This window comes from Notolepis coatsorum (genome assembly GCF_963971535.1).
Source record: "Notolepis coatsorum genome assembly, chromosome: 4".
NCBI classification, from domain to species: Eukaryota; Metazoa; Chordata; class Actinopteri; order Aulopiformes; family Paralepididae; genus Notolepis; species Notolepis coatsorum.
Window position 1 is genome coordinate 23,590,092 of NC_140168.1, and position 144,179 is coordinate 23,734,270.

General features: G+C 44.4%; 4 protein-coding genes across 4 annotated transcripts in view; 2 read left to right on the forward strand and 2 right to left on the reverse strand.

The window, feature by feature from the left end:
- Window positions 1–11,172: 11,172 nt before the first annotated feature.
- LOC311226972 (uncharacterized protein) lies at window positions 11,173–101,125 on the forward strand. Its single transcript, XM_084312445.1, has 4 exons — window positions 11,173–11,250; window positions 56,475–56,577; window positions 92,991–93,106; window positions 100,246–101,125. The coding sequence occupies exons 2-4, from the start codon at window positions 56,556–56,558 to the stop codon at window positions 100,876–100,878; spliced, it is 771 nt and encodes a 256-aa protein (XP_084168571.1). The 5' UTR covers window positions 11,173–11,250; window positions 56,475–56,555; the 3' UTR covers window positions 100,879–101,125.
- A 4,880-nt stretch (window positions 101,126–106,005) lies between these two features.
- LOC311226455 (uncharacterized protein) lies at window positions 106,006–122,983 on the reverse strand (the record flags this gene model as incomplete). Its single annotated transcript, XM_084311881.1, has 9 exons — window positions 106,006–106,571; window positions 107,433–107,738; window positions 114,649–114,719; window positions 117,652–117,737; window positions 118,601–118,712; window positions 119,494–119,668; window positions 120,222–120,325; window positions 120,854–120,966; window positions 122,408–122,983. The coding sequence occupies 9 exons, from the start codon at window positions 122,981–122,983 to the stop codon at window positions 106,006–106,008; spliced, it is 2,109 nt and encodes a 702-aa protein (XP_084168007.1).
- A 2,586-nt stretch (window positions 122,984–125,569) lies between these two features.
- Window positions 125,570–132,568, reverse strand: cfap206 (cilia and flagella associated protein 206; the record flags this gene model as incomplete). Its single annotated transcript, XM_084311882.1, has 12 exons — window positions 132,442–132,568; window positions 132,240–132,323; window positions 131,416–131,506; window positions 131,071–131,259; window positions 129,335–129,493; window positions 128,275–128,489; window positions 128,058–128,183; window positions 127,764–127,965; window positions 127,026–127,166; window positions 126,694–126,887; window positions 125,931–126,074; window positions 125,570–125,794 (listed from the first exon to the last, which is right to left on the reverse strand). The coding sequence occupies exons 1-12, from the start codon at window positions 132,547–132,549 to the stop codon at window positions 125,570–125,572; spliced, it is 1,878 nt and encodes a 625-aa protein (XP_084168008.1). The 5' UTR covers window positions 132,550–132,568.
- A 6,937-nt stretch (window positions 132,569–139,505) lies between these two features.
- The window catches only part of LOC311227472 (casein kinase II subunit beta), a 13,188-nt gene continuing 8,514 nt past the window's right edge, over window positions 139,506–144,179 (forward strand). The window contains exons 1-3 of the mRNA XM_084313146.1: window positions 139,506–139,639; window positions 140,508–140,588; window positions 141,467–141,569. Coding sequence (XP_084169272.1) covers window positions 140,517–140,588; window positions 141,467–141,569 — 175 coding nt within the window. The 5' untranslated portion in view covers window positions 139,506–139,639; window positions 140,508–140,516. The remainder of the gene's footprint in view (window positions 139,640–140,507; window positions 140,589–141,466; window positions 141,570–144,179) is intronic.

Sequence of the window (144,179 nt, forward strand, 5' to 3'; positions counted from 1 at the left end):
ACAAAACCACTCTAAAATCAACACTTGCTGATTGGCGTCGGTAGACTGGTCGATGTAGATGTAGCAGTACTGTCTATCTGTATGTCATATTATGTTATGATGAATTGAAAATGGGGAACCCTGATGTAAACAAGATGAAAGTCTTTCTCTGGTCTGCAATGCATCCCCTTAAAGAGTCGGTAACACTTCTGAAAGGATATAATATAATATATATAATATTATAATATAATATTATATATAATATTATATATTATATAATATTATATTATATATAATATATAATATAATATCCTTGCCAGATGTCTTACCTACCAGCCTTGATGGATTTGCTGGACGCAGTGGAAACGTCAGGAAACGTATCAGGAGGAGCATCGTACGTAACCTACGTAGCCTTTCAGCCGGGTGAACTGGGATGTGGTGTCCATCTTATTTACACGGTGGTTGCAAGGGGGTAATTACTGGAATTCCAATCAAGGTTAGTATAGAGCAGCTGGTAGGAGATTTGAAGAGTGATAGACGTAATGGGAAAATTAAGAGTGCAGAAAGGATGAAGAGAGGGGCAGATAAGATAGAGACGGAGACAGTAGTTATTCAGTTTGAGGGTGAGGTTAGTCCGAAAGAGGTATTTTTAGTGTATATGGCATATAGGGTTAGGGAGTTTGTGCCGAAACCGTTGAGGTGTTACAGGTGCCAGGGGTTTGGACATATAGCCAAGACATGCAGGAAGGAGCAGAGATGTGGTAGATGTGGTGGGGGGCATGACTATGGGAAATGTGAAGAGGGAGTGGAGCCGAGGTGTTGTAGTTGTGGTGGGAAGCATAGTGTAGCGTATTGGGGTTGTGAGGCGATGAAACGAGAGGTAGTGGTCCAGCAGGTGAGAAGGGAAGATAGGATAACATATGCAGAGGCAGCTAGGAAGGTAAGACAGGGAAAGCAAGATAAGGGACAGGGGTTTAGAGAAGGGCATTTGGCCGTAAGGGTAGTGCAGGAGGATCAGGGAAAGCAAGATAGGGAACAGGGTTTTAGAAAAGGGCATTTGTCAGTAGAGGAAGTACAGGAGTAGAAAGAGAGGGTGTGGGGGGAGAAGTTGAATATAGTGGCCTTTGTGGCGGGGGTAGTAAATGCAACAATGATGGTTAGCAGTAAAACAGATAGGATAAAGTTAATAGTTAAAGTAGCAGTACAACACATGCGTATGAAGGGGTTGACATCGGGGGAAGTAGTAAAAGAGTTAACAAATCATGTTAAACCCAGATTCGGCTCAAACAAGGGACTAAACACGTTTCGCAATTATGCCACATCAATGTGGAATGCCCTACCCAAAGCTGTAAAGGAATGTGAATCCCTACCCACATTCAAACCGCTCTTAAAGAGCACCTACGGGAGGCTGCAATTCGAAACTGGCCACCGTAAATGCCCAAACCCTGCACCACCTCCTAATAGACAGTCTCCTCCCCACCGCATGTATATATTCTCTCCCCGCCGTATGTATATTTCTCTCCCACCCACCCACCCCCTCCAAATGTAGTCTCCACCCCACTGTATGTATGTTTCTCTCCCACCCACCCACCCCCTCCTAATGTACAGTCCCCTCCCCATCATAGTATAGTATAGTGGGATGTATAAAGGACGGTGACGAGAGGGAATACCGGGAACTGGTAGTGGACTTCGTCACATGGTGCGATAAAAACCACCTGCAGCTAAATGTGGCGAAGACCAAGGAACTGGTTGTGGAGCTGGGGAGGAGGAGGAGTGCACCTGTGACCCCCGTTTCCATCAGGGGAGTTGATGTGGACATGGTTGAGGTGTACAAATACCTCGGTGTGCACATCGACAACAAACTGAACGGGTCAAAACATGCAGAGGCACTGTACAAGAAGGGCCAGAGCCGACTCTACTTCCTCAGAAGGCTGAGATCCTTCAATGTCTGTACAAGGATGTTGAGGATGTTCTATGAGTCGATGGTGGCGGGCGCCTTCTTGTACGCTGTGACCTGCTGGGGCAGCGGACTGAGAGCAGGGGACACAACCAGGCTGGATAAGCTGGTCAGGAAGGCCAGCAGCGTGGTTGGGGTGAAGCTGGACTCTCTAGCGAGGGTGGCGGAGAGGAGGAGCCTTGCTAAGCTCCAGGCCATCAGGGAAAACCCCACCCACCCACTATACACAGACTTGGCTGACAGGAGGAGCATGTTCAGTGCTAGGCTCACTCTACCCAAATGCAGCACTGAACGGCACAGGAAGTCCTTCATTCCAACAGCCATCAGACTATACAATGCATCACTGTGCCTCACTGCATCACTGAGCACAGAGCGGCAGCTCAATAGTGGCAGGAGGCCGCGACTAGCGGCCTCCAGGCTCCACAACAGGGGGCAGCGACGGCTGCCAGACATTGACCTAGGACTAATAGGAACCCAAGGAGGACAATAACACTACCTGATGCATACTGCACCTTATGTGACACTGTGAATACTGTGAATATATATATATATATATATATATATATATATATATATTTCAGTTAGTTAGATAGTTAATTATATTGACCAATTTGATTACACTGCTGTGTTGTTTTTTACTACCTGTACCCCCCCATTCCCCCATGCTCAGTATATTTTTACTGTATTTATTTACTGTATATTTTATTTCATTTTTATTCTATTTTACTCTACTCTTATCCTAGGCAACTTGATTTGATTTGTGTTATTATTCTAATTCGTGACCTGTCCTGTCTAAATGTTTAAATGTTTAAATGTTGAGCGATTTGCAGTGTCAAATTTCCCACGGGATAATAAAAAAATTCTATTCTATTCTATTCTATTCTATTCTATTCTATCATATGTATATACTCTCTCAGGATGGGTAACAGTACTGTATATTTGAATACCGTTTATGTCACAAATGTATCAGTACTAAATACCTGTATGTCCCTATGCCATAAATGTCATGTATGTTGTGAATGTCATAAATGTCGATATGAATTGAAAATGGGGGACCCTGATGTAAACAAGACAAACGTCTTTCTCTGGTCTGCATCCCCTTAACAATTGTGTGTATTGAGCCATACTGTATTGTACCCATTCTGCAATCTGTTAAATAAAGTTTTCATTCATTCATTCATTAATTAATTCATTCATTAGAGAAGGGGGTTGTTGTGAGTGATCATTCAAGGGTACTACGACTATGCTTGCACCTCATGGTACCAAAGCACCTCAAAGGCGCTAAAAACAAAATTACAAACATCTCAAAACAAACTGGTCAGACTACTGCTTGACCTGACTCCTAGAACCCACCTCACCCCTGCCCACTTTGACAAACTAGGATGGCTTAGAGTAGACGACAGAGTACAGCAACTTGCAATGGGCCTGGTCTACAAGATACACTACACGACCAAGGTACCCATGTACATGTCAAAATACTTCCCAAAGGTCAGTGAATACCACAATCACAACACCAGAGGGAGCTCCACAAATCATGTTAAACCCAGATTCAGCTCAAACAAGGGACTAAACGCGTTTCGCAATTATGCCACATCAATGTGGAACGCCCTACCCAAAGCTGTAAAGGAATGTGAATCACTACCCACTTTCAAAAACACTCTCAAAGAACACCTACGGGAGACTGCAATTCGAAACTGGCCCCTGTAAATGTCCTAACCCAACCCAATGTACAGTAAATGACCAAGTATGGTTTTGTCAATATTCCAATGTACAGTTTTGCTTGTACAGTTGTACAGTGTCCCACCCCACCCACCCAACCACCTCCAATGTACAGTCCCCCCCCCCCCTCCTACCCTCCAATGTACAGTTTCTACGTCAAATGTATATACTCTCTTTTCTGGACTCTTTTGGTATCACAAACAGTACTGTATTTGCAAATCTGATATGTCATAAATGTATAGATGTAGCAGTACTGTCTATCTGTATGTCGTGTATGTCATGTTATGATGAATTGAAAATGGGGGACCCTGATGTAAAAAGGACAAAAGTCTTTCTCTGGTCTGCATCCCCTTAACAATTGTATGTATTGAGCTTTACTGTACTGTACCTGTAAACTGTGTTAATATGTACCTCAGTTGCGTGTGAGTCAATGAACACACTTGGGTATAACAAACCGTAGGTTTATTTAACATCTAGTTCTGACGTGACGGTGAGAGCAGGTTCATAATAGCAGGCAGTTTGTACGCAGTCGCACTAGCGGTACGGTGGCCCGTAGTAGCCAATAGTCAAACTGGATAATCATTCAGTCAATGATCTACATCCTTTCCCTTTAGCTCAAATCTCGTATAACAAAATACTGTATCACTAGGTGAATGTTAACATCACAGAACTTTTCTTTTACTTTGAATTCTACAATTTCCAGTAAACAATTAAATGAAGATACTCTTAGACAAACTTAAAACTATCCATCTGTAGACAAAGGTGGACGAGTATATATCACTTTGAGAAGTAGTGCATTCATAAAACTTGGAATCACCATAAGTGCATAAGTGGAACAACTTAGTGCAAATAATATTGACACATTGGCATAGCATTCTACATTAACCACACATCAGTTTATTTTTTTTTTTTTTTATTATTGCAAAACAAAATTATTAAAAGTCAGTACTCAACACACAATGCATAATGAAACTAACAATTAAGATGGCTAAAATGACATGCAAGCACAGAAACAGAAAGCAAAAAAAATATATAATAATATTTTACCGTATACAGTGTATATCCAACGAAATTACCAATTATACCAATGTCTTATACAGGATATACCCCTAATACCTGTTATCTAAAACCCTACACACATATGCTCCAGCTCGAACCCCCCCCTCCCGGACCCCTCCTTGGATAGTACCTCCATTATCCCTCGCTCCTAACCAGACACTACCATTATAAGCTAGCTTTTATTCTCTCCACCACTTCTAACCACATTGACATTTTGGATTCATTGAGACCCAGAATTCTTGCTGTAGATATTTCTTGATAAATCACATCGAGATATGTAAGAAACCAAACTTTCCGGCAAATTTTTTCCGGTTGAAACCAGCGTGATGCGATCAGCTTTTTAGCTACTGTGATACCCGATAAAACCAATCTCTTTAGCTGTGGATTTACTGCAAACTCAAAAACATCATTCAATAGTAATACAGAGGGGTGTACTGGTATATTCCAAGATACGAGTTTTGATAATTGTTGGGTCACATCTTTCCAGAATGCCTTAACTGGTGGGCAGTCCCAATACATGTGCATAAATGTCCCTTCGTCTCCATTTGTACATTGGGAGCATTTGGAGTCTTGTTTAAGACCCATTCTGTTCAGTCTTATAGGAGTCAAGTATGTCCTGTGAATATAGTTAAGATTGATTTGTTGATGGTCCGGGTTCCTTGATGTAAGTCGGACATTTGCCCATGCTCCTTGCCAATCAAAGTCACTTTCCAGGTCTGGTATATCCCTCCTCCAGACAGAGTCTAGTTGGAGGGTTTCATACGAGGACGTTAGTAATTGATAATAAAAACCTGAAACAAAACCTCTCGATGTCTCTCTTTCATAGAAGAATTCGTGGTATCTGTGGTGTTCAACTGGTATGTCTAATGGAACACCGTGAGACTTCAAACATAGCCGTAACTGTATGTAAAAAAGCCATGTGGACTCGGTGATATTACATTTTGTGCATATTTCTCCATAACTACAAAAACCCTGGTTGTTAAAAACATCCCCTAATGAGTGTATGCCTTGCTCTTCCCATATAGGGAATATTATAGGACGTTTTTCAATTAAGAGTGCATTGTTATTGAATAAGGGAGTGTGATTGTGCCATTTTTGTGGGTTAGGATATTTTTTTTGTGTTTCACGCCATATCCGGATCGCATGGGTAATTATAGGGCCAAATTTCCGCTCACAGTGCTTGATTGGTAGTTTAGTGTATGCTATGTCCTTCAGTCTATGTGGGGCTACTATGTTTTCTTCCAATTTTCTCCAGGATACTAATGCTTGGGGATCAAACCATGTTGTCAATGGTCTTAATGTGTACGCCTTAAAATATTGGAAAAAATCTGGAACTGCCATGCCACCGTCTGGTTTATTTCTCTGTGCGGTGGATCTTTTTATACGTGGTGGTTTGTTATTCCAAATAAATTTGTATGTGGAGGAGTGTAATCTTTTCCAGTAACCCTCTGGAGGGGGTAACGGTAGCATTGAACTGAATAAGTTGATTCTAGGTAGTACATCCATCTTAACTATTGATACCCTTGCCTGTACTGAGTTTTTAAGTTTTGCCCACCTGTCAAGGTCGTCTTTGATTTTGTTTTGTATTTTTGTGTAATTGTGCTTCACCGTTTGTCTTATGGTACATCAGTTTTCTTTACTCCTTTTTTTTCAATACAATCTCTACTGCATATACTTGGGGTTTGGCTTGCAGATGCGGCCTGCACGCGTTGTATATTGTGCGTTACTGTTCTCAGCTGGGAAGCGTGCTGGGTGTGTCGGCCGGGGAGAGTGTGTGTGTTGCATGTTGTTTGGCCCTGGCGATCGTCGCGTGTAGGGTGCATTGTTCACTGTAGAGGAGCCGGTGTTCTGGGAGTCTGGGTCCTCTGCGTGGAACTGTGGTGGTGGTGGTTCTGTGACAGGAAGGATGTGACGGCGATTCCTCCTGTATGTCTTCCCGTTGGACTGGATGACGTAGGAGCGCGGCTCTTTGCTCTTCTCCTTCACAGTGCCAAGTCGGTCGTATCCTTTCGGGGTCTGCATACGGACCACCTGTCCCTCTGTTAAAGGCGGTAGTGGGCGACTTGACTTGTCGAAGTGGTGCTTCAGAGTGAGCCTTCTGTTGAGGAGCTGGGCGCTGACTCGCCGGGCGTCCTTGGGGGCTGGTTCCAGTAGTTTGCTACACACTGGAATGGCTGCGCGTGTCTGCCGTGACATCAGACGTTCAGCAGGGGAGCCTAGTGTTGAGTCACAGGGGACGTTCCTGAGGTTTAGGAGATTGAAAAAAACATCGGTTCCATCTCTATGAGATTTCTCCATCAGTTGCTTGGCACTTCTGACTGCCCTCTCTGCGAGCCCATTAGACTGTGGGAACTCTGGGCTGCTGGTGGTATGTACAAAATCCCATTGTTTGGCAAAGTCCTTGAAACTCTGACTGGTGTATTGTCTAGCATTGTCAGAGAAGAGGGTGTGCGGTGAGCCGTGGACTGAAAAATGTCTTTTCAACTTAGATATCACAGCCGATGATGTCAGGCTGTGGAGAAGGTCAATTTCGTACCAGCCAGAATACAAATCTACTAGCACTTGGTAGTGTTTACCATGCCATTCAAACATGTCCGTGGCAACTGTAGACCATGGGAGGTCTGGAATGGTTTGAAGTTTCAGAGGTTCCTTTTGCTGGTGGGACTTGGTGCTGTTGCACGTTGCACATGAGAGCAGCTCTTCAGCGATATCAGTTGACATTGCCGGCCAGAATATGATGCCTCTGGCTCTGCGCTTTGTGGCTTCAACACCTGGGTGTCCTTTGTGCACGATGTTGATGTACTCTCTGTGCAGAGACTGGGGGATGACCGTCTTGTGGCCTTTCATGATGATTCCATCCTCCACTGCGAGTTCGTCTCTGTAAGGGAAGAAGGGAACGACAGCAGGCTGGAGCTGGCTTTCTCTGTTGGGCCATCCTTTCTGAATGACCGCGCTGAGGGTCTGTAACATCTCATCCTCCGCTGTGTGCTTTCTGAGTTCTTCTAGGCGAGCGGTGGAGATGCAACTCACCGACATGACCTCATAAGCACCGTTTTCAGCAGGGCTCTGGGTGACATGTTTGTTTGGAGCTCTGGAGAGAGTGTCAGCCAGGTACATGTACTTGCCCTTTTTGTACACTAGGCTGATGTCGTAGCTCTGTAGACGGAGTAGCATTCTCTGGAGACGGGCTGGGGCTGTGTGTATGGGCTTTTTTATGATCGTCACCAGAGGTTGGTGGTCTGTTTCCACTATTGTGGGCTTTCCATACACATAGTCCTTGAATTTTGTGCAGGCAAACACGACAGCTAGAAGCTCTCTTTCTATTTGGGCGTACCTTGTCTCAGTGTCTGTGAGGGTACGCGACGCAAATGCTACTGGCCTGCCACTTTGCATGCATGCTGCTCCGAGTCCATAGCATGACGCGTCACATGTGAGTGTGACTGGCTCCTTGACGTTGTAGTATATCAACACTGGTGGGCTGCATAGGCACGACTTGAGGCGCTCAAATGCCTCCTGGTGCTGCTGGTACCAGCACCACGCCGTGTCCTTGTGGGTCAGCTTCCTCAGTGGCACCGCTATGTCACTGAAACTGGGGATGTACTTTGCCAGGTAATTTACCATCCCTAGGAAACGCTGTAGTGAAGTGAGTGGGGACTGGCATCTCAGTTATAGCTGCTGTTTTAGAGGGGTCTGCTTTCAGGCCTTCGCTCGTGAAGATGTGGCCTACATAACCTACTTGGTCTAGGCGAAACTTACACTTTGTTGAGTTTAGCCTGAGGTTGACCTCTCTCACCCGATCAAGCACTTTTCTCAGGTTGGCATCGTGTTCAGCCACTCCGCGGCCTCCGATGATGATGTCATCTACTATCACGGAGCATGGTAAGCCTGTGAACAGCTGTTCCATGGAGCGCTGAAACACCTCGCTTGCGGAGTTGATGCCGAAAGGCATTCTTTGAAATTTGTAGCGCCCGAACGGTGTGCTGAATGTGGTCAGCAGTGAGGATTTCTCGTCCAGACGTATCTGCCAGAATGAGTTCTTGGCGTCCAGGACGGAAAACACTGTTGCTCCCGACATCTGTGCTGCTACCTCTTCAACACTACGCATGGGGTGATGGGGCCTCTTCAACGCTGTGTTGAGGTCCTTTGGATTGATGCACAGTCTGATTTCTTGTTTGTCTTTCTTGTGTGCTGCCACCATAGATGAAACCCAGTCTGTGGGCTCAGAGACAGGTGTTATGACACCTATGCTTTGCATGCGGTCCAATTCCGCTTTAACCCTCTCTTGCATCGCTGCGGGGATGCAGTGGGCTGGTCGGACCACAGGCTGTATGCTGCGATCCAGCGTCATGGAATATATGACTGGAAGTTCTCCAAGCTCATCACTGAACACATCTTTATAATGTGTTAGAATCTGTGTTTTGAAATCTGTGTTATTCTCCATGGTGACTTGGTGGACGTCTAGGCTCATTTGAACAATTCCCATGTCCATACATGCACGAAAACCTAGTAGTGGTTGCACATCTCTGTCCACTATGAAGAAAGGCAGTGTGTGTTGCTGCTCCTTTAAACAGCACGACAGCGTGACCAGACCTTTGGTCTCAATTTTAGTGCCTCCGTAAGCAACAAGGTTTGCAGTTTTCTTTTGCTGCCCAAATTGCTCTCCATTAGTCACTCTTTTGAAAGTCTCTATTGACATAACATTACATTTAGCTCCTGTGTCAACTTTAAACTCTGTAGATTTGCCGTTTATGTGCATTGTGACAAATCCTTCATCTTTCTCATTTACTTGAGAATTGACACTGTCAATATTAACACCATCCACATAGAACGTGTCGTCTTCATGTGTAGACTGGTCCACTGACATTTCATGCACAGATGGTCTGTAAGATTTCTTCTGTGGATATCTTTGACTCTGTGGCTTAGATTTGCAACAACTTTTGTAGTGGTTTTCCTTCTTGCAGTTATGGCACTGCTGTCCGAAGGCTGGGCATTTTTCTCTTTTAGCCTCATGACTACCACCACAATTGTTGCACTTTGTTATGGCATTGTTTGAAAATACCTTGGGTTTAGACTGGTACTTTCTGTTGTAAACAGGCCTCACTGCATCAACACTGGTAGCCTGTGTGGCTAGTGTTTTGCTGTTTTCCTCTGTCATCTCGTGAATACGACAGATTGTGATAGCTTTGGCAAGTGTTAACTCACTATCCCTCAACAGAGATTTTCTCAAAGGGTCCCGTGTGATGCCACACACGATTCGATCACAGATAAGCTCTTCAGTCAGAGTTCCAAACTGGCAAGTTTTAGCTTTGATCTTCAAGTCACTGATGAAGGATTCAATACTCTCACCTTGCTTCTGGTTTCTTGAATGAAATTTGTGTCTTTCCATCGTCCTGTTGCTTTGGGGATTGCATATTTCCCTGAATTTTCTTTTCAGGCAGTTCGGGTCCTCTCTGGACTCCGCCGGTGTAATTACTGCTCCGTTGTCACCGGGCGCGCGCACCTCAGCTGCATACACAAACGAACGCTCCCGTTCTATGGCTTCAGGTCCAGCAATGTTGAGGAGAATGTAAGCCTTTGTCCTTGCAGGTTTCTCTGAGTGGGCTGTGGCAATAAAAATGTCATATTCCCCTTCAAAAATGCGCCAATTCTCGGCAACATGTTCATCAAATACAACAGGGTCGGATCTGCGAAATCCATCCGCCATAGTGTCTCTCTACTAGCGCGGCCGCGGCTAGGTTAGCTAGGCTATCAAAAGGCTAGTAAAAAAAAAAACGGCGAAAAACACGTTACTCACGGGCGAAAAGTCCGTACTGTCTTCTGACACCATGTAAACTGTGTTAATATGTACCTCAGTTGCGTGTGAGTCAATGAACACACTTGGGTATAACAAACCGTAGGTTTATTTAACATCTAGTTCTGACGTGACGGTGAGAGCAGGTTCATAATAGCAGGCAGTTTGTACGCCGTCGCACTAGCGGTACGGTGGCCCGTAGTAGCCAATAGTCAAACTGGATAATCATTCAGTCAATGATCTACAGTACCCATTCTGCAATCTGTTAATAAAGTTTTCAATCAATCAATCAATCAATCAATCAATCAATCAAGTAAGAGAGTTAGAGAAGGGGGTGGTCGGTGAGTGATCAAGAAGGCCAGAGTCAGCCCACAGGAGGCAATGAGTGACTCATAGATTAGGTTTGGATAGGGTGGCGATGTTAGGGATGGGTTTTTTGTTTTGTGTGTTATGGGGTTTATTGGTTTTCTTTATTGTTTTCTTTTATTTGCCGGGTCTTGTTTATCCGGCCAGTTGCTGGGATGTACAGTAGGTGGCGGTATGCGCCTTTTTTGTGATTGCGACCCGACATTAATTCCAAAGAAGAAGACATTGTAAAATGGATTGTACAGTAGGTGGCGGTATGCGCCTTTTGTGGTCGCGATCTGCCATTAAACCCATTGAAGAAGAAGATCTTATTTACACCGCAAGATAGCCCATTTTTAGGTGTTTAATATTTTACAGGAGTCAAAAAGTTGGAAGAGGGGTAAGTTGAACAAATTATTCGTAGAAATATATACTCGCTAGTATTACTGGAGTGTATTTAGGGGCCAGAAAACGTTGCTATTCTTCATGCGGCATTATGATGAATTGAAAACGGGGGACCCTTATGTAAACAAGACGAAAGTCTTTCTCTGGTCTGCATCCCCTTAACAATTTTATGTATTGAGCTGTACTGTACCCATTCTGCAATCTGTTAATAAAGTTTTCAATCAATCAATAGCCTAGCGATGCGCCATGTTGAATTTCATTTGAGCTTTTTAGCTTAGCGAGCTAACGCTGCTAACCGGTAACGTCCGAGTCTCGATGCATTGCCTGCCTTCTTGCCACTTCTGTTTTTAACAAACTACTTTTTATAATGACTCCATTATAAATGTTGTGCACTTGAATCAGTGTACTGTAACTACAGTCGAAGATTTCATGCCGGTTAGCAAGGTAACCTTAACGTTATCGTTAGTTAGCTGTTTGGCTGAGCCCCTTTCGTGACTGATTGATTGAAAACTTTATTAACAGATTGCAGAATGGGTACTGTTATATTGACGAGGCTTAACCCGAGGTTCAATAAGATTCCTTTATTGACTCGTTCGTATCTGCATCCATTCATGTCGCTCACGTCTGTCACGTTCAACTTGTGTGTGTCGCCTTCCTGGTGACGTCACAATAACAACGGCAATCACAGAGGTTCAAACCCGAACCTAATACATCACATCCTTCTCTTTAACATATTTTTTTTTTCCAAACAGAACTTAGTATCCTACATTTGTTTAGCTTGAACTCTTGCTAACACGTCCTATTTCCCAAAAACAAACATTTCCCAACTTAAATGTTTACTCAGAGCATCCACCTGCTGTAAATGAAATAACAATGTTAGTCACAGACAACTTTAACTTTAAAGGATCCTGTAACTTAAACCCACTTGAACCATGACATAATGCAAAGCACTTAATGCGAAAACTTGAATATGAAAATACTCCAACAACATGCATATGAAAACACTCCAGTTACTCTCTGTATCTAGAAGGTAGTTTAACTGGTCTACCAGACCTAGTCTGATACGGCTGTGTTTCAGATTGTCCATCATGTGTCTCTGTTTGGTCTGCAACACCTGTGTTCTCTGCTGAACGTGTACATGTTGCCAGATTTTCTCTCGTGTCACAGTCCACGTTCTGGTAAGCATCCTGTTCATTTGTAGATGGAAAAGTTCTCTCCTCCGTTTGTCTCAGGTATTTTCTGTTTCTCCTGTACCGTCTCCCCTCCGGTGTGCGAACCACATATGAACGAGGTTGGTCATGTTTGTGCAGGACCACGGCCGGCTGCCATGTTTCACCTCTTTGAACCCTGACGTTTTCTCCTGCTTGTAGGTCAGGCAGTCTTTTTGTTTGCCTGTCGAAGTAGAGTTTTTGTTTCTCCTGTTTGTCACTCAACTGCCTACGCACGTATGTAGTTCCTTCTGGAGTGAGCAGTGATGTCGAGGCAGGCAGTTTTCCTTTCAGCCGCCGTCCCATGAGCAACTGTGCCGGTGATTACCCCTTCCAGCGGTGTGTTGCGATACTCCAATAGCGATATGTAGGGGTCGCCATTACTTCCTTCTGATTTCTTCAGCATATTTTTGATAGTCTGTACTGTTCTTTCTGCTTGCCCATTTGACTGGGCGTGACCGGGACTCGACGTGGTGTTGATGAATTCCCAGCTTTCTGCAAAGTCCTTGAACTCAGCACTGGAATACTGAGGACCATTATCCGTGAAGACAACATCAGGAATGCCATGTCTGGCAAATATTGATTTCAGTCCGACAATGACACTGCCACTGGTAGTGTCTCTCAGTTTTGTGATTTCCGGGAACTTTGAGAAATAGTCCACACACAACAGGAACTCAGATCCCTTATAATGAAAGAGATCACTCCCTACTTTTGACCACGGTCTGTCTGGTACTGGGTGTGGGAGCAACGGTTCTCTCTGATTGTTGTTCCTGTTCTCATTACATATGGCACACTGAGATACCATCTCCTCAATTTGTGAAGACATGCATGGCCAATATAAAATGTCTCTGGCTCTTTCCTTGCACTTAACAATTCCTAAGTGTGACTCATGGATTTTGTTAATCATTTCTTGTCTCAACTGCTGCGGAACAATGAGCTTCGCTCCCTTGAACATCAGACCATCTGCGTGTGAGATTTCTTCTTTAAATGTCCAATAGGGTTGAATTTCCTTTTGTACAGCACTTCTGTCTTTCGGCCATCCCTTGAGTGTGGTTTCTTTTAGTAGCTGCATTTCGGGGTCTTCTGCCGCTGCTGTTCTGAATGTGTGCAGTTTCTCCTCTGATATCGGCAGCTGCAGAGTGATCATATTCACTTCCAAGTCTTTCTCCAATAGATCTTCTTTCTGCTCTTTCAGGAACGCTCGACTTAGAGCATCTGCAATATGAAGTTCCTTGCCTGGCCTGTAGGTGACTTTTAGGCTGTACCTTTGCAACCTAAGCAGCATTGACTGTAGCCTCATAGGAGCTTGGTGTAAAGCAGGGGTCTCAAACTCAATTTACCTGGGGGCCGCTGGAGGTAGAGTCTGGGTGAGGCTGGGCCGCATCAAATATTCAAAAAAAAAGTACAACTGATCCAATCTTCTCAATCTTTAGCAATAACATTTCAGAACATGAACAGTTCTTCAGAACATGAACGGTTCTTCAGGCTTCTCAGTGGTGTCAGTGGACTCATCCACAGCTATGGAAATGCACTGTGCATTTTTCTTATTCTATCACAAAGCTGTGAGAATACTATTATTATCTTTTTATTAATATGGTTTTATTATTATCCTAAAGTAAGTTAATGTAGATGACTCAAAAGTATAATTGCCTGTATTATAAAAAAAAAGGTAAAAACCATATTATGCGTTTATCAATAAATAAATGCCCAACATTTTTTTATAGATTGGGGGCCCCACATTTTTTTTATAGATTGGGGGCCCACAAATTGATTCTTTCATGGGGCCCAGAATCTCCAGCTACGTCCCTGGCTGGGACTCAGGCTGAACGCATATTTTCCCGTCCATTCACCTTTGAATTGCAGTCGACTTTTCTTTTACTGACCATCTTTGAAAATGCCATATTTTTCTGCTGGCTGCCTGCTGGCGAAAATAGGCTAATAGCTACATTTATCTCTCAGAGATAAAACTGGGAGCGAGTTTACTGTAGATGCGCTTTCAACTCTGCTCCGACTTGAACTGAAATAGAGAGAGACGACATGCAGTCCGTGAAGACCCGCCCTACTCCCCTACTCTGCCTCTGATTCGCAGACTGTGGGTGAGGGGGAAAAACGCTGACGGGACGCGTATGTGATTGGACCAGACCCGTACACACAGAGACAGTGGCAGTGCTGCCGGACATGCAGAGCATGAGAGCACTGCTCGCAGAGGAGAGAGATAGCGAGGATGCATTTGCTTCCACTTTACTTGATATCACTCCGGAATCACGTTTCAACCAAGTCACTAACATAACGTTGCTGACATGAGCCTGCGCTATGGTAGCCTACAAGTGATCAAATAAATAAAACTTCCAACTCTTGCGCAACGACTCGGCAAACAGTTGCGCGCGGGCCGCACTAACACTAAACTTTGATGTCCAGTAGGGGGCCGCAAAATATCATCCCGCGGGCCGCAATTGGCCCGCGGGCCGCGAGTTTGAGACCCCTGGTGTAAAGGCTTTTTAAAGATGCTCTCCAAAGGCTTGTGGTCGCTCTCAACGTGTATGCTTTTTCCATAAACATACTGATGGAATTTTTCACATCCATAGACTATAGCAAGTAGCTCTTTTTCTATCTGGGCATACCTGCGCTGACAGTCAGTGAGAGACCTAGACCCAAAAGCTACAGGTTGCTCATCTTGTAGTAGGACCGCTCCGAGGCCTTCTGAGCTGGCATCTACTGACATAGTCACTGGTTTGTTGATGTCATAAAACTTCAGGGTTGGAGCACTAGTGACCAGCTGTTTGATTTGTTCAAAACTCCTCTTTTGTGGTTCCTCCCAGTGCCACTCTATGTCATTTTCAAGCAGCTTCCTTAACGGTGCACTGACATCTGACAGATTTGGTATGAACTTGGCGAGATATTGAACCATACCATTGAACCTGAGCAGGTCCTGTTTGTTCTGTGGTGGGGGTATTTGTGTCACTGCTCTCACCTTCTCCCCATCTGGTTTCAGCCCACTGGCGCTGAGTATGTGTCCTATGTATCTTATTTCACTTGTCCTGACAGCGCACTTGTTCCTGTTCAGTTTCAAGTTGTATTCCCTTGCTCTGTCTAACAGTTTAAGCACCCTGTGGTCGTGCTCTTCCTTGGTGTCTCTCCATACAAGCATGTCATCTATGATGTTTACGACACCTTCTAGACCTTCAATCATCTGTGCTATTGCCCTTTGAAACACCTCTGGCGCAGATGAAATACCAAACGGTAGACGTAAGAATCTGTACCTACCTATGGGAGTGTTAAAGGTGCATAGCTTTGAACTTTCTTCGTCAAGCTTTATTTGCCAAAAACCCTGATTAGCGTCTAACACTGAGAAGAACTTGGCGTTTGGCATACGGGAAACTACTTCCTCCACAGTGAGCAATGGGTAATGCTCCCGTTTAATAGCTTCATTTAAGTCCTTAGGATCCATGCAGATTCTGAGTTTATTTGGTTTGACCAGTCACCATACTGTTAACCCACTCAGTTGGCTCAATCTGCCTTGTTATTACCCCCAATTTCTCCATGCGCTGTAGTTCCTCAACTACCCTGTCTCTGAGCGCGACTGGGACCCTCCTGGGAGCATGCACTACAGGTGTAACAGTGGGATCAACTTGAATATGATGCTGACCGGGTAAGCAACCCAGTCCACTGAACAGATCATCATAATCCTTAAGAATGTCACTTTCCTTGGAAATGTCATGCATTCTCTTTACTAAACCTAGTTTCTCACAAGTGGCTCCGCCTAGTGTAGCTGGTACATCCTGCTGTGTAATTTCAAACTCTATATTATGCTTTTGGCCTTTGTACTCACATGTCAGTGCTCTCTTGCCCAGTGGTGAAATCTTTTGCCCAAAGAAAGCAACTAGTTTGCATTTGCTCACCCTGAGTCTGCCTCTAACGTCCAGTTCATTCAGCGTTCACATGGCGTTGCAGTCAGCGCCTGTATCCAGTTTGAAAGTCACTGCTTTTCTGTTTATCCTCACTGTTTCATTCCACGGATTTTCCTTGAATTTTGTCTCCATCAGTCTGATGTGTTTTTCCTGCTCCACTTCGACTGTGCCGATGAACATTTCCTCCTCATCACTCTCACTCTGCTCAATTGCATGCAGCTTTTTTTTATATTGGTGCTGTGGTGGGCCCTGCGCTCTACACACCTTGGCAAAGTGATTTCTCTTGTGGCATGATTTACATGTTTGTCCAATTGCCGGACATGTCCTTGTTCCATGTCTGTAACCACATCTGTAGCAACTTGACTCATCTGGTTCAGTATGACCTGTGCTATCTGCAACTTTACTGTCTTTTGGCCTGACTGTTCTCAGTCTGTTCACATCCACCTCTTCTGTCAGTGCTTTCACTTGACTGGTTGTGATCTCACTTGCACGGCAAATATCCAAGGCTTTTGCTAGTGTCAGATCTGCTTCTCTTAACAGTCTGCCTCTTACTTGGTCATTAGTTATGCCACACACTATCCTGTCTCTTATCAGGGATTCGTTCAACTGACCAAATTCACAATCATTGGCTTTATACTTTAAATCCGTGACATAGGCATCTATTGTTTCTGACTGTTTCTGTGCATGTGTGAAGAATATGTGCCTTATATATGGCAAGTTTTTCCGGGGCTCACAATAGTCCTGAAATTTCTTCTTCAGTATGTCTATTTTGTCTTTTTCTTCTTCAGTAAAGACAAAAGTATTACATACTTTAATCGCCTCCTCTCCGGCGACATGAAGAAACGTCGCACACTGCACTTTTTGAGACTTTTCTGAGATGCCGCTGGCGATGCTAAATAGTTCGAAGCGCTGTGTCCAATTCCTCCAATTTTCAGCAAGATTGCCTTGCAGACTCAATGGCATCGGAGGTTGAAACTGCGCCATCCTCTTATTCCAATTTTACTTCTGACACCATGTTATATTGACGAGGCTTAACCCGAGGTTCAATAAGATTCCTTTATTGACTCGTTCGTATCTGCATCCATTCATGTCGTTCACGTCTGTCACGTTCAACTTGTGTGTGTCGCCTTCCTGGTGACGTCACAATAACAACGGCAATCACAGAGGTTCAAACCCGAACCTAATACATCACAGGTACAGTACAGCTCAATACAATACAATTGTTAAGGGGGTGCAGACCAGAGAGACTTTTGTCTTGTTTACATCAGGGTCCCCCATTTTCAATTCATCGTAGTGATGTGATGCACGCCAACAAGGTTTGGCCGAGTGAATACACACGAGGGTTTCGAACAGAGCAACGCTAGGGTTTGAAAGCTCGGCGTTGCTAATAAACATTTAAAATAATTTTTATAAACTGGTCAACACAGCTCAAAACGGCGTTATTTCCGAGTAGGGTATATCTGCAGAGCAGCAGAGCCCAACGTCTGTGTGGGGCTTCGTGGCGTGGACGGGCTTGAGGCGGGGCTTCGTGGCGTGGACAAGTCTTGTGGCATGGACAGGTCTTTGTTGGAGTGCGCATGTGTGATACTGCTCCTGGCTGCCCTTGGGGGGAGGGTGAATGAATGAATGAAAACTTTATTTAACAGATTGCAGAATGGGTACAATACAGTACGGCTCAATACACACAATTGTTAAGGGGATGCAGACCTGAGAAAGACGTTTGTCTTGTTTCCATCAGGGTCCCCCATTTTCAATTCATATAGACATTTATGACATACACATAGGCCTGCCACGATAACACATTTTGCTGGGCGATTAATTGCCCCCGAAAATATCGCGATAAGCGATATTATTGCGACCGGTTAGAGAATTTTTTTGAGAAATTTATTTCCCAAAACTTTTATTTTGAAGCCCACCGCTCCATCTTTTCCGGTTTAAGACTTTTATTTTGAAGCCCACCGACCGGACCGGAAGTATTGTTGTGATTATCCTAGCCGACAACTTGTCTCGTCTGGTTGTGTTTTTTAGTTTTAACGTTAGCTACTAACGTTAGATGCAGCTACTACAGGCAATCAACGATGAGGAGGACGCGTCAAAGCAGTATATAATAGAATAGCTGTGGTGCGTAGGCACTGCAGCACGACTCGAAAACGACCCGTTATAATAAATTAATTCATGTTTAACTTGTCCCCGTCTCCAGTGCTTTGACTAGCCCCACCCGTTCATTGTAAACAATGATGCATGTAATTGTATTAACGTTATTCTGTGTTATTCTAACGTTACACTACAAATAACGCTACTTGGTTAAAAGGAGCAACACTATTGAGAAATGTAGTTAAGTAGTTGCTACTGCCCCACGGAGCTCCCGTGCTGTGCTCTGTAGTAACGCCAGCGGCCAACCCACACGGAGAGAGACTGCAAGGGGCACTGGTTCCGCCTCATTAAAACAAACGCGCAAATAGCAATTAATCGCGCCCGTCAAAATCATTGCATTCATTTTAATTATCGCGGCAATTAATCGATTTATTGCTTATCGCGGCAGGCCTACATACACAACATACATGACATTTATGGCATAGGGACATATAGGTATTTAGTACTGATACATTTGTGACATAAACGGTATTCAAATATACAGTACTGTTACCCCTAGATCCTGACAGAGTATATACATATGATGGGGAGGGGACTGTACATTAGGAGGGGGTGGGTGGGATAGTCAAGTCAAGAGTTTTATTTGTCACGGCATACAAGTATACAATGAAATGCGGGTGGTCTTGCCCGCAACGATGTGCAATACAGTGGTACAACATATAATAGAATCCAATAAAAACAACATTGTGCAATAACAGGTAACAGGTAACATGGTGTGACATCTCGGTATCTGTACATAGTTATTTACAGAGCATATAGGACATGCTAGGTAGCTTTGGTAGTGCAATACACTGTTACTGTTGCTATACTAATTTAAAGTGGCCTTTCCTTTTGGAAATAAGTGTGTGTGAATGCGGCATGAGTGTGTGCCCGCTCATGTTAAAGTGGCTGCTAGTGCACAGCGTGCGTGTCGTGTGTGTGCTCATGTGTGCTTGTGTGTGGATAGTTCAGTGTTCTGTGGCACTCAATGTTCATTGTTCAAGGCTCTGATGGCCTGGGGGAAGAAGCTGAGCCTAAGCCTCTCTGTCCTAGTAGCTGGGGTTCGCAGGCGTCTGCCTGACCTCAGCAGCTGGAACAGGCTGTTATTGGGGTGGTGGGGGTCTTTCATTATTCTGCAGGCTCTGGATTTGCACCTCTTGTATAGAACCTGCAGGGGAGGTAGTGCAATACCCGTGGTACGCTCGGCTGAGCGCACCACTCTCTGTAGGGCCTTCTTGTCCTGTGCCGTGCTGTTTCCATACCAGGCAGTGATGTTTCCGGTCAAGATGCTCTCTACAGCTCCTGAGTAGAAGGACTGGAGTATCTTCCCCGATACTCTGAACTTCCTTAACTGTCTCAGGTGGTAGAGGCGCTGCTTTGCCTTCTTTACTACTGTGTCTATGTGTGTTGACCATGTCAGATCCTCTGAGATGTGGATCCCCAGGTACTTAAAGCTGCTCACCCTGTCCACGGTAGCCCCGTTAATCCTCAGTGGTGTGTGTGTCTCCTGCTGTCCTCTCCTATAATCCACGATCAGCTCCTTGGTTTTACCAATGTTCAGGAGCAGGCTGTTGTCCTGGCACCAGCGTTCCAGTACCTCAACCTCCTCCCGGTAGGCCTTCTCGTCGTTGTCCGAGATCAGCCCCACCACCACCGTGTCGTCTGCAAACTTCACTATGGAGTTGGAGCTGAACTTGGCCACACAATCGTGTGTGTAGAGTGAGTACAGCAGGGGGCTCAGAACACAGCCCTGGGGGGACCCGATGCTCAGGGTGATGGTGTTGGAGGTCTGACCCCCCACCCTGACCGCCTGGGGTCTTTCGCTCAGAAAGTCCAGTACCCAGGCGCTCAGGGCGGAGCTCAGACCCAGCTCGATCAGCTTGTCCACCAGTCTGGTGGGGACTATGGTGTTGAACGCTGAGCTGTAGTCAATGAACAACAGTCTCACATAGCCCCCCTTCTGACGGTCAAGGTGAGAGAGGGTGCTGTGCAGTACCTGGGAGACCGCGTCGTCAGTGGACCTGTTTGTCCTGTATGCAAATTGCATAGGGTCCATATCACTGGGGAGGGAGGCACAAATGTGGTCCTTGACCAGCCTCTCGAAACATTTCATGACCACAGAGGTGAGTGCCACCGGTCTGTAGTCATTTGGACATGTTGGGGAGGGTTTCTTCGGTACAGGGATGATGGTAGACATCTTGAAGCAGGCAGGGACCACTGACTCCGCCAGGGATTGATTAAATATGGCGGTGAACACCGGGGCTAGCTGGTTGGCACAGGACTTAAGTATGCGTCCTGTTATACCATCTGGGCCAGCAGCCTTCCTGGGCCCTCATTCATCAACGTGACGTAGAAAATGTTCTATTTCCATACTTAAGCACAGAATTTAGAATGTGTGCATGCACAAAAAAAAACGGGATTCATCACACGTGCATACACAGGTCCTACGCACACCTGTCATGATAAATATCACCTTGGTCCTACGCCGAGGCTCGTGCACACTTAACCGCCCCGATTAACCATATACGGTAATGGACACCCCCATGAAATGTGGAAAAGTGGACTAAGCGAGGGTGTTGTACACTGTCGGATATTATATCTATTAACTTCCTAAAAGACCATTGCTGCCTGGACACCGCAAACACTAATAAAGACCATTAACCACTGTTTTGCCGTTGCCCGTTAGTGTCATTAATGCATGCTGGAATAAGAATGCCTTTCTTAATTTATTTTTAATATTAATAATTATTATAATACAATAAAAGACAGCTCCGTCTTTTAATACACATATTGTACAGTAACGTCAAATAAATACTACAGTCCCCGCTGAAATAAAGGTTCTGCACGCACATACCAGCAGTGATCTACAGCATAAAAGATAGCCACTTTATAATACTATTCTGAGTAGATAATTCATCTGTATCGCAACAGAGTCACGGATCTGGTCGGGGCAGGTAGCATTATGTCGGGAAAATCTTTATGAAATAAACAAACGTGAATTAAAGAATTTAAAAACAAAGTTTAGCATATTAAATCGTTTTATAAGCTTATAGCTTTTTTCGTGCTGATTTGAGAAGGGTCCAGCTGCAGAGCCGGAGAGCAACTCTCAGGGCCAAGATAGCACTTATACTATTTTGAGAGAGACAGCAGAGAGACAGACAGACAGACAGACACTGTTCCACAGTGTGTGTGTGTTGTGTGTGTGTGTGTGTGTGTGTGTGTGTGTGTGTGTGTGTGTGTGTGTGTGTGTGTGTGTGTGTGTGTGTGTGTGTGACTACTAGTCAAATAGTAGAGACTCAGCCCCCCCCCCCCCCTCTGGACCACCTCCTAGTAGAGACTTCTCTAGGAAGAAGATGAGGATTAAGGCGAGACACTGCAGGTGAATAGGCAAATATACTTTTTTTGTTGATTTTGAGATTTTGTTATATTTTGCTTCCTAAACACGAGACAAGTTGTCTTCTATGAAACTAGTGACAATAAAACGTCAATAACACACATTTAGTTGTTTATTTTACTTCATTTTGCCTTATTGCATCCATAAATGTCCACATATTTAATGGGGAAGTGCCTCATTTGCATATATAAACATACATTTCAGAAAACTTGTCTCTACTAGGAGGTGGTCCAGAGGGGCGGGGGTCTCTACTGGGAGGTGGTCCAGAGGGGGAGGGTCTCTACTAGGAGACTAGTGGTCACACACACACACTGTGGAACAGTGTCTATCTGTCTGTCTGTCTGTCTCTCTGCTGTCTGTCTCTCCGGCTCTGCAGCTGGACCTTCTCAAATAAGCACGGAAAAGCTTTTAAGCTTATAGCTCCAATTTGGGTCCCAAATTGCGGTACAAATGAAGGAGGTGTCTCGGGTAGTGGACTCTAGTTAATATTATGTTCTCTGCAATTAGACTGCCCCTCATTCATTCATTCATCCCTATCTGATGCTATCTCTGAAAACAGTTCCTGCGAGCGCAGTCAGTGCACCCGATAACGCTATATATATAAACCTGCATTCATTCGGAGAGAAAGACCTATTCCACATGCTATTTAGGGTTTGACAATAATTACACTAATATCGCTATTTCACAATGAACTATAATGAATTACGGGGGTCATACAGAACACGTCAGTCAAGCTTATTTCCGCGTTGAAACTAATGCATGCAACTGATCTATGCCGTCCGTCTGCAGTCCCCATATTCTACCACAGGGCGTCAGCTAAGCATGGTCCGACCTGTGCTTAAATATACGCACAAAGTCAAGCACAAGTTCAAATAGATAAATCCCACACTTTGCTTAGGAATGGTCGTACGCACGGCTTAAGCACATATCTGTGCGTAAGTCAAGTTGATACATGAGGGCCCTGGTGTTCACCTGCATAAATGCTCTTCTCACACTGTGTTCCGACAACGAGAGAGCGTCCCCGCCCCCCCGCGGTTGCCCCCCCCCCTCCACAACAGCCGGCGCGCCAGTGACGTCACTAGCCGGAGAGCTAGCAGCGCCACTGTCTACACCAAACCGAGCGTAGAAAGAGTTGAGCTTGTCCGCGAGGGAGGCGTCGTCGCTCCCCATTGAGGGGGCGCTGACTTTGTAGTCAGTTATTGTCTTCAGTCCCCGCCATAAGCCTCTTGTGTCGTTTTGTGCCATTTGTGTCTCCAGTTTTTCAGCATATGTCCTCTTAGCAAGTTTAACAGCCTTGCATAGACTGAAGCCTTATACTCCTCCATGTTTCCTGACTCTCTGCCCAGGTTGTAAGCGGTGGTGCGAGAGTTCAGAGCTGCTCTAATAGTACTGTCCTGTTACGACCCTGGCTCATGGGTACGCAACCTATGTGTAATCAACACCAAAACCCTGTGCTCTAACTCAAAAAATGCTACGAAACCAAGGAACTACTAATATAACTATAAGCTAATGTACTGGTAACCCAACGGACAAGGACTGTAAGAACCTGACGGCTCTTTCACTAGGCACAGACAGTGCATGTGTGTTACTGGGTCTGCCTTTGAAGCTCCCCAGCAGGTAACCAATCAGCACTAATTGGCTAATTGGCAGCCCTCACCTGTATGCCCTGGTGACACAGGAGTGACTAGGCCTCTAGTACATAACACCTCCCCCACCAAACTGGTTGCCCAAGAGGCAACCACTACACAACAACCCATAAACAAAACAAAAACCAACTGTGACCCCTTAGTTGTCAGGGCCACTACCACAACAGCGATAACGGGTACCACAAACACCGGCACTATGATCGTGAGAGGGCGTCTGCTAGCACGTTGTCCCTCCGACGAATGTGGCGAATATCCAAGTTATACGCCTGGAGGAACAAACTCCATCGCATCAAACGATGGTTCGAATTCACCATGCTGCGAAGAAAAACCAAAGGGTTATGGTCTGTATACACAACAAGGGGCAAACTGGAGGATCCAACGTAAACATAAAAATGGTTCAAGGCAAGAACCGGGTCGGCCCCTGTCGAACACGACCACCGATACCGATCTGTCAAAATTATACTGCAAACCAAAATCAACCTGAGAACTGCGCTTAACAGAACAGACCACAGCACAACAAAACCATAAATCACTGATACCACCACCGCACCCATATCCATCCCACCTGGCACTGGCAGTTCAGGATACTGCACACCGTGAACATCCAGAGTAGGCTGTACCGCCTCAGGTACAGCCCCAGTGTACCGGGAACCTGGCAGTACGACAGCCAGCATAACGTCTGGAACACCATCTAAAATGGCGTCACCCAAAATAACTTTGTCCTGATCAAAATCAAAATGGCTGCCACTCAACAGACCAGGTCGCGAAGGCGGCTCCTGCTCCACAGGACACAGGTAACTAGGTTGACCATCACACCTAGTGCATGGCAGAGAATCAGTGTGGACATGTGGATCAATGTCAGAATCATCAACTGACATACTGGGACCATCCCTGCCCACAAGTGAAACATTAGGGACAATAGAGCTATTGTGGGAAGGCTGGCAGCCTAAATCAAGCTTAGTAGCCCCTCCAACTAGAACGGTGTCACATGAAAAAACAGCACCTCTCATAGCATCCTTCCCACACTCCTCCTCCAATTTGTTCGTGGCCTCGGCCACCGTACAGGCTGGGAAGACCTTGAGACATTGCGCTGCCATATCACCTCCTGTCACATGCTTCTCCGGCACGCCTGTCAACTCTGGTTTCACCACCGGGCCTAACACAAAACCACAATCAAGAGAATAATTATGCAGAGGTACATCCACAGTGTGCTTTCCAAAATTCTCAACAGGTGCACCTTTTAATTCAACAAAGAATGTGTCACTAAGTGTAATGTCCCAAGTCGAAGTATCAACAACATCACTTTTGTCCTTTGACATTTCTCGTGCCACAGCACACACCGGAAACACTCCTGGATGTTTCTGTGCCAGCTCATTAGAGACCTCAGAAACCACAGGAATGGGAGTTACAACCGGAGTAGCCAACACTTTGTCACCAGCCAAATCATTCCCTAGAATGAAGGACACCCCCTTTATGGGAATGTGAGAACATACCCCCACAACAACATTGCCTGATACTAAGGGAGAATTGAGCGTGACCTCATGCAAAGGTGCATCCACAAATCCACCCCCAAAGCCCTGAACAACGACATCGGAATGCAAAGAAGAGTTTGATGAAAATGGCAAAACCCCCTCCAGAATGAGGGACTGAAAAGCACCGGTATCTCTCCAAATTGTTATAGCCTGTTTGGACTCTAGTGCATTAGTCAGGGAAACAAATCCATTCATCCTAAACCTTGAGGAACCCTCGAGCTCTTTGTCCACACGTTTGATACCTTCCCCATCCCCATCTAACGTTGGCATAGGCGTCCTGCATATGGTTTCTACCAGAGCCACGGTTCTGAAATTTTTCTGCTCAAGCACCGGGCATCCAGCAACGATATGACCAGGTTCCTTACAGTAAAAACAGATAATCCCTTCTGGGAATGCACCAGCAGAACCACCCCGCCTAGGAGGTGAAGTTAATTGACCAGCAGACACAGGTTTTGGGAAACGGCCCCCCTGAACAGGACGCCTATCCCCGGACTCAACACGGTAGTCCTCCAAAAACACGGACTTGTGTGTCAACACAAACTCATCGGTGAAGACAGCGGCGTCGCCTATCTTCGATACCCCACGCTCATTTAGATGTGTGGAAACGGTATCAGGAACACATCTTTTAAATTCCTCTAGGAGAATCAACTGCCTAAGCTGCTCTCTTGACTCTGCCTTCTGAGAAGTGCACCACCTGTCAAACAGGTTCTCCTTCTCCCTTCCAAACTCAACATAAGACTGCCCCTCGGACCTACGATAACCTCTAAAACGCTGACGATAGGCCTCAGGGACCAACTCATAAGCCCTCAATATGGAAGCTTTAACAAGTTCATAATCAGCGCTTTGTTCAAGGGACAGAGCAGTGTAGGCTTCTTGTGCCCTACCAACCAAAACACATTCTAGCAGCAGTGTCCAGGCGGTATCAGGCCACTTCAATGTGGTTGCCACCCGTTCAAAAAGGGGAAAATATCTTTCCACGTCTTTCTCAAAAAATGGTGGCACCATCCTAATATTCCTGCCTACATCAAACCCGGAACGTGACTCTGGCTGCAGAGCACCCGCCTGTAAGGCAGCATGCTTAAGCTCAAGCTCCTTCTGCGCACGCTCGTGCACCAGCAACATTTGTCTCTCCTCCAGCAACATTTGTCTCTCTTTAAGCTCCCTCTCCTCTTTCCTCTCTTTAAGCTCACGCTCCTCTCTCCTCTCTCTCTCCTTAAGCTCACGCTCCTCTCTCCTCTCCTCATGCTCTCGCTCTAGCTGCCTTTCCTTAAACTCCAACTCCCTAATCCTCCACTCACCCTCTACACCAGGTAATAGCGGAGACGCGCCAGACGATGGAGGCTCCTCCACCCTCTCCTCAAGCACCTGTTCCCTAATGAGCAAAACCCGCAAAGCACCCAAGGCAGATGGTTTCAAACGTTTCTCACTGGGAGTAAGCTCGACCTTGTAGTGCACAGCAAGCTCGAGCAGTTGTTCTTTGGAAAATGTGTCTAATAAGTCATGAGACGGGCGATCAACAAAGTCCCTGATGGAAGCCATTGTCACTGAACTAGACACCCCAAGCTACACACCCAACCTCACAGACACGAAGAACCACTAACGAACCACGAAGACCCCCCCAACGAACCACTGAAGAACAACGAAGAACCACTGAAGAACCATGAATAATGCTAATTGCCAACAATACCAACCAAAAGGGAACGCGGTGGAAATGTGAGCTCTACGGAGCGCACCTTTCCAGGTTGCACAAACAAAAAAAACAAAAAAAAAACACACCCACCCTAAATAGACGTGTCATACACGCAGGGTGTTAGGTGCTACCAGGTATGCTCACTTAAACAAACAAAATAAATCCAACAAAATATTCCAAACAGGTGCGCCTTCTAACCTGATGTGACCACATATGCTTCTACGTCTAAACTGCAGAAAACCCCGGCCTACCACATGTCTACCCTAAGAAACACTAAATCAAGCCCTACCACACTACCTGTGTTTCCTGGCCGCCCTAACCTACCTACCCTTAAACTAATGCCCTGTAGACCTAACTTTCTTCAACCACACCTGCTACCAGTCAAAGATCATATACAATCATTTCATTGACCGCCCCAGGAGTACGCGGTGCACCGGACGCTAACCAACAACCAGAAAATAATATCCCTATCTACATGTGGTGCCTACTAAACTATATATTTTAACAGCATAAGTAGTCACATCAAATTACAAACAAATACGGCATACTCACCTGTTTGATGAAAATGGCTCAGCCCCCACGTTACACCATGTGTAACGAACACCACCCAAACCATAATATGATGACACCCCGTGCAACACAAAAAAAAATCACCAAACAAAGTGCTAGGGGTAAAAGATCCCGGACGAGCGCCCAATTGTTACGACCCTGGCTCATGGGTACGCAACCTATGTGTAATCAACACCAAAACCCTGTGCTCTAACTCAAAAAATGCTACGAAACCAAGGAACTACTAATATAACTATAAGCTAATGTACTGGTAACCCAACGGACAAGGACTGTAAGAACCTGACAGCTCTTTCACTCGGCACAGACAGTGCATGTGTGTTACTGGGTCTGCCTTTGAAGCTCCCCAGCAGGTAACCAATCAGCACTAATTGGCTAATTGGCAGCCCTCACCTGTATGCCCTGGTGACACAGGAGTGACTAGGCCTCTAGTACATAACATGTCCACCCACGGTTTCTGGTTTGGGAAAACCCGCACCTTTTTCGTGGGGACAATACCATCAGCTATTGTTGTTATATAGCTCACCACTGTGTCTGCGAGCTCGCTGACGTCACTGGCGCTGCCTTGGAACATATCCCAATCCGTGTCTGCTAACACGTCCTGGAGCGTGGCCTCTGATTCGTCAGTCCACTTCTTTGTCTCACGTGACACGACGGCGTCACGTGATCTTTGTTTGTAGGCGGGGAATAGCAAGATGGAGTCGTGATCGCTCGAGCTTGAAGACCCCGTTAATGGCGGAGCTGCCACCGCCTTGTAGCCGGCTCTGAACGGGGAATAACAGTGGTCGAGTGTGTTCCTTCCTCTGGTGGAGCAGGCGATGTGCTGAAAAAAGGACGGCATCACTTTCTTCAGGTTCGCCTGGTTGAAATCGCCAGCCACTATCATCGCCGCGTCCGGGTATTTTATCTGGTGCCTGTTGAGGTGGTCATGTAGTTCCCCCAGCGCTTTGCCAGTATTCGCCTGTGGGGGTATGTATACGGCGGTCATGATGACCGCGGTAAACTCCCGGGGGAGGTGGAACGGGCGGCACAGGATTGACAGATGTTCCATGTCTGGGGAGCATGAGCTCGAGAGAACATGCACTTCTTTGGGGTTAACCCAGACATTGTTCGTGAAGAGGCAGACCCCACCTCCGACGCTCTTTCCAGAGGCTGCCGTTCGGTCCGCACGCAATACGGTAAAGGATAGAAATATACATACGGCGGGGAGGGAATATATGTGCGGTGGGGAGGAGACTGTCTATTAGGAGGTGGTGGGGGTTTTGGGCATTTACGGTGGCCAGTTTCGAATTGCAGCCTCCCGTAGGTGCTCTTTAAGAGCGGTTTTGAATGTGGGTAGGGATTCACATTCCTTTACAGCTTTGGGTAGGGCGTTCCACATTGATGTGGCATAATTGCGAAACGTGTTTAGTCCCTTGTTTGAGCCGAATCTGGGTTTAACATGATTTGTTGAGCTTCCTCTGGTGTAGTGGTTGTGGTATTCACTGACCTTTGGGAAGTATTTTGACATGTACATGGGTACCTTAGTCGTATAGTGTATCTTGTAGACCAGGCCCATTGCAAGTTGCTGTACTCTGTCGTCTACTCTAAGCCATCCTAGTGTGCAGAGACTCAAACGCATCAGCGACCCAACTAACTGCGTGTCTTGTTTACATCAGGGTCCCCCATTTTCAATTCACCATAACATGACATACAGATAGACAGTAATGTTACATCTAGACATTTATGACATACCAGATCTACAAATATACTAGACATTTATGACATACTTGATTGATTGATTGATTGAAAACTTTATTAACAGATTGCAGAATGGGTACAGTACAGTACAGCTCAATACATACAATTGTTAAGGGGATGCAGACCAGAGAAGGACTTTCGTCTTGTTTACATCAGGGTCCCCCATTTTCAATTCATCGTAACATATATGACATACATGACATACAGATAGACAGTACTGCTACATCTATACATTTATGACAACCAGATTTGCAAATACAGTACTGTTTGTGATACGAAAAGAGTCCAGAAAAAAGAGTTATACATTTGACGTAGAAACTGTACATTGGAGGAGGTTGGGGGGGTGGGGGGTACTGTACATTGGAGGTGGTTGGGTGGGGGGGGGGAGGTTGGGTAGGAGTGGGGGGGGGGGGGGGGGTTGGGTGGGTGGGGGACACTGTACAACTGTACAAGCAAAACTGTACATTGGAATATTGACAAGACCATGCTTGGTAATTTTTACTGTACATTGGAGGGGGTTGTGTTAGGACATTTACAGTTTGTCACAGGAAAGATTTGCCTCTAGGATGGAACCCAGGTAGGTAATATCTTCTTTCTTTGTGACAATATTGTCACCCACTGTAACTGAGAAGCCGTCGGTCTTGCTGAGTTTGTTATTTGAACCGAAGAGAATGGACTCTGTTTTGCCCATGTGTAATGATAGTTTGTTATCAGCGAGCCATATGCAGATTTTGCCTAGTTCTGAGCTGAGGGTTTTTTCAACCTGTAACTTGTTCTTGTCAGAGACCAGCAGGGCTGAGTCGTCCGCAAACAGGAACAAGTTGCAGTCACAAGCTGACGACATGTAATTTGCATAAATTAGGAACAGTAGCGGACCTAGTATGCTTCCTTGTGGAACACCACAGCTTACTGTGAGGGGGGGGGGGGGGGGGGGATAGGGTACCGTTTACCTCCACCATCTGCTCTCTCCCCTCCAGGTAGGATTGCATCCAGCTCACTGATAGACTATCAAAATTAGAGTTGTTCCGATACCGATACCAGTATCGGAAATGCCGCCGATACTGCCTAAAATGCTGGTATCGGTATCGGCGAGTACCCTCTAATGTTGCGCTCCGATACCATATGACGTAATTTATCAACAACACTGCGGACGTTGGGCTCTGTAGATACTTTATATACTCATACTTCGCTGGGTGAGCATTATAAAACAAACGTGTGCTTAATCGACCGTGAATTAAAGTGTCAATTGCCATTAACAGCAGAGCAGATACTTTCTTAAAATGCCATTGTCCCGACAGCGCTGTTGACGGGGAGCTCTGATGAGTTCGCTTGGTGGCTGGTGTTATTAGCATTGAACAGCTAACCGAAAGCTAGCTTTGACGTTACCTTGGCTAAAGTTGGGGCTATTCATAAACCAGCAATAATGACTGCAGATCTGCAAGCAAAGTACAGCAAGTTGGCAAAGGAGTATTCCAAGTTAAATCATAATGTCACCGGCAGTAACGTTACAGTCTTTCCATATAGCGGTAGCTCATGCTAGCTAACCTAGCTCACGGTAACGTTGTCATTGCACAATTGCACGTCGCGTACACAATTAATGACATGTTGCGGACAGCCATATCGGCGACAATGTTTAGCTTTTAGTGCCAAATGATAAGAGTCTGAGGCGGAGTCTCAAAAGAGAATGTTGAATATTTATTGTGCAAAAATCACAACAACAGAGCCTCTGGTACTAAACGGAGCCTTCTTGTGGAAGCAAGTGCAGCAACGAATAATGTCCGTGTGGAACTAATGTGCCAACAACCTTTCCGTGGGTGAACTCATTGAGATAGTTTTCAATTACTGATACTAATACTAATCTATACAATCACCTGTTGTTGAATAAATACCATTACTTTATAGTTATTACTAAAAAAACAGTATATATAAAACAGTAGCTGTATTAAAAAAAAAAAACGTTTTATAATTTATATAATATTTTTTTAATGTATGCACTGGTATCGGATAAGTATCGGTATCGGCCGATACCCAAAGCTTAGGTATCGGAATCGGATCGGAAAGGAAAAAATGGTATCGGAACATCTCTAATCAAAACCAATTGCGTTTAGCTTGTCAATCAGAATGGTGTGATTGACAGTGTCGAAGGCCTTTTGTAGGTCCAGCATGACCATGCCGCAGTATTTGCCCGCGTCCACCTCTTGTTTGATGTGGTCGTTTAAATAGAGAAGGCATGTGTCAGTGGAGTGGGATGTTCTGAAGCCAGATTGGAATTCGTAGATTAGATTCTTTTCCGCAAGGTATTTTTCGACCTGTTCGTATACAATTTTTTCCATGACTTTCGAGATGGAGGTAAGGATAGAAACAGGGCGGTAGTTGCCTGGGTCTAATTTACTGCCTTTTTTGTGCAGGGGTGTTACTCTCGCAATTTTGAAGTCCTTGGGGACGTGTCCCTGTTTTATGGAGAGGTTTATTATGTGTGTGATGACTGGGGTGATGGCGGCTGCTGAGTCTCTTGAGGAATTTGGAGGGGATTTTGTCATGGCCAGTGGCCTTGTTAGGTTGGAGGGCACTCAGTTTTTTGAGTACCTCATCTGTTACCATTTCCAGTTTGAAGTCGTCTTTGTGGACCCCTAGGTTCTTGTAGTATGCTACTATGTGTTCTACCCCATAATGCCCTGAGTGGGAGGGTAGTTTGTTTACCAGTGTTGTGGCTATGTTTGTGAAGAAAGTGTTTAAGTAATTGGCTACATCCAACTTGTCTGTGATGAGCGTGTTGTCCGTCTTTATGTTTATGTTTGAGAATCTGGTTTTAAGTTTTTTACTGCAGCCTAGTTGGTTATTGAGTAATTTCCAAAGTTCACATACCAGATCTACAAATATACTAGACATTTATGACATACCAGATCTACAAATATACTAGACATTTATGACATACCAGATCTACAAATATACAGCACTGTTTGTGATACAAAAATAGTAGAGTATATATAGTAATAATAGAGTATATACATTTGAGGGGGCATAAACTGTACAATATATATACATTTGAGGGGGCATAAACTGTACATTGGAAGAGGTTGGGTAGGTGGGGAAAACTGTACATTGGAGGGGGTTGGGTGGGGGGAACTGTGCACATTAACCTGGCACACAACATACTTGTTCACATGTCATTTTTTTTTCACTCTAAAGGAAATATGTCTCACATACAGTAGACCCCCCAGTACTTTGTGGAGACGAAGATGATGAGTACCAGTCTTCTCCTCAGACATATAAAATCAGTTTTTCAATACAAGTACGACTCAAGACACAGAACATTAGTATGCAAAATAAAAAATGAACACAGATTTGAGTGTGAATGAAAACTTTATTTTAACAGATTGCAGAATGGGTACAATACATACAGTACGGCTCAATACACACAATTGTTAAGGGGATGCAGACCAGAGAAAGAATAGAAGACTTAATATATATATTCAAGGGTAAAACCAAAGTATACCAATATGAAACAATCTTACCATAAGCATAAAAATCCCACAGTCAATTCCATTTGTTTGTCGTGGAATGAACATGTGCTAGAAATGAAATAAAAGTTATTAATGCCCAATGCCCATGAAGAAAAGAAAATGGGGGCTTTATACATCCCCAAGGGGATCAATAAAGGAATATCTTATCTTATCTTATCTTTTTTTTTTTTGATCAAATTTTTTTATTGACATTCTCACGAAACAAGACAACACATTAACCACAATCACAATACATAGAACTTCACAAGAAAATAACAAAAACAATAATAATAATGACTAACAATTATACAGACAAGAGAAAAGAAACCAGAGTTCAACCTACTAAATTAATTCCAAGGGGTACTATCTAATAAATGGTCTTTCCCAGTGTTCAGTCCCGATTCCCGGCCGTGTGACCCCATATTAATAAAACGTACATCTCCAACCCACCACAAGGACCATTTTTTGGGGGAACACGACCTGAAAACAGAGCAATGAACCTTCATGAAAAAACAAAAACCTGTAGAGGTGTTCCATAGACTCACAGAGACCGTGTAAAAGTGGCCAAACAGTGAAGAACTAGTTAAATAGCTGCCCCCCCATAATATCCCCAGCTAAACTCAAGATGACAAGACAAGGGACAAGACAGACAAAAACATTTCCTCCTCCCCCTCCCAAGAGACCGCCGGACTCACCCGAACACGCACCCCAACCCCGCTCAGCCGCACACTGCGGTCTTTACCTTCTCAGCTGCTGCGAACCACAGGTCAATTCCAGCCTGCCCCACCCCAATCACCCGGGCTGTGGATATCTCAAGATAAATCACATCCAATAGAGTTAGGGACCAGTTAATCATTGTAAGCTTCTCAGGCTCCTTCCATCTCATTGCTATTAGCTTCTTCGCTGCTGTGACGCCCGCTAGGACAACCCTTTTCAGTTGTACGGACGCGGGTAGTGTCGTTATATCGTTCAGGAGTAGCGTAACAGCTGTGAATGGGATAGTTAAGCCACACAGATCTGAAAGTTTGTCCGTTATTGACCTCCAGAAGCGGGCCACTGGTGGGCAATCCCAATACATATGCATATAAGTGCCAGTGGCCTTTTGAGAGCACAAAGTGCACCGAGAGTCGGTTATCAGTCCCATAGCTTCCTAGGTGTAAGATAGGTCCTATGAATATAATTAAAATTAATTTGCTGGTGATTGGGGTTGTGGGAAGATAATGCCACATTTGCCCAAACATCATCCCAGTCAAACTCGGGGTCCAACTCCGGGATATCCACACGCCAGATTGTATCCAATGATACATTTTTATACGTGGATTGAATTAAGAGCGTATAAAAGTCGGAGACAAACCCTCTGGATGTCGTCCTGTCCACTATGAGCCTGAGGAAGGGGTGTGGGTGCAAGGCTTGAGCCCACGGTACGCCATGCGCCCTCAGTGCTGACCTTAGTTGAAGGTAAAGAAAGAAGGACTCGCCGGGAAGATCATAAAATTCTCTTAAGTCCTGAAACGCACGGAGGCCGTTCTTATCATAAATATCCTCCAGAGTATGCACTCCCCTCCTTTGCCATTGAGGAATATTAACCGGCTTGTGTCCAACAAGTAATTGCTGGTTATTAAAAATTGGAGAGTCCAGGTGCCAAGGGCATTTAACCCCACACGACCTCTGTACATTACGCCACGTTTGGATCACGTGAGTTATGATCGGTCCATACCTCAGCCGGCATTTCGCAATAGAGACAGTGGAGTACACTACATCCTGCAATCTTAGCGGAGACACCGCCGCCGCTTCTAAGGAGCGCCACGATACAGCCTCTACAGGGTCTAGCCAGCACATCAGAGGTCTCAGTGAAAAGGACCAGAAATAAAGTTTAAAATCAGGGATTGCGAGGCCCCCATCTTGTTTCCTACGTTGAGTAGTAGCCCTTTTGATTCTCGGGCGTTTGTTATTCCAGACAAACTTAGATACCATCGATTGTACCTTGCGCCAGTGGTCTATTGGAGGGGGCAGGGGGAGCATTGAGCTAATAAAATTTATCCTAGGCAGGATGTTCATTTTGATTATGGAAGCCCGGGCTTGTAAGGAGTTAGGAAGGGACGACCACCTGTCTAGATCCTGGCGTATTTTATCATAAGTACCCGTGAAGTTGTACTTAGTAGTTTGGTTCAGCGTGGGGAATATCTCTATGCCCAGGTATTTAAAATGTTCTACTATGGGGATATCAGCTGGTAGTCGTACCGCCTTGGCCAGTTCATTAAGAGGTAGGCAGGCTGATTTGTTCCAGTTAATCTTAAAACCTGACAATTTACCAAAGTCGTCGATTATCCTCAATAATTTTGTGGCCGACCGGGAGGGGTCGTCCATGAAAATCAGCAGGTCATCCGCATAGAGAGCAATTTTGTGTGGAGTATTGTTGACCATTATGGGGACGATGTCCTCCGATTGCCTAATAAATTGGGCCAAAGGTTCGAGGGAAAGCGCGAACAGTCCCGGGCTCAGAGGGCAACCCTGTCTAGAAGATCTGGAGACTGGAAAGAGTGTGGAACAGTTTTTGCCTGTCAGTATCATCGCAGACGGCGAGGCATACAGGACTTTAATCATATGAATAAAACTCTTTCCAAGACCCATGACCTCAAGTACCTTCCACAGGTATGACCACTCAAGTCTGTCAAACGCCTTCATGGCATCCAAAGACAGAACTGTGGATGGAGTTGTATTGTCTTTACTGTTATCGATTACATGCAACAGCCTCCTAAGATTATCTGCAGCCAGACGCCCCGGGATAAAACCAGTTTGATCGCAGTGTACCAATACAGACATAAATCTCTGCAGGCGACGGGCCAGCACCTTGGCAAACACCTTTAAATCGGCCCGAGAAGACTCAAGGGTCTATAGCTACCACAATCATTGGGATCTTTGTCCTTTTTGAGAAGTAAAGAAATCAACGCCATATTGACATCTCTTGAGAACTCCCCTTGTTCGATAGCGTAATTGATCATATCGAGCATCAATGGACCCAGTTGGTCCCAGAAAGCTAAATACACTTCGGGTGGAATACCATCCCAGCCTGGCGCCTTACCCCTCTGCATTTCAACAATAGTCTCCCTCAATTCTACGAGAATAATCGGTCTCCCCAGTTCCTTGGCCTCTTCCTCAGAAATGTGGGGTATCTCAAGCCCGCCAATGAACGATTCAAATCTAGAGTCATCCAGATTACCCTCTGAGCTATATAACTGTGAGTAAAACTCTTTAAAAGTGTCATTGATCTTTTTCGAATCAGTAGTGACTGCACCCTGGCTCGTCCTAATCGAGGGGATATCTGAGAAATGATCATTTGAGCGTATTTTCATTGCCAATAGATGGCTAGGTCTGGAGCCGTGAAAATAGTAATTTTGTCTTGTCCTATGTATCAAGAACTCAGACTGTTGTTTAAGTATGGAGTTTATTTCTTTTTTGACTATCTTACGTTGTGTGTTTAGTCGTTCATTATAGTCAGTTTGCAAGGATGCGTATAGGTCCGCATATAATGATTCCAGTCCTTCTAGCTTTTTTGACCGGGATTTTCGCAAATTGGAGGCAAATAGTGTGACATGACCCCTGATGAATCCTTTCAATGCGTTCCACAGGACCCTAGGGTCTTCTACTGTGCCAACGTTGATCTGCAAAAATTCAGCTAGTTTACTCCTGAACTCAGAACAGAAGTCATCGTTCTTTAGCAAGGTCGAATTAAAACGCCATCTGGGAGCTCTTGCGGAGAGCCTGCCAAAGGTTGCCGTAAGGAAAATCCCCTTGTGGTCTGAGAGAGCCAAGGGAACCAATGAGACATCGAAACTATCAAACATATTAGGGGACGCGAATGCATAGTCAATTCGAGAGAAGCTTTTGTGTCTGGCTGACAGGTGAGAGTAATCTCTGAGGGTGGGGTTGCATAAGCGCCAGAGGTCTGTGAGCCCCGTGTCTTTGGCCCACATCCTGAGGGCCTTAGAGGCCCGTTTCTGGTCGCTCGTTTCAGAGGGCCCGGACCTATCCATCTCCGCATCCCAGCACGCATTAAAATCGCCACCCACAATGAGAGCGTATCCATTAAGTTCCAACATATTCTTCGTGATTGTATTATAGAACGCTGAATCAAATGTGTTAGGAGCATACAATGCTATTATAGCCATCTTCCTATGCAAGAATTCAACTTTTGCTATAGTAATCCTTCCCTCCGTGTCCGACCATACATCCAAGATTTTGATATCAAGGTTACGTCTTGTAACTATGACTACTCCTTTCGTCTTATCATCGGCTGAGGATGAGGAGATAACGTGATATTGCCGATTTGCCAGTCTTGACACGTCACCTACCATTAAATGCGTCTCACTAAGGAGAGCAAGGTCAATATTTCTCCTCTTCAATAGCCAAAGGACACTGGCACGCTTGTGTGGGGCGTTAAGCCCTCCTGCGTTCCAAATTAAAATATTCAATTTAGCCATGGTCGAGCTTGTATAAGTGCGTAGAGAACATACCCGTGCAGCCAGGCTGAGTACAGAGGTGCCGATCCCGGCGGGCCCGGACGGTCAATCCCAGGAGTTCAGAGGAGGAACACTTACACATATATAAGACAACAGTACATAGAACACATAAAAATACCACCCCAGCTACAACCCCCCCTCCTTCTACTCTAAACCCTAACCCACCCGTCCTACTATAAGTTCCCCTATACCCACTCTCCAATCCCCACCCTATGCCCCATCCACTGAGGATGGTCATCTTCCTATCACTTCCCACTAGAGACATGGATCAATAAGACGCTTCCCACTCCCACCCCCCTCTAGATAAACCCCTGAGTAAACCCCCACTAGTCCAATAAACACAAATAATAATAAAATAAAATTCAATAAAGATATCGGTCGAAACCCACCTGAGCCCTGGCCCCAACATGAGACAACCATAATGGTAAAAATAGCCATTATTAAATAATAACTCCGCATCAACCTGCAGCCCTCTATTTCCGAATCTGCGCTTCAACATCACATTTTTATAGCCCAAAAGGGTATAGGAAAATTCAAAACAAAATTAAATTAAAGCATCCCAGCCGATAGTCTAAGGCAGGTTCGGGTCACAGGTTAATTGTGCAAAATTGTGTGAACAGTGTCAATTAAACAATGACAAAAAAAAGGAGGAAGGGAAAAAAAAAGGTTATGGTCAAAGTGCACCCCTTTAGCCGTCCCTCTGATCAGGCACAACGGCTGAAATGACCTAACCTATGTAAGAATAGAATTAAACACAATCATTCATTAATCAATCCGGGGATGGTAATAGGCAACACCTGACACCACCTGTCATCATACATTGTTTCAATAAAGATATCGGTCGGGGCAGTTAGTCCAAGGTAGGATCGAATCACAGTTAAATTGCTCATTCAAATGCCCTTAAAACAGCGACACTAATTATTATATAATTACTCAGCATCAACCCTGTAACCAACTACCTTGGAGTCTGCATATTAATGTCGCAACGTTATAGCATAAGTGGATCACGGAAAATTCAAAACACATTTAAGGCAGATTAGCAGTTAGTCCAAGGTAGGATCGGATCACAGTTAAATTGCTCATTCAAATGCCATTAAAACAGCGACAATAATTATTATATAATTACTCAGCATCAACCTGTAACCATCTACCTTGGAGTCTGCATATTAATGTATCAACGTTATAGCATAAGTGCCTCACGGAAAATTCAAAACAAAATTAAGGCGAGTCAGCAGTTAGTCCAAGGTAGAACCGGATCACATTTAAATCGCGCATATAGATGACATAAAAACAGCGACAATAGGAAAGAAAAAAGAAAGGAAAAGAGGGTAATGGCTAGAGTGCAAGCCATATAACCATATAGCCATGAAGTGCAAGCCATACCCGACCCAACCTGTTATCAAATATTGTATATGCATATTCAACCGACCTTGGCATCTACTTTGGATCACCAAAGCTCAAAACAACCTGGATATAAAAATAAAAAGCATACCAGAAGTTAGTTAGGGACTCGGTCACTCTTGAACTGTGCAAACCAATGTCCCTTTGAACAGCAACAGCAACCAAAATACGTAACCATTAACGGGTCTCGAATGTCTCATCGCAGACCATAGTCGAAGCCCGCTGGCTAGCCCGAGGCTAGCGCGTAAGCTAGTGACGAATCCGGATAGCACGTTAGCCTACTATGTACATTGTTCAGCTAGCTCGTTAGCTTCCAAAGAGGCGATACACAAGTACGACCATGAGGTCAGCTTTAGCAAGTAACAGAAGTCATTGGGAAGCCCCGCTAGTTGGATGGGCAGAGGACAGTTAGCATGTCTGGGCATGACAGCAAGTGTTTGTGAATAGTCGACCTAATCAATGTATATAGGCCCAAACCGCCAAGTCACTCACCCTCCATAGATATCAAGCAACAGACTCGGGTGTCTCCGCGAGATATTCCTTCGCTTTAGCCAACGACCAAAACAAACGCTGACCACCGACCTTCTCCAACACAGATAGTTTCGCGGGAGCGAATAACGTGGGCCTCAGGCCTAGTTTCCATAGCTTAGTCAGGACCACCTTGTACTCGGCTCTCTGAGCTTGAACCTCCGGTGTAAAGTCCTCGAAAATGGCCACTTTGTGATCGCCAAGCCTCAGAGTACCCCTTCTGGTACGAGCCGACCGCATGATGATTTCTCTCTGTTGGAGTCTGTTCAGCTTGACTATGATGGGCCTCGGTTCTTTGTTCACGCCGGGAGAAAACCTGCCCGCTCTGTAGGCCGACTCACAGATAGGAGGCATAGGGAGGACGTCCGTCCCTAGTATCTTCTGCAGCAGTTCGGGCATGGTCTCAGAGAGACGGCCTTCACCGCTGGTCTCCGGTACTCCAACAATCCTGACGTTGTGGCGTCTATCCCGGGACTGCATCTCCTCCATCGCCGACTGTAGTTTGTTGACTTCAGCCTGCCTAGCCAGCAGGGCGGATTCAAGACCCGCCATCTTCTCACACTGTGATGATACCTCCGTCGTTAGCATGGCTAGTTCGTTAGCATTAGCCGATGAGGCAGCGTGAATCGTCTCCATCTTGTCTGTCAGCGGGACTACCGCCAGCCGTATTTCTTCTGATATCTCACGACGGAGGCTGATACAGAAATCCGCCAACACTTTCTTCTGTGCTTCAGCGATGCGTGCCTCAGAGTCTGCGTGTACTTTCTTCTGTGCTTCAGCGATGCGTGTCTCAGAGTCTGCGTGTAGCTTGGTCATGACCAAGAGCACAGCTTCGCTTAACTCCCCGACAGCGGGAGACGGTGCGGCCATGCTCGGCGGTGTCGGTGTCGTGCCTAATTCTTTCATGGCTCTGGTTTCCACCCCCGCCATCGTAGAAAGTCGAAAAAAGTTGATGAATGTATACTAAACACGACGACCTAGCAAACAGATAAAAAACAAATAAAAATAAAATAAAGACTAATGGGGAGAAACGTATATTCAGCACGGTAGAAGGGAGCTCATGTGAAACACGTCTACTCCATGATCGCTCAGCTCCGCCCCCCCTTATCTTATCTTATCTTATCTTACAACATAACAATGATGGCAGAAATCATGGGGGATAATAGTAATGACTGTATTAGCTTTTCACCTGCAAATCATAGGCCGTCGTCTCAGTCCAGGGTCTAGGATCTATGCCCTGTGCAACATGCCTGAGGGAGGGAGGGGGCAGAATTAATGATTCGATATCAGTATAATAACTGGACTTGGAGAAGTCTTTATTGGGCATGCAGACAGACACGCAGTTAGTTGGGTCGCTGATGCGGTTGAGTCTCTGCACTCCCTCCCCCCAAGGGCAGCCAGGAGCAGTATCACACATGCGCACTCCAACAAAGACTTGTCCATGCCACAAGACTTGTCCACGCCACGAAGCCCCGCCTCAAGCCCGTCCACGCCACGAAGCCCCGCCCAGACGTTGGGCTCTGTGGCTCTGCAGATATATGCTATTGTTATTTACGGCATTGGGTGCCTGATGCGCATGGGCGCAGGCGCACCAGGCAGCCAAATACGGAAATAACGCCGTTTTGAGCTGTGTTGACCAGTTATAAAAAATATTTAAAATGTTATTAGCAACGCTGAGTGTAACTGAGGGGTACAATTCCCTGACTGTATTGATAAGTATGGTATCATTAAACCACTACCGCTTTATGTACTTTAACTACTGGCCATACAGTACACAATATCTAAATATGATGAACACTTTCCCACCATGAAACCAGGTCCACACAAAGGTAATAATCAAATATTTAATATATAGCAAAAGGTACATATTATATTCACCATTACATTTATGATTTGAATGCTCTTGTAAGGCAAATGAGTACTCGTAGGCAAATCAACACTGAATGTCCAATCTCTGGTTACGCAGGAAGCAAGTATACAACCTGGCTCTTAGGGAATTATAACTATGGCACTTAATGATTATAGCTGGATATACTGTAGGGGTCCTCCCGGTTGTAGGCCGGTAGGGGGGGTAGGGGAGCCGTCGGCTGTATCCCGTCTGGTCAACGATCTCTAGGGAGACTTCACGTACAGAAGACAGTGCAGTAGAATCTTGATCCACAGATGAATACACCTTGGCTCTCTCGTAGGCTGTAGCTGTAGCTGTAGCTGTAGCTCCACAGTGAAGAAGAAGCGAGGCGACCTCAGTCTGGTCTGAGCGCCGTCTCACCTTGACTCCTTTCGGGGTAGATCCAACACTCACCGGTGTTGGCGATTATCCGCTCCACAAATCAAAGTACCAAAGCAAATATATATTCCATGCCGCATAGGGCTCAGCAGTCGTCGGGTAGGTAATCCAATGTACAGGTCCACTCGGTCCTCGCCTAGAACTCCTCGGATGAAAGCACCACGTGTGGTCTGCCCAACCTGGTTAAGACTCTAGATAACACGAGGAAGCGCTGGGGGTGCTGCTCACTTTAGAACTCTAACCGCACGATGCACCATACATAATAGACTATTATTACTTAATAGAAATACGGTGCCAAACTCTGGCAATTCAGCTATTAATTCGCACGAGGTCTCACTGCTATCCTAAGGCCAAACAGGCCATACTACACCGCACGCGGTATCGTGGGGTGAGGCTTCACGTTCTGTTACTTAGTTGGGTAGAAGGGTAAAGGACTAAGAGGAATTCTACATTTCTTGCGCCATATTTATATGCACGGTGGACAAATAGTGCCACTCTGCTTTCGGTAGCCGTATTCCTGCGCGGAGCCGGGGCTAGTAAGGGCATGTCTCGTCGGTACCTTTGAACTTGAACGCCAGGGGGTGGTCCCTGGCGCCTGGTCCTTTTGTCCAATAAGAGAATGTACTATTATGGGCTGTAGTAGAATAAAGGGATATTCCGTGTATATGTACAAGGAATATACAAGGGATATCAAACGATATACAAATACTATTCAATATATATCCATAAATAAATATATATATTCGGTTTAATCTGATCCTTCACAACAGCGGCCCCCTAATTAGTCCCACCTAATTAGCTAAGCAGAGACAGATTAACCGCACTGTCCACTACTCAATGTCCGCTGTAAAGGTCAGTCAACTCACAAAGTCATGGGGTCATGGTCGTCATCGATAGTATCGGGGAGCCTTGGCAGTTCTATTAGCCTCGCCACGGGTCGGGTGTAAGTCCGTCCTTGGACGAGCACTTCAGCTGCTCGGACCTTTCCATCGGCACCGGTGATCACTTTGCTTACGCGGCCAGCCGGCCACATAGCTCGGGGTAGTGACTGGTCGATAATCATGACGACTGTTCCTTCTGTCAAATTGTCTCTCTCTTTTACCCACTTCTGGCGGGTCTGTAGAGACGGTAGGTAGTGGAGTAGGAAGCTGTTCCAAAACTTGTCAGCCAGTACTTGACTGTACCTCCACATTCTTCGGCCGTTCGCTTCTTCAGGCCTGTACATTGTCTGGGGTAGCGCGGGGTCCAGCCGCCCCATCAAGAGTGTGTTGGGGGTGACTGGGTCGACATCTGCTACATCACTTGAGACGTAACCGAGGGGCTTTGAGTTCAATACTCCCTCGATCTCCGTGAGGACTGTCATTAGGACTTCTTCCGCCACGGTCTGGGCCCCAAGCACGGCGTACAGGGCTGTCTTTATGGAACGTACTTCTCGTTCCCAGGTTCCACCGAAGTGAGGTGCGTTCGGGGGATTAAACTGGAAGTCAATCTGGGATGGAGCGAGGTGGGTCTTAAGTTCTGGGCCCATAGCTTGGAAGCTCTCTCTCCGCTCTCTTTCTCCGCCTTTGAAGTTTGTCCCGTGATCAGACAACAATGTAGACGGTTTTCCTTTCCGTGATGTGAATCTTCGGAAGGCCATAAGGAATGAGTCTGTGCTCATGGTTGGGAGGAGTTCGATATGTATCGCTCTGGTGGTCATGCATTTGAATACAATACCCCACCGCTTCTCGGTTCCTCTTCCTTTCTTTATATACAGCGGGCCAAAACAGTCCATACCGGTGGAGTGAAAGGGCTTGTCGCCGAGTCGGAGGCGACAGGGAGGTAGGTCAGCCATCCGGGGTATACTGGGCTGCGCGCGCCACTTACGGCAGTCTAGACAGGTTCGCTGGAAGCGCCGCACTGCTTCTCTCCCTTGCAGTATCCAATAACGACGTCTGATCTCCGCGAAGACTCTCTCTGCCCCTGCGTGGTGCACATCCTCGTCGTATTTCTTTATGATCAGCTCCGTGACCTTGTGTCGGCTGTTCAAGACTATCGGGTACTTGACGTCATCCGGTAAGTCTGGGGCTCTCCGCAGACGACCACCCACTCTGATGAGACTATGGGCGTCACTCTCGGGTGCCAGGTGGAGCAGTCTGCTGTCTGATGGGACGGGCTTTCCTCCCCGTAGACAGTCTAGCTCGTCGGGGAACGAGTCTCTCTGGGCTCGTTGTAGTAGAAGAAGTTCTGCTTCTTCGTAGTCAGCTGCTGAAATGTCAGTTGTGGGCTGAACCTCTGGGTGGTGCCACAGAAATGTCTTTAGCTGCGCACTCTCTAGGGTGAGGCAATCGTCTAGAACCGGGTCTGTGGGGACGAGTGTTTGTGTCAACCCACAGAACATAGGTTTCTTGTTCTCTGCCTCCTCTTTACTCGCCTCCCGTGGGGTGGGTGTAGGCCACTCTTCTTCCGGGAGCTTGAGGAACTCTGGCCCGTCACTGTAGAGGTTGTGACGGGTGAGGTCATCCAGGGACATTCCCCGGGTGATGACGTCAGCTGGGTTGTGTTTGGTGTCCACATACCTCCAGCTCGCTACTTCTGTTAACTCTTGAATCTCGGTGACTCTGACTCCCACGAAGACCTTGTATCTGCACGAATCAGACCGGATCCATGTGAGTACGGTCGTGGAGTCTGACCACAAGATTGTTCTTTGCACTGGGATGGTGAGTTCACGTTGGATTAACGTGGCGAGCTGCGCTCCTGCTAGGGCTGCGCAGAGCTCTAGACGCGGGATAGATTGTTGCTTGCGTGGGGCTATTCTTGAGCGAGCCAGGATGAAAGCAGTGTGTACTTCTCCTCCCTCCTCTCGGGCACGCAGGTAAGCCACCGAACCGTAGGCTACTTCGGAGGCGTCGCTGAATACGTGCAGGTCGATCTTGCATGTCTCTGGCCTCACCGTGGGTGGGAAGTAGCTGCGGCGTATATTAACACCTGGGAGTGAGCGGAGTTCCGTCTCCCACTCTCTCCATGTGGATGCAAGGTGTTCGGGTATGGGATCGTCCCAGCCCTGGTCTTTGTCCCATAGCGCTCTTACAATCATCTTTGCCCTGGTGGTGTAAGGTAGAATACATCCCAACGGGTCATATTGTCTGGCGAGTGTTCTGTATACACTCCGTCTGGTGGTCGGTATTGCCGTCGACCTTCCCTGCTCCTTGATCAGGGGTTTGTGTCTATAATGGAGCGAGTCTGTTTTGAAGCGCCAGACTAGTCCTAGTGTCATTTCTTGGGCTTCTCCTGGGATGGTCGCCATCCAGGTGTCGCTGCTCGCGGCCTTGTCCTCGGGGGAGAGGCTGCGCAGTACTTGCGGGTCGCTGCTGGCCCACTGCCTGAGATCAAAGCCGCCTTTGATCAGGGAGGCGCGGAGCTTGAGTAGGAGAGCCTCGGCTTCTTCTGGCGTCGAGACGCTTTGTAAACAGTTGTCCACGTAGAAACTATTTGTCACACTTTGTTGGACCTCTTCATCTGCTGCTGGGTCCTCTGCGACGTGTTTTTGTAGTGCAAACGTAGCACAGCATGGGCTGCATGTGGTTCCGAAAGGGAGGACTTCCCATTGATAGATGGCTGGGTGCTCATCTCCGATCCTCTCTCTCCATAGGAACCGCAGCAGGGGCTTGTCCTCCTCCACTAGTCTCACCTGCAGGAACATCCCTTTGATGTCGCCGCTGATAGCCACCTTGTCCTGGCGGAAGCGTAGTAGCACGCCTAGTAGGGAGGGGCCGAGAGTTGGGCCGGCCAAGAGTTCTTTATTCAGATTTTGTGATCCGATCTGGTAGCTGCAGTTAAACACAATGCGATCCTTGCCGTTGTGGTGGACCTTGTGGTGCGGCACGTACCATGATTCGGTCGTCTGATCAGCCTCTTTAATGTCAATTTTCTTTATGTGTCCCTCTGTGATTAGTTTGTTAATCTCAGCGCGGTACACAGCTTCTTGAGCGGGGTCTTTGGCTAGGCGCCGCTCTGTGTTCAATAGATACCGCTCCGTCGCTTCTTTTGTGGCGTGAAAGGTGGGCATTCCCTCTCACCTCAGGAGTGGAGTTGCGTATCTCATCACTCCGTTGACGTTGACTCTCTTTGTCCCGTGCTCGAGGAGGGCTATAGCGTAGATATCTTCCTTAGAACGAATGTCTTTCTTTTCGTTCTTAAAGGGCATTGTCTCTAGTGTCCATAGCCTCTCGACATGCTGCAGGAGTGTGGTGTCTCCTTCTGTCGCTCTGGAGTGGAGGCAGCTAGTGGCTGCTGTTCGGTTAAGAGACTTGGCGAGGGGGCCTTGTAATGTCCATCCTAGGCGGGTCTCGACTGCTGCAGGACAACCTCTGGGTCCTGTATGGACCCGGTCTATCGGGACTATGAGGTCTGCATGGTCGGAGCCTATCAGCAGGGTCGGGGTGGCACCGTCTATGAGCGGGATAGGGAGTTGACGCAGGTGCACATATTTATCCATCAGCTTGGCGATGGGGTAGGTGTACTGCGATAGTCCTATTTCTTGGCTGGTGAAAGCATTAGTAATCCTATACCGTCTCTCGGGCTGCCCGCTTGCTGCGATAGTGAAGGATACATTCTCGCCCTTTATCGTCTTTAGATCTCTTCTTATTGTCCGAATAGTCATCTGGTTCTCGCTCCCCCGTAGCCCCAGCTGGGCCGCAGCGGACGCGAGGAGAAGGGTCTTCTCTGACCCGTCATCAAGGACGGCGTAAGTGTCAATGATTTTATCTTGGTAACTCAGTGTTACACGGACCACCTTTAAGAGCACCTGGGCGCCGCTGCTGCTGGCGGGGTCAATGTACATAACACTTGCCTTTGTGCTGCTGGATGGTGCAGGCTTTCCTTTGTTACTGTCGTGTAGGACATCTAGATGGGCTCCGTCACACCGACTACACCTCTTCTTTAGGCGGCACTCGGCTGCCATGTGACTGCGCGCACATCGGTAACAGCGCCTGTTGGACTTTATCCAGTGACTCACTTCTTCAGCGGTCATCTTCTTGAACTGGTCACATTGTGACAACCAGTGTTCCTTCTCGCAGTACGGGCACACCATCTTCCACTTCTCTTTCATCGAGGGGGTACTGTGGTTCTTGCTGCTCGGTACTGATTCTGATTGGTGCATGACAGTCACCGATCTTCGGCCATCGTTTACTCTCCTAGGTCCCTCTCTGGAGCTTGGTGTGCTCCGCACGAACGTATCCAGCCGTAGGCTGCTGACTTCTCTCGCCAGGAAGTCGGCTAGGTCTAGGAGGGATGGCTCGGGACCGTTAGGATCACGGTGGTCTCTTTGCCGCCTGAAGTGCTCCTGTCGGGCGGGCGGCAGCTTCTCTAAAATCCTCTCGACGTTCGAGTTTGCGTATAGTTCGTGCATACCCTTTTCTCGTTGCGCCCCCAGCATCCCTACCAGGGATTGTACTTTGATAGACAGGTCGTCTAGTGAGCGATTGTCTGTTGCTGGGGGTAGGCGGTCAATATGCCTTATCTCTTGTATTACGTAATCCCATATACGTCCATATCTTTGGTCTAGTGCTGCTAGAGCCGCGGTGTATGGGGTAGTAGAGGTGGCATAGGCCAGCGCTATGTTGTGCGCTCTGGGCACTTTCAGGTGCTTCAATAGGATCGCATACTTGTGGCGTTCATCAGCTACATCCACCATCATTGTCTCTAAGCACATCCGTAGCTCCGTGTACTGTGCTCGGTTCTCATGGGTGAAGTCTGGAAACGTCGGTGTGCCAATGTATGACGCCGTGGATGGCTGGCACATCGGTGAGCGTTGGAAGAGAGGCCTCCTGGGCGAGTCTCCTCTTACGCCTCTCGGTGGGCTGGTACTGGCAGGGTACCATGGCCCGCTGGTCCAGGTGCTATTCCTCGGGACTGGTCGTGCGTCATGCTCACCCGCGAATCGAGTCAGGGGTCTGTAGCGCAGAGCCGCGGGGGTATAGCCTGGGCTGTACTGGACCTCCTGGTCCTGTGGAGTAATGTGCTGCTGTCGGGCTTGACTCTCCTCTTCTCCCTCTTCTTCCTCTGCCAGGTCTTCTAGATCCTGTAGTCGTCTATTTAGCCTCTCCGCGGTGTCCGCCGTTCCTTCCTTGTAGCTGGGTCTCACTTGGACCGGTCGGGGAAGGAGTTCGGAGGGGGGTGTGGGCTCTCTCTGGCGGTCGGGTTCAAGGTCGCCTGATCGGTCAGGGGAGGGTGCCCTTGACACGTGTCTTGACGAGGCCCTGGAACCCCTTGTGGAGGGAGGGGGTGTTGCCCTGGTGATCAGCTGCTCCATTAGCTGCGCTTGTAGTCTGTCGCGCTCGGCTTGTAGTCTGTCGCGCTCGGCTTCGCGCTGGATGAGAGCGATGTCGCGCTCTGCTTCTCTTTGGGCACCGTCAGCGGCGCGCTGGGTGTCGGACCGGTCTCTTGCCATATTCTCTTCCGTCTGAAGGCGTCTCAGCTCCAGACGTATGTGCTCTTCTTCGCTCCGTTGCTGTGTTTGGAGTCGATCGCGTTCACCCTGAAGTCGATCGCGTTCACCCTGGAGTCGATCGCGTTCGGTAGAGGCTGTCAGGGTGGCGAGGAACGCCTGTGACAGCATCCTCTCCGCCTCGCTGGGGGAAGACGCTTGTTGAGGTGAGCCGCTCCTGGCAGTACCGGTCGGGGATGCGTTCCCCTGCGGGGAGTCCTGGAGTTCTATCTCCTCGGCGCTCTCCTCATCTTGTTCCGTGCAGAGTTCCATCTCTGAAGGGTTGTCTTCCTCCCGGAGCTCTTGGGGGACTACTTCTTCGGTCTTGGCGGGGGGTAAAGTCGTGTCAGTTCCCTCCTGGTCCCCACCGTGAGCTTGGTCAGTTACATTAGAACCCACTAGGGCCTCTGTGGTCGGGGTATCCTGGTTGATAGGGTCGGACATAATTTTACTTTCTACTTTTACCGCGTTTACCGTTTGTAGAAGGCTAGGTAGTATACTGGCAGCGTAATCCTCTAAGTACTGAGGTGGCTGTCGTCTACGCTGCGGGCGTTCTACTTTAGGAGGACTGTTTCGTGGAGTGTTCATCATAGGCCATTTCAATATTAATACCACTATATTAATATTACACTGATTACCATCCGGCTCGAAGGACCAATTGTAACTGAGGGGTACAATTCCCTGACTGTATTGATAAGTATGGTATCATTAAACCACTACCGCTTTATGTACTTTAACTACTGGCCATACAGTACACAATATCTAAATATGATGAACACTTTCCCACCATGAAACCAGGTCCACACAAAGGTAATAATCAAATATTTAATATATAGCAAAAGGTACATATTATATTCACCATTACATTTATGATTTGAATGCTCTTGTAAGGCAAATGAGTACTCGTAGGCAAATCAACACTGAATGTCCAATCTCTGGTTACGCAGGAAGCAAGTATACAACCTGGCTCTTAGGGAATTATAACTATGGCACTTAATGATTATAGCTGGATATACTGTAGGGGTCCTCCCGGTTGTAGGCCGGTAGGGGGGGTAGGGGAGCCGTCGGCTGTATCCCGTCTGGTCAACGATCTCTAGGGAGACTTCACGTACAGAAGACAGTGCAGTAGAATCTTGATCCACAGATGAATACACCTTGGCTCTCTCGTAGGCTGTAGCTGTAGCTGTAGCTCCACAGTGAAGAAGAAGCGAGGCGACCTCAGTCTGGTCTGAGCGCCGTCTCACCTTGACTCCTTTCGGGGTAGATCCAACACTCACCGGTGTTGGCGATTATCCGCTCCACAAATCAAAGTACCAAAGCAAATATATATTCCATGCCGCATAGGGCTCAGCAGTCGTCGGGTAGGTAATCCAATGTACAGGTCCACTCGGTCCTCGCCTAGAACTCCTCGGATGAAAGCACCACGTGTGGTCTGCCCAACCTGGTTAAGACTCTAGATAACACGAGGAAGCGCTGGGGGTGCTGCTCACTTTAGAACTCTAACCGCACGATGCACCATACATAATAGACTATTATTACTTAATAGAAATACGGTGCCAAACTCTGGCAATTCAGCTATTAATTCGCACGAGGTCTCACTGCTATCCTAAGGCCAAACAGGCCATACTACACCGCACGCGGTATCGTGGGGTGAGGCTTCACGTTCTGTTACTTAGTTGGGTAGAAGGATAAAGGACTAAGAGGAATTCTACATTTCTTGCGCCATATTTATATGCACGGTGGACAAATAGTGCCACTCTGCTTTCGGTAGCCGTATTCCTGCGCGGAGCCGGGGCTAGTAAGGGCATGTCTCGTCGGTACCTTTGAACTTGAACGCCAGGGGGTGGTCCCTGGCGCCTGGTCCCTTTGTCCAATAAGAGAATGAACTATTATGGGCTGTAGTAGAATAAAGGGATATTCCGTGTATATGTACAAGGAATATACAAGGGATATCAAACGATATACAAATACTATTCAATATATATCCATAAATAAATATATATATTCGGTTTAATCTGATCCTTCACAACACTGAGCTTTCAAACCATAGCGTTGCTCTGTTCGAAACCCTCGTGCAACTGTGAGTACTGTTGACATGTATCTGTGATACTTGTATAACGAACGGTTCGGTTAGAACCAGTTCTTCAGGGTAAATCTAGGTTGGTTTCCCATTGAGGAGCAAGGGACTGTGGATTCACTCGGCCAAACCTTGTTGCCGTGCATCACAGTCACGAAAGGGGCTACTGTTTGGCTATGTGCTCTCAGGGCCCTATTCCCCGTACCTGGTTCAACTAAGTCGATCAAAAGTCCCATTATCCAGATTCAATTAACCCGATGTTTGAATCCGCGCTTTCCCTGCTGTTCCTCGAACGCTGATTCAGGGGGCGTTCACACTAGCCATTCTGGGTAGAATCAGAGCACGATCGCACCAAAATAGGGTGTGATCGTCCCTGATGAGAACGCCCCCCGTCCCCGGGGACGCTGATTCGCTCCAAACCTGGACCCTGGAATAGGTGGTTTCTGGTGCGCGCCAGTGTTCCCGACAAGGGAGCGGGGGCGTGGTGTGCAAGCTTACTGTAATGCTTTCATACTTGCTTGAATTTTGGGCAGATAAAAACATACAGCAACTACTGGACAATACCCACAAAAACGATATTTATGGGCAATTTGGCGAGTTCAGACCTCAACCAAACAAGCATGTTGAGCCTCACGGCTCAGTGGATGAAAACTTCGAGATGAAGCCACGTTACAAGCACAAGACTTCCCTGGCTCGCATTAGGCCTGGCAATTTTTTTGCTATGCCATTGCTATGTCTATACATTGGTTTCTTGTTCGAATGCATTTATTTCTATAGACCAGTGACATGCAATATAATTGACGCAAGCAATGGGCTAACGTTAGCTGCTAAATTATCCCATATAAATAGGCTAAGCTAACTAGCATTAGCCGCTAACCCAGGAAACGCTCAAAGCGGACTCCACGACACCAGTTCCATTCGTGAAGAAAGGGGGTGGGTTATATTGACAAGGCTTGACAACAGAGGTTCAAATATAACTTCATATTTATTGGTTATTCGTTTCTTTATATCAGCATCCAGTTTCCATCACCGCGTGTTAAACTCTTCCTGTTTACATTCGAGTGTGACATCATCGCCTACGGCAGTTTACATGCTCAAAACGCAAACCGTAAACAAAACCCGGAGCGCACCAAGACTGCAGTGTGTGTACACAAACTAGAGGGGGGAGAGGCAGGGGGGAAGTTCGCACCCAAGGACGGAGCGAGGATGGAGCGGAGCTGATTCGACCCCGAATCTGGCTAGTGAGAAAGCCCCCTCACTCGTTAATTCAAACCAGACTTGATACTCAGGATAATTGCGCGCGGCCGCCTCACCTGAAAAGACAGCCGGTGTCGATCGCAGAAATCCTGATTTTCTAATGGCATTGATTGATTGAAAACTTTATTAACAGATTGCAGAATGGGTACAATACAGTACGGCTCAATAGCCTCGCAGACCAGTTAAATGCATAATCTATAGGCTAATTTTAAGTCTTTAACCCCAATCAATCAGATTATATTTCTTTAAATGTGCCTGCTGGCAGTAGGCTTAATGGAATGTGTAACTGAGGGGTACAATTCCCTGACTGTATTGATAAGTATGGTATCATTAAACCACTACCGCTTTATGTACTTTAATTACTGGCCATACAGTACATGATATATAAATATGATGAACACTTCCCACATTGAATTGGTTCCACACAAAGGTATAATCAAGTATTTATTGCAGCAAAAGGTACATAATATACTTCTATTATACTTTGGATGCGCTTATAAGGCAAAGGAATATGCGTAGGCAAATCAATAATGAATGTCCATTCTCTGGTTACGCAGGAGGTAATTATACAACCTGAATCTTAGGGAATTATATCTATGGTACACTAGTAATATATAGCGGGAGATACTGGAAGGGTCCCCCCGGTTGTAAGCCAGCAGGGGTAGAGGATCTGTCGGTAGTAGAGAGTCTGGTCAACGATGACTAAGGAGACTCCAAGTACAGGAGACGGTGCAATAGTCTCTTGATCCACAGACGAATACAGCTGTTCTCCGTAGACTGTAGCTCCACAGTGAAGAAAGCTAGCCGGCCTCAGGCTCTCTGAGGCGCCGACTCGGCCTGGCTCCTCACAGGGTAAATCCCACACGTGTTTATGGGCGATTCTCCGCTCCATAAATCACAGGACCAAAGCAAATATAATCCAGCCGCAAAGGGCTATGTAGTCGTCGGGTAGATTAATCCAGTGTACATGTCCACACGGTTCTTGTCTAGGTCTCCTCGGGTGAAAGCGCCATGAAAGCAGCCCAGCCTGGATAAGCACTCTAACTGATACGAGGAAGCGTTGGTGATGCTGGTCACTGTAGAACTTTAGCCGCACGATACACTATACACAAATAGACTATTACTGACTTAATAGAAATATGTCGCACTCGACGGTATAGCGCCAAACTCTGACAATTCAGTTATTAATTCGCACGCGGTCTCAATGCTCTATTTGGGGCCAAAACAGGCCATACTTCACCGCACGTTGTATCGTGGGTGAGGCTTCAACTTATTGGGTAACTCTGGACTTCTGACTAAGTGCTTCTGTATTCACCTGCGCCATATTTATATGCACGGCAAACAATCTAGTGCCAGCCTCATTTCTGTCTCGTAGCCCTGGGCAAGGCCGGGCATGCACAGACATGTCTTGACGGTGACTTTGAACCTGACTCCGGAGGCATGGCTCTGGCGCCTGTGGACCGCTGTCCAATAGGAGAATGAAATATTATGGTCTGGGCTAAAGGGATATTCCGTGTATATGTACAAGGAATATACAAGGGATATCAAACGATATACAAATACTATGCAATATATATCAATCAATAAATATATATATTCGGTTTAATCTGATCCTTTGTAACAGAATGAATAATCGAATGAGATCTTGTTAGCAAAAATAATTAGTTCAACTCTTTCAGAATAAGTAGATACAAACAAGCCCAAAGAGTATCTAATTGATACGAATTAATAGATACTTATGAGGATATCTGTACTGTATGCGCTTGGCTTAGGTATCATTAGGGATCGGTACCGTTCACATTTGAACCGATACGGTACCGATACCGGTACCTGTGAATCGATACCGGTATCCAACGGTACCCTTTTTCGGTACTTTAGTCTCTAAAAATGTAATCTACCTACTTCAGTCAAAAAAAAAATCCAAACTGCAAATAACTACACTTTGGACCGGTTTCGGCTTGCCATTGCCCCGACTGCTTTGTTGTTCAAGTCAAATCCTAGGTAAGCGTATTGTAGAGGAGCCAAAGCTATATATTTAGGTTATTGTATTATATGAATGTTTATATGTTTATTTTTATAACCTTACATTGAAACGGCATTAGGAATATTGATTGGATTTAGATAAAGTCATTGAACCGTATTATTTGTCATGATAGAACATTCTAGAACATTCGTGATGTCACAGTATGATGTCATAGTCAAACATTCTAGAACATTTGTGATGTCACAGTATGATGTCATAATCAAACATTCTAGAACATTTGTGTATCTATATTCAACAATTCTCTCTGAAGAGCTCATTGTGCATCTTGAAACAGTGCTGAGCAGTACTGAACAGACTAAACAACATAGATTGAAGCCTGCATTTCTAGACCAGGGTGCCTTGCCTACCGGCAAGTTGATTTACGGCTTTCAGGTGAGGAGGAATTTTCATGTGTCGAGTCGGCTGTGATTTTGGAGACTGGGAAAATACAGTTTTCTTACCTTGTAGTAGTGACGTGAATATTTAGGAAAATAGCTTTAGGATCACTTCTGTAAAGAAAGACTTCGCTGTGGAAGGGAAATAAACCATTTGGATATCTTTGTTTTACACCGGAGCGGCTGTGGACCTTATTTTTCTTTATCAACGAACGTACTACTCACGAGTAAGCAATTTTAACCAGTAGAGTGGAACGTCGGCCCTGATATGTATATATTGTGCGTGTGAACGTTGACATGAAAAGAAAAGGTATTTTTTTTTTTTTTTTTTTTTACTGTATCTCACGTGAATCGATACTCTGTAGTACCGACATGTTTCGGTAAGTACCTTTTAAAAGTACCGAATTCGGTACCCATCCCTAGGTATCATGTACTTTATACATGGTTCCCAAAGTTTTCAAGGCGCGACCCCCGAAATAACGTGTCAGAAAGGCTTGGAGGGAGGCTATACAGTTTCACTATTAATCAGGTTTGAATCTGTTTCGGACATCATCCATACATGCATTGAATTGATTAACCTTTGGTTTATACCAGTGACACCTCATGTTCATCAGATAACAGTGCTTGAACAGATAAATGCATTTTCTCAAATTCATTCATCAAAACGCCAAAGGCTCATTCAATTTCTCAAATCCATCAAACAGCGCATCTCATCAGACATTTTAATCCCAGTTACAATATCACAATAACGTGTGAGTGACAGTGATACAATTCAACAATCCACAGATTCAGATTCGTCGTAATTCATATCCACAGTCCACGCATAAAGACGCTTCAATTTATGCTTGAATTAAACACAATCCGGGCGCTCCGTTAAGCAAATACATCAACAGCGAAGAATATGAAATGAATCAGAGCCAAACGCCCGATAGGTTTCATTCATAAAAAAGATTCCAGCGGGATTCACATTTGCAAAGCTCCGCGTTATTAAAATAACCACATAGTGTGTGTGTCGTATCCGTATCCGTATATGACATGCATTATTTAGGACAAAGTAAATCTATAGGCTGAATATGATTTATTATCAGCATTTTAGGAATATTATTTTACATTTCAAAAGCCTTCTTTAGAAAAACGAAGCACAAAAACATAACTCAGTCAGAATGGCATAATGGGATTTAGACTGAGGATTATTTCAGGAAGCGAGCTGGCATTACTTTGCGAGGGCGTGGCCATGCAGGTTATCCAGCTAACTGAACTTAACCCTGCGCTGGAGCAGGTTCAAACGTTCTGATCTGTTGCCAATAGTGATTTAGACAATCCGACGTCGGGGAACGGAAAGGTCTGGCTTAAGTCAAGCTATCCTGAAAATTATCCGGCTAACTCAGTTAGCCAGGTACGAGGAACAGGGCCCAGGTTTTGCCAATCATCAACGGCTAATGTTGCGTTACTCCCATGTACTTGGGTTTTGATTTCAGTGTCTTGTACCGTACACACAAACCATAAATACATACACATATAAACAAAATTCTTAAATTAATTTATTGTGTTATATAGCTAACGTTAAGGTTGTAAGTCCGAGTTATAGATATTCTTAGAGCTTGTGATTAGATTAACAGGATCTGTAGTTCAACAGCATCAGAAACCGGCAATCAGGTGTATGTGTGTGTTATCCTCAGAGATGAGCAGTTCAGAAGTGTCATGGATCTCCTGGTTCTGTGGAATGAGGGGCAATGAATTTATCTGTGAGGTGAGTAATAAGCTCCATGTCCCTCATCTCGAATACTCACTTACTCAGCAAATGTAAGTCATACTGTTAGATTTGGATCAATCAGCCACTTGTCACCTCTTCATCGTTGGCTCATGTAGTTTCTGCGTTGTGTTTATTTCTTTTCCGTCTTCTCATACTGGCTGTACAATCTTTGTCATTCCCCTTTAATGCAATCTGTAAACATAAGAATTCGACACTGGACGGCATAGTACCTTTCTTGGAATCGTTGTTTATTACATAAACAAAAGCCTCAGATGTTACCCATCTCGTATTGTCCTTGAAATGTCTTTGATGGAACACTAAATTCATTATTTTATCGTCGCTTCTGCTGTTAGTCCAATGGTGGTTGAGGCCTCGTCGTTAGCCAAAACCCTTCTTTGTTAGCCGAAGCTAGCCTCCTCGAGGCATAGGAGGGGGGGGATGGGAGGCACCTCCCACCACCCTCTAGTCTCTCTCCACATCTGCTCGTATCACGCTGTGTCCTGTTCTAACTCGCACCCGGAAGGTTTCACATTATAATAATCATCATCATCATTATTATCATCTCGGCATAGCAAATGACAGGACCGCCCCTCTTCTTGTTGCCATGTGACACGCTGTCATGGCAACTGCTGTTCACCATTCACACACATTAAACGTCTGTTTCTAGTGGTGTCTCTCTCTCTGACCATTCTGCTAATGCAATCCTTATCAAGATGAAGGTATGACCTTCAAGCCACTCACACCCTGCTCGCCGTGGAGACACACTGCCTGCTGACGTCTCTCTCTTCTCGTCTGTGTTGCTCTCAGATGGCTATAAGCAGTGCTGTCATACACCAATACATATACCTTTTGTTTACATTATATACACTGAAAAACCTCCATATCCTTCAATACAAACAGGCCCTGTGTTCACTCTCAGTTGGCAGCCTCATTTATTCATTTAATTATTATAATTTAGAACATAATAATCCCACATTATGAAGTGTGATTAGTATTCCCCACTGGTTCTTGGCTATTTGTAGTGGTGGTAAGCTTGGACAGGCAATAACACAGTTGGCGCAGTGTAACACACTGCATACATACAAAACGAGATAGTATTGTTCATTATAACAGTTTAGGAAATGTATTTGTGGTGGGCCTGTTTGATATATTGTGGTGGACTGCCACAAATGATCTCTTCTGCAACAACAGGTGGATGAGGACTACATCCAGGACAAGTTCAACCTGACGGGGCTGAATGAACAGGTTCCCCACTACCGCCAGGCCCTAGACATGATCCTGGACCTGGAGCCAGGTCAGAACCACCACATGTTGGACAGAACACATACTGCCACACCGAATGAGAAAGAAAATCATTCTTTGAAGAGACAGATTTTTAACCCCATAAACCCGATCGGGCCGAGATTTATTTCACATTATAAATAGATCAATACAGTCCATATTAATTAATGTTGCGAATGTAGCCAAGAGTAAAGATCCTAACGCTATCAAAACAGCAGTCAAATTGTATATTTTCAGCACTACGTTTGTTTATCAATGATTTTAAGTGTTATTAGCGAAATATGAGTATAAAAATCTCAGCGCATTGCATCGGAAACCGGATGATTTAGACGTGAGGAAATTATGGCGTCATGAAATCGTTGTAGTCCTAAGAAACAGGCTTTCGTTGGAAGTTGAAATTTCATAAAACTACACTACCCAGCTCACACCAGCCGCTATCAAAGCTGGAGCCTGGCTGGCGTGAAAAAAAAAATATTGCCATGATTTTTGTGATTTATATCTCACGGGTCGAACAAACCTGAACGTTATTGCCATAAAATACATATATTGTTTCTTTACCTTTCTATGAACGTCTACAAAAACGCTTTGCAATCTGGTGAAAAATGGCAGAGATATGGACATTATACAAAAGTAACCGTACTTACAGTATATTTCATTCAGTCTTTGCTGCCCTGTAACGTAGGGCTGAGCCCAAACGTTCGAAGGTTTTAATATTGCATATAAGTTGCGATTTTTGTGTCAAACGTTTTCAAGTATTAACATCACTAACATGTCACAAAAGCATGTAGAATGTATATTTTCATCAATACGTTAGTTTAGCAATAGGTTAAAAGTGCCATTAGATAGTTTTAAGTTTTCGATTTTCTGAAGTCTATACCAAGACGGCAACCATTTTGGAAAATTTTAACCATGGGAATTGTAGTCTTTTTGCGGCCATTTTGTGGAGGGCATCAATAGACCACCGCAACACTTCCGGGATTCTGAAATCGGGGAGGAGATAGCGGGCGGAGCATATGAATGAATGTGGATGAGAACCGTGATGTAAGTGGTTGCAGATACGGCTGTGGGGGTGCTAGAGACATGATCGAATAGACTTTTATGCGCCTCAATCTCCTGAACACGGCGTGACCCATTCCTAATCGATCAGAACTAAATCGGCAGAGCTTTTTGCCCATTTTAAAGCACCTATTCCGCATGCACATGCGCAGAGTGCCCATGGAGTCTGGACGACGCGAGATGACGCACGAATGAATGTGGACTGTTCCATCAGAGGGCGGAGCTTCGGTGGTAATGTGAGTGGCTACAGACCGCTGCACTTAAATATAAACATTAGTCTACCTGGAGACTCAATGAGGTAATTGTAGATGTCGCCATAAGACGCGTCTGGCCATTTAGTGGGATCATTTTTTCATTATCCTGTTCGGCTGAAAGGACACTGGCCACCGAAGCTCCCCCCTCTGATGGAACAGTCCACATTCATTCGTGCGTCATCATGCATGCGGAATAGGTGCTTTAAAATGGGCTTTTCTCTGCCGATTTAGTTCTGATCGATTAGGAATGGGTCGCGCCGTGTTCAGGAGATTGAGGCGCATAAACGTCTATTCGATCATGTCTCTAGCACCCCCACAGCCGTATCTGCAACCACTTACATCACGGCTCTCATCCACATTCATTAATTTGCTCCCCCCGCAATCTCCTCCCCGATTTCAATGTAACGCGGGGAAGTGTAGTGGTCTTATAGCTCAGGGCTCCAGACTAACTTTTTTCACCACCATCCCAGAACCGTCCCGAAATACAGTTTTAACCGTCCCAAAGTGAATGTAAACCGTCCCAATTTTTTTTAAATATATATAATCTATCAACGTCGATTTGATCATATGGGGACATATTTTGTGCTGATAATGGCACACAGTGAGACCAACTGTGTACCGTACCTTTTTATTATTGTAAGCACAAAGATAATAAGCAGCTATAACTAGAACGTGTCGATAACATACAGTTCCAATAGACTAACATTACACTTCTGTGATTTAAATGTGTCCTTACCTTAGACTCAGGGGTTGTATTGTTAGATGCAGTTCCCTGTTGGTCATTTTTTTTAATAAATATAATGTAGTTGTATTATCTGCGAGACATCGCCACCACACAACAAGTCAAAATGCTCGCTATCTGCAAACAGCTCCACTGTCTGTGTACTCTGCTTTGGTCAAATCACATTCAGCATGCCATCTTCGCAGTGTTGTTCTGAAGCATGATAGCTAATTAGCCAATGTTCAGCTGCAAAAACGAATAATGTAAATTATGTTATAAGACATTGATATCAGGAGCTATCTGTAGCTATTGCTAGCCGGCTAGATGACGTTAGACAATGCATCATATTTAGTTTACTGGGTCATTTCGTTAAACCAGTGAGCTAATGTTAGCTACCTAGCTAACGGAGGTCTCATGCTGGCGCATCACTATCATTCTTAAACTGAAATGCGCATTTGTTGATATCAGGAGGAGCTATCAGTAGCTAGCCAGTTAGACAACGCCTCATGTATTAAACAAAAAATTGTTGACTGTGTAGTTTTGTTTAAACAGTAACGTTAGCTCGGTAGCCCCACTCGGTAGAACCCACCTCACCCCTGCACACTTTGCCAACCTAGGATGGCTTAGAGTAGACAACAGAGTACAGCAACTTGCAATGGGCCTGGTCTACAAGATACATTACACGACCAAGGTACCCATGTACATGTCAAAATACTTCCCAAAGGTCAGTGAATACCACGATCACAACACCAGAGGGAGCTCCACAAATCATGTAAAACCCAGATTCGGCTCAAACAAGGGACTAAACACGTTTCGCAATTATGCCACAACAATGTGGAACGCCCTACCCAAAGCTGTAAAGGAATGTAAATCACTACCCACCTTCAAAAACACTCTCAAAGAACACCTACGGGAGACTGCAATTCAAAACTGGCCCCTACAAATGTCCTAACCCAGTTGTACAATAAAGACCAAGCATGGCTTTGTCAGTATTCCAATGTACAGCCCCACCCAACCCCACCCCACCTACCCAACCTCCTCCAATGTACAGTTTCCATGTCAAATGTATGTCAGTATTCCAATGTACAGTGTGTGTCCCCCCCCACCCAACCCCCCCCCCCCCCCCCCCCCCCCCCCCCCACCTCCAATGTACAGCCCCACCAGGGGCGGATTTAGGATTGTAGGAGATCCGGGGCTTAGCCCAGATGCCCCCCCCCCCCTTTTTTTTTTTTCCTTTTTTTTTCCTTTTTTTTTTAATTTCTTTTTCATTTTTTTTTTAGTTTTTGGGCAGGCAAGGGGTGGTTTGGAGGGGGTCCGGCACAACCCCCTCCACAACAGATTTTTTTTGAATTTAATGAACCTGTACGTGCAATTTCCTGCAATATAGAGCCTTCAATCTTGACCAATAAAGCTGCTCTTTTCACTGTAAAACTCAGTTAACCGGTTAGATTTATATATTGGGGGGGGATATATCATATTTTTCATATAATCAAAAAGTGGTGGAGCAAGATCATACCTTTGCTCCCCCAAGTTCAATAGTGGGAGAGCAGAGATGCTCCGAATGCTCTTATGGCCAGGCGTCTATGATTCACTGATACAAAGTAAAATAGTGCAGTGCAATAAAATAGTTAGTCAAATAGAATAAAATAATGCAATAGTGCATTGCAATAAAATAGTTATCATCGTATTTTTTCGGGAGGCCGGTAAGGAGTGCATTACAGTAGTCGAGTTGGCTTGAGACAAAGGCATGGATCTGGTTTTCAGCATCCTTTTGATTTATAAATGGCCGTACTTTAGCTATGTTTCTAAGGTGGAAGAATTAAGTTTTTGTCAACTTGTTGATTGTGATTTAAAGCTTAGGTCTGAGTCTACCATAACACCAAGACTTAACTCACTCAAATACAGTTAGCAGCTGGATAGACCACAGATGGAAATTAGCTTCTGCTAAATCTGGTGCAAACATATTTTCATGTAACAATGATGAATTAAAAACCTTCTGGCAAGATGTTATTGATCTGATCGATCAAATCTTATCAAAGAAGTTGCCATTGAGTCCCAAGCTTTTTATTCTTGGTTTATATCCTACCACCCCACATCTACAACGCAAAGAGTTTAGATTTATAGATATGTGCATATTACAAGCAAAACGTGTAATAGCTCTTAATTGGAAAAATGTTGATGGACCAAGAATTGGTATGTGGATTAAAGAAATGGCTTCAAATATGTCAATGGAAAAGATGGTGTATATTGTTAGACGTAAACAAAACATTTTTGATAATGCCTGGGGACCATTTGCGTACTTCTTAAAGCATAATACGAATGTTGGGAACTTGCTTCAACAAGAACGGGATTAGGGGGAGTACTGTGGGACAACTCTTATTATTGTATAAAAACGACAAGAAACACCCTTTACTTAATGTGTAAAACATTTTGGTTGTATTATTATTTATTTATGTTTATTTTTTATTTAAATCTGTATCCTTATGTGAACCTGTTTTTGAAGTTAATTATTATTTTGTGTGGGGTGGGGTTAGGGGAGGGAGAACGGGGTGAAAATGTTTGCTGAATACTGCTCTGCTGATATACATGTTGTAATTTGCAAACTAAAACCCAATAAATATATTGTTTAAAAAAAAAACAATGATGAATTGTAAAAAAAAAAAAAAAAAAAAAAAAAAAATTTATTTTTTTTAAATAGATTCGGGGCTTTTCAGAATACATCCGGGGCTTGAGCCAGGTAGCCACCCCCTAGCTCCGCCCCTGAGCCCCACCCCACCTACCCAACCTCCCCCAATGCACAGTTTCTATGTCAAATGTATATACTCTTCTTCTGGATTTTTTTAGTATCACAAACAGTACTGTATTTGAAAATCTGGTATGTCATAAATGTATAGATGTAGCAGTACTGTCTATCTGTATGTCATGTGTGTCATATGATGAATTGAAAATGGGGGACCCTGATGGAAACATGATGAAAGTCTTTCTCAGGTCTGCATCCTCTTAACAATTGTATGTATTGAGCTGTACTGTACTGTACCCATTCTGCAATCTGTTAATAAACTTTTCAATCAATCAATCAATAGCTAACGTTAGCTCACGAGCGATAGCTAGTTAGCCAACGCTAGCCAGCACTTGTGAAAACGAATGCCAAACTGATGATATCAGACGTTGATATCAGGAGCTATCAGTAGCTAGATAACATTAGACAACGCCTCATGTATTAAACAAAAGTGAATAGATGACTGGGCCATTTTGTTTAATGCTTGTTATGTTGAAAGAGGAGCTCTGAGGTGCTCATCCACTCGACTCTTGCCAAGGGTTTGTTGACATGCCACGGGTCTGGGAGGCCTGTTGCTTAATAACAGCGGAACAGTGCAAAAATGCTTCCGCATTCGTCACCGCACGCCACTACGGTAATGCGCCTTTCATTTTCCTTCGCCCAGGTGCGTGCACCGGCGGCGTGCTCGCTCAGGTGCGTGCGCCGGCGTGCTCGCGAGGTGCCCGCGCATGCGCATGAGATCCCGCCTTGGTTCGATACATATAACACATTATTGGTTCAATTTGGTTACATATTAACACGCTTTGGCGCTTTGGTTCAATTTGGTTAATCACCATACACGTGATGGACGCAGCAGGCGATCACTCCTATTGTTATTCAGCTGCGCCGAGGTACATGATTGATTGATTGATTGATTGATTGAGCAACATGAGCTAACTGCTGAGCTAACATGGAGCTAACACGCAGCTAACTACTGAGCTAACATGAGCTAACTGCTGAGCTAACATGAGCTAACTGCTGAGCTAACATGGAGCTAACATGCAGCTAACTGTACATGATTGATTGATTGATTGATTGATTGATTGATTGAACATGGAGCTAACATGAAGCTAACTACTGAGCTAACATGAAGCTCATAGTCTCCCAGTCCCTCCACTCTGCAGTAAACAGACATCACTGATATAGAGTGTCTGGTCAGTAACATGGGTCTAGAACCCACCTCACCCCTGCCCACTTTGACAACCTAGGATGGCTTAGAGTAGACGACAGAGGCGTAGTACATTTTCCTTTTTGAAAATCATCTGACATGAAGATGGAACACATTTTTGTTGTTAATATTATTTATATTACTGGTAGTTCATACAAGACATTATCCTCTCAAAACATTGAAGCTCATAGTCTCCCAGTCCCTCCACTCTGCAGTAAACAGACATCACTGATATAGAGTGTCTGGTCAGTAACATGGGTCTAGAACCCACCTCACCCCTGCCCACTTTGACAACCTAGGATGGCTTAGAGTAGACGACAGAGGCGTAGTACATTTTCCTTTTTGAAAATCATCTGACATGAAGATGGAACACATTTTTGTTGTTAATATTATTTATATTACTGGTAGTTCATACAAGACATTATCCTCTCAAAACATTGAAGCTCATAGTCTCCCAGTCCCTCCACTCTGCAGTAAACAGACATCACTGATATAGAGTGTCTGGTCAGTGTGGGATATTTGTAGATATCCTGATGAAGAATGTTCTCAGTCAACCGAGGCTTGGATAATAACAAGGGTTTATTAACCAAACAGATAGAATTACATAGAGAGAATGGCTGAGGGCTTCCCCCCAGGTGATCAGCTGAAATGACCCAGGTAAGAAGACCTCGATTGTGGTCGGGAGGAGCCCTTTATAGTTCAACAAGGGGGGTGTGTGGTCCCATTTGATAGGTCAATTGGGGGGGGGGGTACAGGTTTGGGGAGAGGAATGTCTTATTCCACAGAGAGGGGGGGGGGGTGTATTTACATGAGGACATATTATACCACAATACTCACTTTTCTTTCTTATAATGTGGGTGAGATTAATGTATAATATACCAGGATTGTTTGGAACAGGTAAAAGTGAAAATAGAAAACAATTAAAATAATGAAAATTTTGGCCGGTGTGATGTTGGTTGGCATAACAGTTTAAAATAGTATTATTTATATACATGATTCATGACATGATCGACTGGACTGCGGTCTGTGTTATTTTGATATCAGAGATGTGGGAATAGATATCACCCTTTTCTTTTATTAATCGCTCAAAATACCTATATCAATGAGTGGTCCTCAACTCTGATATCAAACAACAATTAACATAATCATTAGAAGCTATAGCTGTGCAAATATCTTGGCATACCTTCAGTCGTTCATGTCGTGACTCAGGGGAGCTAATGTGATGGTTGTACATACAGGCATCGTAATAAACCAATTAAATACATGCACTGTCTCTGTGTGGTCAGAGTGCACAGGGTGAGAAAACAAAATTGTGTGCATAATTATTAGGAATAGGATTTACACATAAGGCTAATGTGTACAAAAACATTTTAAACAACCGTTAACCTGGTGGTTAATAAAACTAACATGATTGATTATGGGAAACTGTTCAAATTATGGGGGAAGAATGCCACGTCATCTTTAGCTTCGGCTACCACGAGGATGGTCTCGGCTAACGAACAGGCCTGACCGCTATTGGACTGAATAACAAAAGGACGATAGACGAACACACCGAAAGATCATTAGAATAGACTCTTCAAGGACGATACATCTGATAACATCTGATTATGAGGTTCTGTTTATAGCAATAAAACAACGCTTTTCCTCATAAGGTATTTCACGGTGTCGAAGTGTCGAATTCTTACGGAGGTGGAGAATTATTATGGTTTGTGGATTGCACTAACGGGGGAGATAGGATCTTATCAGCCAGTGTCGGAGACGTCAGGACCATTAAAATGACAACGCAGAGGAATTGGATGGAGAGCCAAAACAGATGAAGACGTGATACTGGCCAGTTTGATCAGGATCTTACAGGGTGGTGGGGGGAGAAACACTGACGGGACGCTGAATGTGATTGGACCAGAGTAGCCAGACACAGACAGTGTGGAGCAGTGCAGCCGGACAGGCAGAGCACTGCTTGCAGAGGAGACAGCGGAGAATTTCGAGGATGCCTGCCATACGCACTGGATATATTTTCGTTCCACTTGGTATCACTCCGGAATCTCACGTTTCAACCAAGTCACTAACGTAACGTTGCTGTCATGAGCCTGCGCTATGGTAGCCTACAAGTGATAAAATAAATAGTACTTCCAACTCGCACAAATAAAATTTTCTGAGACCTACGTGCTCAGAGTTTTTGAATGCTTTCCCCGACGTGTATATTATTGCGGGCATATTGGATTTAAGATTGGAACACTCCAGAACATACTGGAACATTCAGACAATGTAAAAATGACATATTGGAATAATCTAGAACATCGAAGCATTCTTTGATATATGGAGCATTCTGGAATATCAGCAATACATGGTCATTCATTCTACCAGAAGCCCCTCGGGGGAATAATCAACAGCTATCTAGATGCAGAACCACAGAGCCATCATAGCCGGCCGGCTGAAAGATCACTCTACACAACGATCATCGCCCACCCCGGTCGGGGGAAATGCTGCATATACGTATTTAAAAATTGTTTTTTATTAATGGGAAATAATTTCACTACTTCTCCAATTAATACTTTAGATGTTTAAGCATAGCAATGCTCTTTTAAGATCTAAGTTAATGTTCTCTTCCTTTTACTTGTTTTTTTTTTTTTTTTTTTTTTCATCCGCTCTCTCTGATTTATTGAGGCTCTCTCTTCAGTTCAATACCTTCATATTATTCATGGGTTACTATAAATTACTATAAATTACAAGTTCATATAAAATGTAAGTGATTAAGGCATGACAATTGAAGCTTATTTTTGGTCTTTATTTTTAGTTTATCTCATTTAAATTTTTATTTATTTATTTTTTACGGGTAAGTGGCCAAGCCACAGTCGACATTCTACTTATGGTAGAATTTAGAGTGTTAGATCCTATGGTATACATAGGAATGTTAAGGATAATTGGATCATTCTGGGATATCCGGTGGTGCAAGGGAGAGAGTCATACGCAAAGGTTGTGTTCATGGAACACAATCCTGTACGACTCTCGGTGGGAGGGAAGGGTAGGGGATTTTTATTTGTATATATGTATGTTTTTAAGCTCGGCTCTCAACGGGACCTCACTAGTGGGATGTATATCTATTATTGCCTCGCACTCTAGAAGCATTACCAAAAATTACAATGCAACATGTATAGACTATGGCTAGTTTGAATATAATGATATGGAACACCGGGGGAATAAATAACCAACTCAAACGCAAAAGCGTGCTCACACTGATGAAAAAAGAACATGTGGACATTGCTCTGCTAAGCGAAACACACATTCTAGGGAAAGACATAGGTAAATTAGCGGACAACATATACCATAATATCAGTCACTCCTCTATTGGTACGAGAACTCGGGGTGTAGCAATAGTCGTTAAACGTAAGTTGAATATTGTACTAAAGGGAGTATGGTCTGATGTAGAAGGTCGGATAACTATAGCTAAGATTGAACATAAGAACAGGAAAATAGCGTTGATAGCGGTATACGCCCCAAATTTGTACGAAGAAGATTTCTTCACTACACTAACCAATGCAATGTTAGACATTCCCGATTACTCATTTATAATAGGAGCGGATTTTAATGCCATCTGGAACCCAAGGATAGACAAATCTTACCTCGCCTTTTCCAGCGAACAAAAGAATTCATCGAAGGCATTAAAGGATTGGTCAAAGATTACAGGTGTAAAGGACTTATGGCGGTTACTTAATCCCACGACCCGAAAGTACTCTTGTCGATCTGCGAGACATAAGACACTATCCAGAATAGATTATGTCTTTGCATCACAGAGACTATTTGATAATTATGAAGTGGAAATGATACCCAACGCACTATCAGATCACTGTTATTTACTCCTTAAAGGTACATTTGGTATACTATCCTCCCGAGCCCCAAGATGGCGATTTAACTCGTTGCTGCTTAACGACAAGGAATTCATTACACAACTCAAAGAAGCTCTTATAGTATTCCAACGGGAGAATGCAAACTCGGTGCAAGACCCCAGAATAATATGGATGTCGGTAAAGGGAATGATCAAAGACTTCACGGATAGCTTTTCCTCCAAAATGCGCAAGAATCAAAGCACAAAACTGGATGAGCTGGAAACGCTTTACTCAACGTTATTTAATTCTCTGAAATACAACAACTCAACTCGACTAGAAAATCAAGTTAACGTACTAAAAATAGAGATCAATGACATATACAGACAACAATCGGAAATACAAATACGCAGCACAAGACAACAGCAGTACTCCCATGGTTCCAAACCCAGCCACCTATTAGCCATGCGATTAAGAATTAATGCAACATTTGCAGATATAACTACCATTAGAGCACAACAAGTACTTGTAACAGATCCTGTAAAAATAAACGATACATTCAAAGTATTCTACTCCGATTTATATAAATCAGAAATGACCTTCGATCAAAACAAAATGGACACATTTCTTAATCAAATTATTCTCCCTAAACTTTCAGAGGATGACGCTAAACAGTTAGAAATACCGATCACACTAGAGGAACTCAAGAAGGCCATAACCGCAATGAAAAGTGGTAAGGCTCCAGGAAGAGACGGTTTCCCATCAGAAATGTACCTTTCTTGTTGGGACATAATTGGCCCCTTATTACTAAATATGATCTTATACTCAGTCAAGGAGGGGAACTTCCATAAAATTGACAATATTGCACTCATAACAGTCCTCCTTAAAAAAGACAAAGACCCCAACGAGTGCGGTAGTTATAGACCTGTAAGCCTTCTCGGAACAGATATCAAACTGTACTCTAAGGTATTAGCCATCAGATTACAAAAGCATATGACGTCTTTAGTTCACCCGGACCAAACTGGCTTCATAGGAGGCCGCCTGATCACTGAGAACATAAGACGTATACTGCACGTACTTGATGCCGACAAGGAGGACACCATACCTAAGGCGATGCTGTCCCTGGATGCTATGAAGGCCTTTGACAGGCTGGAATGGTCGTATTTGTGGGCAGTGCTAGAAAGGATGGGGTTAGGAAAAGGATTCATCGATATGATTAAAGTATTATACAAAGACCCATCGGCCATGATTACAACAGGCACAATCATCTCTGAAATATTTCCGGTATCACGCTCTGCCAGACAGGGTTGTCCTCTTAGTCCCGGACTGTTCAATCTATCATTAGAGCCTTTAGCACAATATATAAGACAATCCCAATCCATAGAACCTATCGTAATCAAGGGCACACAACAAAAAATGTGTTTATATGCGGACGATGTAATATTGTTCATGAAAAACCCCAACACCACATTGCCTCATCTGCTCAAGTTGATTGAGGACTTTGGTGATTTATCGGGATTTAAGATAAATTGGCCGAAGTCGGCTTTCCTTCCACTTAACACCCCTGCAAAAAAAGATACAACCCTCCCAGGACAGATACCGATGGTAAAACATTTCAGATGCTTGGGAGTGGAAATATTCCCTACCATAAGACAAACGGTGAAGCACAACTACACAAAAATCCAAAACAAAATCAAAGACGACCTTGATAGATGGGCAAAACTTAAGAACACAGTACAAGCACGGATATCAATAGTTAAGATGGATGTACTACCTAAAATCAACTTCTTCTGTTCAATGCTACCGTTACCCCCTCCAGAGGGTTACTGGAAAAGATTACACTCCTCCACATACAAATTTATTTGGAATAACAAACCACCACGTATAAAAAGATCCACCGCACAGAGAAATAAAGCAGATGGTGGCATGGCATTTCCAGATTTTTTCCTATATTTTAAGGCGTACTCATTAAGTCCATTGACAACATGGTTTGACTCCCAAGCATTAGCATCTTGGAGAAAAATAGAAGAAAACATAGTAGCCCCACATAGACTGAAGGACATAGCATACACTAAACTACCAATCAAGCACTGTGAACGAAAATGTGGCCCCATAATTACTCATGCGATCCGGATATGGTGTGAATCACAAAAAAAAAATCCTAACCCACAAGAATGGCACAATCATACTCCCTTATTCAATAACAATGCTCTCTTAATTGGAAAACGACCTATAAGATTCCCTATATGGGAAGAGCAAGGCATACACTCATTAGGGGATGTTTTTAACAAACAGGGTTTTTGTAGTGATAAAGAAATACGCAAAAAATTTAATCTCACCAAGTCCACATGGCTTTTTCACAAACAGTTAGAGCTATGTTTGAAGTCTCACGGTGTTCCATTAGACAGACCAATTGAACACCACAGATACCACAAATTCTTCTACTCAAGAGAGACATCGAGAGGTTTTGTTTCAGAATTTTATCATCAATTACTAACGTCCTCGTATGAAACCCTCCAACTTGACTCTGTCTGGAGGAGGGATATACCAGACCTGGAAAATGACTTTGATTGGCAAGGAGCCTGGGCAAATGTCCGACTTACATCAAGGAACCCGGATCATCAACAAATCAATCTTAACTATATTCACAGGACATACTTGACTCCTATAAGACTGTGCCGAATGGGGCTCAAACAAGATTCCAAATGCACCCAATGTACAAATGGGGACGAAGGGACATTTATGCACATGTATTGGGACTGCTCACCAGTTAAGGCATTCTGGAAAGATGTGACCCAACAAATATCAAAACTCGTATCTTGGAATATACCTGTACACCCCTCGGTATTGCTGTTGAATGATGTTTTTGAGTTTGCAGTGAATCCACAGCTAAAGAGATTGGTTTTATCGGGTATCACAGTAGCCAAAAAGCTGATCGCATCACGCTGGTTTCAACCGGAAAAAATGTGCCGTAAAGTTTGGTTTCTTACATATCTCGATGTAATTTACCATGAAATATCTACAGCAAGAATTCTGGGTCTCAATGAATCCAAAATGTCAATGTGGTTAGAAGTGGTGGAGAGAATAAAAGCTAGCTTATAATGGTAGTGTCTGGTTAGGTGCGAGGGATAGTGGAGGTACTTCTCAAGGTGGGGTCCGGGAGGGGGGGGTTCGAGCTGAGCATATGTGTGTAGGTTTTTTTTTTTTAGATAACAGGTATTATGGGTATATCTTATATAAAACAACTAACCAAAAGGTGATCTCATTGGATGTGCCCTGACAATTAATGCTTGTATATCTTATCGTGTGTTGTCATGTTTGTTTATATGTTTGTTTAAAAAAGAATAAAAAAATAAAATACAAAAAAAATATATATATATATATGCACATTTTATAATGATTCTTGATGAAATTACTTAGGATTCAGTTGTATTTAACCTGAGTTTGAGTGTCACTTTCATCTGTGATTGCCTCAGTTTTGTTGGTCTTTACTTAGAATCAGGCAATTTTCTCCATTTCTTTATAAATGAGGAGATAAAACGTCTTATGCATCGCTTCTGTATGTAATTCTAGTGCATATATTATCAACTGTTCACCATACAGGTGCAAAACAACAATGTTACATGTCCTCTTCTATGAGAGAATAAACCAACTGATTCTTTCTTGTCTGACAATACAATTTTGTAACCTAAGTAATTCAAATGTGATGTAATACAGTAACACAGTAAAATTTAAATAAATACATAATAATGTGGACAATGTGGCGTTCAGATGCCTCTTGGTCCACAGGTCTCTGATGATGATGTCTCTCTTCTTGACGGTGCAGTCGGGAACATTCACTCCTCCATCATTCAGAGGGGGCTTACAGGAGGTCGCCGTCCACTCCCTGTGTACCTTGTCAAGGGTCACCGGTAGCAGTCAACTATAGTGGCCTTGCAGACTCTTTTCCTGGAGCTTATGTTGTTCTCCACCACCATCACATGTCTGCCACTGTGCTCACGCTTGACCTTTATCAGGCCTTGAGGCATGGCGGTAGGGTGGTCTTGAACGTGCTGTGTGGTGGTTGGTCCCCCGCTCCCCGTCATCGCGGTACCAGAGGGGCGAGGGTTTGCTGGTGTAGTGGCCTGTCTGTAGGACGCTCTCTCTCACACGGATGACAATCTTGTCATGGGAATCCACCTTGATGGTCGGGGACTTCAGTTCCCTTTTGCAGATGGTCTGCCGCGGGTCGCTGGGGTGAGGCTGCATGTCGTCCTTTCTGTCTGCTCCCCTTCCTTTGGGGACGTCTGTGTTGTGTGGGCTGGTGGTTCTCCCACGGTTGTTGTCGTCGCCTCTGGTTGTGTCCGCAGCTCCTTGGCGGCGTCCCTGGTGATTCTATGCTGTCGTTCGTGGTTCAGGTTCGTGTCGTCTCACTCGTCCTGTCCTCTCACCAATTTGTGATCTGAGGATGATAAAAACTGCCTTAGAAAACCTCCTCACATAAATGATTCAACGCCTTTCTGCTAAAGAAGAAAATCATTTTGGGATTAATTCAATTCATTGTAAATAAAATCACTTAATTGAAAATAGGAAATGCAAGCCAATTGCATTAGCAGTGATTCCTTATGTCAAGAAGGTCACATTCACTACAATCTTATCAGATCTTGTATCTAACTAGATCTTACAGCATTAGGCTTTAAATAAAATTGTAAATGAATGGCCAAAGTCTTGAATCAGATAAAATAGCTCTTTTTCTTCATAGTCTGTGATGTTAAATTGAAGTAGATCTTACCTGTGTGATGGGTGTGCCTCAGGATACTTACCTCGTCACGCCTTCTCTGGCGTTCTTCACGTCTCAGTGTGGCTCGTCATAATTTAGCATGGGGAAAAACATAAAATCTAGGCAGCCAGTTAATTTGGCATGAAAAACAATCATTCATTTTCTCGTCTACTCTTAAGTAGTATTAATTTAATTACCTCTAATATACCTTGTGCATTTTGATAATCATTGTGTAAATGATTATCCTGCTTTCAACTGATACAAATAAATCTAACCCTAGCTAACCTTACTGTCATGCATTTGTCCTAATAAACTAACCTACACTGTAGCACTCAACACTTTGATGACCATTGTTACTCAGCTGATAGAGTTGTGCCCTTTTTGATGTCCTGTCATACAGACCCTGTGAGTCGCTTTTGGATAAAAGTGTCAGCTAAATGATCAATGTACTTGTATATCTTGTACATTTAGATAATTGTGCTTCAATTTTTTTTTTGGTTGATATTTTGCAGTCATGGAAATGTATTAGTTGTTAAAAGAATAGTTATGAATGTTATTGGTTATAAAGCAGAAAATAGAAGGAGGGGATAGCATGCAAGTTATGTTATTTTGTTAGTATGGGAAATATGGTGCCTTTCATGACTGCAAATTCATCACTATTGTCTGATTCATGTTAACTAAGTGGTTCCATCCATTGTCATGTGAGTCCACCAAGCCTGTGGTCATAGTGCAGAGCATTTGCATTGCTTTGTTTCTCTCACGCCATACCCTGTGGGTTTCAAGTGCCCATTTTGATGTGTCTGCAATCGTCTCACAATTGATTTCCCTTTAGCTCCAAACTGCTTTGTGTTCTAATGTAGATTAACTCAGTCCCTTTCTGTCTCTTCTTTGTCTGTTTGCTTCCTGTAAACACAATTTACATGTGGGTGTTTGGATGCAGATTTGTTTTAAATGGTCAATCGATTGTCTCTCAGCTCCACACCATCTTCGGTTGACATGCAAATTGTTGGAGTTTCAGTCTTTTGTGATACAGGTGTGTTTAAACACTGCTTTGTAATTCAATTTAGAGTTAAATCCGTCTGCCTCTCCTGATTGTCTGCTTGCTTCCTGTAAACACAAAAATATGTTAGTGACGCTTTGACTGTCTGGGTTGTGTTGATTAGAATCCTATTTAAAACTAGCTTTATGTGACTTATAATGTGTAAATTAAAGCAACATAAACATTCAAGTGATCTGAGATAGTTGTAATTTACTGTAACTGAGATGATAGTTGTGTATTGTACAGTTTCTACGTCAAATGTATATACTCTCTTTTCTTGACTCCTTTTGTATCACAAACAGTACTGAATTTGCAAATCTGGTATGTCATAAATGTATAGATGTAGCAGTACTGACTATCTGTATGTCATGTATGTCATAATATGTCCTGATGAATTGAAAATGGGGGACCCTGATGTAAACAAGACGAAAGTCTCTCTCTGGTCTGCATCCCCTTAACAATTGTGTGTATTGAGCTGTACTGTATTGTACCCATTCTGCAATCTGTTAATAAAGTTTTCAATCAATCAATCAAAGCATCTATATTTATGATTTTCATACTCACCGGGGAAAGCTGTTGTGTTGACGTCGTATATTATAATCAAATAGTGGTTCCAGAGGCTGTAGCACGTTACGTGTCGTCAATGCAATGTTCGGCTCGTTTCTCCGGTGGTCTGGGATAATGCAACCCTGGAAACACTCTTCTGCATCTCGCCACCGCAACTCAACATTTCCCAATAGCAGCGCGCACATACATATACAAATAAAACATATACTACACGTGGATTTCACGCACCCTCGGCCTTGGGCACATTAAATTTTACGTTCACCTATGTATGGATAGTTTCATATAAAATCATAACTTCACGGCGCGCATAGCGTGACGTCATCGCTCCAAGCGACGTTCGTGCGTTCTCATTCGCCTCGGAAATAACGCTTTGCAATTCATACAGTATTTTTCCCACGAGCTCTCAATAGCCTGGAATTCCTAAACCAGCGTTTTGTTACCGAATGAACGCGCCTGTGCATATGTGAAACGTAAACAAACTGAAACGATAAAACTATACTTCCCCAAATGGTCGTTCCCGTGGGCCGGTTTTGTTGATTCCGGAAATTACTATCCTAGTTTGTCCCGTGAGTTGCACCTCAATGTTATTCTCTGTATAACGGTAACTCGTCTCCCTATGCTCGTCGCGCTATCCGTCGGTTTCTTTACTCAATACAGCACCGCGGCGGGTTCTATACTGTGCACATACAAACGAGACTTTAAACAGACAAACAAACATTATTACATATAAGTTAACGTGTCTGTATATCTGACTGTATTGGATCGCTGTTCGTTTAGTCGGCCAGCATCTGCTGCGACAAGGCATTTATCCCTTGATATAACTACACATCGTTATTAAAGTCATAACGACCGAACCTGACTTCGAAATTTACCAGCGATATATTAGATTATATATACCTTTTAATCATACTCTCGGTCCCTCGACCCGCGACTAATGTCTCGTTAAATGTACATTCACGTACTGCCGAGGCATCGCCGGTCTCCTTCCCGCTCTCTGTATGATTAATTGATTAATTCAATCCAAATATATCGTTTTCAGGAATGGAAGAGGTTGTGAGCTTAGTTTAAGGTTGCATCTATGAATATATATCGTTACTCTGTTAAATCTAATTAGATTATAACAGCTTCTCGGTCCTAACTTCCCACCTCTTTGCCAAAAGAATCATAGAATAGTTTCTAAGAGAGTAGCGTTTTCCAATGATATCACTCTAATAAGCTCACGTATCTCCTTTTGTTGCCTATATTTTAGCCTGAATTAGACTTGGGTTAGCAATCCGACAACCTTACTGTGTGCCTTAGCTTTTGGTCGGCTCCGACTCGACCTGGAATAGCACTTCAACCTTTGTGCCTAAACTTTTGGGAATAGCACATATAACCCATCCTCTCAGAACCTCCTGATAAGGACCCAGGTGCACGCGCGCCCTGGTAACGATTCTCAATACAGATCAGATATATTAATGCACATTATTCTTACTCAGCCATGATCTCAATATTTGACAACATTCTGTAATGTTCACCTGGCACAGAGAAAAGCGGGAAGGTTTTAATTCCTTGCCATACATTTTTGGTCGACCAACTATTATACTCACTTTTCTCTGTATAGCTGAAACAATACAGCACGCCGGTAGGACGCAAGAAGGTCCGTCACAAGTTCGTAGACGCCAATTGTGGGATATTTGTAGATATCCTGATGAAGAATGTTCTCAGTCAACCGAGGCTTGGATAATAACAAGGGTTTATTAACCAAACAGATAGAATTACAAGAGAGAATGGCTGAGGGCTTCCCCCCAGGTGATCAGCTGAAATGACCCAGGTAAGAAGACCTCGATTGTGGTCGGGAGGAGCCCTTTATAGTTCAACAAGGGGGGTGTGTGGTCCCATTTGATAGGTCAATTGGGGGGGGGGGGGTACAGGTTTGGGGAGAGGAATGTCTTATTCCACAGAGAGGGGGGGGGGGGTGTATTTACATGAGGACATATTATACCACATCAGTAACATGGGTCTAGAACCCACCTCACCCCTGCCCACTTTGACAACCTAGGATGGCTTAGAGTAGACGACAGAGGCGTAGTACATTTTCCTTTTTGAAAATCATCTGACATGAAGATGGAACACATTTTTGTTGTTAATATTATTTATATTACTGGTAGTTCATACAAGACTTTATCCTCTCAAAACATTGAAGCTCATACGCTACTGTTCCTAATTTATGCAAATGACATGTCGTCAGCTTGTGACTGCAACTTGTTCCTGTTTGCGGACGACTCAGCCCTGCTGGTCTCTGACAAGAACAAGTTACAGGTTGAAAAAACCCTCAGCTCGGAACTAGGCAGAATCTGCATATGGCTCGCTGATAACAAACTATCATTACACATGGGCAAAACAGAGTCCATTCTCTTCGGTTCAAATAACAAACTCAGCAAGACCGACGGCTTCTCAGTTACAGTGGGTGACAATATTGTCACAAGGAAAGATGAAATTACCTACCTGGGTTCCATCCTAGAGGCTAATCTCTCCTGTGACAAAATGGCATTGTTGTGGCTGATGGTTGTTTAACACAGCAAGAGACGATATTTCCAATTGTAACAAGTAGGTAATTTATTTAGGAAAAGAAGTTCTTAACAGCAAAAGCTATGGATCGAGCAGAGGATCACCACAGCTTGAACAAAAAACACTCTCCCCCCCAATCCCTCTGCTTGTCCCCTAAATCCCCTCTCAGTCCTGCCCCCCCATGACAGATATGATGACGTATCATATCATGTCAGATCTGACATGACGTACATTAAGATGATACGTAGATTTAACATCGGAGAGAGATAAGAACATTAAGAACATGAAGAGAGATAAACAAGATATGATGTACACACACGATATGATGTAAAACATTAAGAACATTGAAGAGAGAGTGAGATGTGTGTGTGTGTGTGTGTGTGTGTGTGTGTGTATGTGTGTGTGTGTCTGTGTGTGTGCGTCTGCGTACAGACGTATGTGTATTGTATGTGTGTATTGTCACAGGGAATGTGTGTGTGTGTGTGTGTGTCGGTGTGTATGTCTGTGCGACTGTGTGTGTCTGTGTGTGTGTGTGTGTGTGTCTGTGTGACTGTGTGTGTCTGTGTGTCTGTGTGTGTGTGCTGTGTCTGTGTGTGTGTGCTGTGTATGTGTGTGTCCGTGTGTCTGTGTGTGTGTGCTGTGTCTGTGTGTGTGTGCTGTGTATGTATGAAAGAGAGAAAAGAACAAGATATGAAAGCGATACGATGTACGAGATTACAAGCACACAACGTGCCGTACTGAAATGTCCATCTGTCCAAGTTGTTTTAAGAACGTCAGCCAGACCGTCTTTCAGCACTGCTAGTTGACCTATATTAAACTAGTCCACCCCATACACATTTTCCACAACATTCCCCCATTTGGGGCTATCCCTAGTCCCACCCAAACCATATAACCAAGAAAATGTGAACGTCTAACTAAACGAGAAACCATATTTATATAATAAAAGTTTAAATGGCTGATCTAAACAAGAAACCTAGCCATATAATAAATTTTAAATGTCTAACTAAACAAGAAACCTTACTTCATTCACTGGACCCCTAACGGACCAACAAAGGCTGACTACCGTTCTCACAATAAACACAAAACCGCTCAAAACAAGAGTAATAATAAAACCGCTTTGACCCTTTTAACCTCCTTCCAGTTAAGAGTACCCTCCTCCCGTTCGGATGCACTCCTTCCCCTACTTAGATGCACCTCTCCCCGTAAGGTTTAGGCAGTCGCTACGACGCAACAACCAGCTCCTTTCTCAGGACTGCCTTGTCCGACGTCGGCCCCTCTCCCCCAACAGAGATGCAGGTCTCCACTTCCGGCGGTAAAGTCTCCTCTCATGAACGGAAGCAGTCCCCTTATTTTACCTTCAGGTGCAGTTTAAGGCTGGGTCCCTTTCCAACCTTAGGAGAGACAATCCAGATTCCTCTGAATTGACACCCCTTATCCTTCTGCTTCCCAGTGGTTCTTTTCAAACCTGCTGATCACAGAAGCACAACTCGCCTACTAACCCTGTATCGGTTAGTAAGGTTACTGTGGCCTGACTGTACATTGAGCCAGGTGCATTCATGCCACTGTTGTCCAGTCACTCACAGTCCCACATCCCGCGTGTCTGTGACTATAAACAGGGTCATAACGCTCTCCCAACCGGCTGGCGACCCAGTCGATAGCGACCTCATAGTCCGTCATCAAGTCAGGACCCCAAGCGGCTGACTGTCCGTAGTACCTATCAGCCACTCAGTTTAGAAACCGACGGTCTTGTCCCCACCCCACTTGCTCTGGGCATGGAAATATTGACCGTTTTCGCCAGCCTTGCCTGTTCACGGCAGGAGCTGTGCCCCTTCCGGTGCACCGCCCTGCTCCTAGGTGTGGACTGTCGCCCACGTACCACCCAGTGCCCACACCAACTTACGTGCGACGTTTCCTGGGCCGACTAGACGGTACCACAGTGGTATGTTATTTCATACCTCGTTACGCACGAGGGCCTTCAGTTTCTCCCCAGCACTATAGGTATGTGTTTAACGTGCGCCCAGACTCTTGCGAGCCCACTGCCGCCTGTTGTTGACTAGAGGTTCGGGGAGCCTACCCCCTCCCTAATCAAAAAAATACCCCAATTTATAATCCTAACCTGACAGACAAATCCCCCCAACCTCCACCGCTTACCAAATGAGCCACAGTTCCGGCCGGAAACCGCGACTCTCATCAGGGAAAGGAGAAGTTGACCGTCAGAACTAAACATAGAACATCCCTCCCAAAAAAATGACATTGTCTCTTCCACAACATTGAGTCCCAGTGTCCATCGCTCAGCCCCCCTTCCATGCCCACGCCATAGTCTCCTCACCGTATTGCCAAAAGTCACATTTTGCCAATACAGCAACCACCACGCCACACCTCCAGTCCCCGTAGAAGCGTGTCCCCATACCTGGACGGGAGGCGCTGGTCCCGACCTCACCACGTGTCCCCCCATCTTCGACGGGAGGTGCCCATCTTGCCCACTGCGTTAGCCCCCCCCTTTGTCCCTCCAGTCCCCAGAACCGATCCCCAGACCACTTCTCAATGCTTCCTCAGGCTCAGAACCGACACTCTGCCGATGCCCCTTCCCATTCCGGTTTGACCAGGACCACAAGTAAAATAAACAAAAAATAATAAAAAAATAAAAAACAATGCAATGATTTTCAATGGTTGCAATCTCTATGCCGAAGGATCATTAGAAAATCAGACTAAAATTCCTAGTTAAAGGAATAAACCAACAAAACTGCACTCAGACCATCCCCCGTCACTCTTAAAGGAAAGAACCAACAAAAAGAAAATGTCCCTACCTCACCATACCCCTAATCCTCTATCCCCTCGTCTCCCTCTAAGGCAGCATAAAGCTGAGGGCATGGCCCGATTTGTGGCTCAATCTCTTTCTGTCCCACCATCAGCATTTGGCTCGTTACGTGTGAAGTTACCAGCCTACCCAAGAGAGGCATACCACAACAGAAAAGGAGAACCAATATCAACCCTGCCACCCCAATGGATATCCCCGTCTGCATCACTATGCTTCCCCACTGTCCCAATCTTTCCAACACCCCACTCCCCCACCATTCTTCATTCCGGCCAGAATTCCCCCTCAACTCCTCCCTCAAATCCTTCAGCTTAGCCATGGCCTCGGAGAACTTTCCCCCTGGCCCCACATTCGTCGGAATGAATGTGCAGCAGTACTGTCCAAACATGGAACAGACTCCACCCTTCTCCGCCATTAACCAGTTCAGAGCCTGTCTATTCTGCCACGCCACCGTACTGGTCGCGTGCATCTGGTCCCCCATTGCATCCAACGCCTCCTCGGTGTAGTTGAGATACCGCTGCTGATTGTAAAACAAATAGTTGATCCACCCGGTGTTCTTATTGACCGATATCCATGGCAGAATAGACTCAAACCCTGCCGCAATCTCATTCTTAGCCATGAACTCGGCTGGAATGCCCCTTGGCTGTCCTATGCTGTCCAGATACACCCTTGGGTCTGCCTTGTAGCTACGCTTCGTTCGAGAGATAGGAGACTCAGAAGGTCCTTCCGTCACTGATAATGGTAGGACCACCATTGGCATGATCGCCTGAACCCGGGCACATCTACCTGACCAATCTAAAGGAAGTGTATTCCTCAACCTCCTACCGCCGCAGAGCCAGTATTGGTCCGCCAGTGCCATATCCTGGACATGAAAAGCGCAAGCTACAGGCCGTGGGTTGGTATCCACTCCCTTTAACACGACCCCGTGTCCACACTTTCCTTCTTTCGTGCAGTTAGTCGTGATGCTCCAAATAGTAGTGCACCGCCCCTCTGCCACCTCCCCTACATCCCGGGTCCCCTCCTTTTGCAAGCACTCGAAATCCTTGGTCAGCCATAGTTTGACACCTCTGGGTATTGGCAACCCCGTCGCTACCCCCTGCACACGTACATCCAATTTCCTACAACGTTCCCGCATAGTGACATCCTTGAAATCCGTGACGTTTCCTGCCGCCTTAAAACGACTAGAGCCGAGAAACCCCAAACACTCTGCCTCGCACCAAGGGCGACTATTATGGGGCCCCTCCCATGCCTCTGCGTCCCTGTCACACTGAGCCCAACTGAACTTCGTGCCCTTCACCAGCAGCCTATCCGGACGTGCCTTGGAGCAGACATAACAATCCTCTATCTGATTCTGCGCGCTCGTGTACTGGACCCACTTAAACCACTCATTCCCTAAAGCCGCCCTATACATCGGGTCAGCCTCCGGGTCTTCCTCGTCATAGTCATAGTCGCCCCCATCTTGTTCCCCGGAAGGAAGCAAACCCCTCAACCTGGCCCAGAGTGAGCCCACTGAGTCCCTCAATGTTCCGGCTGTCCTCTGGAACATATCCTGTCCCCCCACCTCTTCCGACTCAGTGTCCTTGACCTCCCTTTTTCCCCTCACCCCTGTCCCCTGTGATTGGTTCGGGACAGGCTCAACCCTCCTATCTACCCCCACAACCCGATCCTCGTTAGTATAATGGTAAGTATCCCCGCCTGTAACGGGGGAATGGTCAAAATCAAAAACATGCCCTTGCGGTCCTACGGGAAACACCCCTTTTGGTTGTAGTCTTATCTTCTCCCCCCCTTCCTCGATGGAGGGAAGAGGGGGCGCCTGATTCTGAGCCTGGTCATGAAAGCCTGCTGGTACTTGAGCCTGAGCGGGACCCCGTGGGACTCCTACCCACTCAAACCCGTCATCCTCAAGGACGGGTCGACCGTGACGGTTCTCAATGACGTCGTTGTGCCCGGCCGACCGTCCGCACACTGCTGCCAACATCTGCGGGAGCATCAGCAGGCACTGCACCTTCCAGTTGCCGTCTCGGACCCTCCATGTCGGGTTCTGCATAACTGCGATCGATTGTATCCCCCAAGAGATCGCCGCTGGCCTTTATGCAGTGATTGAAGTGGAACCAGGTCGCTGATCCTTTGACTTGGACTGCCGTTCCAGTCGATCGGATCACCTCGTACGGGCCCTCTCTCCGGGGTGATGACCACTTTCTCTTGTGGACCTTTACGAAGACCAAGTCCCCAGGGATCAGTCTCGGTTTGGTGGCTTCCTTCTCCGCCTCCTTCACCCCCTTTCTCTCCTTTCTCTGCTCCTGTCGAAACACAGCTTCATGTATTTTAGTCACTTGCTGAAGATATTTTTTCAGATCTTGCTCAAAAATATCTAATGCCGGGCCCCTAGCCAGGTGTCTAAATGGCGGTGCTGGCATGCTGCGGCCTGTAAGCATTTCATGCGGTGTTAGCTGTGTTTGGCGGTTTACGCTGCTTCTAATAGCCATCAGAGCAAGTGGCAAAGCATCAATCCAGTTAAGCTTAGTTTGCATACAGATTTTCAACAGTTTGTTTTTAATGACCAGATTGGCCCTTTCCACCTTCCCCTGCGACCCGGGACTATAGACACAGGAAAGGCGCTGTCTTATACCTAATTTCTGCATCAGCCCTTTAACCACCTTGTCGATGAACTCGCGGCCATTATCGCTTTGTAATATCGTGGGAATTCCAAATCTCGGAATGACCTCGCGACACAGGAACTTGATCACTGTGTCCGCGTTCTTGTGTTTAGATGGAATGGCCTCAATCCAGCGACTAAAGCAGTCCTCTACTACCAGGAGGTATCGTTTGCCCTGCACTGGCGTTATCATGTCTGTATAGTCCATAATCAGATGTCTGAATGGTCCCTCAGGGAGGGGTGTGTAAGCCGCCACTGTCGGTACTCCTTTGCGCACATTGCCCTGTAAGCATGTTAAACACCTGGCTAGTGTAACGTCAATTTGTGCCTGAAGCTTTGGGGACCAAAATCCCATTTTCGTGATTCGTTTCAGGGTCTCTGCTCTTCCACAGTGATCAACACCATGAGCCTCAGGTATCACTAAGGACAGAAGATCGATGGAGGCGACTATCAAACCGTTATGACTCCTCCACAGACCATCTGCCCCCCTTACAGCCCCCCTCTCCGTCCACGACTGTTTCTCGGCCTGCGTGGCTGAGTCCTGAAGATCACTCAAATTATCCTCAGTTACCTCAGTCGTCAGTTCGGCCGCAAACATCAGAACAGCCGTGGACGGCACCGCAGCCGCCGCCTTCGCGGCCTCGTCCGCCGCGTTGTTTCCCGTCGTCACAAAGGACAGGTCTTTTCTGTGTGCCTGGCACTTTACGATAGCAATGCTTTTGGGCAACTTTACAGCCTGAATAAGCGCCACAACCTGCTTGTGGTGAAGGATCGGTGAGCTGTCCGATTTCTTAAAGCCTCTTGCCTTCCAAATGGCCGCGAATAGGTGGCATACGCCATGCGCATACGCAGAGTCTGTAAAGATGTTAACCGTGCGATCTTTAGCTATTATGCATGCTTCTGTTAGTGCTATTAGTTCTGCAAGCTGGGCCGAACATGGTTGCATGCATTGTTCGGCCTTTCTTGTTAGTGTTTCTCCGTTAGGTTTGCACTGTACGACGGCGTATCCTGACCTTAAATTTTCCCCCTCCCGATAGCAGGACCCATCCACAAAAAGTGAGAGTTCTGCTATTGCGAGCGGGTCGACTCCCAAATCAGGACGGAGTTTCACGAAAGCCTGTACCTCCACCTCACACTCATGCGGTTGACCCTCGCTCGGGAGTGGTACCAGATCCGCCGGGTTACTGCCGTGGCATGTTTTTATCGTAACGTCCGAGTACTGCAGGAGCCTCATGTAAGCCTGTTGCCGTTGGCTGGTCAGAACAAATTTGCCTCTTTCAATCAAGTTTGCCAATTTGTGATGTGTCCAAATGCAAATGTCATATCCCATTGTCATGGCCGTTGCCTTCTCATACATCAAATGTGCTGCGGCCAGGGCCTGATAACAAGGTGGCAGACCCTGCTCCACCGGCGAAAGAGCTCTAGAGTAATATGCTATCGGTTGTTTTTTCCCACTCCCCCCCTGTGTTTGAGTCAGGACAGCTGTCGCATGCTGCGCTCTATGTGAGACGAATAGGTGGAAACACTTCTCATAATCCGGCAGCGCCAGGGCAGGGGCCTGTAACAACAGACGCTTAATGTTTATGAACGCGTCCTCCCCCTCCTCGGTCCATGTCAAGGGAGCGCGAAGCTTGTCTGTACCCGCCTCTTTTATCATCATCCTCAACGGCGCTGTCGCTATCGTATAGTCCTCCACCCACTCAGAGCTGTACCCAGTCATCCCTAAAAACGTCATCATCTGTCGGACCGTCAATGGCCTAGGTGCCTTGGATACAGCTTCGAGTTGCGTGGGTGAGATGTTTTTTATGCCCTTTTGAATGACGCGAGACAAGTACTCAACTTTTGGCTGGCAGTACTGCAGTTTTGAACGGGATGCCTTGTGGCCTCCCACGGCTAATCCACTCAAAACTTTGATGGAGTCCTCATGGCACTGCTGACGTGTATCCGAGCAGATTAGAATGTCATCTGCATACAGTAAAACCGTGCTGAGTAGTGTGTCGCACACTCCTTGCAAGTCTTCCTTGAGCGCCTTCGAGAAGTAATGTGGCGAGTGCGCGAACCCTTGTGGCAACCGGGTGTAAGAGTATTGTTTCCCCCTGTGGGTAAAAGCAAACAGATACTGAGACTCTTTTTCCAATGGAACACTGAAGAATGCCTGCGTGAGATCAATGACCGTATAGTACTGCGAGCTACTCGGGATGTTTGTCAGGAGGGTGTGTGGATTAGCGACTTCCGCCTCTGGTCCAGACACCACGTCGTTCACCGCCCTCAAATCGTGTACCAGTCTGTACCTAGCCCTGTCCGCCTTTAGCACTGGGTGGATAGGTGTATTACATCTGGATTTGAAAGGGACGAGCACTCCCCCCTTTAACAGTCCCTCAATCTGATGTGATATAGCTTCCTCCGACTCTGGCTTCATTGTATACTGTCTGATAAAGGGTGGTCTACAACCCTTCTTTAACCTGACCTTCACTGGCTGTGCCGACAATATTAGACCCACATCTGTGTCGTGTTTTGACCACAACCGTTCCGGGGTGCGCGCCAACATGTCCTGTTCCAGCAAAGCATCCGCCTCTGGAATAACGCAAGGGTCTCCTGGTAATCTGATTACTTGCGGTTTTGCCAAAACTGAAAAGGAAATCATTATTTTTATGAAACTCCCATCTGCGCTGTTCCAAATTAGCGGAGATTCCGTGGAGACCCACCTTTGAGTCTCGGATTCCTGTATCATTGAACCTAGATGTTCGGATTCGTAACCAGGATTTATTCTCAGAGTGATGTGTGGGGCGGCGTCTTTTAGTCTATGTTGTTCCCGTAGATATTTACCCGTGTTAACCCTCAACGCCGCGCCCTGTCTCCCTACAATTATCGTAGATGAGTCAATCTGCACCTGCTCGGGCTGTCCCTGCAACCATGCCTTGTTCCTAACTAGGTCACTATTCGTCAAATATTGTAGTGTGCAATGTGCCTCCATGTTTGTTTGTCTAGACTGAGGCAGTTGGGTTTTCAGAAATGGCTCCCAGGGGTCACAGACCCTTTGCAGCTCTGCATCTATGTTGCCCAGCCAGAACACAGTGGCCTCTTTCTCCCCCGTCCCTTGTAGCATCATTTGGTACACGTCTTGTTCAATTTGAATCCCCTCAGGCGTACATAGGATTTTACAGCCTAGTTTACACATTGCATCTCGTCCCAAGAGATTGCGCGGGGTGCTGTCCGAAATTAATACAGGTATTGTTATGGTCTTGTTGTTATACGTCATAGAGATTGGATCTGATGTGGGTATTAATTGTGTTTTTCCCGAGAATCCGACCGTCCGAACATACTGTCCAGACTGGGGTAAGTGAGCGGCGTATTTTTGCTTTATGCAGGAAAAACCTGCTCCAGTGTCTGCCATCATCTCTGTTAATTTGCCCTCCACTAGGACCTGCAGAATAGGTTCTTGCTCAGCTCCCTTGGAAACCACAATCATTTGATTTCCCCCCGTCGCATTCTCTGGGCACCCCTAGTGATTACCCCCCTGGTTTCGGGGCCCTCCTGTCTCCCCCTGGTCGTGGGGCCCTTGTGACTCCCCCTGGCGCACGGGTCTTCCATACTCCGAGCCGGGACGGTATGGTTGCCTACATCTCATTTCCCTGTGTCCCTGCATGCCGCAGTTCCAACAGTGGAAACGGGGAAACTGTTGTTCGTTCCCCGGTCCCTGTGTAAACCGTGGGCCTGATTGCCCATTCCCTGCCTGCCGCCTGGACGCCTGGTTCTGTGAACTATAGCCATAGCTTCTCACTACCTGAGGTGCAGGCGGGGGTCCCTGGTCCTGCATGGGTGGAGAGGTAGCAGATGACACCATTACTGCCTGCAACCTCCTTTGTGGCTGCAGTTGTTGCTGAGTTAACTTCCTTGAGTCATTTCTATCCTGATCCCTGACTTTCTGCTCCTGAGCCCTTTGCTTCTCCACACTATGTGTTACATGTGCACAGAACAAAGGATAAGTCATGTCCATTAACCCCACCACGTCTTCCAGTCTATTCTTAACCACCTCTGGAAGCCCTCTCATCACACTTTCTCTAAACATCGCCCTCTGCAACGGGTCTATTTCTGGGTTGTGTCCTAGCTCACCTCTCCACTCCAGTATTTTGTTCACATAGGTGCCAGGCCCTTCCGTCTCCATTATGGGGTTGCCCGCCAGTTTTGCCGGATTAATACGTGATGGATATTGATTCCTGAGTTTGTACCACAACGCCGCTCTATGCGCGTTGAATATGTCTCCATCATGGGCCTGCGTGTCGCATGCCACTCGCATCGATGTATCACCCATGATGTCCCGGCAGGCACCAATTCCTAGCAAGCGCGTCAACAGGGATTTGACGTCACCCACTGCTAGCAGAAAAGATGACGTATTTTCCTCAAACTGCGTGATCCACCTGGAGGCTCCTTCTGAAAGGTCCGGTAGTCTTGCTATTATGCCATCGATGTCTAGAGGTGACCATGGCATGTGAAAGATATCGTTCCCCTTTATTAGCAGGGGAAACTGGCCTGTACTTGTCACACTTCCCAGGAATGTAGGGGCGAAAGTCAGGGTTCCTGTAATGTTTCCTTTCTCCTGTGCTGGTTTCGTGTCGTTCTCATCTTCCTCATCAGTCAACAGTTTGGTGTGGCCACACGCCCCGTGTTTCCCTGATGTCTGCTGTGCCATATTTTGACGGGCCTCTTCCTCTATCTTCCCCCCGACTCCCTCCCTCTGCCTGCCCAGGTTCTCTACCTCCTCTTCCTCTGCATCATACAACTTCCGACGTACTGTCTCGCCATATGCCGCCAGGACTTTCGGATAGAGATCCTGCGGGGTCAGTTTGGGGGGGGTATCTCGCCTAAGGGAGGTCTCTGATCTAGCGGAGGTTTCTGACCTAGCGGGGGTTTCTGACCTAGCGGGGGTCCCTAATTCCGTCTCCTCATATTCTCCTCTTATTGTCACAGTGCCCACCGGCAATTGCGTGACATAAGGTGGGGATGTTGGTTTCCCTATATCCGTCTCTCTCTGATTTAGCGCTAAAGCTTCCTGCCTGTATGCTCTCCCCTTCTGGGCGTAGAGCTTCATTACCCCCAACTCTTCTGTCCTCTTTTTCAACCTCTTTTTGCTGCTGTCGCCTGGCTTGTGGTTACGAATCATTACATTCATCTCTTCGCATACGTCGAGATCAAAAGTACCTCCGGAAGGCCATTTTGTGTCCCCGGCCTTTGTACGCCTCTGCCACCGGACACCAACCTTAAGAATTAGGTTCTTTATGAGCGGGTTCCGGTCTAACAGTATGTCCTCTGCTGTATGCATCGTTGTTTAGTGTGTATGTGTGTTTATTGTGTTGTGTATGTGTGTGTGTGGTTGTACTTCAACTACTACTACTCTACAACTACCACTCCAGGACACAGTTAACCTAGATCTACTACTACTCTACTCCAGGACACAGTTAACCTAGATCTACTACTACTCTACTCCAGGACACAGTTAACCTAGATCTACTACTACTCTACTCCAGGACACAGTTAACCTAGATCTACCACTACTCTACCCCAGGACACAGTTAACCTAGATCTACCACTACAACGCTACTACAACTCGGTGTGTGTGTGTCTGTGTGTGACTGTGTGTGTGTGTGTGTGTGTGTGTGTGTATGTCGGTGTGTGTGTCTGTGTGTGTGTGTGTATGTGTGTATGTCGGTGTGTGTGTGTGTTTGTGTGTGATTGTGTGTGTGTGTGTGTGTGACTGTGTGTGTGTGACTGTGTGTGTGTGCGTCACAACCCGCTGTCTACCGGGACACAGGAATGTGTGTGTGTGTGTGTCGGTGTGTGTGTGCGTCACAACCCGCTGTCTACCGGGACACAGGAATGTGTGTGTGTGTGTGTGTGTCTGTGTGTGTGTGTGTGTCTGTGTGTAGTGACTGTGTGTGTGTGTGTTTCTGTGTGTGTGTCGGTGTGTGTGTGTGTTTGTGTGTGATTGTCTGTGTGAGTGTGTGTGTGACCGTGTGTGTGTGACTGTGTGTGTGTGCGTCACAACCCGCTGTCTACCGGGACACAGGAATGTGTGTGTGTGTGTGTGTCGGTGTGTGTGTGTGTCACAACCCGCTGTCTACCGGGACACAGGAATGTGTGTGTGTGTGTGTGTGTGTCTATGTGTGTGTGTGTGTGTGTGTGTGTGTCTGTGTGTGTGTGTGACTGTGTGTGTGTGTGTGTGTGTGTGTGTGTGTCTGTGTGTAGTGACTGTGTGTGTGTGTGTCGTGTGTGTGACTGTGTGTGTGTTTGTGTGTGATTGTGTGTGTGTGTGTGTGTGACTGTGTGTGTGTGACTGTGTGTGTGTGCGTCACAACCCGCTGTCTACCGGGACACAGGAATGTGTGTGTGTGTGTGTGTGTGTCTATGTGTGTGTGTGTGTGTGTGTGTGTCTGTGTGTGTGTGTGACTGTGTGTGTGTGTGTGTGTGTGTGTGTGTCTGTGTGTAGTGACTGTGTGTGTGTGTGTCGTGTGTGTGACTGTGTGTGTGTGTGTTTGTGTGTGATTGTGTGTGTGTGTGTGTGTGACTGTGTGTGTGTGACTGTGTGTGTGTGCGTCACAACCCGCTGTCTACCGGGACACAGGAATGTGTGTGTGTGTGTGTGTGTGTCGGTGTGTGTGTGCGTCACAACCCGCTGTCTACCGGGACACAGGAATGTGTGTGTGTGTGTGTGTGTCTGTGTGTGTGTGTGTGTCTGTGTGTAGTGACTGTGTGTGTGTGTGTTTCTGTGTGTGTGTCGGTGTGTGTGTGTGTTTGTGTGTGATTGTGTGTGTGTGTGTGTGTGTGTGTGTGTGTGTGTGTGTGTGTATTGTATGTGTGACTGTGTGTGTGTGTGTGTGACTGTGTATGTGTGTGTGTGTGGTTGTGTGTGTGTGTGTTTTCTACCACCAGGGGTCAGCAAACCCAAGAGAGAAAGAGATGTGATGAGTCTGTATGCTACACCTTGGCCCACCAACAGGGGTCAGCAAACCCAGGAGAGAGAGAGAGAGAGAGAGAGAGAGAGAGAGAGAGAGAGAGAGAGAGAGAGAGAGAGAGAGAGAGAGAGAGAGAGAGAGAGAGAGAGAGAGAGAGAGAGAGAGAGAGAGAGAGAGAGAGAGAGCTATCTCTCTTGGCTAGCTGGCTCTACGCCCAGAATGAGTTATCTTCTATACATGTACGAAAGAAAGAGAGAGAGAGAGATAAAGATTTAGTGAGATGTGTGTGTGTGTGTGTTTGTATTGTATGTGTGACTGTGTGTGTGTGTGTGTGTGTGTGACTGTGTATGTGTGTTTATGTGTGTGACTGTGTGTGTGTGCGTGTGTGTGACTGTGTGTGTGTACGTGTGTGTGACTGTGTGTGTGTGCGTGTGTGTGTGTATTGTATGTGTGACTGTGTGTGTGTGTGTGTGTGTGTAGGACAGCTAGCCTCTCTGTAGCAACAACCTCACAAGCTGTGATAGTGTGTTTTGAATAACAGCAGAGCGGTACCGGTTTTTGTTTTGAAAATTGAGAGTCTTATCTACAGAGGACAGAAGGCACAGTTATGTGTGTATGTGGAGAGTGTCGTAAGGAAATCAGGGAAATGGGTCGGGGAGAGGTTTGAAGAGATGGAGAAAAATTTGACCAGAGGTGGAAAACATGCAATTAAAATTGATTAGTGGCGCACTTATAGCCTGTTAAAAGAGGAATCGCCCCAGTGTAAACACCTCATCAGTCGTGTTCTTTTTAGCCGTCCATCCAGAAAACCAGTTCACACAACCAGCTCACTTTTTCCTCCCGCAGAAACTCTGACGGATATTTATATAACAAGCCCAACGCTTACCTTTTTTGTCGACAACCGGCAGAATGTTTACGGGAGATTCCAGGAACTGGCCGTATGAAAAGGCCCGGTGGAGCGATCTACAGGTCAAGGGTCACCAAATGTTGTGGCTGATGGTTGTTTAACACAGCAAGAGACGATATTTCCAATTGTAACAAGTAGGTAATTTATTTAGGAAAAGAAGTTCTTAACAGCAAAAGCTATGGATCGAGCAGAGAATCACCACAGCTTGAACAAAAAACACTCTCCCCCCCAATCCCTCTGCTTGTCCCCTAAATCCCCTCTCAGTCCTGCCCCCCCATGACAGATATGATGACGTATCATATCATGTCAGATCTGACATGACGTACATTAAGATGATACGTAGATTTAACATCGGAGAGAGATAAGAACATTAAGAACATGAAGAGAGATAAACAAGATATGATGTACACACACGATATGATGTAAAACATTAAGAACATTGAAGAGAGAGTGAGATGTGTGTGTGTGTGTGTGTGTGTGTATGTGTGTGTGTGTCTGTGTGTGTGTGCGTCTGCGTACAGACGTATGTGTATTGTATGTGTGTATTGTTACAGGGAATGTGTGTGTGTGTGTGTGTGTGTCGGTGTGTATGTCTGTGCGACTGTGTGTGTCTGTGTGACTGTGTGTGTCTGTGTGTCTGTGTGTGTGTGCTGTGTCTGTGTGTGTGTGCTGTGTATGTGTGTGTCCGTGTGTCTGTGTGTGTGTGCTGTGTCTGTGTGTGTGTGCTGTGTATGTATGAAAGAGAGAAAAGAACAAGATATGAAAGCGATACGATGTACGAGATTACAAGCACACAACGTGCCGTACTGAAATGTCCATCTGTCCAAGTTGTTTTAAGAACGTCAGCCAGACCGTCTTTCAGCACTGCTAGTTGACCTATATTAAACTAGTCCACCCCATACACATTTTCCACAACAGCATCCAATGTAATAAAAAAAGTCAACCAACGAACTCGATTCTTGTACCGGATCTCCTCTCTGGTAAACAAGAATACCCTGAAGACTCTGGCAGGAGCACTCATTCAGGGGTACTACGACTATGCTTGCACCTCATGGTACCAAAGCACCTCAAAGGCGCTAAAAACAAAATTACAAACATCTCAAAACAAACTGGTCAGACTACTGCTTGACCTTACTCCTAGAACCCACCTCACCCCTGCCCACTTTGACAACCTAGGATGGCTTAGAGTAGACGACAGAGTACAGCAACTTGCAATGGGCCTGGTCTACAAGATACACTACACGACCAAGGTACCCATGTACATGTCAAAATACTTCCCAAAGGTCAGTGAATACCACGATCACAACACCAGAGGGAGCTCCACAAATCATGTTAAACCCAGATTCGGCTCAAATAAGGGACTAAACACGTTTCGCAATTATGCCACATCAATGTGGAACGCCCTACCCAAAGCTGTAAAGGAATGTGGATCACTACCCACTTTCAAAACCTCTCTCAAGGGACACCTACGGGAGACTGCAATTCAACACTGGCCCCTGTAAATATCCTAACCCAACCCCCTCCAATGTACAGTCATTTACCTAGTATGGTTTTGTCAATAGTCCAATGTACAATTTTGTTTGTTTGTACAGTGTCTCCCCCCCCCTCAATGTACAGTTTTGCTTGTATATACAGTGTGCCCCCCCCCCCCCCCCAACCACCTCCAATGTAGATTACCCAGTATGGTTGTCAATATCCCAGTGAATTTTGCCGAACTACACTTCCTGGCAGATACTATGGGGGTTCAAAGTTCAGCGTTCTGAATGAATAATATCAATAACTGTTATTATTCGCGATAATAAGCCACAAAAGGTAAAGTTTTTGACAAATATTGAAACGCAGTTAGTTTCTCCTCCCTATTGTTAGCATGTAGCAACAATTAGATCTGAAATTAGTTCCAAAATGGTTGCACTGTGGTGAAAATAAAAAACTACAGTAAATTACAGTAGATATCATTATCTGTTCTTGTTGGCTATAATAAGGTAATTTATAAGCCTCCTATTCTATATTCTATAATAATATTTCAAATTGCATTGGTCCAGATGAGAATTCAGTACTGTATCTACAGAACCTTCTGTTTAATCATCTTCCCTTTATTAATTCCCTTAGATCTTTTGTACACATGATCTCAAGAAGGTACTGAACGAGATCAGTGGCAGTTTTTTATGTTTGGTCATTATTAACATGGTGTTATTCACTGTCAAAGATGCAAAGAAAAATCATAATTCATATTCTCCTTTGTTTCATCACAATTTAAGCAAGCCTAGTAATAGACACAATATTTCTGACACTGTGAATACATTCCCTGAGGTCCATAGATGTACCTAGATACCAAGAATATGCAAATAGCCCTTGTAGAAGTGGATCAATATTCCATTTACCTAGGTATATATTTTAGGCGGATTTTCACCACGGGTGGAACAGGTTAACGTTACACAGGTATGTTATGCACGTTTAGCTTGCTAACGTTAAGATAGCAGGAGCCGTCGGCCAACAAAGATGTTGTTTCGACAAATTGATTCACAAAATGGATTACCATCCAAATGTTATTGAAGCCTCCCGTGACCAGTAAGTAAGTACTACTACTTTTAATAACCGCAACCGCAACAATATGCGCATATGTTCTACGTTATATGCGTAAATGTGCCTAAAGTCGAGACTACAGTACTGAACCAGGGAAAAAATGTAGGAGCAAATTTTTTGCATCATTAAAAACGATGGTTTGAACGTCTGGTCAAAAAACCCTGCCAAAGTTTGAATCCCAAAAACCCTTTGTTTCTCCCCTTCTCGACACGCCCCTTTCATGTGAGCTAATTTATTTCACATTTTGAAAAACAAGTAAGGCCTAACCAAATTAATTGTTTGGTTCCTGTTGGTTGTCAGTTAAGGCCATGGGTAGGTAGGGAATTTATTTAATTTTTTATTAATTTTTTTCCCACGGCGACTATGGATAGGGAATTTCTTTATTTAATAAAAAATGCATGTACTCTGCCAGCATGTTTAATATCCATAATACTAAAGGTTAAAATACAAAGACACTGTACTACAAAAGTACAATGTACAAAGGTAGTAGTATTAAAAATGCCACCCCTACTACTCACTAAATAGCCTGACGTCAGAGAGCTGTGCAAATATTGTGAAATACTTGCTTTTTATATATTCTCATTATTGACATGGACTGCACTTTTTGACTAAGATTTAACTAAACTGTATTCAAAAAATTTATTTAATTTAATTTTTTTAAACTTTTTTTTAATTTTTTTTACTCATAAAATAAATTTGGGTCACACCTAAATCGGCAGGGTCGGTCGGCAACCGGAACCAAACCATTTATTTTGCATGGCCTAAGCAATTGATGTACTTACTCCTGTAATTGTCTTTATAATGGGCCAGTAGTTGGCATGAAAAACTGCAAACTGAGAAGTACTATTTAGATAAATTAATATTAGTGAAACTCTATTTAAATGTATATGAATGTGTGTCCTCTCTTGAATCAGTACATGCAGTCAAATAGACTAATTATTATAAATATAAACTAAATAAATATTTATTTATTATATTCCTCCCAGATAGCTTATAAGGTGATCCCACAGATTGAGGAGGGTGCTTGACCTAGTCTCCTGGCCAGAGCACATAAAGTCATCTACTGAACTCCTAAGTTAAATTGTATTTAATTAGCCATGTTTTAACACTAAATCTGTATCAACCAAGAGGATTTGACCACGCACATAATCAACTAAGTGAATCCATTGGTGCTAGTTATCGTACACTCTTATCAGGGAAAAAAAATAGATGTTTGGGAAACTTAACAGAAATGTCTTACTTCCCTGGACGGCCGGGGTAGCGCAGCGGACTAAGCATCTGTCTACCACCGCAGAGACAGTGGGATCGAATCCAACTGCCAGCGGTACCTCCGGCTTGGTCGGTTGTCCGTGTTGACACAATTGTCAGTGGGTGGGAAGCCGGTGAGGGTGGGTCCTGGTCGTTGTAAACAGCGACTCCTACAGTTCGGTCGGGGCGTCTGCACAGCGAGGGAAGGATCTGGGGGAGGTAGTGTGACCTTCCACACGTTACACTCTCCCAGTGAGAGTCCACGCTGCCAGGTGAAAAGAAGCGGTGGGCTGGCTACACATGTGTCGGAGGAAGCATGTGATAGTCTCCGGCCCTCCCGGACCGACGGTAGGGGGGGTATGTGCGCAACAACCAGGAAGGGGATTGGGAATTGTCATAATGACTAACATTGGGATGGGAGAAAACGGAAAAAGGAGGGGGGGAAAAGATTTTTTTTTTTTTTTTATAAATGTCTTCCTTAGTTACTTCCCTTCCTGTCTGTCTGTGTTCTCAGATGAGGAACTGGAGGACAATCCCAACCAGAGCGATCTTATAGAGCAGGCGGCTGAGATGCTGTATGGCCTGATCCACGCACGCTACATCCTCACCAACCGAGGCATTGCACAGATGGTAGGTAATGGAGATGTTAGGCGTGTTCGAGATTGATTTTGGCTCGCCTCGAAAGTAGATGAGAGTAGCCGAGTGAAGCCGGGGGAGGAGTCAGAATGTCGGACACTTCAGATTTGACAACAGCCTCTCGCCTAGTCTCGCATGGCAGATACGCGTTCACGTTACCACACACACATACACACCTGTCCAGCTCATTATAATGCGATGGCCGTGTGCAAAATTAGATCAGATTCAAATGTACAGCACACCATATACCTGCTATAGTGGAATATACTATTCATATACCATAATGTATACCATCTTGTTGCGCGCTCCTGACCACCGCAGCGAGCACGCACACACAACACACTGCTGAATAATTCTGTTTTGCATCAATATATATATGTATACTGTGTATATTGAGGCAAAACAGAATTATATATACAGTATATATTGAGGCAAAACAGACGACGCGTGTGTGTGTGTGCGGGATACAGTATCTGCTCAGCTGCTGCATCGTTAATGAACTATAGATTTATATGGAATTCGTTAATCTATCTAGCGATTGGGTTAACTGAGAGCAGACGGCTTATACTGTACATAGAGCGGTAATGCTCAGATTGCTCATTGAGTCAAGTTTCTTTAATAGTTGTCATACAGAAGTACAGAATACTTTCATACAAAATGCTTCTTACTGTTACGCTCCAGAGACTGTGCTAGACAAGATAGTATCAAATAACATAGTATAGCATGTAATTTAGAAGAAGAAAATGAGGTCACAGTGTTCGGTATAGACATATGTACAATGTTCTGAGTTACCATATAATATACAATACTATGCAGTGTACTAATGTACAGTACTATATAGTGCAAAGCAGAAATGGGATGAGGTACAATTTAGGTACAATTTACAGTAAGGTGTACGAGTTGTAGTGCAATCCTTCATCAATAAATATAAAGTGTGGGTAGTGGGTGCTACAGTGTGTTTGTTTAAAGTGGGTGTGTGCTATAAAGTGTGTGGAGTGGGTGCTACAGTGTGTTTGTTTAAAGTGAGTGTGTGCGTGTGGATGTGTGTGCTATGTGCGTTTGGTGGTTGTTGTTGTGTAGTGTTCATTGTTCGTTTAGCAGCCTGATGGCCTGGGGATAGAAGCTTCTTCTGAGTCTTTCTGTGCTCGCCTTGAGACTCCGGTATCGCTTGCCTGACCGCAGCAGTTCAAAGAGGCAGTTGTTCGGGTGACTGGAGTCTTTAATGATTCTCTTAGCCTTGCCCTTGCAACGCTTGTTGTAAATGTTCTGGAGGGTGGGGAGCCCCCCTCCAATTGTGCGTTCGGCTGAACGTGTCACTCTTTGTAGTCTGCTTCGGTCTTGTCATGACTATAAATGCAAAACGTAATTGTCGTATTTATTATCATTATAATTATTTAATTCCGATGATAGAAACAGTCCGTCTGTAGAATTGACTTGAAGAAGCAATCACCATTTGTTCAGGGGGGTTGATATATTGTTATTTTGATATAAACTCCATTGCAGAGATGGTTATTAAGACAGCATTCATTACTCTGATAAAAAAAATTTGGTGTCTGGCAGCTTGAAGTTCATCATGATGATATGATGATAACGCATAACGTTATTTGAGGAAGCTCTTGGTACCCAAACTCCTGTATCCAATAATAATAAATATATCTGATAGACGGGTACGCGGGACGTGTGAATATTAAAGGCAACCTACTTGTGTTCAGCTTTTCGTTCAGCGTTTCCCTGATTGGCCACACGGCCACGTGACCGCCCTAGCACATGCCCTTATTCGCGCCGCGCGCGCGCCGCTCTGTGTGTTGTCAGAGAGGACGCGGCAGAGAGTGACCGCGGCCGCGCATGAGGCTCCCCCAGGTGCTCTTGAGAGGTGCTCGTTGGTTAATGCCTCAATGCCTCGTTGTGCCTCGTTGTTGGTTAATGTTGTTGGTTAATGCCGCATCACTTAACGCCGCCATATAACTAACTAATATACTAATACTAATATACTAATATAACTAACTAATTCGCGATGGACCCTGCCGCCAACGTGCAAGCTTTTGTGCCAACGTGCAAGCCAGATATTTGAACATCGTCCCCAAAATGAATGGAAGCGAAATAAAGAGAGCTTATTATTAATCAGTCAGCAGCCTCCAACGGGCGAAATAATAATAGTTTGTTTATACTTCAGAAGTATGATATTTGAACATCGTCCCCAAAATGAATGGAAGCGAAATAAAGAGCGCTTATTATTAGTTTCGAGTTAATCAGTCAGCAGCTCTTATGCTGCCACGTTCGCTGCGCGCTTCATTCATTTAATTTGGGACCTTGCAGGGACCTCTGCTGCCACGTTCGCGGCAAAAGGGGGCGGGGGGTCGTGGCCAATCAGAGAAAAGCTGAACACAAGTAGGTTGCCTTTAATATTCACGCAGACGGGACCCGTACTGTAATACAGTTTTCAATCAATCAATCAATCAAACATCTCATAACTTCCTCTTGTGGGCGTGGCTGGTGGTGACAACCAGGTGACAACTTTTCTGAGCCAATAGGCCCTTTGTGCAACGATAGCAAGTCGTTCCCCATCATGGATTTGCGTGGAGCAGTCGGGTGAGAGGTACTGTGGAGTGTGGAGTCTCGCTCTGAAGGCTGTGCGTGGCTCGCTCCCGCGAGAGTTCCGCGCCTTGCCTCGTCAGATTTCCAGAGCAAGTCGGACAACATTCTAACCGGCATGCAACGCGCTTGGCGAGGCCGTAGTAAAACCTGCGCAGATCTGCATCCGCCTCGCCAATCTCGAACACGCCTGTTGTCACAAGGCCACTAAGCCAGTGCTCTATCTTAAGCCCTTAGAGATCCTGCATATCACTCAGCCCTCAGATCGTATGTATCACCAGTTGATGGTTATAGTACTAGGTGCGGCAGTGGCTCAGAAGGTAGAGTGGTTGGAAGATTCCTGGTTCCATTCCGGTTCCTCTCTTAACACATTCAGAGCCATGCCCAAATAGGCCGTTCCTTGCCAGCGCTTTAGTCAATGGGAGGATGGGGAAATTTGCGAACGCTTAAACTATATCTTAAATTATGGCTATGGGTCTAATACACCCGTCGCTTATCAATGACTTGCTTGCAGTCAACATGTACGAAACGGATTGTTTTTTCATCAGTACACTTCCGTTTTATACCGTTTTGAATACGAGTATAGTTTTGGAGAGTTCTAGTAATTCCAGAGAAATCCGCGATAATAGCTCTTTAGTGGAATACACAAAACACGTCATTTTTCGGCTGATTTATTAATAGTTTTCAAATAAACGCTAGATTATCGATAGTATTTGTGTCCTTATGCACGCTAGAGAAGCGGGCTGAAAAATCGATTATCCATGACCTGGTCAGCGCTAACGTCACACGCACACACGCTGCGATGGCGGTGATAGGAACATCTGATTACCCCAAGACTCGTAACATAAATTCCTTACCTCACATCAGATGTTCTGCAAAAATTCCTGATCGCCATTCCAAATATCGATCGCGTTTATTGATCCAACGCTATAGTCCGAAACACATAATCGACGCTGCTCTGAGGGTCCTCAGTCAATCTGGTAACACGATACTGCATGCCCGAGAAGCAAGACCCGGACCGGAGTTATTTTTTCGATGCACATTCCCAGTCAATCCAATCCAATGATGTGCAATACCATCCGGGAGACGATGGGCGGCGGTATTTGCCCTTTTGCGAGCTCAGACCCATTCCCAATGATAACATCAGGTTGGATGGATGAAAATGAATGGATATCGCTAATAAAAGAAATAACGATTAAAACGATCCCCACCCATCAGCTTCCCACCCCCTAATACTGCCAATTGTATTAGTATGAACGACCAGCCAAGCTGATAGCAATGCGGAGAGCTGGGCTCGAACCCAGCGTCTCCTGCATTGGTGGTGAGCGCCTTGCCCACTGCACCACCTAGCCGCCCCGCATTTGCTTTTTTTATTAACTGACTTTTCTTGTTTTTATTTTATATATTTAAGCATTACATCACGCGCAGGAGTGGGTTATGAGAATTAGACCATGCCTAGGGGTGGTCGTTAGAATGGCTTTTATACAACTGGCGCATTCATCCAACCTTATTGCTATACAATAAACACACATTAATTGTAATGGCTTTTATACAACTGGCGCATTCATCCAACCTTATTGCTATACAATAAACACACATTAATTGAAGATTTATTGACAACCATCCGCAGAAAAAGTAGTTAAAAAAAAAAGAAAAAAAAAAGAGAGACGTTGCCTCCGTGAGCAGCGCTGTTTCAAGGCATTCCATCTGTCAGCGTGTGTTATGGGATTGATTGATTGAAATTTGATTACAGATAGACAGTGCTTATACAATTGCCGAATTCATCCAACCTTATTGCTATACAATAAACACACATTAATTGAAGCATAATGGATGTTGCGTTTATGCAGTCAGGTTAGTTTTCCTTGTACACGGTTGCAATTCAATTCCCCCTCCTCGCAGTCCTCGCCAGTCGCGTTAAAAGACGTCATTGGCTATAGGCTTTTTAAACAATTGAATAGGCTAAACTTCGTTTTAACTTCTTTAATTCACATTTGTTTATTTCATTGAATTTTTTCCGACATAATGCTACCTGCATTATTACCTGCTCGACGAAATCCGTGATTCGGTTGCTATACAGATGAATTATGAAGTTAGCGGTTGTTATTGGAATGATTGATTGATTGAACATTTTATTACCAGATTGCAGAATGGGTACAGTACAGCTCAATACACACAATTGTTAAGGGGATGCAGACCAGAGAAAGACTTTCGTCTTGTTTACATCAGGGTCCCCCATTTTCAATTCATCATAACATATATGACATACAGATAGACAGGACTGCTACATCTAGACATTTATGACATACCAGATTTACAAATACACTACTGTTTTTGTAGGGTGATTATGGTTTATTTACATTGATGGTAACATTCCCGGTTATAGTGCAGTTTGTGAAAATAATCTAATTGCGATTTTTCTGACGGATATTGCGATTGCGATTAAATTTGCGATTATAATATTTTTTTTTAACCAGCCCGAAAATGTTTCTTTTTACCCTGGTACCCAACGATACCGGTACCCAACGGTACCTTTTTTTCCTGTACTTTACTCTCCCTCTCTGAAGTCTAAACTTCACAACACACAATCTAACACCCCTTACCTCCCTCTCCCAAACCGATCTTGTATCTCAATAGGACTTCCTGGTTAAAGAAAAAAAGAAAAAGAATAAAAATATATAAATATATATATTGCGACTTTTTTTTTTTGTGATTTGATAATTGCATCATTCCAAATTTCGATTTAAAATCGATTAATCGTTCAGCCCTACTGGGTCGTTATTTTGCCTCTTAGCTGGAACAGAATTCTCAGAACCTTCTGCACCTTCTGCAGTGCGCTTTTGCGCAGATGAGCCAGCGAGAACATGGCTATAATTTAGCCTGTCTTTGGGGTCCAATAGGATTGCAGGGAAGACTCACATCTATGGCCAGTGACAGACATAATCTCCCTCGATTTATATTTTGATAGGTTGCTTCAAAGCATGCTTGATTGATTGATTGATTGGAAATTTTATCCTTTTGACGAATGGCATCTAACAACAGACTTTGCGCGATATTTATTTTGTTCCACAACGACTCATGACCCACCAATTACATAATCCAACATTGTGTAAGTAACTAACACATTCTACGTGACAGAATCGTTTTTGAATTAGTCGTTATGACGCTTTCAACACATCCATTCGTAAAGATTATTGTCCGCCATCTTGGTTTTTCCTATGATAAAGTCGAACTGGCGGAGTGATTGTAATTCGGTTGTGGGCGGGTTCTGGGATCACAAGCGTGGGTTATAAGAAATAATCACGTCTAACTTGCCTGTTTCAGCCATCAGAATCGAGACATTTGCATGCCATTGTATAAATATATATATGCTGTATATTCTCAACATCATTGTGAATGAGAGCTTGCTCTCAATGATCTTTCTAGGTTAAATAAGTGGACAAAGTCAAGAGTACGTAAACAAAGTGTTCAGTCAATCAATATACATATATACAAGTAGAGTAAAAGATTAACAGTGAGTGTAGGAGCCAAAGCTATATATTTAGGTTATTATATTATATGAATGTTTATATGTTTATTTGTATAACCTTACATTGAAACGGCATTAGGAATATTGATTGGATTTAGATAAAGTCATTGAACCATCTTATTTGTCATAATAGAACATTCTAGAACATTTGTGATGTCACAGTATGATGTCATAATCAAACATTCTAGAACATTTGTCAACCAAGGTGCCAAGCCAACCGGTTTGCTGTGGAAAGAGCCGGCAAGTTGATTTACGGCTTTCCAGTGTGGAAGAATTTTCATGTGTCGAGTCGGCTGTGATTTTGGAGACTGGGAAAATACAGTTTTCTTACCTTGTAGTAGTAACATGAATATTTAGGAAAATTGCTTTAGGACCACTTCTGTAAAGAAAGACTTCGCTGTGGAAGAGAAATAAACCATTTGGATATCTTTGTTTTACACTGGAGCGGCTGTGGACATTATTTTTCTTTTATCAACAAACGTACTACTCACGGGTAAGCAACTTTAACCAGTAGAGTGGAAGGTCGGCCCTCATAGTGAGGTACAATGCAGCAATGGGATCAGGTACAACTTAGGGTAAGGATAAATATAGAAATTTTTTAATATAAAAATAAATATAGAATTGAATTGAATCTCAGTTTGTTGTGAGGAAATTAAGCTTGCATACATTACAGAGAAATTAATGGAGTCTGAATCTCTCCATTGTAAACTTGGAAAAGGTCACTGAAATTGCACCTATCTATCTTCGAGTCTACTAGTCTATAGCGACAGGAGGAGGATGACCACACCACTTCATAAATATATCCCCACTGGTGTCTTGGCCACTAGAGACTGGTCAGAGAGATCATTGTGATTATCTGTGTCTGCTTTGAAGAGGAAATGGGGGCAAGTACGGTCTTGAGTTGCCCCCTCTGTTGAGTTCGTCTGTCTGTATAAGAGCAGAGATTTGAAAGATGAGAAGTATTGATTGTCTTTGCCCCCCCCCCCCCCCACCCCCCCTGTGTCTCTTTTAGTTGGAGAAGTATCGGCATGGCGACTCTGGTTATTGCCCCAGAGTCTACTGTGAGAATCAGCCCATGCTGATTAAGGACAAGGCGGCCGACGGAGGCCAAGCCCAGAGTCAGGGGGCCAACCCCCCTCAGTCCAGCGCCCCCACACAGGGCGCCGCTGAAAACGGAGGGGTCGTGACTCCGCAGTCTTCCACCAACTCCATGTCAAACTCTGGCTGTCCCAACGCGCTCCCCCTCTCCGGTGGTCGGGGGTTCCCCCCCAGTGGTCCTCCTAGACGCCGGCGCCACGGGCGCTCTCAGTACAAGCAGGACAAGCCGCCCCGCTTCCGGCGGTTGAAGGAGCGAGAAAATGCTGCTCGCATCAACGGCGGTGTGGGGGTGATCGGGGAAGGAAGACCTTCCTCTCCCTCCCTGAATTCGGGCCAGCACATTGACGGGGGGGCGCCCAACTCTGCTCCCTCCGCGGGCAACGCCCCGAACGCCAACCACAGTGTTACCACAGCCGCCAACAACAACAGCAACCATGGCAATGCAAACAGCCACCACCATCATCACTACAACCAGGGCAACCCGGCGCAGATCCACCCCCAGCACCATCATCACTACAACCAGGGCAACCCGGCGCAGTATTCTTGAAATATTCAAAGATTGTACTATATTTCCAGCATTACCAAGGTACCTGGAGTGGTTCGAGCTGTTCTAGCTTTTATGGTTTATTAATGAAACCGTAATATACACACATGTATGTATATTGGTATGTATAAGTTTTGTCTACCCCAACTTACATTCCCACAAACAAATGTTATTGCCATTTTTTAAGTTCAAGGGAGCAATGTACAAGCAGAGAAGTGTCTTATTATAATAAAATTATACAGAGAAAAAGTTAAATAAACTTATTTTGTTTGAATGGAAAATGCCTTTGTTTCATTCTTGTCGATCGGTGACGTCTCTCGTAGGTGTTTGCTTTAGGATGAAGGTATTGGTGTTCAATAAAAATAGTGACATTGTGTTGAATCTAAAATGTTAATTGTGATCTTGCTCCCATGGTTGTGCTCTTTCAACTTAATTTCAAATATTGAAAAACGTGTTATATGGTCATATCCAACTGATTAACTGAGAAAGAATGCTTTACATTTAAAAAGCGAGTTGCAGTTCATTTGTAGATTTTGAGTTGACGGTGAAGGAAGCTCCTGCTTCAAATTAGACATTGGAAACTTTAAATGTTTACCTTTTCATTTAACAGCCCTTTTTTCCTACTCAAAGTTGTCCACGTCGATTTTGAAGTTAATTTGTATGAGCTTGATTTGAAATCTCAGACCCAATTTTACTGTGCCCGTTTACCCTGACGCTGTTGCCTCAAGATGAATTTCAAGCCAAGTCCAACAGCTGAATCATCAGACACACAAAAACCTGACAAGATGACAAGGGGCGACAGGAGGTTCAGGAGGTAGAGAAATCGTCTGGTAGTCAGAAGGTTCCCGGTTCGATTCCACACTTAACCCCTAATTGCTCCCAATGTGCAGGTTGGTACCTTGTATGTGTGTGTGAATGTGAGGAACAAAATTGTAAAACGCTTTGGATAAAAGCACTATATAAATGCACCTATTACCAAGATATTGGACTGTTTACCATTCAGCCATTAGATTTATCACCGGTGATAGTTATGGTACTCACCATTGTATCCTATATAATATAATAAGGTCGGTGTGCCTCTGGCAGAGACGTAAGTTGCATTGGAATCTTTTTTATTTATAAAGCCATAATTAGAGATTGTCCATAGAATATTATTCCTTTATTGGAATGGACCACTGGACCCTGTCGTACACGATCCAGTTTTTGGCTTACAGAGTGCCTAGAGTTTGTACTGAATTAGGTTTGTTTATTTGTTTGTTATTTGCACTTACAAACATACATTCTGGAATAAATTAAGTAAAAAAAGAACAGTTAAAATGTGCAAAAAAGGTCAAAAAGCCCAAGGGCTTATAAGTGACCTCCCCTCTTAAACCTATATAGGATAACTACACCGAACCCCCCCCCCCCCCCACACACATTATGCACAAACACACATGCCCATATCCCATACAGATACATACAATACAGCATTATCTTCTTCTTCTTCTTTTTGGTGTTTTACGGCGGACGGCCACCATAAATGGGGCATTTACCGCCACCTACCGACCCGGAAATCGGGCCAGTCTTCCATTCTCCCCTCTTCTTTTTCTTATTCAACGGTTCAATGTCAGATCACGACCAAATCCATTCAACCCCCTAACACACCAAACAAAACAAAACCCATCCCTAACATCACCACCCTATCCAACCTAATCTATGAGTCACTCATTGCCTCCAGCGACTGACTCTGGCCTTCCTGAACACTCACCACCCCCTTCCCTAACTCTCTTACTTGATCCCTCACAACAACCTTCTTCCCTGACTTCCCTAACTCCCTCGATACTTGCCCTATTGTCAACCCCTTCATACCCATGTCTAATACTGCCGCCTCAACTACTAACCTTAACCTCTCTGTCCTACTGCTAACCATCACTATAGTATTCACCACTCTCGTCACAAATGCCACTATCTCCAACTTCACCCCCCACACCCTCTCTTTCTCCTCTTGCACTTCCTCTACCGACAAATGCCCTTTCCTAAACCCCTTATCCACACCTTGCTTCCCCTGATCCTCCTGCACTACCCTTACTGCCAAATGCCCTTCTCCTTCCTCACCTTGCTTTCCCTGACCTAACTTCCTAACTGCCTCCGCATACGAAATCCTATCATCCCTTCTCACTCTCTGAACCTCAACCTCCCTCCTCATCACCGCACAACCCCTAAACGCTACACTATGTTCCCCACCACAACTACAACACTTCAGCTTCACTCCCTCCCCACACTTCCCATATTCATGCTCCCCGCCACACCTAGCACACCTCTGTCCCTTCTTACAAGAAACAGCTACATGGCCAAATTCCTGACACCTATAACACCTAAGAGGACTCTGAACAAATTCTCTAACCCTAAACATCCTATACCCTACAAACACTACACTAGGAACAACCTTACCCTCAAACATTATACAACTATTATAATGGTGGGGGGAAAGGTGCTCACAAATACACATGGATATTACAGACTACAGGATCTGTAGTTTTTTTAAGCTTGCTTTTAAATGTATTTAAAGTGGAACATGTTTGTTAGATTTTGTATATCATTCCACATCACTGCACCGTGATAAACAAGAGAATATGGCAACAGAGGTCCTACAGAAAGGAATGCATAAGTCTTTATTTCTTCTTGTGAGATGTGCATGATAATGAGAATTAAACTCAAAATAACGTTGAAAGAAATTAGGCAAAGATAAAGGAAGACCAATCACTTTGTACATAAGAACCCCTGTTTGGTACTTGTTGACCTCATAAATTGTGAGTAGTTGCAGTTGTTTAAATAATGGTTTGGTTGGGGCTAAATAAGAAGAGTGGTAGATTGCTTTTGGCTTTTCTGCCCCCACCTCATGGATTACCCTGCAGGAAACTCTGAAACTACACTAGCGTTAATGGGTCAGTTTAGAACCTTAATGACCAATCAGGTCACCACAATATGTAATTGTTTTTAAATTATTACCTCTTAATCTTTAATTTTTTTTTAATGAATTTTAAAATGTGCTCTTAATTATTCCGATGTCTTTATATTTATGAATGCACTGACACTTGTGAATGTAACATCTCGACGGCACTGTAAATTAGTAACTAAGTGTATTTATAGAGTATAAATAAAGATTGAATGAATGAATATCAAGACTGATGACATAATGGATTGGCTACTTACATCATTGCACATTACAAATCTCTGACTAGATATGAAAAAATACTTTAATCCCAGTCTGTCCAAATGTCTGTACCTTTAGCACTCAATACTGGCCGGGGCACTCATCCGATATGGTTTAATACCTCCAATTGATGCTGGACATGATTTCATTCCTTGCTGTGGGATGCAGTCAATGACATTTTCCCCTCAGGGACAATAAAGGGCTCTCCTTAAATCTGCACTTAACTGCAGGTTAACCTTTCACTACCACACTACAGAGGGTTAACCCTTTCACTACTACAGACTGAACCATCTAGTGTGGTAGTGAAAGGGTTAAAGTGGGTCCATCAAGAGGACAAAAGCCACATACTGCAAATGGAGCCACCCCAGGCATGGTTATCATATTTAATCTAAGGCTCATGTTACCGAAATACTAAATTGTCGGAATACAACAAGATACAAAGAAACAAATCAAAGTTCACAACTGACGATGCATGGCAGGGCAAGATAAACCTTTATTGTCCCTTGTGGGGGAATTATGTCCAACGGAGATGGGGCACAATCACTTTCAACTTCGCCTAGTCTTGTGCACCCAGCCCCAAATCTGAGAGAAACTGCACCGTAGGGGATGCACTTCACTTTGCCTTCTATTGCCTGTGAATCATGAAACTCAGCAGAGAAACTTTCAAATATCAGAAGACTTTATTTTAAAAGAACAAAAGGCAGATGGTTCCACAGAGCAGACTCGTCCTAAAGAAACACAAACTCTGTATTAGCAAAGAGAACAGATGGGCATGAGGTAACATCAATTACAAGCCCTGGGAACGATGGTAGTGAACATTGTTGCACTAAAGATAAAGAGTCCCATAGGTATCTTAGGGTACTAGACCCTCTGTCGTCTCTTCAAAAGAGCTGTGTTAAGCACAGTATGAAACACTTATTTACACACATTGAACAGTCAGAATACCAGGTTATAGGAGTTTTATATGGTCGCGTAACAATATTCAGTTTGCCAACGTGCATTTTCTGTTGAAGACACACCAAGGTAAACCTCCACCCAGACCAGATTGGCTTAGATAACTGTTAGAGGATCAAAGAAGTGTTTATTTTAGCGTGGATCTGTTTTTTCAGAGACCGACTTCATCAAAATATACTTGAATATGTTGTCAAATATTTCAAACGAGTTGAAAAGGTATAGCATTTCATATCAGACTCAACAGCCTTTAAAGTGGAAACATCATAGGAGCTCCCTTTTTGTATTGCAGTACTATTTTTTGCCCAGTTCTTTCATTTGCCGATTTTTGTCAACATACATCTGGTGGAGGTCACTGGGATCAGCACACTCACATGGTTCTCCAACAACTGCTGGTCTGGATTAAGACCGGAGTTGACCAGTCTGATCTGGTCTTATTCCGAGTCCAGGTCTACCCCTCCCGGGCTCATTTCTGGTTCCAACCTTGGCTCCAAGGTTTTGGTTTTCCTGATGTTCTGTGAGAGTGATTCTAGAAGTCCAGCATTGTAGAGTTCTACAGCTCCAAGTCCGATATTCTATGTTTCTTCCTAGAATCAAGAGCCTTCCTAGGTTTAAGAGTTCCAGAGAGTCCCAAGGACGGGTGTTCTACTGCAATTCCAGGGAGGTTCTAGTGCAGGCTGTTCTAGTGTTCCAGGGAGGTTCTAGTGGCTGTTCTAGTGTTCCAGGGAGGTTCTAGTGGCTGTTCTAGTGTTCCAGGGAGGTTCTAGTGCAGGCTGTTCTAGTGTTCCAGGGAGGTTCTAGTGCAGGCTGTTCTAGTGTTCCAGGGAGGTTCTAGTGCAGGCTGTTCTAGTGTTCCAGGGAGGTTCTAGTGCAGGCTGTTCTAGTGTTCCAGGGAGGTTCTAGTGTTCCAGGGAGGTTCTAGTGCAGGCTGTTCTAGTGTTCCAGGGAGGTTCTAGTGCAGGCTGTTCTAGTGTTCCAGGGAGGTTCTAGTGTTCCAGCTTCAGGTCTCGTCTCCATTCTTGAGGCTCCCGACTACCCAGGAGGAACCTCCTCACCTCCTCATGCAGACGCTCCACCTCAGTCCTCCTCCGACCTCCCCACCACGTCCCAAACACCCGCTCCTCCTCCAGCCCCGACACCACACCTCTCCTCTCCTCCTCCCCCCCCCCCGAAACTCTGTCCATCTCACTCATCTCCCCTCCTCCCAGCCCCGTCATTCTGTCCCTTCTCCCCTCTTCCTCCATCTCAATACTCACTTCCTTTCCCATGGTCTCCACTTCCTGTTCCGATAACCTCACGGCTCCCATTTTGTTCCTCCCGCCCTCTACGCTCTTCCATCCATCCATCTTCCCCTCATCTCTCCACCCCTCCTCCACTTTGGCGGGCTGCTCCACCCTGAACCCTACTTCCTGCCCCCCCCACTCCGACACTAACCCCACCAGCTCCCTTCCATCAGTCGGGTGAGTCCCAGAGACCTCACTGGTAACTATGACCACAGCAGAGTGGCTGGGGCTCCGTTGATCCAACTTAGTCTGTTCTGATCCAATAGCACCTGAATGACCCAGTTTTCCACCGACACTAGCTGGAGTTTTACTGGTACCAAAACCACCCAGCGACACTGGTGCCATGACTGGTTCTCTGGGTTTCCCTAGTCTACTAGTCTGGTCAAGTTCTACCCAGCTGGCCCACTCTAACTCATCAGAACCTGAACTACCCGCTTCAACTCTACTGGTACCAGAACCAATCGTTTTAAATCTACCGGTGACAATACCAGAACTAGCACCAGTATCTGGTAGTATTCCTGGTCCACTGGTAGTCTGATACATCCATACCTCAGAGTCCAGAACAGAACCAACTCTAACAACAGTGTCAGGCCTAGAAGTTGTAATGTTAGTCATAATAAAGTCATCTTTACTGGTAGAATTACTGGTATCAAAGCCATATTTGGTGGCGTTAAAACCTCTGGTGACAGAGCCATCTTTACCAGTGACAGAATCATCATTACCAGTGACAGAATCATCATTACCAGTGACCGAGCCATTTTTACCAGTGACAGAATCATCATTACCAGTGACAGAATCATCATTACCAGTGACCGAGCCATCTTTACCGGTGACAGAACCATCTTTACTGGTAGTAGAACCATCTTTACTGGTAGTGCCGTCACTGGTACCACCGTCTGGACCAGTGGTAGAGCCATTGGTGTCGGTCTCCTCACTCCCCATCATCTCCCCCCGCTTAGTGCGCTCGTTGCTCTCCTCTGAATGGTTAGCAGTCACTCCTGCTGCTCCCGTTTGCTGGCTGGTCATCTCCCCTTTACCACCCTCCTCCTCCTCCTCCTCCTCCTCCTTACTCCCTGCTCCTCCCATCCTAGCCTCCTCCTCCTCCTCCTCCCTCTCCTGGGTCACTGCACCTCCTCCTCTGGTCTTGTACCTCATCTTCTGCTCTGAAGCGGCCACGCCCGCCTCGACGTCCTCCTCGGGGCCGACTGACTGCAGCAGAGCCTTCAGACCTTTAAACTTGACCACCTCCTCTTCCCCCTCCTTCCCCTCTTCACTGTCCTCGTCTCTCGCTTCCTCTGGCTGGAAAGAAAGCATTCTCGTCCTCGTCGTTTTGCGTTCATCCTTTTTCTCCGTCTCGCTCACTCTCTCCCGGTCCTTGACGCTCCATCCCTGAGAACTGATGAGACTCCTGACGGCTTCAGAAACGGAGGATGGCCCTGACAGACAGACCGACGAGAGAGAGAGAGAGAACAAGTAGAGTTAAATAACTATATCAGGTTTCACATGTGTGCTGTAGCCTCTATCATTTGTTAGTAGCCGCCTATATTCCCAGTGCCACCAAAGAAAAGGTTAGAGGATTTTAGCAAGAAGAAGAAATATGAATAATAAAATTATTCTATTAGATTAGTGGCCTGCAGGTGGCTTCGGAAATGATGACGCTCTTCGGGCTCATTCAGATCTACTCAAACAATGCAGGGGAAAATTCAAGTCTACCCTTATTTTGAAATGGGGGGTAGTTGCATTGGGCTCCGGCAGCTATTACTGTAAGAAAACGTAGCGGCGTTCTGCGGGAAAGTAGAATTCAAGCCCTCCCGCGCTGCGGTGACCAGCATGATGTCACAGAAATGGCCCATCCACACCAATGCACCACCCAGCGGCGAGCTTGTCTGATTAGATCTGAATGAGCCCTTAGGCATCCACTAAAGTCACCTGGATGTGTGTACAGAGTTGCGTGTAAATGGCTGCATTTATATAGCGCTTTTATCCAAAGTGCTTTACAATTTGTTCCTCACATTTTACCCATTCACTCACACACCGACGGCGGAGGAGACCATGCAAGGTGCCAACCTGCTCATCGGGAGCAGTTAGGGGTTAAGCGTCTTGCTCAAGGACACTTCGAACCTTCGGATTACCAGATGACTGATCTACCTGCAGAGCCGCTGTCGCACTCATTGTCAACGTAACTGGACTTATGATGCGAGAGTTCTGGCCTTTGAGGTTCGACATCACATTACACCACCATCTAACCTACACTGGTGGCTGGCCTTCCCTGAATAGAGGGTCCCATCCCCACAGGAGTCCTCCTGCCAAATGGGGCTGCTCTGGGATTCATGAGTTCAATGACTCCCCGTCAGAAGACAAGTCGGTAGTTCAGGTGAAGACAGTTGTGCACAGCCAGGTCACTGTGTGTACAGTATGTCACACTTAGGCCGTGTTCACACCTGAAAGTCCACGGATAGTCAGGACTTTCTGGTGGACCAAATGTGAGAATAATACATTGTTTGATTTTGGTTTGCGTTCACACTGCCCTTTTTTGAGCTAACCTAATTTTGTAGTCGAGTTGAGAGCGAGAGAGAGATACTGTTGTAGTTGAGTTGAGAGAGACTGTTGTAGTTGAGTTGAGAGATACTGTCATTACGCGTGCGGCGCAAGTCTAGAGAGGAGAGACTGTCATTACGCCCGCAGCGCGAGTCTGACTACGGAGTGCACACTGCAATGCACTGTAGGCTACTTTGCTTCCTAGATTAGGTACTATAGTTCGATTACGTTCACACCAACAGCAAAACGCACCATGCTCCACTTTGAAACGGACCGAGTCCCAACTTTTCAAGAGGACCATGGTTCGGTTGTTTGGTCCTCACAATAGTTTGGTTTGTGTTCACACCAGGCACGCGGGAAGTAATTTATACTTGGGGGTGCGGTTGGAGTCGGATAAATAATAATAATAACGTCATATTAAAGGCATGAGCGAAGCGCATCATTCGTGATTTTCCATTCATTTGAAAGATCAATATTTTACAATACAACAGACAAACTTGAACACCAACATGTGGACAGTTCACACACGAAATGCAGCAGTTTTTCTCAAATCAGAAGACGATTTAGTCGATTTAGACGCAAGCCGCCCGCAAGCGTCAACAACTATGGAATTTCGTTTCGCATACCGCACAGGATCGTATAACCAATGCAGAGTATAGATTAAACAGATTAATGATGTATATTATATTAATGAATATAGGCTTCCAACAGTCAGCGCGCTAGTGACAATTTACACATTTTTGTGACAGAATGAAGTTAACAAACAGACACGCAACCATCCGAAAATATTAATTTCTTTATTTGAAATATTTATTTCAAACATGTAATAATAGTATACAAACTAAGAGTAACTGAACTTTGTGTGCGTGTGTGTGTGTGTGACTGTCACAACAACAGTCGCTGTCCGTGGTGCTGAAACATTAACCAAGTGGGGCGCACTGCGCAGCCAGCCAGGCCGAATAAACACACATTATCTATTCCAAAGACGGTAGAACACCGAAGGTGGTCTTGCGTTCAGGACTGGTGGAAATAAACTCCTTCATGAGTCTTCCTTCCAGTGAGTCCAGAACCTCCTGATGCATATGCAGCAAGGCCAGGTGAGTGAGTCTCTTCTGGGTAACTGTGTTACGCAGCCAGGTTTTCAGGCGACGGAGCACCGAGAAGGATCTCTCCGAAGAGGCCACGGAGATGGGCATGGAAAGACACAGATGGGAGATTTTCCACGTCTTTGAAGAGTCCTCTTGTTTGCATGTGCAGGTTGGACATATACACAGAGAGTTCGTGAACAGTGCAAAAGTCCTCATCCTTCGTAAGGTCTCCAAGCATCCTCATTTGCATGTGAAGACCAGAGACATCTATATTTCCTGGCAGCTGGAGAGATCTCAGGTCTTCCTCTGTGACAACTGACCCCTTAGCAGCAGCAAGCAATGTTTCCTCCCTGCTTGAGGCCATTTCCATGCCACTCTGGTCAAAACAGCGCTTTATTTCACTCTGCACAAGATCAAGAGCTTCAAAAAACTCTCCTCCATGTTGCCACTCCTTTTGTTGGTACAACATCTTCAGCCTCTGTTGTGCTGCGGAATCGGGACGGTGTCTTGCTTACCCGGCTGCCAGTGCCAGCAGGGTCCGGCATCTTGAGGTCATGTGCAGCTGCTGAAATTTTTGTTTTGTTTAGGATTTCCTCCACGGCCTTTTCGTTGCGTAGGGCATGCAAGCGCCCTTTCAAGATCTTTACGCACTCTAGTGCTCCAGCAGCGGTTGCTTTTTCCCCTTGTAGAACTTTAGCCACAGCCTCGCATGGACCAAAAAGAGCTTCCGAGCACAGAAGGCCGAACACCGTCCTCGCCTTCTTCGCTTGCTTTAGAAGCCCGGAGATCTTCGTCCTCGTTTCACCGCGCACACTGCGGTCTTCCTGGAGGGTATATAGTGTCTGGAGAAGTGGGCCATACGCACGGCTTACCCTGGATATTGCGTTGGCCCTGACGCACCACCTTAGAAATAAATAGAAGGATACTTAGAAATGTTCTGTTGACTGCTGTCAAAAATATTTCACATATGAAATAAAATTATTATCACTCTTGTCTGTGATAGTTTTATTCTTACTTTTAACATTGCAATATCCCTACTCCTGTTTCTTTCTTAATTAATATGTATTTAATAATTATTAGTAACCTATACATAATTAAAAGAAAAAGACTGCCGTTTGAAATAGAATTGAGCTGAATTCAATGAATTTGAGCCATTTTATTTAATAAAATGGCTCCAATTCACAATTCGATTTCAAACGGCACAGTCTTTTTCTTTTAATTATGTATAGGTTACTAATAATTATTAAATACATATTAATTAAGAAAGAAACAGGAGTAGGGATATTGCAATGTTAAAAGTAAGAATAAAACTATCACAGACCGTTGCATTATTGCATTTTACACAGTTTTAATACAATCTTTTTATTTTATTTATCTTTGTGTGTGAAACAATAAATAAACAAACCTTGTTGGACACAATCCAAGCATGTTGCACTTAATGTCATCTTCCCCAAAACATGCTTCAAGAGTGGCTTTGCGCTTTGTCGATTCCCTGACGACATTGGCTATACTCTGCACAAATTGGAGTGTGTCTGCTATTAGCGGGACTTCTCTCGCCACCTCTTGTAGAGCCAGGTCGAGGGAATGGTTGCAGCAGTGGACAAATAGTGAGTTTGGACAAATTTCTTTGAGCTTTGCTTGCACCCCAGAAAACCTCCCAGACATGTTGCTGGCACCATCAAAGCAGTATCCCTGCAGCTTCTCCAGAGGGAGGTTTAAACACAAAAACACATCCTTTACGCAAGCAAACAGTGTTTGAGACGTAGTGTCTGGCGCGTTGTAAAAGCCTAAAAACTGGCTCTTCTGGGCGAGATTCTTGTCGGTGTAATACAAATTACAGGAAAACTGCTCCTTGGCTGTGATGTCAGTTGTTCCATCGGCTGTTAATCCATAGTATGGAGCACTTGAAGCCTCAGACATTATTTTACGCTGGACAGCGTGAGCGAACCGTTCCAAAATTTAGTTTTGGATTCCGTCTGTCATCCAATTGTCTCGTCTCAGTAGCCATTGACGGGCAGCAGGCAAGTCATATGTGCGTTCCAGCATCAGCTGCCAAAACACGCCATCACGGTGCTCCAGGCCTCGCATCGGTAGCGCCTCACGGGCTAAGAACTTTACAGACCGAAAGGCCAGCTCCAAAACTGTCTGTGCAGTCTTCTGATCTTTGGCAACAGCTTGAGAGAGCAACGCATTAATTGGTGTTTGTTTTAATGCTGCCAGTTTGTTGATGGCTTCTATATGTTGATGGGACTTCTCGTGCTCCCTAAATTTTTCCCCTGCCTTTCGCCAATTGTTAAACCCTACTTTAACAAAAGTCCCAGGCCCCCTGATCCTGTCTGCACTGACGAGCTTCTTCTCCATAGCAGAGCAACATAAGAAGCACACCGCCTTATCACTTTGGCTTAGATAGTGAGGCCATGTCCAGCGTTTAAACCACAATGAGTTAAATGATCGAGTGAATGTTTCCTTTCCAAACCGCCTGGCAGGGAATTCAAACTGAGTGGGCTGGAAAGGCTCTTCGCCGAGTCCGACGCCATTGGCATTGTCATCAAGGGAGTTGTTGTTGACAGAGACGACAGCTGTCACTGACACTGGCTGTGTTCTCTCCTCCGGAGGCTCCGGGATGCTGCTGCCGGCATCTGTTTCCATCGGCAGGGACTCAGAGTCGAGTGTATTTCTTTTTTTGACTTTGGCTTTGGGCTGATTATTATTAAAGGGGAACCATCTTATAAATGGCCTTTTTGAGTGTTTAGCATTGTTTCCTAGCTATGTGAACTTATATTAATATGATCTATGTCTCAAAATTCTCATATTGGCGCATTCTTCCAATTCTCCTCTCACAATATTCACCCTCACTGAACTGAGTCATTTGAAAATGTGATGATTTGTGATGTCAGAAAGACACCGCTGCATGTTAATGTTGAGATACAAGATGAGCTGCACACAGTGGCTGGACCTGGAGCCCAGGCTCAAAACGGCTCGAGATCTTGAGGTAGAAAAATGCTGTTTTTGAGGACTTGATTAGAAATACAAAACAATGAATAAAAAAAATATATATATTACAGAGGTGTTCCATAGACTCACAGGAATTGTGTAAAAGTGCCCAAATAGTGAAAGAAATAGTAAAATAGTTCCCCTTTAAAGAAATCGGATATTCGTTTGAGACACAAGGAAGTAAACACACTACTGTTTATTATTCAAACTCAAGTCCTCATTTTTCCCGCCGAAACCACGTCACGTAGTCGACGTAGGCGCGTCGCCGATGTGTGTGTGTGTGAGTGTGCGGCGCGCTGCAGCGTCACAGACAGTCAGACAGACTCAGATCAGATAATATAAAATATTAAATAGTGGATTTTAACCATTAAAAAAAAGCATGTTTTAGACTGCTTACACTAAAATGCTAACTAAAAAAAATTAAAGTTTGGGATTTTTATTTTATTTTTTGTAAATCTTCTGACACCGCTTGCAGTTACACTCCCCGCCAGCAGGGGGTGCTGGAGCACCCGTCGCACCTCTAGTTCCCGCGTCCTTGGTTCACACCTCTCCAAACGAAACAGACTATTGATTTAAAGGGACCATGGTTTACGACCAAACAGGGTAGGTGTGAACTCGCCCTTAAGGTGTAGGTCAACATCAGGCAAATAAATGGAATGATACAGACGCTCTCTTTGGACCCAATCTATTTAGAGTCCCACGCCCGTAAAGGCCCCGTTTCTGGACAGTATATTGGCTCAGTTAAATAGATTTTCCTTAAAAATCAAGTCCATCAGATTTAATAGTCAGCATTTTATCTGATTTTGCAATAGGGAGGTGTAGTCTGACGTCACTGGTGGATTATCGGCTATTGTAACAATTCTGCCGCATGGAAATTGAAAAGCTTTCCATTTTTGCACAAAATGAGTTCCCTTCCATCACTAACATTATTGTTTAAGCATTTTTGGTTGAAATACAATTTGGCGATATTTTTTTATGATTAATTGCGAATATTTTCATGTTGAGCTATAGATTGTGGATGAATAAGCACAGAAAGGTCACCATGCAAATGTTAATGCTTTGTTTTAAACGAGACGATTTAGAAATGGGCAATGGGGAAATACATTGCGTTGGACAGAGGGTGGAACACGAAAAACGGTAATGACGTAACCACTACAAGTACCACCCAACACCCTTTCACAGATGGCATGGTGGCTCAGTGGTCAGCACTGCTGCCTCACAGCAAGAAGGTCCTGGGTTCGAACCCCAGCAGGGGGCCTTTCTGTGTGGAGTTTGCATGGTCTCCCTGTGTTCACGTGGGTTTCCTCCAGGTACTCTGGTTTCCTCCCACACCATAAAGACATGCATGGTAGGCAGGGACTACAGATGAAAACTAGCTCATTAGCTAACATTGATGTGGAAACTGTATGTTGATTAATGTGCACCGTCCCTGGGTAAAAAAATATATATAATAAACTTAAACTTCTGGGCCTGGATATCCAATGACACCTTCGACCACTAGTTCTGCATTTAGCGGTAGGGAGAAGTGGGAGTTTCCCCAGCAATTGCACCAGGATTCACGACCAGGCAGCAAACACAGGAATGACATACACGACAACCTCTTAACAGCGGGTTCACAGAGTGTGTACTTTAACACAGTGTGTATTTGAATCATAGCACTCTCGTTTCCACACATGTTGTCACTGTGTGTGCGTATGGGGCGAGTCCGTGTTGTCAGAGTACTCACAGGTCACCGTCTCTCTGCACACTGAGTCACAGCAGGAGCACACAGAGGACGGGGCCTCCAGCTCCCCCCATCTAAAAAAAACAATAACAGAGTCAGCCAATCAGGAATATAGGCAGGCGGGTGCAGCCAAGAGCCACTATAGGCACCGCTTTTCTGAAAATGATGTTCTTTCAAAACTGAATTTAGCCCATATACTAGCCCAGCCCCCGATATTGTGATTTAACGTTTGGTTGTTTGTTTAGGTTGAAACATTCATCCATTTACATTTAGTTGACGCTTTTATCCAAAGCGACTTACAAGTTCTGTACGACAAGTCTTCAGGAAGGGCACAACTCCATCAGCTGAGTAACAATGTTCATGAAAGTGTTGAGTGCTACAGTGTAGGTTAGTTTATTAGGACAAGTGCATGACAGTAAGGTTAGTTAGGTTTTTTATACATTTTTCATTTTATTATTTCAGATAATGGTTGAAGAAGTGAGTCTTTAGTCGACGGCGAAAGATTGGACGGGTTTCGGCTGTCCTAAGTGTGGGTGGGTAGTTCATTCCACCAAGGACTGAGTATAGGCGGCTTCTCCTTGATGACACTCAAAGAAATAAATACTGCCCACTACTTTTATTAAAAAAAAGAATAATAATAAAAAAGGCTTTAAGTCTAGAAGATAATGCATCATTAGTATTGTGCACCTAGTACTTGAATGTGTGATGATGAGCCCTATTATGACTTCTGAACTAGGAACTTCTTCAGACATTTTCCATGTCTGAACCCCCGCCGCAGTAAAGGCTTTTCAGTATGGAGGTTAACCCTTCAGTAATATTTTTTTTGTATCCACTTTTTCTCCCCGTTTTTCTATTTTTCTCCCATCCCAATTTCGTATTATCCAATTCTTCCCTCCCCCGTCTTGAACGTTGCTAGACTATGCCTCCCACAGGTCGGTTGTAGTGAGGACAGAAGCCTTGCATCACGTGTCCCCTCCGGTACACAAGGAGGCAGCCTGTCGCATCTTTTCACCGCAGCAGCGTGTTCTCTCAATGGCGAGGAGTAACGCGTGGGAGGCTCACGCTGCCCCCGTCACTTCCTGCTTCCGTCGCACCGGCGTCACCAAACCGACCTGTAGGAGTCACTGTCCACATCGTCCAATCCCCACCCACCGGCTGTCCCACCCTCTAACACTGCCAATTGTGTTGGTATGAGCGACCGGCCAGCCGGTAGCAACGCCGAGAGCTGGGCTCGAACCCAGCGTCTCCTGCGTTAGTGGCGAGCGTCTTGCCCACTGCGCCAATCAGCCCCCCCCCCCCCCCCCCCCCCCCCTTCAGTAATCTTAAAGTCACAGGATGTTTACCGTCTTTTATTGAGTTTGCACGGTTACTTTCAGGTAGTGGATTTTTTTTTCACCTTTTCTCCTTATTTTCTATTTTTCTCCCATCCCAATTTCGCCTCACCAATTCTCCCTTCAATTCTCCCCTCCCCTGTCTCGAACGTTGCTAGACTATGCCTCCCACTGGTCGGCTTCAGTGAGGACCAAGCATTGCACAGGGTCGGATTAACATTTCGCATTTCAATATAGAATATCCGTTGACAGCCCTACAAGTACAATTAGTTACTGCACACTACATCATCCCTGAGTGGAACATGGAAAGCCAAACTTGCCCCCACTGTACCGAGAACCCGTACCAAACCTTGACTTCAAAACCGAGGTACGTACCGTACCGTGGTTTGTGTACCGTTACACCCCTAGTTGACACTAATAATATTTAATGTAATTTAACATGACATGAGGCAGGACAGAAACCTAACTTCCCTACTGCACAGTAGGAGCCAATCCTTGACCTCCTGGGTGAACCTACGGAGCAGTACGGTTCTCAAAGCATAGAGTGTGGGTATTATGGTTAGTAGCTTCTGTCCGATTGTTTGGGTACTGCCGGATTTCAGAAATGCCCATTGTTTTTCGTGTCCATAATGTGTGAGTGGTTTGACTTCTACTTCTTAGGGACCTGCACTGGCTCCCCATTTCCGCACGAATCCGCTTAAAGGCCCTCGACCTGACATACCGGGCGGCAAATGGAACTGCTCCCGCCTACCTCCGGTCAATGGTCTCTAACTACATACCCTCAAAGACCACTAACGCTCTGCATCTTCTGGCCGTCTCAGACCAACTCCTATCCGAGCTCTGGGAGGGTAATCAAGGAGAAGCCGCCTATTCTCAGTCCTTGCCCTACAAAGGTGGAATGAACTGCCCACCACAGTTAGGACAGCCGAAACCCGTCCAATCTTTCGCGGTCGACTAAAGACGCACTTCTTCAACCATTATCTGAAATGAAAAATAAATAAAAATCTAACCCTAACTAACCTTACTGTCATGCACTTGTCCTAATATACTAACTTACACTCTAGCACTCAACACTTGTTACTCAGCTGATAGAGTTGTGCCCTTCCTGATGACTTTTAAGTGTTTAAAGTGTCTTCACCCCGCTAAAACTGAAAGGTCAGTCGCACGTACGTCACCACTAATAGTCAGGTCGTCACATACAGCCAGAATGGAAGTGGTTACACCCCTAGAGTGTGTATCCTTACTGCGTACCATTATAGTAGACATAAGCCTTTCAGGTTTCAGAAGGAGCTTCTACCCCCAGGCCATCAGGATGCTCAATGACTATGTAACAATATAACATCATCAACCCATCCATCTACTCATTGCACACATCCACATCTTTAACACTACATTATATTTATTAAAGAGATTTGCACTACATTCATACCTCATTTGCACCTTGCCTTAAAAAATAGTTGTGTACCTCATTGTCTGCATTTTTACTTCCATTGTATTGTATAGTGTTATTCCTGTTTTACTTACTTTTTTTTTTACTGTATGAAGCACATTCTCAGGGGGCTCATACAGAACCAAGCATTTCACTGTAATGTACATGTACCTTATACGTGACAAATAAAAACAAACTTGAACTTCAGATACCTGTGTGGTCTGAAAACAGCCGATTGGTGGTTACCTGCTGGCAGCAGTGTTGAAGTTACAGGACTTTGCACTGGGGGTGGGGGCGGAGCCTACCGACATGGAGCAGTGGAGGTATAGCACCTGAAGACACACGCAATAAACCACAATGTGACGAGTAGTGAACAACAAATGAAGGATTCAAGTATCAAGGTATGCCTAAAGCCCCGACTCCAGTGACATTCAATGATTTTTCAAACAACACTTGTTTGCTGCCGTCTCTCCCCCAACAGCCACAAGTATGAATACCCTCTTGATTTCCCTGAAACCCTCCCTATAGCCTGAACAGGTATTTATTTCCGGTCCTCTGTAGTTACTGATCTTGGTGTCTGTATCTATGTAGTCATTTATATATCCACATGGTAGAGATCAGAACGTTACAACAACATTACTGGCAGTGGTGGAAAGTAACCAAGTATTTTTACTCAAGTACTGTATTTTCGAGCTACTTGTACTTTACATGAGTATCAGAGCAGCATAACTGGACCACATACCACTTTAACATAACATTTAATCAGAGCAGCATAACTGGACCACATACCACTTTAACATCACCGTTAATCAGAGCAGCATAACTGGACCACATACCACTTTAACATAACATTTAGAGGTCAGTGGATCAAGGATTGAATGCTCCCAAGTGCTGGAATACACAAACACCATGTAGAATGCACACTTTTACTTTGGTTACTTAACTACATTCAAATAGCAAATACTTCTCTACTTTTACTTAAGTAGAATTTGAATGGAGGACTTTTACCAGAGTACTAGTTTATCTGGGTAATTCTACGTTTACTTAAGTAAAGGAACCGTGTACTTCTTCCACCACTGGTTACTGGAAGAGGGTATCAACTGTAATAACCCGGCCCTAAAAATATAATAACTTGGCCCTCGACTATAATAACCTGGCCAGAGTGGGTTATCATGTGTGGCATACTTTTCCCCACCTGTTGTGTGACGCCAGGGAAGAAGAACGCCTCTAGAGAGAACTTCACCACACTGCCCCCAGCTGGCCAGAACTGGGAATGACTGCCTTCTCTCCTGCTGTCCAACATACAGCTGGCACACACACACACACAATATTCATAAACCAATCTATATTTCTTATTGTCTGCTCCCCTCTCCGTCTATCCAACAGCACAGAGAACATACCTGTATCAAATAATATGTTTATATGTTTGTAATATTACTAGGGCTGTCAGTTTATCGTGTTAATTAAATTAATTAATTACACAGCAAATTATCGCATTATGAAAATTAACTCAAAATTAAAAAATATATTATATATTATATATATATTTTAATGCATTATTTTTTTCTCATTCATTCCATAATAACATAGAATAAACATTTACAAACTTATTTTTAAAATGGGCCATTTGCATGTTCTTGGTATCTGACTCTAGGGACATCTATGGATCTCAGGGAATGTATTCCCAGTGTCAGAAATACTGTGTCTGTTACTAGGCTTGAGTAAATTGTAATGAACCAAATGAGAATATCAAGTCAATTCTTTTTTTGACTGAATAACACCATGCTAAAATTGACCAGACCTGAAAAATCTAAGTAAATGAATAAAGGGAAGATAGATACAGTACTGAATTCTGCCATCCGGACACATGCAATTTGAAATATGATTATAGAATATAAAATATCAGGCCTAAAATAGTTATGCGATTAATTAGATAATTAATTACAAATCCTGTAATTAATTAGATTTTTTTTAATCGCCTGACAGCACTAAATATTACATACATACATATAATATGTAATATAATAATGTTTGTTTCAACTTGCTTGGAGTACCAGGTGGGTGTCTACCCGTCTCTTGGTAACCCACCCATAGTTGCTGATGATATCCACCCTAGGCAGTGTGTTGGAGTCTGAGGAGGTGGAGGCATAGCAGGAGTCGAGGTACAACCTCTCCCCAGCTGACACAGCTCCCACCTGGGCTACGAAGTACACCGGCTGCCCTAGAGTGAACCCCTGACCTGGAGACAATGGCTGCCACTGGTCTAAAGTGACAACACAACAGACAGACATTCACAAACACAGGCCTACATACATCCACAGATAGACATGTGCACGTATGAATACATACACAAGAAAGAAGGGATACAGGATACATGGGTTGTGTTTTTTCCTCACTATCGTGTTTGTTATATTAAATGGCATTTGATATTCTTATGATAAATAGTATCCAATATGCATATTGCCATTAAAAAAGGAATAAACCTTCAATAAGCTGTTGAGACTATCCAAGGCCATCTGCGATTAACCCTTTCACTGCCACACTACCGAACGGTTAACCCTTTCACTGTGACAATACACAGAAGGTTAACCCTTTCACTGCCACACAACAACCGGTTAACCGGCGACCGTCGGTAGTGAGCTGTACTGTACTGTACCCATTCTGCAATCTGTTAATAAACTTTTCAATCAATCAATCAATCAGTGTGATAGTAAAGGGTTAACCTTCTGTCGTGTGGCAGTGAAAGGGTTAAGATGCAATAAAGTAGGAAATAATGTGTACTGTGTGCCGCGTGTGTGTGTGTGAGAGAGTGTTACCATCACAGACAGTGAGGCTGAAGCTGCGACGACTCCGAACACTCTTCAGGAAGGTTGTGTGGCTGATCTGAGGTCTGTAGCCAACCTTGTAGGAGTAGTGGAACCTGGAATATTCATTAGCATATGGATAGTCTATTCATGTTTATTATTTTTAATTCACTTTACAAAGTTTATTGTCAAGTTTCCAGTTAAATGTTGAATTGATTTAGCTGAAGGTGAAACGACCCTCGGTCCAGGTCATAGTAAGATAAACACCCGTTGTTGGGTCATCTAGGCCTACCTGTTACAATGGCAAGAGTCAGAGGATAGGTCATGGGCCTACCTGGTAACAATCAGTGTTACCTGTTATAATGGTAACAGTCAGTAGGTCTACCCATTATAATGGTAACAATTGGAGCATAGACAGTTAGTGGGCCTACTCCTCTTGGTAAGAGTCAGTGGGCCTACCTGTTATAATGGTAACAGTTGGAGGATAGACAGTTAGTGGGCCTGTATACCTGTTATAATGGTAACAGTCGGAGGATAGACAGTCAGTGGGCCTGTATACCTGTTATAATGGTAACAGTCGGAGGATAGACAGTCAGTGGGCCTACATTACAACCTGTTATAATGGTAAGAGTCAGCGGGCCTACCTGTTATAATTGCAGTGGATGGGAAGCTGGAGGGGGAGAGCTCTGATTATGTGGCCTTGGTGAGGAGGAGTGTAACGGAGTATGTTGGAATAAACCAAGTCACCACCAACAGTCTAAAGGATTGCAAGACAGACAGGCAGAGAGGGTGTGTGAGAGGGTGGTTAGGAATACAGCTTGTAACGGATATATGATACAGCATAGTTTTTGATTGATTGAAAATTGTATTAACAGATTGCAGAATGGGTACAATACACAGGGGTGTAAAGTACTCGAGTTACAATACTTAAGTACTGTTTTGGGGGATTTGTACTTTACTCCAGTATTATTAGGTTTGTATACTTTGTACTTTTACTCCATTACATTTCAGAGAACAAAAAACATACTTTTTACTCCTTACATTTAAAATGCAGACCTACAAAGTACTATTTTAATTATTATATTTGAATCGTTTGGCCGAACTAACGTTAACGTTATTAATCCTGCGACCGCAGGTAAACAGCCAATCAAATCCCCATCAATGGAAAATGAACCTGCCCATACCCATGCTGATTGGTCCTTGTGCAACACTAGAAAGTGGGGATCTTTGATTAAACACCTGCTATCAGAAGAATAGACAGTCAGATCGGCATTATGCTGTGGTTAATATTGTGATATTATTCAGGGTACTCCGTATTCTGTCTTTAATATTGTGATATTATTCAGGGTACTCCAGTATGCTGTGGTTAATATTGTGATATTATTCAGGGTACTCCAGTATGCTGTGGTTAATATTGTGATATTATTCAGGATACACCATTATTCTGTTTTTAATATTGTCATATTATTCAGTATACTACAGTATTCAGTCTTTAATATTGTGATATTATTCATGCTGTGATGTGAATGCCGTCCATGTTAGTTTACCTTCAATGGAGAAGTGCATTAAATAATTTTAATGCAAAAAGGTGTCCGCTGTTCTTTCATTTCAGCATTGTCTATCGCAGAACACATTCCATTGTGGGCAGAGTCTCTGCCAGCCTTGCCTAAACACCAGCTGATGATGATTTCACTAATTGGCTCACCTCTTCAACTAACTCACCTGGTGCAATGTATAGTTAAAATGAAAACTTGGCCCACGGTGGAATGAGTTTGAGACCCCTGGTCTATCCCTTTAAAAAAAAGATTTTGAGACAGTACCCATACTTTCATTTAAGTATAATTTCTGGGTACTTTTTACACCCCTGCTGCAATACAGTACAGCTCAATACAGGGGATGCAGACCAGAGAACGACTTTCGTCTTGTTTACATCAGGGCCCCCATTTTCAATCCATAACATATGACATACAGATAGACAGTACTGATTCTATACATGTATGACATACCAGATTTACAAATACAGTGCTGTTTGTGATACAAAAAGTGTCTAAAAAAGAGAGTATATACACATTTGATGAAGAAAATGTACATTGGAGGAGGTTGGGGGGGGGGGCTGTACATTGGAGGTGGTTGGGGGGGGGGGGATACATATATCTTGTTATACATGAGTGAAACCGCACACACACACACACACCTACCGCGAATGACCCATGGCACTGTGCTAAGCCATAGTGGAAGTACATGAACCGAGGGGTGACGCTGCTGGCCGCGCACGAGCCCAACGTGAACATGGACGGCACGAACCGGAAGTCGAACTGGTGGCGATCCACGCGCGCGGAGATCTTGTCGTTGCCGCACCAGACATCCACGCCGCGAGGAGAGCTACTGGCGGCTGGGGGGAGCTGCTGGTCGAGTCGGTGTTGTGGTTGCGGTTGTTGTGGTGGGAACAACACGGCCGCCAGGGCGTCGGCGGGAAAGGGCGTTCGACTACCGGGACTCGGCCTGAACAGGTCCCGTTCTACCAACGGCCCTGGCGCGTGATTGAACATGGGGAGTAGGTAGAAACTGGGACCGGGTGCTGGTTCGTTATTATTATGTTGCGATGGCGTCACCTCTTCTTCCTGCCAGGGCGCGAGGGTCTGCTGCTGCTGCTGCTGCACGTGGCCTCCTCCTCCTCCTCCCCACACTGTGGCTCCTCTGGCCAGCGGCGCGCGCTGAGACACGATAGAAGTCCAGGCGGACAGACACAACAACAGCCACGCGACAAGTGCCATTCTCACCAGAGAGCACTGAGCTCGAGCTGCCTGCGGACACCGGGAGACTGTCTGGCACGCGACCAATCAACCGACTTTATCAACTCTGTTAATAAAGTTTTCAATCAATCAATCAAGTCTAATCAAAGTTCAGTGCGTAATTACGCGCACCTGGTGCTGCGCTGATTGATTGATTGATTGAAAAGTTTATTTAACATATTGCAGAATGGGTACACTACAGTACAGCTCAATACACACAATTGTTAAGGGATGCAGACCAGAGAAAGACTTTCGTCTTGTTTACATCAGGGTCCCCCATTTCAATTCATCATAACACATAATATGACATACATTACATAGACACACAGTAACTGCTACTCTACATCGACCTGTTTGCGGACGACTCAGCCCTGCTGGTCTCTGACAAGAACAAGTTACAGGTTGAAAAAACCCTCAGCTCGGAACTAGGCAAAATCTGCATATGGCTCGCTGATAACAAACTATCATTACACATGGGCAAAACAGAGTCCATTCTCTTCGGTTCAAATAACAAACTCAGCAAGACCGACGGCTTCTCAGTTACAGTGGGTGACAATATTGTCACAAGGAAAGATGAAATTACCTACCTGGGTTCCATCCTAGAGGCTAATCTCTCCTGTGACAAAATGGCATCCAATGTAATAAAAAAAGTCAACCAACGAACTCGATTCTTGTACCGGATCTCCTCTCTGGTAAACAAGAATACCCTGAAGACTGGCAGGAGCACTCATTCAAGGGTACTACGACTATGCTTGCACCTCATGGTACCAAAGTACCTCAAAGGCGCTAAAAACAAAATTACAAACATCTCAAAACAAACTGGTCAGACTACTGCTTGACCTTACTCCTAGAACCCACCTCACCCCTGCCCACTTTGACAACCTAGGATGGCTTAGAGTAGACAACAGAGTACAGCAACTTGCAATGGGCCTGGTCTACAAGATACACTACACGACCAAGGTACCCATGTACATGTCAAAATACTTCCCAAAGGTCAGTGAATACCACGATCACAACACCAGAGGGAGCTCCACAAATCATGTTAAACCCAGATTCAGCTCAAACAAGGGACTAAACACGTTTAGCAAATTATGCCACATCAATGTGGAACGCCCTACCTAAAGCTGTAAAGGAATGTGAATCACTACCCACTTTCAAAACCACTCTCAAAGAACACCTACGGGAGACTGCAATTCGAAACTGGCCCCTGTAAATGTCCTAACCCAACCCCCTCCAATGTACAGTAATTTACCTAGTATGGTTGTCAATATTCCAATGTACAGTTTTGCTTGTTTGTACAGTGTTCCCCCCCCAACCCCCTCCAATGTACAGTAAATTACCTAGTATGGTTGTCAATATTCCAATGTACAGTTTTGCTTGTACAGTTGTACAGTGTTTCCCCCGCCAACCCCTTCTACCCACCCAACCTCCTCCAATGTACAGTTTTTACGTCAAATGTATATACTCCCTTTTCTGGACTCTTTGTATCACAAACAGTACTGTATTTGCAAATCTGGTAGGTCATAAATGTATAGATGTAGCAGTACTGTCTATCTGTATGTCATGTATGTCATATGTCCTGATGAATTGAAAATGGGGGACCCTGATGTAAACAAGACGAAAGTCTTTCTCTGGTCTGCATCCCCTTAACAATTGTGTGTATTGAGCTGTACTGTATTGTACCCATTCTGCAATCTGTTAATAAAGTTTTCAATCAATCAATCAGACCAGTCTACCGACACCAATCAGCAAGTGTTGATTTTAGAGTGGATTTGTGGTCTCTTTAAAAATATATACGGTAGTTAAATAGTGTATCTGGTTTTGGTACATTTAGGACATCAGCAAACAGAAAATACCACTTAGCAATACCACTTTCTATTTAACCACAACACCCCCCCCCCCCCCCCCCCCCTCCCAAAAAATGTCACCAGTGGAATTTCTGACCACAAAAAACCCTATACATTAATTAAAGTGCTATTTTTTGGGGCCACTTGCGTGGAGTCGAAACAGTGGCATGGAATAGAATGTTCGTTCAGAGTCTAGGCCTGTCCTGCCCCCATCACCTTGGTTATCAAAGTTGGTTCCGGAGACCTCCATACATCAAGACGGGTCAACCCATATACAGATGAAGAAAAAGTGTTTGTACTACAAACACGAACAAAGAAAGCTTTTATAGCTTGCATGTAGTTGTCAAGGGCTATACTGTAATGGAAAAATTACTCATTTAATGATTACGTTTTTGATGGTTGTCTACATTTCCAACCCATGCACTGGACTCTGTTTGGAATTATTTTGGACAGCCCATGTATTTGCATTTGTAAAGTCAATCACAAGAAACTACTCAAACTCCGCTGTCTAACTACTGTATAAATGAACACAAGATTCTAGCTTACTTACCACCTTTAGATAATAAAAGTCTGAAAACATTGTTCCCTTCCTCTGAAAACCTCAAACAGAGTTATATGGTGCTCAATTAACAAAAAACTCAATAGAGAAATCAATTGATTTATTTAAACTTTATCACAAGGGACATTACTTATCACCAGATCTAGTTTAGTGAGCCATAGATTATTCATCATCAATAGATCGAGTCAAGTTTGTTTTGATAATTTCTCCAGTTTTAAGTCCTCGAAGGCCAGCCAAGTACACCCGGGGTTTGGGAACATTCGTTTGTCCGTCCCTCATGCTTTGACAAGCTGCATCCTTTGGTAGGTAGACCTGAGTGCTGTTGTCCCGCCTCATATGACTCAGAGTCGTCTGCATTGAGTGGGTCACTTTAGTCCGAAGATTGGCCTAGAATTGCAAAACAGAACATTCCATAATCACTGTGAAAATACTAACACACTGTTCTGTATGAAGGACAGATGTTATTTACTACATCACACGTAAATATAACTCAATAACGAGTGAACTGGATTATGTTGCTGACCAGTTTTATTGCTTTTCGTCTGAGTTCCCACTCATTCCACTCATAGGACGTGACGATGTTACTCTCCACCAAATGGGTGTCAGTCTGTGTACAACCGTCACACTTGGTGATGGGCTTAACCGGTAATCTCTCCCCTGACTGCATCTATGAATATGTGTCAGAACAAACATATAGATCTCAGAACAAATACAGTACATACACGTCAGAACGAACATATAGATCTCAGCACAAATACAGTACATACACGTCAGAACAAACATAATACATGTCAGAACGGATATACAGTATAGTGTCGGAAACACATTTTTTAAGAGATTAATTTGTGAGCTTCGAGAGTGACAAAAATAACATTTTGTGAATGAACTGTAATAGACCACTGTACTTCCGCGTTACATTGAGCTCGTGGGAGAGAGCGGGGGGAGAAAATGAATGAATGTGGATGAGAGCCTTGACTTTCTCGGCCGAGCTAGTCACTTTTCTGCACCTACTCCCGAACTCTGCATGTGCAGATTGCCCACTGAGTCTCTCTGGATTGTCCAGAGATCAAGATTTATCAATCTGTGCATGCAGAGTTCGGGATAGGTGCAGAAAAGTGATTATAGCTCGGCCGAGAAAGTGGCGATCGACTTGGGACTGGTCTCTCCGTGTTCAGGAGACTCAAGCGTATACAAGTCAATTGGATCATGTCTCCAGCACCCCGCTCTCTCTTTCCCATGATTTCAGAATACCGGAAATGTTGCGGTGGTCTATACAGGCTACCGACCTGAGAGTATGGAGTGACACAGGCAAACTGTTGGTGTAGTTCCAGAAGAGCGATGAGCTCAGCGGACCTCGTGGCTGTCACTGCCACGCGCGCTATGAACTCATCTGCTTTGGATGCGAAGTCCAAGGCGGCCTCTATGGAGCTGAAGACATAGCACTTCTCCCTGTGCTTCAAGACTCCGATGCTTGAATTACCTGTACAATAAATAGAATAAAAGATGTCTCTGAACAAGATTCCAGGATTCTATGCACAAATTACATTACATGAGCAGCGGAAGGTCCAAAAGAGGCGAGAAGGAAAACAATGCGTTTCTGTAACATCAATCCACATACCTGGCAATAAAAGCCCGTCCTTAGTTGCAAATGTATAACCACAGAATCCCCTGTACTGCAGTGGCAGCTTGTCAAAGTTGGCTGTCGTTTCGGGCAAGAGCCATTGATTTGTTTTGAACTCAAAGGGATCAATGCAGTTACCTGAAAACGATTAAACATAAAGGCTACAATGTTTATATAATTACACAAACAGTGTTAACACAGGTGCACTACAGGGCCTGTGCTGTAGGGCAGGCCACCGAGACAACAAGGGAGGGCTCCAAGGGGCCCATATAGGATGATCAATAAATCCAGCAGTTATTTTCACACAAGATGATCAAGTTGCTCAAGCTTTCAGCTGCTCAGCTCCCAGACTTTGGAACAACCCTGCCCCGACATGTACGACAGTCTGACTCCATAACAACATTCAAATCCCAACTCAAAACTCACCTGTTCAAACTGGCATACTCACTGTAACTGTACCCTGTGTGTCACTGTTTTATACTTCCTGTTGTTTGTCTTGTTTTTAACTTGACTTGCCAAGATCACTGTTTTTAACTTTGACTGTCTCGTTTTGTTTTTATGCCCTGTAGGGTGACCTTGGGTGCTCTGAAAGGCGCCTCCAAATAAAATGTATCATCAATTATCCAACAATGATCAATCATCTAGTGTTGTCCAGGAGCATTGTGATTTTGGGAATACTTTTGAGTGGCCCAGTGTGATATAATTGCTTCATTATAGCAACGTCAGCAGATGTACCTGAAGAAGACTCCTGTATTCTCTGCTCGTCGTTCTTCACCTCCAATCCTTCAAGTAAGCCGTCCAACTGACCTTCACAAAACATTTGTGACTGAGCAGCGAGAAACGGCTGCAGGCTGACCTCCACGTTATGAAGGATGTTCAACAGCATCCTCTCATCCTGAAGGCCAGACCAGCACTTTGCCAAGGCTGTAAAGTGGGGCTGACAGAGAATATGAGGAATGAGAGCTGAAACCTAAGCGCTAAACATCACAAGCGATGCGTGAACAAGAAAATTATTTGAAATAAACTTACAAAAACGGTTGCAGTTGGAAGGCCCTCTTGTGTCTTTGAAAGCACAGTTTCATTCAGCAGTCCCATCCGAGATTTCAGATCAGTGAGCAGAACTTCGACTTGCTTGGCAGATAGACTTATGTCGGCCTGGCAACAAATGGGAACCCTTCTCATTATTCAAAACATTGTACAGAAGAGTAACAACTAAAGAAACGGCAGTGATTTACCAGTAACTAACCAAGATGATTTTCAGGAAAGCTTCATGTTGTCGAACATTGCAGAGCGCCTGTTTGAGCAGATCAAGGGGAACGTCACATTGCATCGGCTGTCTCTCCGCGCTCATCAGCCTCTCCAGCAGCGCGGTGTATTTCCACGCCTGACTCTGTGATTGGTTCAGTTGATATTCTATGGCGTTATTAGTGGCGGGAAGATCTTCATTCAGGATTGCAGGCACTGCACGCGAGGACAGAAAAAAGAAAAGGCTAAGTGAATGGCTAAGTGAAAAGGCTAGGGCTAGATCCACAAAGAATGGATTGCACGGAGCAAGTTGCACCCTTACTTACAATTCATTATGAATTGAAAATGGGGGACCCTGATGTAAACAAGACGAAAGTCTTTCTCTGGTCTGCATCCCCTTAACAATTGTGTGTATTGAGCCGTACTGTATTGTATCCATTCTGCAATCTGTTAATAAAACTTTCATTCAATCAATCGTGAATGGAAACATGACTGGCTATCCTGCTCACTACTGTCAAAGAAGAGCCGTCACTTTGTCTCCATAATTCAACTACGGTAAATGGTGCATTTTATATAGTGCTTTTATCCAAAGCGCTTTACAATTCTGTTCCTCACATTCACTCACACACCGACGGCAGGTGCCAACCTGCTCATCGGGAGCAATTAGGGGTTAAGTGTCTTGCTCAAGGACACTTCGACACGCTGCCCGGGAGGAGTGGGAATCGAACCGGGAACCTTCTGATTACCAGTCGACTGCTCTACCTCCTGAGCCACTGTCGTCCCCATTACGGCATGGGGTGAACTGTCAATGAAGACCCCCCCCCCCCCAACAGAAAACTTTGCAATAAAAATATATACCTCATCTGTTTTATCTAATAAGATTAAGTTTTCAGTCTGTTCACCTCACTCCAATAATTTTTATTGCAGAAAGATGGGATTGTCAAGCGGAATATAAAAATTTAAACATCAATACTTGGTGTCAGTGTATTGATATAGTATTAGCGTGCAAATGTCACTATGTATCCATTTATTTTCCCTACCCACCCCTAGTGTATACTCACAGTTAGTAATGGCCTCTCCTCCTTTATCGTTGAACTTGTTGAACAGACAGATGCCCGTGACGATCATGGTCAACTGAGTGAGCTGCTGCTCCTTGTCCTTCTTCATAAGAACCATGAAGGCTGCCAGCTCAGACACGGGGAAGACGCTGTGCAGGGCGGCTGTAGGGTGTCAAATGGAAAAGAAGCTGGGTCAAGGCAGGATGTCCCATCGTTTGATTTCTGCGCAAGGCTCCTTCATGTGAGGTTGCACACCTACGTGCAGCTTTTTAAGGGTTTCATTTAGGAAACAATAGTTTAGTGGTTTTCGTAGTGGATTTAAGGTTTTAAAGGAACCAAAATGTACGCATGTACAAGGCTGTGTGTTACGTGAAGTGCCACCTAGACAGCAGCCTGAGCGGGGAATCCATGGCCCCCCAAACTATGAGCAAGGTGAATGGCATTGGCAGAACTAAATTTCTGACGAGGAAAGCACATTTACTAGACCCTGAAAGTCTTCGCATTCTGGGAAATTCTCTTGTTTCTTGTTGCTTCGACTATCTGTTCTTGGTACGGAGGTCTGACCAAAGTTTTAAAAGATAAGTTACAGGTTTCCCAGAACAAACTCTAGGACTAGCCTCCAGAGCACATGTGGGCAAACAACACTTCCAGTTGCTGGGCTGGCTCCCTCTGGAAGCCAGGTCCGTTCAACTTCAGCTCAACATAGTTCACAACATTTATAATAATAGGGCCCCCTCTTATCTTACAAATTATTTTCAGTGGAACAGGGACATGCATATACCCATAACACCAGAGCCAGCATTGCTGACCTGCGTATTCCAAGGTTCAAAACTAATATGGGCAAATGTTCTTTTAAATTCTGGGGAGCCACAATTGGAATTTGCTACCTTCACAGCTAAAATGCATCAGTAGCCGGCACAATTTTAAGAAAAAAGTTAAATCATGGCTCCTCGACAATGTCAAAAACTAGATTTTAAAATGCATGAAAATGGTGTCTGATACATTGTTGCCTGTGGCTACGTTTGTACTGCATTTAAAATGTTCATGTCTATGTAGTTTGTCAAATTGTTATTTATGGTCATGTTTTGTATTGCTCGTCTGTCTGAGACCAAGGACCACAATGGAAATAAGTCTTAACTTTTTTGTGTAGCATCATTGACGTTTTTCTGGAATCTTGTATTTAAAGAAAAATTCTAATCAAATCAAGTGCTCTGTACATGTTTTTTTGTTTAAAATTTCACCCAAAATAAATAGTGTAAACTACTAACGAGTCGGTCACAGTCAACCAGCACCTGCTAATGGGTCTGACCCTTTAGCTCAGCTGGTTAGTGGATCCTGTGGTCCCAGGTACAAATCCACTCTGTTACATTGGTGACAGCGGTGGGATCTCACTGCCCTGTGAATCTGTATCCAGGTTTACGCAGCAATGGGGGTGGGATCTCAGTGCCTTAACCCTGGGAAAGTGCACGCATGGACGAAATAACGTGCAAGGACACACTTCTCGGGGGGACGACGACGACTGTAAACTACTAACGAGTCGGTCGCAGTAAACCAGGTCTGACCCTTTAGCTCAGTTGGTTAGTGCGGCCGCCTGTGGATCCTATGGTGCCAGGCTCAAAACCACTCTGTTACAATAGGATTACATTCCATCTCACCACCACTCCTTGCCAAAATAAATCATCAGCTGATTAAAACAGTCATAAACAGACAGAAATCTAAAGAATAAGCTTGTTTCCAACCTGTAGCCTCTCGTGCTATATTGATATCGATAGGAGGGCCCATGTCTGAGCGCTGCAGGACATAGCCAATGACCTTGCGGTAGAGGTCCCCCAGCTCCTGCTGGTTCATCGCTCTACCGTCAGTGATTTCTCTCATCACTGGGCTCAGTCTGTCCTGAAGCATGCGGTGGTGTTCTTCAAGAAACTCGCCTGCGTCAAAAACGGGGGTTAACACAAAACATGGTCACAGAAAGACTGAGATGTGGAGCACAAGGGAAACCAAAGCTATACATTCAAAGTATGGTAATTAAATATAGAATAGTAAATCAAGTGCAATTTGATCCTACTTCACCCTATAGGACTCACGTCGAGATGTGTAATTCATGTCAAAGTAGACTTGCATTTTGATGGTGTCAAGAGCCGGGCTACTCTGGTCCATAAGCTTCTCCACGCACAACTGTGAATGAAAAGAGATATAGAGGTGTGTGACACCATGCAAAATTATAAGACATTATGTATGTACATACCGGTATGTCAATTCCCAGGAATACCATGTCATTTTTAGTTTTCTAACAGACACTTCTACATTGGTATTAAACTTGCAGTTAGTTAGCAATTGGCAGTTAGTTCGCTAGTGGCTAACAGTACCCATGATGGACAATGATACAAGTTTGGTTGTTTTACAGGTAACTTAAAAGACCCAAAAATGTATTGATTGATTGACATTTTTATTAACAGATTGCAGAATGGGTACAATACAGATACAAATTATCTGGTTGATTGACTGCATGAGCTCTAGATAGCCTACAAAGACTGTGCCTTGCATTACAATGGGTAAATATGAGCTTTTAATTGCATTTGCTGTATACATTATTCTGTGGGTCTAAAGATTTGTTTATGTTAGTTGTGTTAAACATTGGAGTAAAACAGATGGGCCTATATAATAATTTACCCTCACAAAAAGGTAGCATGGTATTGATGGCAATTTAAATTTGACAAGGTTACCATCCATTATGGTTATGGTACTGCCATGGTAAAAATCATGTAGGGCCCCATATGGTACCACTTTAGACTTAGATAATTACCATGGTGCTAGTGAGTGACCACAACATGGTGGAAATACCATGATAATTGGTTAAGAAAGTTTCAAATTGCAAATGCGACAGGTTGAGGTTGACTGCATGACTCACCTCCACAAGTTTTTGAACGTCTTGCTTGGTCAGAGTCCGATCAACGTTGAATTCATTTCGGGCGTCCAACACAACCGCTTTTACCTGCAAAGTAGAACAAAAGTAGGTCGGCCTATTCTCATTTCTCAGGACTATATGGATGCGGACGACATTTTGCCAATCATGATTGCTGTTAATTAAGACAACAATTAACTGAATTTACCATACACGCCACCAATGTCTCCGATACTGCATGGTCCTTCACGGCACATTCTTGTGCTATTTGTCGAAATATGTTTTTGATGACACTTTCTTCTTGATAACGAGACATTTTAACCAATTATAATATAACACCACCACTTCGCAAGGTTATACCAACGAGTTAACAATTCACCCAAAGAAAGTGATCATTTCAGTATCTTCACGGATTAATAACGTTAGTTAGGTGGTTTACGCATCAGATCCGCGTCCCGTGTTGATAACAGATTGCCATAGTAACGGATGGTGGTAACGCGAGTCTCCACTATTAGGAGTAGCCTCCAGCTGGCGTTATTTTTTTTCGTAGCCGCATTTTGCGGAGACGCTCTCTGATTGGCCACTGACTGACGCTCTCCGATTGGCCACTGACATGTGCGCCCAATCGCGTGACGAGCTGTGTCTTTGTCCATTTCCGGGTCTAACAGTCTGTAAACTACCTAACGCCTAGTTTATCACTGGTTAAGCTTAGGCGACTCTTTCGAAGTTGGAGAGTTTGGAATTGATTGATTGATTGATTGATTGAAAACTTTATTAACAGATTGCAGAATGGGTACAATACAGTACAGCTCAATACACACAATTGTTAAGGGGATGCAGACCAGAGAAAGACTTTCGTCTTGTTTACACCAGGGTCCCCCATTTTCAATTCATCAGGGCTGGTGTTCTATCGCCCTGCTCTAAGACAAACTCTAACCTTAACCAACTTCGAAAGAGTGCCTAAGCTTAACTGGTGTAGAAACAGGCGTCACACGATTGGGCGCACATGTCACATGAAGTAACCAATCAGAGAGCGTCTCCGCAAAATGCGGCTACGAAAGAAAATAACGCCTCCAGCTGCAACCGCGGAGCAAGGCCCTCAGCGGCAGGCGCGCGCTGATTGGCGGAGAGTACGGAAGTTAGCGAGGCTATAGGGCGTCTATACTTTCCGTAGCCGCATTTCTGCAGGACGCTCTCTGATTGGCCGACGCCAGTTTCTATACTGGTTAGGCTTTAGGCACTCTTTCGAAGTAGGTTAAGGTTAGAGTCTGTGTCTGAGCGTGACGGCAGGTTCTTTCGGAGTCTATACTTTCCGTAGCCGCATTTCTGCAGGACGCTCTCTGATTGGCCGACGCCAGTTCGCATATTTCATGAGACCTAAACTGGCTGAAATCAAACAGTTGTTTTTAAACGGTAAGGCTAACATATTGTGTTTCACAGAAACAAAATTAGACTCATCTGTACAGGATCCAGAGATTGAAATTGAAAACTACTCAATAGTCAGGAGGGATAGGAACGAGGTGGTGTCTGTGTGTATATACACAAGGATACCAAATACATCAACCGTACTGACCTTAACCATGATGAAATTGAAACTGTTTGGATTGAAATCTTATTAGACAGGGCGAAACCAGTACTAGTAGGCACAATCTATAGACCACCAGAACAGAGTGGCTTTTATGACACACTTGATGGGTGTTTAGCTGGGGTGGAGGGGGTAGAAAAAATTCTTATTGGGGACTGGAACACGGATATGCTGCGTAAAGCAGTACCCGTCTTCAAGGCCTTCAGTAGATTTTCTGATCTGCACGGTTTCAGCCAGCTAATCACCCAACCCACAAGGGTATGCGATTCGACACAAACCACCATTGACCTCATTTTGACCTCTGACAAGTCAATGATCTCCAATAAAGGGGTGATAGCATGCGGGTTAAGTGATCATTATATGATTTTCTGTACCCGCAAAAAGCTAAAACAGAAGGCCGGCTGTCACAAAACAGTCACATCTAGAGACCTCAAAACTTACTCTAGAGAGGCCTTTAACCTAGAACTGGGGAGCTTGGACTGGTCAGATGAACTCAGTGGTACACAGGTTGAAGAAACATGGCTTGGATTCAAAACCAAATTCACAGAAATACTCAACAACATGGCACCCATAAGAACCACCAGGGTCGCACTGAGGCATGGATGCACACTGAAATACTGGCCGCTATGAAAACCAGAGACAAAAAATGCTCTGAACTTCATAAAAGTCAGACAAAGCTTTCCAAAAGCTCAAACAGTGAACTCCAAGCCCACGTGGTTGAACAAAAAATTCAAAGAAACAGACTAAGAAATGACGTAAACACCATGATCAGAGCCGCAAAAAGAAATTTCATCAACGACAAACAAGGAAAACAAAAACAAACCCCGCAAACTTTGGAAATTACTCAATAATCAACTAGGCTGCAGTAAAAAACTTAAAACCAGATTCTCAAACATAAACATAAAGACGGACAACACGCTCATCACAGACAAGCTGGATGTAGCCAATTACTTAAACATCTTTTTCACAAACATAGCCACAACACTGGTAAACAAACTACCCTCCCACTCAGGGCATTATGGGGTAGAACACATAGTAGCATACTACAAAAACCTAGGGGTCCACAAAGACGACTTCAAACTTGAAATGGTAACAACCGATGAGGTACTCAAAAAATTGAGCGCCCTCCAACCTAACAAGGCCACTGGCCATGACAACATCCCCTCCAAATTCCTCAGAGACGCAGCAGCCGCCATCACCCCAGTCATCACACACATAATAAACCTCTCTATAAAACAGGGGCACGTCCCCAAGGACTTCAAAATTGCGAGAGTGACCCCTCTGCACAAAAAGGGCAGCAAATTAGACCCAGGCAACTACCGCCCTGTTTCTATTCTTACCTCCATCTCGAAAGTCATGGAGAAAATAGTCTACGAACAGGTCGAAAAGTACCTGGCGGAAAAAAATCTAATCTACGAATTCCAATCTGGCTTCAGAACGTCCCACTCCACTGACACATGCCTCCTCTATTTGAACGACCACATCAAACAAGAGGTGGACGCGGGCAAATACTGCGGCATGGTCATGCTGGACCTACAAAAGGCCTTCGACACTGTCAATCACTCCATTCTAATGGACAAGCTAAAATCAATTGGTTTTGATAGCTTATCAGTGAGCTGGATGCAATCCTACTTGGAGGGGAGAGAACAGATGGTAGAGGTAAACGGTACTCTATCCCCCCCCCTCACAGTGAGCTGTGGTGTTCCACAAGGAAGCATACTAGGACCGCTACTCTTCCTAATTTATGCAAATGACATGTCGTCAGCCTGTGACTGCAACTTGTTCCTGTTTGCGGACGACTCAGCCCTGCTGGTCTCTGACAAGAACAAGTTGCAGGTTGAAAAAACCCTCAGGAACTAGGCAAAATCTGCATATGGCTCGCTGATAACAAGCTATCATTACACATGGGCAAAACAGAGTCCATTCTCTTCGGTTCAAATAACAAACTCAGCAAGACCGACGGCTTCTCAGTTACAGTGGGTGACAATATTGTCACAAGGAAAGACGAAATTACCTACCTAGGTTCCATCCTAGAGGCAAATATTTCCTGTGACAAAATGGCATCCAATGTAATAAAAAAAGTCAACCAACGAACTAGATTCTTGTACCGGATCTCCTCTCTGGTAAACAAGAATACCCTGAAGACTCTGGCAGGAGCACTCATTCAAGGGTACTATGACTATGCGTGCACCTCATGGTACCAAAGCACCTCAAAGGCGCTTAAAACAAAATTACAAACATCACAAAACAAACTGGTCAGACTACTACTTGACCTGAACCCCAGAACCCACCTCACCCCTGCCCACTTTGACAACCTAGGATGGCTTAGAGTAGACGACAGAGTACAGCAACTTGCAATGGGCCTGGTCTACAAGATACACTATACGACCGGGGTGCCCATGTACATGTCAAAATACTTCCCAAAGGTCAGTGAATACCACAACCACTACACCAGAGGAAGCTCAACAAATCATGTTAAACCCAGATTCGGCTCAAACAAGGGACTAAACACGTTTCGCAATTATGCCACATCAATGTGGAACGCCCTACCCAAAGCTGTAAAGGAATGTGAATCCCTACCTACATTCAAAACCGCTCTTAAAGAGCACCTACGGGAGGCTGCAATTCGAAACTGGCCACCGTAAATGTCCAAACCCCCCCACCCCCACCCCCTCCTAATAGACAGTCTCCTCCCCACCGCATTGTATATATTCTCTCCCCGCTGTATGTATATTTCTCTCCCACCCACCCACCCCCTCCAAATGTACAGTCTCCTCCCCACCGTATATATTCTCTCCCCGCTGTATGTATATTTCTCTCCCACCCACCCACCCCCTCCAAATGTACAGTCTCCTCCCCACCGTATGTATATATTCTCTCCCCACCGTATGTCTAGATGTAGCAGTACTGTCTATCTGTATGTCATGTATGTCATAAATGTCACTATGAATTGAAAATGGGGGACCCTGATGTAAACAAGACAAACGTCTTTCTCTGGTCTGCATCCCCTTAACAATTGTGTGTATTGAGCCGTACTGTATTGTACCCATTCTGCAATCTGTTAAATAAAGTTTTCATTCATTCATTCATTCATGCCGTTGATGGTAGTCCCATGCAAAGTAGGCTCTTAAAGCTATGCCTCCTAAAGTGTGAAAACGGAAGTACAGGAAGTGCCGGCTACAGGCTTTCCGGTTTCGACAAAACAATTATAGAAACGTGTGAAGTGCACAATATTTTCTCGTTTTAAGCCACTGCAACGGCTTTGCCTGAATAATTTACTATGACCGGGACGTTCTAGCTTGTTTGCCGACAGGATTCAGGAAAAGTTTGGTCCTTTTGGAGGCAGCTTCCAGGGGAAGTACATATACAGGAAATTCACACTTTCGATCGTAGTGCTTTACCAGTCTTTATCTCACAGAGGAGATAAAACTGGGAACGAGATTACATGCAAAGACGTTTGATTGATTGATTGACATTTTTATTAACAGTTTGTAGAATGGGTACTGTAGGCATATTATTTATTATTTGTAATATTATTATTGGACACCTGGTGGTGGGTTTTAGATTAGACAGCACTGGTCATGTAGTTAGGGGGTCACAGGTGCAGTGATTAGTCAGGACACAGGTAGTAGTGAGGAGCACACCGTTCTTACCAGCAGCTCAGCAGCTCAACAGCCAGAAGCAGACAGAGACAGAAATACAGAAGAACAGAGAAGCACTACAAACCCACACTGGCATTATAAATGGAATGTTCATCATTACCACTGCAACTTCAACGCAATAAATACACCTAAACTGGAATTATGACTGGACATCCATCTTTGTTATAGTTTCTGTGTCTACTGCAGGATCACTCCCATACCATACCTGTGAAGTAACAGGGAAGAGAAAAAAGGACATTGGAAGGTAAAATTTACATTTACATTTACCGGGGCCAGTTTCGAATTGCAGCCTCCTGTAGGTGCTCTTTAAGAGCGGTTTTGAAGGTGGGTAAGGATTCACATTATTTTACGGCTGTAAAACTTGTGTGGTATAATTTGCTAAACCTTTGGGAAGTATTTAGACATGTACATGGGTACCTTAGTGGTGTAGTGTATCTTGTAGACCAGGCCCATTGCAAGTTGCTGTACTCTGTCGTCTACTCTACACTTGTCACAATATATTGACAAAACACATACAAAATTATAATAATAACACACTCATAGGGGACAATAAAACATAAAATGATCTAGGATCTAGTTTTCAATCAAATCACACAAACAAACAAACTAAGTATTTCTTCTTCAGGGAGAATCTACTAATTTCTATATGTACCTGAATGTAATGTAAACAAAAGGATATTTTACTTTGACAGATTTAGCATGGTTCTGGATTATAGTTATTCTCAATGAGACGATAATATGTTCTTAATTTTGATTCATACCATACGTCAACAGACGATCTTTATTTACACAATAACAATTTACTCAGCATATCCTGAATATCACCATAACCTATTTTGAAAAATGTATGATAAATTGTTCATAAACATTTCAGATTTCACTTCACTGGCCCAGGAGGAACCATCAGAGGGTTCCCTATTAAATATCCTTAGTGAGTCTATTCAGGCATTTTTACAAATCTATTCCAAAGTTGAAGCATCACATTTGTGTGTGATATTTGGAGGTTCCCATCCCATATTTCCACAAATAGCTAGAACCGGCGTGAGCTTATGAACTTCCAGGAATGATTGAATGGCTGTGTATCAATACCTTATGAAATCATCCATACAGTATTCATCCCTCCATATTTATACCTTTATACCTCTATCACTGTACATATTCATACAATTCTGTACATACATCTGATTAGCACTATTACTCAGTAGTACTAATTGATATATTTTATACCCAGTTGAATCCCCTGTACATTATATATTACTATTGCACTTTACTGTTCAGATTTGCACTCTGGTTGGATGCCAAACTTCTTTTTGTTGTACTGTACTATGTGCTTTATAATGACAATAGATTTTAATCAATTTTTTTTAAAATTTGAATCTAATATTTTCCCTATCTATTCAATTGTTACTCTCTGGGAACCCTCTGAAAAACAATAGGTCTACTGAGTAGGACTCAAGCTCTTTTAAACTTCATATCCTTTGTATTTTAAGAAAGCTTTTTTCCCCCTGCTGTATCAATAAATTAAATTAAATTAAAATGTAATTGAATTGTGTTATGATGTTGGCGTGTTCATGAAAACCCCATACACCAGAAACTGAAACGGGACACAGAGGCCTTGCTCAGTTGTGTGTAAGTATGTATGGAATGGAACCCTGTGTATACTGACCCCAGTGCTCAACCAGCTGAATCGGTATACATTGCAGCTGTAATTGGCAGGCTGTTTAATTTGGGTCAGTGCATGGCCTCCTTCAGAAAATAACAGTTCACACAAGTAGCCTAACTTAACTTGTATTTTCCCCTCAATAGTAACTTTGCCACCCACCACTGCCTCACATTAAACTTAAAGAGTCGGTAACACTTCTGAAAGGATATAATATTATAATATATATAATATAATTATATATGATTATATATTATATTATATTGTATAATATATAATATGGTAATATAATATCCTCAGATGTCTTACCTACCAGTCTTGATGGATTTGCTGGACGCTGGTGGAAACGTCAGGAAACGTATCAGGAGGAGCAGCGTACGTAACCTACGTAGCCTTTCAGCCCGGTCAACTGGGACGTGGTGTCCATCTTATTTACACTGCAAGATAGCCCATTTTTAGGTGTTTAATATTTTACAGGAGTAAAAAAGTTGGAAGAGGGGTAAGTTGAACAAATTATTCGTAGAAATACATACTCGCTAGTATTACTGGAGTGTATTTAGGGGCCAGAAAACGTTGATATTCTTCATGCGGCCTAGCGATGCGCCATGTTGAATTTCATTTGAGCTTTTAGCTTAGCGAGCTAACGCTGCTAACCGGTAACGTCCGAGTCTCGATGCATTGCCTGCCTTCTTGCCACTTCTGTTTTAACAAACTACTTTTTATAATGACTCCATTATAAATGTTGTGCACTTGAATCAGTGTACTGTAACTACAGGCGAATATTTCAAGCCGGTTAGCAAGGTAACCTTAACGTTATCGTTAGTTAGCTGTTTGGCTATGTGCTCCCATGTACTTGGGTTTTGATTTCAGTGTCTTGTACACAAACGAACCATAAATACATACACACATATAAACAAAATCCGTTAAATGAATTTATTGTGTTATATAGCTAACGTTAAGGTTGTAAGTCAGAGTTATAGATATTCTTAGAGCTCATGATTAGATTAACAGGATCTTGATTGATTGATTGAAAACTTTATTGACAGATTGCAGAATGGGTACAGTACAGTACAGCTCAATACAATACAATTGTTAAGGGGATGCAGACCAGAGAAAGACTTTCGTCTTGTTTACATCATTAGGGTCCCCCATTTTCAATTCATCATAACATATATGACATACAGATAGACAGTACTGCTACATCTATTCTAGACATTTATGACATACCAGATCTACAAATACAGTACTGTTTGTGATACAAAAAGTGTCCACAAAAGAGAGTATATACATTTGACGTAGAAATTGTACATCTGCAGTTTAACAGCATCAGAAACCGGCAATCGGGTGTATGTGTGTGTTATCCTCAGTCCTCAGAGATGAGCAGTTCAGAAGAAGTGTCATGGATCTCCTGGTTCTGTGGATTGAGGGGCAATGAATTTTTCTGTGAGGTGAGTAATAAGCTCCCTATCCCTCATCTCGAATACTCACTTACTCATCAAATGTAAGTCATACAAACAGGTCCTGTGTTCACTCTCCGTTGGCAACCTCATAGTTTTATTCATAATATATTTAGCACATAATTAATAATCCCACATTATGAAGTGTGAGATTAGTATTCCCCACTGGTTCTTGGGCTATTTGTAGTGGTGGTAAGCTTGGACAGGCAATAACACAGTTGGCGCAGTGTAACACACACTGCATAGTTCAAGTTTCTTTAATAGTTGTCATACAGAAGTACAGAATACTTTTATACAAAATGCTTCTTACTGTTTCGCTCCAGAGACTGTGTTAGACAAGATAGTATGAAATAAAAATAGTATAGCATGTAAAATAGAAGTGAAAATAGGTCACAGTGTTCAGTATAGACATATGTACAATGTTCGATGCAGAATAGAAGTAACTGAGTTACCATACAATATACTATGCAATGTACTAATATACAATACTATATAGTGCAGAGCAGAAATGGGATGAGGTACAATTTAGGTACAATTTACAGTAAGGTGTGCGAGTTGTAGTGCAAATCCTTTACCAATAAATATAAAGTGTAAAGTGTGTTTAGGTGTTCTAAAGTGTGTAAAGTGGGTGCTGCAGTGAGTTGCCCGTTTAAAGTGAGTGTGTGCGTGTGGATGTGTGTGCTGTGTGCGTTTGATGGTTGCTGCATAGTGTTTATTGTTCGTTGAGCAGCCTTATGGCCTGGGGATAGAAGCATACATACAAAACGAGATAGTATTGTTCATTATAACAGTTTGGGAAATGTATTTGTGGTGGGCCTGTTTGATATATCGTGGTGGACTGCCACAAATGATCTCTTCTGCAACAACAGGTGGATGAGGACTACATCCAGGACAAGTTCAACCTGACTGGGCTGAATGAACAGGTTCCCCACTACCGCCAGGCCCTAGACATGATCCTGGACCTGGAGCCAGGTCAGAACCACCACATGTTGGACAGAACACATACTGCCACACCGAATGAGAGAGAAAATCATTCTTTGAAGAGACAGATTCTTTAACCCCATAAGCCCGATCGGGCCGAGATTTATTTCACATCATAAATAGATCAATACAGTCCGTATTAATTAATGTTGCGAATGTAGCCAAGAGTAAAGACCCTAACGCTATCAAAACGGCAGTCAAACGTGTATATTTTCAGCACTACGTTTGTTTATCAATGATTTTAAGTGTTATTAGCTAAATATGAGTTTATAAAAAATCTCAGCGCATTGCATCGGAAACCGGATGATTTAGACGTGAGGAAATGATGCCGTCATGAAATCGTTGTAGTCCTAAGACTACACCAGTCCTTACACCAGCCGGGTTAATTCACTAAATCCAGGTTAAACTCTGCCATTGGAAAGAGGAGATTTGGCCCGATCCATAGATGTATGACATGGCCATAATAAGGTCATTTATATGCCTGATATTCTATATTCATATTTCAAATGGCATGTGTCTGTGGCAAAATTCAGTACTGTATCTATGAAAAACCCTGTAAATCATCTGCCCTTTATTCATTTGCTTAGATTTTTTGTACACTTGATCTCAAGAAGGTGCTGAATGAGCTCAGTGGCAAAAATGTTCACGTCTGGTCAATGTTAGCATGGTGTTATTCAGCGTCAATACAGCCAAACTTGAGACACGGAACACGTTCACATGTTCTCCTCACCACAGAGCAATCAAATCAGATATTTAGAGGCAGGGGGGGCTGATGTCCCATATAATAATTTCTTATAATTACAAACAAATTATTCTTTAGTGGATCTGCACTCTACTTATTCTTTTAAATCAACAAATGTGTCAAACTAAATAAATTGATAGATTTCTTTTGACACAAGTGGGAGCTGAGGCCTGATATCGGCCAGATTAATCGGTCTATCAATAAATTAACGTACATTATTTTTTTTATTTTTTTTATATAGCTAGTCTATTGCCTAATGAGTTTTTTTGTGCCTAAACATATTCAATCAGCAAGAGGAAGAGGGAAGACAGGCGGGGAAATTAATGGAAAGTGAAAAGTCATTCACGTTATCAGACTTGTTCAATAGTAATCAACTGCTTAAATATAAAAAAAAATTATATTTCAGTATTGTAAATACATTTTATCAACTTGATGTCAAAACTAGCCAAGTCGTTAGCCTAGTTTACCCTTGGTTTTTGTAAATCGTCAAAAAGGTGAAATCAGTATGCACCCAAAATATAACAATCCCTTTTAAAAAGGATCTGCTGATTGACATTCTGAGTTTAAAACAAATACGTTTCTAAGACCCTAAACATGTCAAATCTGTTGCTCAATGAAATAAGCCTCCTGCTTTTACTACACAATTTTACGTCTCAATCCGTTGTTTTCTCAGAGCTGGTGATGGAAGCAGCTAGGGAGTTCCAGGTCTCTGTTCCTCCCCATCTCTTGATGTTTCCAAGTGATATAGGCTTCTGTGCCGTCTCTTACAAAACCAATAGGTCTTCACTCTTCAGTAGAATTAAATGTTGGTGGTTGTTACAACAAGCATAATTGACTTGCCCTAAGGCCTCAGCAGTCACAGGAAAATATGGCTCGTTTCCCCGGTAGGCCTTGGTGGCAAAATGGTGGACAACAAGGAAGTCGGACACGTTTTACCAAAAATAACTATTTATTTAACAGCTAGTTTAAAGAACAAAAAGGTGGAGAGCTGGGTACTCCGGCCTCCATGGTTCAGGATATACTCAAAAGCACATGGACAAAAATATAGTAAAGAGCAAATGGGCAACAATAGAACAAAGATAGTGAGCACTGGTGAGAGCACTTCTGGTGAGACAACTGCAGTGGCGAGCTCCTGGTCTGCTTAATAGGGCGTGGAGCCTCGTCACCACACCTGTGTTCAATTACATGAAAGCAATTATGTTAATTACAACAAAAACAGTGTCAATTACACCTCACCAATTAGTGACACCACACTCAAACCACAACGTGAATGTATCACCAAAAGACAGTAAGTATACCCTCCACCATGTGAAAGTACACATAACAGTGGTCTTATGGTTTTGTAATTCTACGGCCCACCGTGACGCTCGCTCGCTCTCTTTAGTGTGCGCTCGCTCGCTCTCTTTAGTGTGCGCTTGCTTGCTCTCTTTAGTGTGCGCTCGCTCTAGGGCTGCAACGATGAGTCGATGAAATTTGCATATTCATGACCGACAGTTACAGTATCGTTTGCAGTGGAAAGATGCTCAAAGTCATAACATGTGTATTGCAACATGTCATCTAACTAGTGCGCAATGATGAATGAATCGCATTCAAAATATTTCTCTCTCTCACCCTCTCACCCAGTCACTACTCCTGATTGTCATCATGCTCTGCTGTAGCAGATGGTTTAAGCTGCTGATTAAAATAGCATTAAACCATTGTTTCAGTCCTCCCATATGTACTTAAGCTAACGACCAAACAAACGATTGGTCGACCAACAGAGGTCAGTCCAAGCTAACAGGTCTATAGCATAATGTAACATCATATGAGTGTAAGAGCTGCTGGCACCAGTATTTCAAGAGGCCACAAAATCAGTGGCC

Bases quoted from the DNA above. Each gene is read 5' to 3' on its own strand.
- LOC311226972 (XM_084312445.1), top strand. From the start codon at position 56,556: ATGATCCTGGACCTGGAGCCAG. The intron at 56,578-92,990 runs GTCAGAACCACC...CTGTGTTCTCAG, and splicing joins GATCCTGGACCTGGAGCCAG to ATGAGGAACTGGAGGACAAT. The intron at 93,107-100,245 runs GTAGGTAATGGA...TGTCTCTTTTAG, and splicing joins ACCGAGGCATTGCACAGATG to TTGGAGAAGTATCGGCATGG.